Source organism: Moschus berezovskii, chromosome 10 (genome assembly GCF_049115385.1).
Source record: "Moschus berezovskii isolate FMDL1 chromosome 10, NW_MosBer_1.0, whole genome shotgun sequence".
In the NCBI taxonomy this organism is placed as follows: domain Eukaryota; kingdom Metazoa; phylum Chordata; class Mammalia; order Artiodactyla; family Moschidae; genus Moschus; species Moschus berezovskii.
This window is the reverse complement of record NC_142469.1, coordinates 79,055,797-79,199,975: the sequence shown is the minus strand read 5'-3', so window position 1 is coordinate 79,199,975 and position 144,179 is coordinate 79,055,797. Positions and strand designations below refer to the sequence as shown.

General features: G+C 39.7%; 1 protein-coding gene and 1 long non-coding RNA gene across 2 annotated transcripts; one reads left to right on the top strand and one right to left on the bottom strand.

Moving 5' to 3' along the window:
* Window positions 1–10,496: 10,496 nt before the first annotated feature.
* Window positions 10,497–13,519, bottom strand: TCF21 (transcription factor 21). The gene is made up of 2 exons (XM_055433687.2): window positions 12,788–13,519; window positions 10,497–11,040 (listed from the first exon to the last, which is right to left on the bottom strand). Exons 1-2 carry the CDS (start codon window positions 13,235–13,237, stop codon window positions 10,951–10,953), a joined length of 540 nt encoding a protein of 179 aa, XP_055289662.1. The 5' UTR covers window positions 13,238–13,519; the 3' UTR covers window positions 10,497–10,950.
* Window positions 13,520–46,849: 33,330 nt separating this feature from the next.
* On the top strand, window positions 46,850–131,211 carry LOC129561209 (uncharacterized). The gene is made up of 3 exons (XR_016038497.1): window positions 46,850–46,930; window positions 65,419–65,498; window positions 130,098–131,211. It is a non-coding gene; the product is annotated as an uncharacterized LOC129561209 (long non-coding RNA).
* The last annotated feature ends 12,968 nt before the right edge of the window (window positions 131,212–144,179 follow it).

The following is a 144,179-nucleotide window of genomic DNA, read 5'->3' as shown; positions in this document are numbered from 1 at the left end:
ATTCAGCTTTCTGCCACTTACCCACCATAAAACTTCTGGTGATTTACTTCCCCTCTCTGAGTATCAGTTGCCTTATATGAAAAGTGAGGATGATAATAACTCCTGGTTAGGTTGCTTAAGAAGAGGTGGCAAGAATACACAGAAGAACTGTACAAAAAAGATCTTCGTGACCAAGATAATCACGATGGTGTGATCACTCACCTGGAGCCAGACACCTTGGAATGTGAAGTCAAGTGGGCCTTAGAGAGCATCACTATGAACAAAGCTAGTGGAGGTGATGGAATTCCAATTGAGCTATTTCAAATCCTGAAAGACGATGCTGTGAAAGTGCTGCACTCAATATGCCAGCAAATTTGGAAAACTCAGCAGTGGCCACAGGACTGGAAAAGGTCAGTCTTCATTCCAATCCCAAAGAAAGGCAATGCCAAAGAATGCTCAAGCTACCGCACAATTGCACTCATCTCACACGCTAGTAAAGTCATACTCAAAATTCTCCAAGCCAGGCTTCAGCAATATGTGAACCGTGAACTTCCAGATGTTCAAGCAGGTTTTAGAAAAGGCAGAGGCACCAGAGATCAAATTGCCAACATCCGCTGGATCATGGAGAAAGCAAGAGAGTTCCAGAAGAGCATCTATTTCTGCTTCATTGACTATGCCAAAGCCTTTGACTGTGTGGATCACAGTAAACTGTGGAACATTCTGAAAGAGATGGGAATCCCAGACCACCTGACCTGCCTCTTGAGAAGCCTGTATGCAGGTCAGGAAGCAACAGTTAGAACTGGACATGGAACAACAGACTGGTTCCAAATAGGAAAAGGAGTACGTCAAGGCTGTATATTGTCACCCTGCTTATTTATCTTATGTGCAGAGTACATCATGAGGAGGAATGCTGGGCTGGAAGAAGCACAAGCTGGAATCAAGATTGCTGGGAGAAATATCAATAACCTCAGATATGCAGATGACACCACCCTTATGGCAGAAAGTGAAGAGGAACTCAAAGGCCTCTTGATGAGGGTGAAAGAGGAGAGTGAAAAGGTTGGCTTGAAGCTCAACATTCAGAAGACGAAGATCATGGCATCTGGTCCCATCACTTCATGGGAAATAGATGCTGAAACAGTGGAAACAGTGTCAGACTTTATTTTTTTGGGCTCCAAAATCACTGCAGATGCTGATTTCAGCCAGGAAATTAAAAGACACTTACTCCTTGGAAGGAAAGTTATGACCAACCTAAATAGCATATTAAAAAGCAGAGACATTACTTTGCCAACCAAGGTCCATCTAGTCAAAGCTATGGTTTTTCCCGTGGTCATGTATGGATGTGAGAGTTGGACTGTGAAGAAAGCTGACTGCCGAAGAATTGATGCTTTTGAACTGTGGTGCTGGAGAAGACTCTTGAGAGTCCCTTGGACTGCAAGGAGATCCAACCAGTCCATTCTAAAGGAGATCAGTCCTGGGTGTTCATTGGAAGGACTGATGCTAAAGCTGAAACTGCAATACTTTGGCCACCTCATGCGACGAGTTGACTCACTGGAAAAGACTCTGATGCTAGGAGGGATTGGGGGCGGGAGGAGAAGGGGACGACCGAGAATGAGATGGCTGGATGGCATCACTGACTCTGTGGACATGAGTTTGAGTGAGCTCCGGGAGTTGGTGATGGACAGGGAGGCCTGGCGTGCTGTGATTCATAGGGTCGCAAAGAGTCGGACACGACTGAGCGACTGAACTGAACTGAACTGAGGGTTACTTTGAATGTGAAATATGATAGTTCATATGCATGGTCTCTGTGAAATGCAAGTGGATGAAGAAAATTAATAAGCTGAATCTATGTGGTTAGCATTTTCCTCAATATGAAATTGGCATACCAGTGGTGCTGATTTTCTCAATACAATTCTTCTATTCCATAAAGTAGATCATTTGGTTATATGACTACATGTTTTCTTGATGTTGATATCTCTACCCTTCTACCCAGTACAGATACAGTATATCTTGTGGGCATGACTTTTTCCCAAACACACATTGCTGACCACTGGTGTTTTAGAATAAAACAAGGTGGTCCATATGCAGACAACTCAACCCTGATTTCATTAGATTACATTTGGAGCAAACAGATTTGGGATTCTTGTCTCACTCAGAGCCTACATCTCAAAGAGTCTGCCCCAGCCATGAGCCAGCCTGTTCATCCATCCTCAGTCCACCACATCTGATGGGGACGAGAGGCATACAATTGACTTGGGGAATTCAATCAGAACCTCTTAGAACATGTCTATAGTAGTTTAGAGACATATTACTTATCTTAACAATTCAAATTAAGAGGCACTGAGACTAAAGTTTTAGATCTTGGATCCAGCAACTGAATGTTCTTATAGAATTGGAGCCACAGTCAGCAATCTAACAAACCAATCCCATCTGAAATAAAAAATTCAAGAGAAGTAGAAAGTAAGTCAGCCAGAAAAATCAGAGGAGAAAATGCAGAAGACTGGCAGAGAAAGCAGAGATAAGAGCCCAGAGAGCTCCAGAGAGAGACAGAAAGGGAGTTTTACTCTTGACTTTCAGTTTCCCAATAGATATTTCCCTACTGTTTATTTTTTGCCTGGAGATGTCAGCCAGAGTCCTTGGACTATCTTTACAATGCCTCATTCCCCTTTTTATTTGGGCCAGTTTGAAGGGATTTTTGTTCCTTGTAACCAAATGACCCCTGTTGGCTTAAAAAATTCCCCTGGGTTTAGAGATGTCTTGGGTTGCTTTTTAGTCCTTGGTGGAGAGAGAAAGAATGCTTGTTAAGGAAAAAAAAAAAGATAATTGAAGGAGCTATTGAGTGGGTGACAGATGCCTGCAAGTAAGAGATTAGAGGGCAACAGAAGATGGTGGTATTCACATAAAGTGCAAAAGAAGAAGAAAAACACTCCACTAAGATTCATTACTGCATAATCTCAAAACCCAAGCAGAAAAGTTTAGAGGTGACTGATCCCCGGAGATAGTAGGAATACTGAAGGGAAACATGCATTATTTTGAAAGATACAGTATTTACTATCGACCCTTTCTTGGGAATTAGTACTAAAAGGAGAACCCATATGTTGTGAGGACCAATGTTTCAGGTTAATTCCCCTTCAACAGAATTGATGGTGATTTTTTTCTTCATTATAGATTTATTTTTATTTTGGAATAAATGTTCATTACCAAATTCTAAAATTAAAATTAGATGATATATTTAAACCAGCCCTTGGTTATAGCAAGACAATATGAACTTATCTACAAGACAGAGGTATTTCTGAGAAGCCTATTATTAAACTTTCTACATTCAATCCCCTTCAAGCACGTACCATGTACTTGTCACTGTGCAAAGGGCTGGGACACCAAAGTGAACCAGTCAGACACAGTCCCTGCCCTCATGGAGCTAGTGAAGACAAATAGAAACTAAGTAAGGAAAGAGAGAAATGAAAGAAAATAGTGATGACCTGTTATTGATAATGTTATGAGTGCTAAAATACAGAGTTAGGGGCAGGGGACTTCTCTGGTGGTTCAGTGGTTAAGACTGTGCTCCCAATGCGGGGGACACAGGTTTGTCCCCTGGCTGAAGAACTAAGATATCGCATGTGCCACGGGTCCCATTGTGCGGCCAAAAAGAAAAAGCACAGAATTAAGAGCAGGATCCACCATGGATAAGGTGGTGAGGTCTATTTTAATATTCAGAATGAACTGAAGCAACTGGATTATCATAAGAATTTAATAATTCCTCATAATTACTATTGGCTAGATAACTATTTAGGGAAGCTGCATGTCATTCTTTTGGGCACTTTTTATAACTTAATGACCAGAAAAAGAAAACCAATATTAATTAGTGCCTGTCATGTATCAGACATCGTCCCCATACCCTATCTTACCAAAACAGTCATTATCTTTTTTTTTTTAATAAAGTTTTTAAATTGAAGTAGAGCTGATGTAAAACATAATGTGTTTCAGGTGTACAATATAGTGATTCACAATTTTAAAGGTTATGCTGCTAAGCTGCTAAGTCACTTCAGTCGTGTCCGACTCTGTGCGACCCCATAGACAGCAGCTCACCAGGCTCCCCCGTCCCTGGGATTCTCCAGGCAAGAACACTGGAGTGGGTTGCCATTGCCTTCTTAAAGGTTATACCCCACTTAAATTGGCTTCCTCGATGGCTCATTGGTAAAGAATCCGTCTGCAAATGCAGGAAACAGGAGACACAGCTTTAGTCCCTGGGTCCGGAATATCCCCTGGAAGGGGAAATGGCAACCCACTCCAGTATTCTTGCCTGGAGAATCCCATGGACAGAGGAGCCTGGCAGGCTACAGTCCAAAGGGTTGCAAAGAGTCGGACATGACTGAGCAACTAAGCACACACATTACTACATTTATAGTTACTATAAAGTGTTGGCTCTATTCCCCGTGTTGTACAATATATCCTTGTAACTTACTTCCTACCTTAACAGTTCATGCCTCTTAACCCCCTACTCCTGTATTGCTTCTTCCCTCCTCCCTCTCTCCACTGGTAATCATGAGTTCTCTATATCTCTGAGTCTGTTTCCTTTTTGTTATGTTCACTAGTTTGTTGTATTTTTTAGTTTCCACATATAAATGATAAGTCATACAGTATTTATCTTTTCCATCTGATTTATTTCACTTAACATAATGCCTTCCAAGTCCATCCATCTTGCTGCAAATTTTATTCTTTTTATGGCTGAGTAGTATTCCATTGTATATATGCATACCACATGTTCTTTATCCAATCTTCTGTTGATGGACACTTAAGTTGCTTTATAAATCTTTCCCTTTTGGGTAGCATTTGCAAAGCAGTCATTATTATACCAGTTTTTCAGATGAAAGGGTCATGGTCCTAAAATGTCATATTTCTTGCCCAAGGATTCAGTCCAAAGCTTTTCCCACTATACCTCCATTAGATGTTGGTCTAACCTACATAAAAGGCAACAAGTTACTTAATATCACCCAGATTAATTTTAAAGTATGGATTTTTTAGTCATATAGCTTACATTTTCATCTTATAAAGTCTCTTGAATTATTGCCACTCGTCAAGCCACCTTTTAAACTAATGATTCTGACCTATAAATTCAAAACTAGTAATGCCGTGTTCTACAGGGAGAGGAAAGAGCAGATTTCATCTGAGTGTCAGGGGTGAGGGCAGTTCAAATATCCCAGCCCCAGTTGATGCTGTCTGGTCTAAACATGTCTGCTTGCTTTATTCCTTTCTCAAATGTACACCCAGACTTCAACTCAGAGGTTGACTTTCAATTTAACCATGGCAACAACCCCACTGCCAATTTCTTTGTTCCGACTGCTCCCCATCGTATCTTCCTTCACCATAGCCTCAGAGACTTAATGATTCACTAACAGTTCAACATTTACTGAGCTGTCATGCCCTTTGCTGGGTGTTGGGCACAAAGTATGAGATGGCATTGCCTTGAGAAGTCTGGTCTCCTAACTCGAGGGAGGACATTCTAAACTGTTCTCCCGGCCCTTTCTAGCCCTGTCTCCTCCCTCTGCCCTGGGAAGGGATCTTTAGCCTAGTCTTCAGGGTGGTGAATCTTGCCAAGAACGGGCTGGAGGTGGACCAGCTGCGTCTGCCAGATCGAAAGATCAAAGGCGCCTGGAACCTAGATGCTTGAGGGAAGCCAGCCGGGCTCTCATGATCCCGCTGGCACCTCGAGAGTTTCCTAAGGCGACGCCAGAACTGGGAGAACAGGATGCAAAGCTAAGAAAGGAGGTTTGACTGACAGCTGACTGGAGCCCACGCCTTTCCTCGTTGGCTGAGCAGGGGTCATTACCCTAGAACTTTCCCCGGCGGTGTCTCTGCGCCAGGCAGGTCCGCACTGACACGCGCACCAGGCTGTCTCCGAGACGGCGCGCGGAGAGGCGTGCAGACCCAGGAGGCTGTGTAGGCTGGGGCTTCTAACTCGGAGCCTCCATTCTTCTCTTCCCGGTAGAAAAGCGTCGGAGGATCCATTCTGTACTCCACCTCTTGGCTCCGGTTCCTTTCCTGTCCGCGAGCTCCCCCAGGCACTTGCCCTGCGCTGCCCACCACCCTGAGTCCCCTGCACCCCAGCCCCATGCCGACTTCCCACCTGCCGGAGGCACCGGACATCGGCGCGGAGCAAACCTATCTACTCCCGCTGGAGTGAAGGGGGAATCTTTGCTGACCTGGCTTTGACCAAGGGACCCTCTGCGCTACCGAGAAGTTGTAGGGGGCCTGAGTCCTGGCCGCCCAGGTTTCTCTCCCCTTTAGGGGTCGCAATGGAGCCAACAGCAGCTGCTGCTAAGTTGCTTCAGTCGTGTCCGACCCTGTGCGACCCCATAGATGGCAGCCCACCAGGCTCCCCCGTCCCTGGGATTCTCCAGGCAACAACACTGGAGTGGGCTGCCATTTACTTCTCCAATGCCAACAGCAGTCGGGCCCTAATCCATCCAGACCTTTAATCCATGCCTGATGCCTGAAATTTCTTTGAGAGCCACGTCCGTACACCAGGGTCACACAAATCTGGTATTTTCTGAGGACGAGCGGTTTGATGTCCCAACCTGCGTTTAAGCTTTAAGAATACACTGCATGCCACCGTGGAGCTAATAGAAAAGCAAGTGAAACTGGAGCCCAGAACATGCAGACTCTTAATAAAAAATAATTCCGAGATATTTTCCTTCCCTCTGCATTAACGTCCTTTGTCTCTCTAATGAGATAGATCCCCGAACAGTGCTTCTCAGAGTGTGGTTTCCGGACCAGCAGCGTCAGCCCCTTTTGGGAACTTGTTAGGAGTAGGAATTCTGGGGCCCATTTAGGACCTCTTGAATCTGGAACTAGGGTGGATGGAATCCAGCTATCTGCTTACAGGAGCTGTTCAGAGGATTCCCATACATGTCCAGGAACCGCTGGCTTAAAAGCCTCTCTGGGCAGTGTTTCCCACTGATCGCTATACATAATCGTCAGGTACTGAGCTTGTTTTGTTTACCACTTATCTGTTTAGAGAGAAGTCTCTGATGTGACAGTGGGCAAAGCTGCTGGAAGCACAAGGAGTCACCTGTAAGAATCCATAGAAGCCAGAGAGAGAGGAGAGAGAGAAGCAGAAGGGACTTCCCCCACCTTCAGTTCACTTTCAGTATCTGTCTCTTGCTGAGAACTAGCAGACACGCTTATTTGAAGCATTTCATTTTCCTTACAGGCTTCTACAACCTGCTGTGGTTGTTCTCCTGGTTCTTTCTTAAGGCACCTTCTAAGACAGTTATTATAACTAAGAGGTCACAGACAGGACACTTCCCACCCTCCCACCCCTAACTATCTGACTTGTGGTAAAGAGGGTCCCCCATTCCTTCAGATGCTGTTTGCCTCCTTCATTTTTTTGAAGTTAATTTTTATTGGAGTATAGTTGCTTTACAATGTTGTATTTGTTTCTGATATACAGCAAAGTGAACCAGCTGTATATATACATATATCCCCTCTTATTTGAGTAGAGTTCTCTGTGCTAATAAATCACAAAGACCAGAGCAGAAATAAATGAAATAGAAATGAAGAAAACAATAGTAAAGATAAATGAAAAGATAAAATTGATAAATCTTTAGGTAGACTCATCAAGAAAAAAAGGGAAAGGACTCAAATCAAAAGAATTAAAAATGGAACAAAAGTTACAGCTCATACTGCAGAAATACAAAGGACGGTAAGAGACTACTACGAGTAACTATATGCCAATAAAATTGACAACCTGGAAGAAATGGACACATTCATAGAAAAGTACTTTCAAAACTGAACCAGGAAGAAATAGAAAATATGAACAGACCAATCACAAGTCCTGAAATTGAAACTGTGATTAAAAATCTTCCAACAAACAAAAGTCCAGAACCAGATGGCTTCACAGGCAAATTCTATCAAACAGAAAAGAGTTAACACCTAGCCTTCTCAAACTCTTCAGCTTGCCTCCTTTAAAACCGAGGCCAGCAGCGACAGGCTTCAAAAGAGCACCAGACCCTGGGAAGTAGGGCGTGATGGGTGGGACTGCTGATGACCCAGGCAGAAGAGAAGGGCTCCTGGGAAGGAGCGATGTTTAGACTGTGGATGCGTGTGTGGAAGGGGGTGGGGCGGTCACGCTGCCCCATGCCAGGGCTAGTGGTAGCCACAACCTGGTCATCCCAGTGTATTTCTTGCTCATTTCAAGAAACAACCCTTGGGTCCCCAAGTGTGCCCAGGCTCAAAGAGTTTCCTAGTAGCCAGGCACTAGTGTAGTCCTTCTGTTTGTTTGTCCCAGTCCCTATCTTTGCTCTCTGAATTTTTCTGGATGAAATTGGAGAACATTGAAGAGTATGGGTAAAGATGTGTGTGTGTGCGCGCGTGTGAGAGAGAAAATGTAACCTTCAACACTGCACTGAAGAGGTGTTTTGGTTCCTGCAACAAAAAGACCTTACTTGTGCGTTATAAACACACCCTCTTGGGCTTCCTGCTCCAGTACTTTCAGGTCGGCTCTAGTATAGGTAGCTCACCCCCAGCCACTTAGTACAACTGACCAGTATTTGCCCGGAGCTTTTCCTTTACAAAGCAATCGCAAAAAATAAAAAATAAAAAATAAAATTTCATTTGAGCGCCACTGAGGCTCTGTGAGGCAAAAGGGGAAAAGTATGAGTAGCGTTATCACTGTCATTATAATCACGTTTATTCCCACTTTCCTAGAGGAGAAAACCTGAAGACCCACACCCTTTCAGAGAAAAACTGGACGCAAAAGGAGGGCTTGGCGCGTGTGTCACCGTGCACAGCTTCAGGCCTCCGGTTGAAAGCACAGGCTGGTGGGAGGCGGGAGGACTCTGTCACAAATTCATTTGTGGTTTGGGGTTGTTATAGAATGAGCAAGCCGACATTTCTCCAGGGGCTGCCTGCGTCGAGAATTTTTTTTTTTTTTTTTAGTGTTCTATATTTTTTTAATAAATTTTTTTGAACTTTGTGTTGCTGTGTAGCTTAATAACAGTGTTGTGATAGTTTCAGGTGAACAGCTAAGGGGTACATACAGCCATACATGTACATGTATCCATTCTCCCCCAAAGCCCCTTCCCCTCAAGGCCGCCACGTAACATTGGAGTGCTCAGAATTTTGAATATTCGCTTTGTAAAATCGTCAGTGGGAGCTCGGAAAATTTGCTGAAGTGGAACACAAACAAGGGAGTCACTTTGGGACTCATCTCTGAGTTGAACTCTGGACCCGCAGGTCAAGAGTCGACTGTGCCTCTGGTGGAAGCAAATGTGGGAAAGGTGGAGATGGCCCGAGCCTAAAATGATCTCTTAGGTCACGTAGAGGGAGAAGGGAAGCGAGGAGGAGGGAAGCCTGATACCCTGAGCGTGCAAGTGACAGGCTCGCGGATGAGGAACCACCCGCGTTCCCAGACCTCGGAGAACGGAGATGCTAACATGGTAACTCTCTTTGGGAGAGAACGTCCCTCCCGTACAGCGGTTCCCCAGGTCAAGAGCATCTCCGACTCCTTCCCCTCTGGCCGGGCTGAGGGCTCCACCCCTAAGCGGCCTTGGGGGTTGGTTGGAGGTGAGTGCAGGAGCAAGGAAGCTCTTACTCCAGGTACCAAATCGAGCTGAGAAAAGGGCGAAAAAAATCGAAAAGAAAGAGCAAATGAAGCGGAAGTTTCAAGGCCCTCTGCGAGGAATAACAGTATAAATAACCGAGGACGTCGTGTAAACACTGCGGTCATAACCCCGAGCATTAAACAGCCCCGGTGGCATCTGGCTCCTCGGCCGCCGCGGGCTGCGCTGGGGCAGCGAGGGAACCGGGTCCCAGGCTCCTCGGACTCGCCTCTCTGTTTATCTCAACTTAATCTTCCCCAACGAGCTGTTCCGTAGCCTGGAAGATGTTTAAATTAAAACCCAGTCCGCCGGAAGTCGTGGAGAGGCGCTGAATGCACTGGCTAACGTAACAGAAAGGCAGGCATGCGCGTTGTTAGAAGCAATTCATTAATTATTAAGAAAACTCTATGATACACGTTGCAGCCCCTGGAAAATCGTAGAACACATTCCAGAGGTATGGCATTTACATTTTTCATCGCTCCCTTTATTGCTCCACTCGTTTGCAGTTCTGGGTTGCGTGGGTTCATGTCTGCACCTGGAAGGTTATAAAATGTGGGTCTTACCTTCCTGTTTGTGTCAGCAATTACACTGTGGGATACCTGAAAATCAGATTTTTCTTTTCTCTTGAATTGTGTGACTGTTCTTAACTTTAACCCTACCCTTTCTTTTTTACTTACAATATTTCTATTTGTCTTAAAAGTAATCTGCAAACTTGAGACTCGTTTCTTTTTGAGGTTTCAGTGCAAAATATGATTTGCACCTTCCATGGTGGAAATCGTACTTAATCATTTTCTATCTCTCAAATAAGTTTGGATTGAGGTTCAAAAGGACCACTTTTATTATCGAGGTGCCCCCATGGTTCCCCACCTTTCTATTCCAAACAATTTTTCCAAAAATCACACCAAACGGCAGGGCTTTTAGCAATATAAAGAAAGATTTATTTTTGAAAGTAGCAAAACTTGTTTGAAAAAAATATATCTTTAAGTGAATTACTTTATAAATGTGACTGTCAAAGTCAGCTATTCTATGATCTACATTTTACAACATATTGTACAAAAGATACACATTGATAGGCTCTTATTATCTATTTATATATTTATAATTACATATTGCACTTGGACCAGCAAGGCTCGCAGAGTCATTCACGGTAGAAGTTAATAAAGTTAAATAGATGGGAATTGTTGTAAGTACAGTTGATGTTTCTCTGGTTTGGAAACGAATCTCCTCGTCGCTGTAAAGTGTTCTCGCGGGGTGGGATAGGGAGAGGAGAGCTGCGAGGGGGAAGCAGGGACAGAGAGCGGAGAGGGCAAGGGTCGCCTTCCCTGGGGCCCGCTCCCCCCGGGAGCGCGCCTTTCCCAGACTCGCACCTCCAAGGTCAGGACGCCGTGGTTCCACATAAGCGGCTGGCGGTCACCACTTCTTTCAGGTCACTCTCGGGTTTCCCGGCCACCATAAAGGGCCACGTCTGCAGGAGAGAAGAGGGTGGAGGAGGTAAGTGGCCGTGGAGGAGGGGTGGGACGAGGCCGGAGCCGGAGACCAGAGAAAAGGGCGCGGGTGGCGGCAAGCGGTAAGTTGGAGAGACCGGTTATCTCTGCAATTCACTCTGACCTAACGCGCCCTGAGACTGGATAAAGCAGAAAGCGGCCTTGGCGCCAAGTCACAGCTCGAGGTGGCAGAGCAAAGAGGGGCTCACACTAGGTCCGAAGTGAAAACCCAAGAGAAAAAGCACAGCCCGGAGGCAGATGCCGCGGTGAGACTGAGCAGGGAAACAGAGAAGGATCTCGAACCGCTGGGCACTGGGTTCAAGGTGAAGCGCCCTTCTGGCCCTGGTGAGGCTCTTCTGAGGCCCTGGTCAGGCTCCCAGCCCTCTCGTTTTCACCCCCAGGGATTTCACTACTTCTAACTTTCATTTCCATCACAAAGGCGGGCTTTTCATCACCGTTTCTAAATTAATCGCCAGCTCTTAAAAACAAATAATGTGGATAAAAGAATATACCGGCGAATTTTCAGACTGTCCTCCTACAGGGCTGAGCAAACACAGCTTTCTCTTCCCTTCTTCCTGATGTTTATAATAAAGCTCACTTAAGGTTTCTTAATCAAGGATGAAGGCAGCAACAGCTGTAAATGAAGGTACTGCTTTCATTTTAGGTCCAGATTTTAAAAAGCTGTTTACTCATTTAAGAAAACTTGACGCTTAATGAAAGGAAAAACACTTTCTATAGCAAAATATGGTTTTGCAACCCCCTCCCATTCACCTCCCCCCACCATTCCTAAAACCAGTTCAGAGAGAAGACCACTCAAATCTTCAAACCTGTCTTCCTAGTGCTGACTGATAAGAAGACTTTTAAGAGGAAAACGTCTCTTTCTTATCATATATAAACAAAGGTGCTAGTTAGTTTTTGTTTTTCTTTAGAGCCCGGAACCCTTAAAATTAAATCAAATGCAAAGAGGGAATTAAAATATATTTTTTAAACAGTAAAATACCTTTGAGAAAAATATTAGGTTCTTAATTACTTATTAAGATAAAAAGTAACATGCTCTTAAATCTTGAAGGAGAGTGACCTATTTTAATATTATTTATTACACTAACAGTCGTGAGAATGTACTGATTATGCTGATATTTGCTAGAACTTCTGGGATTCAAACGTGTTAATCCATCGACAGGAGAAGTGCAGAATATTTAAACAGTTGAGGACTTAGGTGATAGTTATGGGGGGCACGATGTGTTCATATGTAAAGTTCTACATATGGAAAACTTTGGGAAAGAAACAGAGTAGGATGTTTTTATTTACAAGAAGTGGAGGAGGAGTGAGATCAAATTCTACTCTTTGGCTAAAGGAAGAATAGAAGGACTACTAAAATGCCTCCTTAGCGCGTAGCATCTCCTCCGTGTCCTCTGTCCGGCACTAGCCCTGAAGGCGCTGGTGCCAGTGCGGGGGATCCCTCCTCTTTGCCAGCTCAACGTGCTTGCAAACTCTTAATTGGGCTGCCACGTCAAACACTCGCATAAATCACCGCGTTCCGCAGCTTGGAAGGCAGAGAGCGAGGACCGTGTGGGGATCGCCCGCACGGTCCCCTAGAGGCACTGCCTGGCGGTGACCAAGATGCGCGTTTCCCAGCCCGGCGCGCACCCTCACACCGGGGACCCACTGCGGGCGCGCTGTGTCCGGGGTGCCGGGGGCGAGACGCCGCCACCACACCCGAAAACTTACCAGGTTGACCGGGTGAATATAACCGTTCTCGTACTTGTCGTTGGCCAGGATCTGCCTCAAGTGGGCGATGTAGCTGGACGCCAGCCTGAGCGTGTCCAGCTTGGAGAGTTTGGTGTCCGGGGGCACCCAGGGCAGGGTGGTCTTGAGCCTAGAGAAGGCCTTGCTCAGCACCCGCATCCGGGCTCGCTCGCGCGCGTTGGCCGCGTTGCGTTGAACCTGTTTCCCCTCCTGGCTGACGCCGCTCAAGGGGCTCTTCTTGGTGGGTGCCTTCCTTCTCTTGCCCAGGCCGCCGCGGCCCTTCTGGGGAGACCCGGCCTCGCAGTTGGAGCTCTCCTCGGTGCTCTCGTTGGAAGTCACAAACTCCTTGTTCGAGTCCATTTTCAGCCCGTCGCAGTCCAGCATCTCCACCTCTTGAAGATCCTCCACATCGCTCAGGGAGCCGGTGGACATGTTTGGGGGAGAGGATGAAAGAGAGAGGGAAGGGAGAGAGGAGAGAGGGAAGAGGAGAGAGAGAGACCTCGAAACCAGTGAGCCCCCGAATGTGGAGTATGAGGCGGCCACCTCGGGGTGGGGAGCCGGGAGGTGGGGGTCTGGTTGGGTCTCACACCCCTCTCCCCTTCGCAGAGTGGGGAGAAGAAGCCGCGAGGGCTTCTGCGGGCAGGAAACCGACGCGCAGTTTCCCCACCCCCGGAGTCGTGGCCGGAGAGGATTGTAAGAGAGCGCGGAGGAATTCGGTGGACACTAGGAATTTATCTGGGGAATAGAGAGGCGGATCCTTGCCGCCCAGGGGAGGGGCCTGCCAGGCCCCAGCAGAGCTCAGACCCCTTTCACAACCCGAGGGAAACTCTCACGCACGGCCCCTGATTTCTAACTTGTAATGGAAACCAGCTCCACCGCAGGACGCGAATACCAGTCACCTTCTCCCACTTTGGGATGAACCAGGGAGCAGCGGGGCCCACCCAAGCTCCTTTCCCGGGGCCCATCTCTTATGGTCGGCTTTCCTTCTTAAGAGGTCATAGCTGACCCTGTCTGAGAACTTTAGGAAAACGACCACATCTCTGCTTTTTCTGGGCCTTAAACCCACAGATCTCATCCCCCGGCTCCCCACTTCCTCACAGAAAACACCAATTAAAATCCAGACACGGATCCACCACCTCCTGCCAACACTGTAAAACTGTGGCTTTTCCAAGATATCTTCTCATATTAACTGTGGTGAATTAAGACAGTAGGTGCTTTATAGGATCTTTAGGGTGATGACCGAGAAAGTACCAAAACATCCACTTGCGCCTGGTCCCTTTAAAGATATCAAGGAATTGCCCGTGTGTACACAAACAGACATAACCATTGCACACCCACACACAACACACACATCTAAGGGGGCATAGGGGGAAATGAGATAGAGTAACATGGATTTATGGAAAGTATTTTGTTAGTTGATAATCTTTTCTTAATGAAATTAAAATTTTCCCCTAAATTTCTTTCTGGAGATCCATTTAATATTGTCTTAAAATGTTAGTTGTCTCAGACATCACCTGGTCCCGGACTTCTGCTTTCTTCCCTCCCAATGCTGCCTTTTTTTGGCTACCGGGGCTCTGCTTGTAAGGCTGACATTACAAAACATTGAGCAATATTATCCAGTTCAGAAAGGTTCTTTTTTTCCACGCCTAACTCCAGCCCCGACCATCTTTCTCAGAGAAGAAGTTTGAAGAGTAGAAAAGCAAGGGGACCAGAAATCGAGGGATTGAACGACATTGATGAAATGAAACCAGAGACACAGAAGGCATGGATCTCTCTTACTAGTTCTTCTCCAGGTTTTCTTTCCTTGGAATTAGGCACTGAAGTAGAGGGGGCTGGAGCAGAATATAAGAGTGGATTCTGAGCTTTTGGCTGGGAATCTATACCCCTCTCCTAAACTGAGATACCGTATCTCTAATCCTGGGCTCAGCTGGGAATTCACTAACCTCTAAGGTTTTGTTTTGTTAGCAAGGTCTTGTTTGCTTTCCCCCTATGCTGTAAACTAAACAGATTGTCAGCAAATCAGTCTTTATTAATGAATTAGGGAGACCCCCCCCATAATATCTTTGCCCAGGATCCAAAATTTGTTAATCACCAGTGTAGAGATTTATGAGCTCTCTTATTTTCTGTTGTTTGTGCAGGTGGAGATTTAAATGACCATATCCACTACCAAGATTTATTACGAGAGTGATTGATGTTATAAACCAGGAAAAGGACTCTTCCCACAGCAGGGATGATAGAAATATCAAGTTGAAGTTGCCTTTGTCTTCATGCACAAATGACCCAGCCCTACAACACAGAAAATATAATAATTTAATCTGAGATCCAAAACAGCATTAAGAGAACACCCAACAGGCCTGTTAAATGTTTCCCCTCTGATTCCCAACCTAGATTTCTTTGATTTACCCTCCCTTTTCTCAGTCTTAGTAAGACATAAAAGTTAAAGTTATTTTTAGACTACAAGAGCTATGTGAAAATGGGCATTGACCAATACTTTGTGAAATGTGTGTGTGTAGATACTGAGATATATGCAAAATAACCACAGATTATTTGGGCTCTGGGATGGGATGATAATTAAGAATCAGAACTATGGACTTACCACATACAAAGCTAGTAAGCTCAGAAGATTTTACTTGGAGTACTTTTCTTACTGGAGGGAGAGGGTCTGGTTTTCTGCTTCACTTCAGCTGGTAATCTACTGAGGCTGTTTGCGGGATAATAACAATCATAGTGATGTATACAACTGAACAGATTTCTGCTGTCTGATTTTCTTAGTCTGAAAGTGTGCAATAAATAGCAATTTCTTAAAAACAGCAATTTCTAGAAAGGATCAAAATAGCTTCATGCCACAAACTGAGTTTATGTGTGTGTGTGTGTGTGTGTGCGCGCGCCTAGTAATTAGTATATATATTTTTTTAGATAAGTAAGAATTAAGTCCAATTATCCCGTGTTGACACATTTAGACTGGGAAGGATGAGTGAATTGATAATGAACTTGGGGTATTTGTAAAAACTCTCTAAGTGATAGCTGCCAGTTTGGGAGCAAGCTATGAAGAAGGCTGTTATTTAGGTACCTTGATGTGCAGTCTTGAAGACAATAGATTAATATGAATAATACCTTTATGTGCAGTCTTGAAGACAATAGATTAATACGAATAATACATTTTCCTCTTGACATTTTGTGTCTACCCTGCTAATAAACACTTAGGGACAGGTGGGTGGGGGGAATGACTTATTGTTGGATTCTACCAAGAAAACCAGTTAAGCTGTAGCTTAAACTGTGTCAGATTCTCCCAAAATATAAACTATAATTCTGTGAGAAGAGAAGCATTTTTGAGAAACTGTATTAACTCTTTCGATAACAAGAGAAATCCTTTCAACATTAAAGTTTTGAAGAGCTAAATAGAAAACCAGTGGTTTGAGAGCATGAGGTAGTTAACTAAAAGTTCTTACCTTACTTTTAAGAAAGAATTTATGCCCCCAAAGACATCTGGCCAATTTGTTGCACACTTCTAACAATTTGTTCTGCGAGAAAGGCTATCTTTGAAAGGTTTCAATGCTAAGGAAAATTTATCTCTAAAAGTAGTAAAATGAAGATTAGACGTGGAATGTATCCTTGAACGTAAATCCTGGTTTATCAACTGATAAATTTTCAGGAAGTTCAAATTTGATTCAGTTGCACTTGGATGGGATAATTTGCTTCCTTTTTTTATGAGAGGAAAAACATCAAGGCTTCTTTTGAACTGACTTCCTCTACCATCACATTCTCTTTCCCAGGGGAGTAGAAAAATATGTCTTTAAATTCGAATTTTAATCCTTTTCTCATACTCCCTACTATTTGTCCAAGAGGCATACAGGCTGGCAAATTGGCAAAAGTGCCAATTCTCTCTTTGTTTCTTCACTGATAATTAACACCTCCAGATGTGTTATTTTCTTTGTTTGATGGTAACCACCCCTAGTTCAACTCTATGCTGACCTTGTATGCAAATTGGCACCCCTTTCTCCACTGACCATCATTGCCACTGTATCATGTGCCATCTTCGGCTTATAAGACTATTGGAAGTTGATTCCATTTTATTAAATTTTAACTTGTTTTGTTAAGTGAGCATTATCTCCCCTTACTCATTCTGGATTTATAATTTATAATTTGATGCTGGCCTGTTATCTTTTGGCAGCCAAAGTGGATGCAGCACTTGTGAGTGAGACTGGCGGCTATAGGAGGACATCAGTGATGGTGAGGCTATTATCTTTATCTGGCATCACTTAAAAAAAAATCTAGTTTATTGAAGGATAGTTAATTTATAATGTTATGGTAATTTCTACTGTACAGCAAAGTGGTTCAGTTATACATATACTGTATATATTCTTTTTTCATATTTTTTCCTGCCTAGCAATGTTTATGATCAGTATTCGTAAATTCTCTTGGTGTTCACCTTACCCTGCCCCTCCTTTTCACATTTAATTCGATGAATTGTATATCCAGTGCTATAGCACTAAAGTTTAAAGCTGGAAAACAACAACAGTAAAGTCCAAAGAAAGACTCATCATGGCTTTTAGACCCAAGAGTTAATCTTATATTCCACGTGCTCCACAATGTAACTCTGAGAGCAACCAAGCCTGAGCACGTGAAGGACAGAGTCTACCGTAAGGAGCAAGTGAGCTGAAGGAAACTTAGATAGTGAGAGGTCAAATCCTCACAAATCAAGTTTCTTGTCCTCCTAAGTCTTCTAAGGCTAACTTATTTTATTAGACCTGCTCAGTATTAGGAAAGAAGAGAGGAAAAACTGAGCAACTCTCCTATCAGGTGCCATACGAGGTTCTTAACCTCCATTCTCCCATTTTATCAACAGAATCTCTCCTTTCTGTTGTCATCACGAAAGGAAGAACTGCTATGTGAAATGAAAATCTTTTTTTAAGTTCCATTTGAAGTATAGCTGACTTGCAATATTTCAGGTATACAACAAAGTGATTCAGTTATGTATTCTTTTCCAGATTATTTCATTAAAGGTTATTGTGTGTGTGTGTGTGTGTGTTAGTCACTAAGTCATGTCTGACTCTTTGTGACCTCATGGACTGTAGCCCACCAGGCTCTTCTGTCCATGGGATTCTCCAGGCAAGAATATTAGAGTGGGTAGCCATTCCCTTCTCCAGGGGATCTTTCCTACCCAGGGATCAAACCCAGATCTCCTGCATTGCAAGCTAATTCTTTACTGTCTGAGCCACCAGGGAAGTCCATTAAAAGTTATTATCAGATATTAAATATAGTTCCCTGTGCTATACAATGGGTTCTTGTTTATCTAGTTTATATATGGTAGTGTGTATCTGTTAATCCCCAATTCTCAATGTATCTCTCCCCCACTTTCCCCTTTGGTAACCATAAGTTTGTCTTGTATATCTGTGAATCTATGAAATGGAAATACTAATAGAAATGTGTGCCAGAGACTTTCCACAAATAACAGTGAAGTTTTAGAAAAACCTGCTTGAGTGATGACTTTTCCATGTCTTCATATAAAGCCTGAGCAAAACCTCCCAAGTTTTCCTAAAAAGAATAAATCTTAAGTATTATCTGAATGATATCTATAAAGCATTACATGTTTTTTTTGGAGGGGGAGAGTGTAGTTGCTTCACCACATCGTGCTAGTTTCTGCTGTACAACAAAGTGAATATACATATGTGTATACACATATGCCCTCTCTTTTGGATTAATAGGTTTATCGATGGTGATAAAACAGAGGCCAACTCACTGTCAGCCCCCTGCCTGTCTGATTAGGAGAAGATGGACATTACAATCAAACCTTCCTTCTGGTGGTTATCTGCATGTAATTACATCCTTGTGGCAGGTACTTTTAACCTTGAGGAGCCAAGAGTCATAAGTCATGTAGTTTAGCTCCTTGGACCATCAAAAAAGTACTCAGAGTGTGACTCTTGACCTCATGAGCATAAAATATTTCCAGGTACTGTAGAATTTTAAAACAGAGCCCCTAAGGAATAGCCTTTTAGAACTGGAAGGGACTAAGAACCCAGGAGGCCCTACATGGTCACGAATTCTGCGCAGGCTCACGTAAGTGGCCAGTCACAGCATTGCCACTTGAACTTGCAACCTGATTTACCTTGTAATACTCCTCTACTCAGAAATATTGCTTTGAATTACTTTTCTTATTTGAATAATAAGAAATGAGTGAAAAACTTGTATTTTGTTATCCAGTATTTAGTAATAGGAATCTATAGCAATTGAAGCCTGCACTATACAAAATGAGATAGATTTGAGCCATCCTTGGGTATAATGGTTTGAATTCTGTCTAATGGGTTAAAGTAATATAAGTTGCAAAGTGACCTTGTTAAAATAAATCTCAGTTTACCATGGGAACCTGATGGGCAGCCCAAGGGCCACTCATTCAAGGAATTCATTCTTAAATCTGCCCTCTTCTCCCTATCTCCCCTGCCAAACACTTGTTCAAATCACCAAGTCTTCTAGGGGATGTTTTTGCCTCCATTCTCACCTTTCTAAAATCCTCTTCCAACAGATTGATTCAAGTCATTCCTCTTCTCAAATCCCCCAAAACTTCCCATTGTGTTTAATATAAAATCCAAATTCCTCATCATGGCTTACGTGACTCTACTTTGCTCACCACCCTCCAACCACATTGGCCATTCCTCTGTCTCTCAGAAACAGTGGGTTGTTGCCACCCCAGGTGCCTCATTTTCACACCTGTCTGTCTGGAGGCTCCTCCCTGGCTCTCTGGATGGTGGAGTGTTTACTTTTCAGGTCGAAGCTCAAAGTCATCTTCCTGAGTATCCACTCTGAATATTTCTGTCCCATCATCAATATTCTATTTATTGATGATAAGTAATAGTAGCCAACATTGACTAAATGTTTATTACAAACCCGGCATTGTTTTAAGTACTTTCCGGATACACTCAGTTCTAATAGCAACCTTATGATATAGGAACCTTAGAGGTGAGAAAACAGGCACAGGGAGATTAAGAAATGTGTTTAATTCATGAAGTTGGTGATCAAGTTGGCTTCTGCTATGTAATAACCCTTATTGGTGACTTAAGTTTGTGTCATTTCTCTTGGTTCCATGAGTTGACTTGGCTCAGCTGGTTGGTCCTCACTTGGGTTCTCTTAGTCAGAAGGTTTCTGGAGTCTTCTGAAGTCTTGATTAGGCTGAACATTCAAGATGACTTCACTCACACACTGGGATGGCTACATCAGCCAGGGTCTGGCCAGGCATCTCTCTCCAGGCTGCCTCTCCATGTGGCTTCCTCAGCCTGGCAGTCTCAGGCAGTTGAACTTTTTACATGGTAGTTAACTCCTTTCTGGGTGAAAGTGAGTCTCCTTTCTGTAAGACTCAGGTGGAAGCTGAAGGTCTTCTTATGACCTCAACTTAAAAGTTACACAGCATCATTTCAGCCTCTTTCTGTGGGTCAAAAGTAAGTCATGGAGCCTGCCCAGATTCAAGGGAAGGGCCTATAAATTAGGAGATGTGGTTCAGTGTGTGTGTGTGTAGGAGAGTGGGGATCATTCTTGGAGGCTGGCCGTTACAGGGGATAAATGGCAAAGTCTGGATATAAATGGGGCAAATCTGAGTCTAGAACCCTCACTTTAAATTATTGTTACTGTCTTGCAATTATTGCATTTGTTATTTTCTCTCATCAGTGTAATGAAAGTGTCCTCCTCCATTACTGTAACGAAAGTTTCATGAGTTCAGGGACTTTGTGTGCATGGCTTAGTTGTGTGCTCAGAGCCTAGTGCAGGGCTAACACAATATCTGTACTTAAAAATTAGTTGTTGAATACATGGGTGGATGTTCTAGGCCATAGCGTGTGGAAAGCACACCGTGAACTGTAAGATATGCACATTATTTAAAGGACTGAACACGAGCTCAATATAGAGTGTCTCAGACACATCACAATCGACTTCTCTCGTTCTTATAGTGCAGAAGTTGGCGGTGGTCCAGGCTGGGTGGTTGACTCTGCTTCATGAAGATACCCAGGCACCCAGGTTTCTTCTTTCTTGTTACTGTGTCATCCTTTTGGAGGATGACTTCAGATACAGAGGTGAAGTCAGCTTGCCCTCAACAGCCCTCGGGAAGGAGGGAAAAGAGGGTCGGGGGTGAGCAGGTTCCTTATAATAATCGGATCTGGAAGTTATGCATATCACTTCTGCTCCCATTCGATTAGCCTCTTTAGCTGCAAGGAAAGTTTGGAAATATAGTGTCTGAATGTGTTCTGCTAAACTCAGAGTTGAAGGGACCCGTTGGTAGAAAGAAGGGGAGCCAGTTCAGTTTCTGTCAGTATATTTGTAGCATAAAGGGTCAAATTAACTGTAGCTAGGGTAAAATTTTTTGTTTGATTCTGATAGAAAAGGCAGATCATAAGTTCTTTATGAATTTTGTAATTTGGTCTAAGTATCAGTGGACTTCGCTTATTTGGAGCTCAGAATTAGTTGAAAAATATTTAACAACCTACTTCTGATTATGCATCTGAGAACACTCATTCAGCCTTTCCAGTGTGAGCCATTCCAGCTAATGCTGTGATTAATTTACTCTTGGTAAAATGGCTTGTTAAAGTTACCATATTTGAGAAATGATCAATAAAAATGTGCAGGTTGTTAAGGCTGTTATGACTCCTGGCCCTAACTGAAACCTTCTCTGTTGCCTGTTTAATTTCTATCAATCTGATCATGCAGCAGGTAAATTTATATGGGTTTAGAGCAAGTAGAAAACTTTAAAAAATTTATTCATTTTTCTGATATATTTTAAGGCTTCAGTTCAGTTCGGTTCAGTTCAGTCGCTCAGTCGTGTCCGACTCTCCGCGACCCCATGAATCACAGCACGCCAGGCCTCCCTGTCCATCACCAACTCCCGGAGTACACTCAAACTCATGTCCATAGAGTCAGTGATGCCATCCAGCCATCTCATCCTCGGTTGTCCCCTTCTCCTCCCGCCCCCAACCCTTCCCAGCATCAGAGTCTTTTCCAGTGAGTCAACTCGTCGCATGAGGTGGCCAAAGTATTGCAGTTTCAGCTTTAGCATCAGTCCCTCCAATGAACACCCAGGATTGATCTCCTTTAGAATGGACTGGTTGGATCTCCTTGCAGTATAAGGAACTCTCAAGAGTCTTCTCCAACACCACAGTTCAAAAGCATCGATTCTTCGGCGATCAGCTTTCTTCACAGTCCAACTCTCACATCCATACATGACCACGGGAAAAACCATTGCCTTGACTAGACGGACCTTGGTTGGCAAAGTAATGTCTCTGCTCTTTAATATATTATCAAGGAATAGTTTATTATTTTAGTCAGGAAAACACCGTAGACTGGGTGACTTCAACAGTATTCATTTATTTCTTACTGTTCTGGCTGCTAGAAATCAGAGATCAGGGCACCAGCATGGTTGGTTTTTAGTGAGAACTTTCTTCATGGCTTGCAGATGGTCATCTTCTTGCTGTGTCCTCACATGGTTTCCCTTCTGAGTACTTTTGAGGAAAGAGAAAAATAGAGAAGTCTCTTCCTCATCTTCATAAGGCCAGTGATGCTATCAGACACTACCTTTACAACCTCACTTAACCTTAACTGCCTCCTAAAAGCCCTGTCTCCAAATACAGTTACACTGGGGGTTAGGGTTTTGACATGAATTTGGAGGCAGAAAGGACACAAATCAGTCCCTGGCATTTGTCTTTGGAAATTATGACTGGAAAAAAAGGTTTTCCTTATTTATTATTATTTCCAACTTTCAGTGTAGTCAGGATATGCCCAGAACTGTCATCTGAGGGTTTACTGTATTCCGGTGTTGTTATTTCAACCACAGTGTCAACACTAAGAACAACAGACCTCGGACTTTGTGTTGGTTTCCTTTTCTGAGGAATCGTTAGGATGAAGAGCTTTAAATCCAGATTCATGGTCTATGACGAGGAGGGTCATCTGATACTCATTCTTAAAATCTGAAGAGGGCAATCCTCCTAGAGAAAGGAGGACCATTCTTGAGTTAGAAGCACTAAATCAATTCTGAAGAGCCCATCAGTAGAAGAATTTAGGAATTCTCCATCCAGTGCATTGAGTTTCCCACACAGTTCCCACACAGAAATAGACACAGGTTAGATCAATTCAGTAATAAAATTTGATAAATGCCTTTTTGGGGATTATTCTACAGACAAAACAAACTGTTGATTGACTGTACTGGGGTCTTTTTTACTGGTCACTCTGACATATTTTAGATAAAACCAGTATTATTTTCAGCTAAAATTTTAGGCAAATAATAAACTGCCCCTCACATAAACTAGTAAGTTCTTTCCCTTTTACCTCAATTGCAGAACTGACCACAGTGAGATAATCTACCCAGGAAGGTAGAGTATACACTTCTCAAATGAATTTAGGCAGAAGAGTGAACTAAATGTTGGATGGATAATGTAATGCTCACATCCTACTAAATTATAAAATGTGGATGTTCTTAATAGAATTATGATTTTTGTTCTTATGTTTTTCTCTTAAATTATTGTGGCAAGTAGGACACTAAGGGACTGGGTCTAAGTTCTGCTTATACAACCAGTTTGTTGTGTGAACTTGGGCAAGTCCTTTCATTTAACTTCACTGGGTCTCAGAGTTCTCCTATTTAATCTGATAACAGCAGACATAGGTCCTAGAGCGTTTAGGGTGTGTTCATTGAGATGATACATGTAAAATGACTTAGTTTAGTGCTTAACATGTCTTCCTTGGTAACTCAGCTGGTAAAGAATTTGCCTGCAATTCAGGAGACCCCGCTTCAATTCTTGGGTTGGGAAGATCCTCTAGAGAAGGGATAGGTTACCCACTCCAGTATTCTTGGGCTTCCCTGGTGGCTCAGCTGGTAAAGAATCCGCCTGCAATGTGGGAGACCTGGGTTTAACCCCTGGGTTGGGAAGATCCCCTGGAGTAGGAAATGGCAACCCACTCCGGTATCCTTGCTTGGAGAATTCCCATGGATGAGGAGCCTGGTGGGCTACAGTCCATGGGGTTGCAAACAGCTGGACACAACTGAGTGACTAAGCACAGCACAGCACAGCACAGTGCTTAGGATGTGGCAGACACTTACAGATAATGGTTGTTGTGATGATGAAGATTGCTATGACAGTTACTTTTATGGCCCTTTTCAATAGTTACATTTCACTTCTTCCCACCCATTTTCACTTTAGGCTAGGGGTAAGATTATAAAGGATATGGCTTTCAACAACAATGTCAACAAAGAAATCACTTTCAAGACTTCCCTGGTGGTCCAGTGGCTAAGATTCTGAGCTCCCAATGCAGGAGATCCAGGTTCAATCCCTGGTCAGGGAGCTAGATCCCATGTGCTGCATTAAGATAAAAATAATTTAAAAATATGAAAAAAATTGACCTTGGTAGAAATTGCTTTCTAACAACTAAACCCTAAAAATGTGGAGGAGAACAGGAGTAATTTCAATATCTAGAATTCTGTCCTAAAAAACAGCTTATGATGGCAGTCACAAAATTAAAAATCTATTCAGTATTAAGCTATAACTACTGCAAGTTTTCCCCTTCACTTTCTGGTCACTTAAATGGTTATTTTTATTAGAAATCATTCTTCTTTTCCCCCCAAATTATATTTTTGAAGTCTAGACCGTGGTAGCAGAGAAGGCAATGGCAAGCCACTCCAGTGCTCTTGCCTAGAAAATCCCATGGACGGAGGAGCCTGGTAGGCTGCAGTCCATGGGGTCGCTACGAGTCTGACATGACTGAGCGATTTCACTTTCACTTTTCACTTTCACACATTGGAGAAGGAAATGGCAACCCACTCCAGTGTTCTTGCCTGGAGAATCCCAGGGATGGGGGAGCCTGGTGGGCTGCCATCTATGGGGTCACACAGAGTCGGACACACCTGAAGTGACTTAGCAGCAGCAGACTGTGGTAGAATAAAGATATAGCATATTTTATAAAGGCCTCATAGTAGGTTACTGGTATCATTAAGTTTGACTCTAGAGGTAAGAATCATAAATTTCTTTATCATTCAAGTAGCTGTATTTTTAATTAAAAAAGCTATTACCAAAGATTAACAGACACATTAATAGCTGAAACTCCAATAATCTGGCCACCTGATGTGAAAAACTGACTCATTGGAAAAGACCCTGATGTTGGGAAAGATTGAAGGCAGGAGGGGGAGGGGATGATAAAGGATGAGATAGTTGGATGACATCACCGACTTGATGGACATGAATTTGAGCAAGCTCCAGGAATTAGTGATGGACAGGGAATCCTGATGTGCTGCAGTCCATGGGGTCGCAAAGAGTCAGACATGACTGAGTGACTGGACTGAATTGAACAGACACATTTATATTTATACATAATAGTCGTATTTATTTGGGATATTTATTTTAAATTTGATGCTTGGTTATCATCTCTTTTGACTTTTTGTAATTTTAAAAAGTGATGGAATTCCATTAATAAATGACTTTTTTTGGCCTCTATATGGACCCAATTTTAAATAATTGTTTGTGTTTCTTGAAAAGAAAATAGACTATTCATAATGAAGACAATCTGCTGCCTATATGTTGGCCATGCTGTTACCAACTTTGAAAACTAGATTTCAGTAAAAAAAAAAAAGAAAAAAAATTGTTCTAACTGAAAGCCAGAAGGTCACATCTTATAATCCTGGCATCCAACTTCATTCTTTTTTTTAAAGACTTTTTTTGATGTGAACCACTTTTTAAGTCTTTATTGAATTTGGTCCAATATTCATGTTCAGTTGCTTAGTTGTGTCTGACTTTACAACTCCATGGACTGTACCCTGCTGGGCTCCTCTGTCAATGAGATTTTCCAGGCAAGAATAGTGGAGTGGGTTTCCATTTCCTCCTCCAGGGGATGTTCCTGACCCAGGGATCAAACCTGCGTCTCCTGAGGCTTCTGCATTGCAGGTGAATTTTTTACCACTAGAGCCACCTGGGAAGCCCCTCTGTTCTATGTTTTGATTTTTCAGTTGCAAAGCATGTGAGATCCTAGCTCCCTAGCCATGGATCGAACCTATACCCCCTTCTCTGGAAAGCGAAGGCTCAATCACTGGTCCACCAAGGAAGTCCCTCTAATTTCATTCTTATTAAGAATTAAGGCCAATAACCCTTGTCTATTGACTTAATGACTAAAGAATGAACTTAGGGATTTTAAAGGACAAGATTTGTATTAATTTCCTATGGCTGCTGTAAGAAATTACCACACAATTGGGTGGCTTAAGGCAACAGAAATATATGCTCTCACTGTTATCAAGACCAGAAGTTCAAAATCAAGGTGTACACAGGGTCGTGCTTTCTCTAAAGCTTCTAGAGAAGAGTCCTTCATTGCCTCTTTCTGCTTCTGGTGGCCATATTATTATGGGTTTATCAGTGAAATATTAGAACTGATTAGATCTTAAGCAGCAATTTATTCAGTTCAGTTCAGTTCAGTTCAGTCGCCCAGTTGTGTCCGACTCTCTGCGACCCCATGAATCACAGCACGCCAGGCCTCCCTGTCCATCACCAACTCCCGGAGTTCACTCAAACCCACGTTCACAGAGTCGGTGATGCCATCCAGCTATCTAATTCTCGGTCGTCCCCTTCTCCTCCCGCCCCCAACCCTTCCCAGCATCAGAGTCTTTTCCAGTGAGTCAACTCGTCGCATGAGGTGGCCAAAGTATTGCAGTTTCAGCTGTAGCATCAGTCCTTCCAATGAACACCCAGGATCGATCTCCCTTAGAATGGACTGGTTGGATCTCCTTGCGGTATAAGGGACTCTCAAGAGTCTTCTCCAACACCACAGTTCAAAAGCATCAATTCTTCGGCGATCAGCTTTCTTCACAGTCCAACTCTCACGTCCATACATGACCACGGGAAAAACCATAGCCTTGATTAGACGGACCTTTGTTGGCAAAGTAATGTCTCTGCTTTTTAATATATTATCAAGGTTGATCATAACTTTCCTTCCAAGGAGTAAGCGTCTTTTAATTTCATGGCTGCAATCAGCAATTTATACTAACATGGAAATCCACCGGATCAGTGAGAGCAATGCTAAAGAGTGACTTTCCTGAGGGATCTTCTAGGTGAGCTATTGTTTTAGTAGCTAAATTTAGTGCACTAAATTATTTACTGATAGTTCAGAGGTATATGTGTGTTAAAATAAAACATATTGGCATATAAAAATAATAAAACACATTGGCATATAAAGACAATAAACCACATTGGCATATAAAAAAACTCACATTGTATTAGACTTCCATTTTTTATACTAGCAGTGGTATTGACACGTACCAAGTGAAACTAGCTAAAAGAATACTGTTGTTTTAAAGCCCCTGTGGATATTCTTATATCTTTCACCTATAGAAAAGAATGACACAGAAATAAAATATTCTTTCTCACATCCTAAAACACTCATGAATTTTTAAATCAAGTGCGGGGATGACCCAGAGGGAAGATAAAGGGAGGAGGGAGGTGGGAGGGGGGGTTCAGGAGGGGGAACTCATGTACACCTGGGGCGAATTCATGTCAACGTATGGCAAAACCAACCAATATAATATTGTAAAATAATTTGCCTCCAATAAAAAATAAATAAATTAATAAAAAATAAATAAAAAAAGCAAAGTAAAAAAAAATAAGTAAAGTGACTGATATCTATTTAAAAAGTATTCAGTGCCAGAGAAATTCAATCCTGTTGAGATACCAAATATCTGGAATAATGATCTTTTTAAATAACATAAAAGAAGAATGTAGTACAAACTAAGCTGATGGCTATCTGTCGGGTGGCCACATGCTCTGTCTTCTAATAATTTTCTCTTCAGGGAAAATGTTAAGAGTGATGGTGCATTTTTTAACTGCTTGTTTCTAGGCTGTTAAACTCTACACTAACATACTTCACTTACATTGTTTGTACATATGCAAAACCATTAGAAGAATTTTCAGCTTTAGCACAATCTATGCCAAATTTTTTTTCTCCTGAAATATCAAGATAACTGAGACAAAACTGGTATCTTGGGAAAGAGCCTAAATTATCTAAGTAATTCCTTTCCTTATCTGCTCCACAAACATAATTGTAATTTAAAACATTATTGAATATTTTAGCTTTCTTTTCATATTTTTTAGCTTTAAGTCTGTCCATTTTGTGACAAAATGCTCTGTTTCATTTAAATTATATCCAGAAGAGTGGGATTGATTCGGCCAAATCAGTCTTATTCCTGTCTTTCTTATAGTTGGTTTCCTTTGAAGACATGTTTGGTGTGATGTCCTATTTCAGTTAACAACTACCAGGTCACAAACCGAACTCAACTGAGAGTTGCAAACTTGTGGAAACACAAAACTTTCACGCCTCTGACAAAAGGAAAGAGGGTTTTAAAAGGAGTTCAGTTCAGTTCAGTCGCTCAGTCGTGTCCGACTCTCTGCAACCCCATGAATCACAGCACGCCAGGCCTTCCTGTCCATCACCAGCTCCCGGAGTTCACTCAAACTCATGTCCATCGAGTCGGTGATGCCATCCAGCCATCTCATTCTCTGTCGTCCCCTTCTCCTCCCGCCCCCAACCTTTCCCAGCATCAGAGTCTTTTCCAGTGAGTCAACTCGTCGCATGAGGTGGCCAAAGTATTGCAGTTTCAGCTTTAGCGTCAGTCCTTCCAATGAACACCCAGGGTTGATCTCCTTTAGAATGGACTGGTTGGATCTCCTTGAAGTCCAAGGGACTCTCAAGAGTCTTCTCCAGCACCACAGTTCAAAAGCATCAATTCTTCGGCGATCAGCTTTCTTCACAGTCCAACTCTCACATCCATACATGACCATGGGAAAAACCATAGCCTTGACGAGATGGACCTTGGTTGGCAAAATAATGTCTCTGCTTTTTAATATACTATCTAGGTTGGTCATAACTTTCCTTCCAAGGAGGAAGCGTCTTTTAATTTCATGGCTGCAATCAGCATCTGCAGTGATTTTGGAGCCCAGAAAAATAAAGTCTGACACTGTTTCCACTGTTTTTCCATCTATTTCCCATGAAGTGATGGGACCAGTTGCCATGATCTTTGCTTTCTGAATGTTGAGCTTCAAGCCAAACTTTTCACTCTCCTCTTTCACTTTCATCAAGAGGCTTTTGAGTTCCTCTTCACTTTCTGCCATAAGGGTAGTGTCATCTGCATATCTGAGGTTATTGATATTTCTCCCGGCAATCTTGATTCCAGCTTGTGCTTCTTCCAGCCCAGCGTTCCTCATGATGTACTCTGCATAGAAGTTAAATAAGCAAGGTGACAATATACAGCCTTGACGTACTCCTTTTCCTATTTGGAACCAGTCTGTTGTTCCATGTCCAGTTCTAACTGTTGCTTCCTGACCTGCATACAGGTTTCTCAAGAGGCAGGTCAGGTGGTCTGGTATTCCCATCTCTTTCAGAATGTTCCACAGTTGATTGTGATCCACACAAAGTCAAAGGCTTTGGCATAGTCAATGAAGCAGAAATAGATGTTTTTCTGGAACTCTCTTGCTTTCTCCATGATCCAGCGGATGTTGGCAATTTGATCTCTGGTGCCTCTGCCTTTTCTAAAACCTGCTTGAACATCTGGGAGTTTAAAAGGAGTAGGCAAGGCATAAGTTATCATGAAGGCTGTGGGTAACTCTATAGGGTAAGTAGCCATTGACCTGTCCACCGAGTTACTGAAACCTCTCCCAGAGCTCCAGGAAGGAAAATAAAGTGTTAGTAGAAGTTTCCTGTAATCCTTCCTCATCATGACATAGGATCCCTTGGGAAATCTGCTGCTGTTTTGAGATTTCTCTACTAGTATGTGGAGTGGTAGTTATCTTCCCAGTGTCATACTGTAGGCCCCTTAGCAAATAATCCAGCTCATTCTTACTCAGCTGCCATCTTCAATAGCAAGTCTTTTCAAGCTGCCAGACCTCTCCTATTTTCGCTTTACTTTAAAATGCTCCAGTTAAGCAGTCGATGTAAATGCTAAAATTTAACATACTGAAGCTGGTTGTTCAAAAGCCCAGATAATTTATTGATTGTCTTAAGTGAAATTAAACAATGATCAGATTTAGTATTTCAGAGCTATTATGACAACATTTTAATTTTCAGCAGATTTTTGAAGTATAATATATATACCACAAACTTCACCCTTAAATTAAAAAAGGTGTTAGTCAATTTGTAGAGGTGTGCAGCCATCACTATTATCACAATCCAACTTTAGACCATTTCTCTCACTCTGAGAAGTTCCCTTACTCCTGCCGTCAGCCCTAGGCAAACATTAATCTGTTTTCTATGACTATAAATTTGCCTTTACTAAACATATTCAGCTTCCCAGGTGGTTCAGTGGTAAAGAATCTGCCTGCCAATGCAGGAGTCTTGGGTTTAATCCCTGGGTTGGGAAGATTCCCCTGGAGAAGGAAATGGCAAACCATTCCAGTATTCTTGCTTGGGAAATCTCAAGGACAGAGGAGTGTGGTGGGTTACAGTCCCTGAGGCGGCAAAGGAGTTGGATACGACTTAGTGACTAAATAACAACAAAAGTACACACAGAGATTTTGACATTAGATCTGACGACCTTTACTTCCTTTGGAATAGATTATCCCATTCTCTTTCTCATTCACCTTTTGGGACTTTTCACTACTCATTAAGCAGCTCCATTAGAGAGGAGGGAAAGGAGAGCAGAGGACGTGAAATTCAAACCACTCAATGTTATTTCAGTGTTGGTAGCAAACTGTGCAGGTAAGAGCTATAGGAAAGACATTGAAGTTAATGGCCATACTAATTTTTGTTGTTATTGTTATTTGTGAAACTCACTTTAGAATGCTCTTTCTTGCATTGTTTAGACTCCCAAATAAAAATGAGCCTTTGTACTGGTTCTGTGTCAAGTGACAGAAGACCCATCATGGTTTAAGCAAAGAGAATTTATTGGTTCTTACATGTGCAAAGTCCAAGGATACAGTGGGCTTTGCTAATCTGTATCCAGATGGACGGGGCTTCCTAGGTGGCTCAGTGGTAAAGAATCTGCCTGCCAATGAAGGAGACATAGGGGATACAGGTTTGATCCCTGGGTCAGGAAGATATCCTGGGGGAGGGCATGGCAACCCACTCCAGTATTGCCTGCAGTATTCCATGGACAGAGGAGCCTAGTGGGCTACAGTCCATGGGGGTCAAAAAAGAGCTGGACACAACTCAGCATGCATACACATATCTAGATGGATTGGTGGTTCCCAGTTCTGCTTCTCTCTGCCTGTATGATTAACCTCTTTTAGCTTCATAGGGTTGTTATGAGGGTGATGTGAGAACACACACACTCACACAGATTAGTACATCCTAAGTTTTCTATGATCATGACTTTTTGCTATTATTTATTTTATCTTATGTTTATTGTATGCTCCAAGTTATGGTTCTTTTTCTTCCCCTTTCTCTAAGTAAAATATTTTACTTCTCTGACAATTTAGATGTATATCTTAACCTACGGTTTCTAGAGTAACTAATCATTATAGTCTGCAATGTGAACTTTTATCAATTTTAAGCTAGAAATCCAAGTACTATGTGTTTGAGCAGATCCACTTAGTATGAAAATTTCTGTAAACAAAATGACTGTAAAGTCATGGCTTTAATTTATGCTTTTTAATAAGCATTGACAACACACCAATTTCGGGACAATTAAAATACTTAAGTTCTTAAATTTTTAACATAATTAGAAATGTATTATTGTTATAATTTTGATGAAACTATTAGCCATGATATATAATTATAAATCACTTTTCTTCCATATGACATTTAAATAAGTGCAAAGCAAAGAATTACATTAGAAAAATCGATATCTTATGCCTTTTAAAAGACTAAATTTCACTGGGACCATATCATGTTTTATATTCCTTCAATTCATTTGGTAGTTTTTTGGAAATGTAGGTTTATTTCCTCTTTGTAACAATTCCTTCTGCATTCATTATTAAGAATTTATAAGATTACAAACTTATTTCATCAACATTAGCCTCAAAAAGTAATATTTGTATTTAAAAGGCAGTAAATTGCACTAAGGTGTGAAGGACAAGTTGCTTTACTCTCAGGAATTACCCATTTATTAAAGCAAATGTAGTAATAATTTGGAAGACTTTGATTTGAAGGGAAAGAATTACTTCATATCAGGATGTCTGAGTGCTTGGCATGTGTCATCATGTTTAATTCTCATAATAATGTTTCTCGGTAGGTGTTATCATCTCCCTTTACAGACATAAAATTAATACTTAGCGCCATTATCTGCCCAACTTCACTCATTCAGAAGCAGGGAGAATTTGATGGAATCTAGGTTTCTCTGACTGATATTTCTCTACTGCTTAATTAGCTCTTTCTGATAGAAATCTTTTTCAGTGGAGTTACTCCACTTCCAGATGACTTGTCAGATGAAATGGTGTTCTCTGAGAAGGGGATTCTTGGGGAATCCTTCTTTTTATAATTGTTTGAACTATTTCAGGGACATGGTTTGGTAGTTTTAATATCTGAAGATGCCTATATTAACTGCATAGATAGGCACATTGACTTATTAATTATGCTCGTATTTTTAACGAGTCTTGAAATTGAGATACTCCTGTTCCCATGGGTACCTCTGTTCCCAAGCAATGGACACAGAGCATGTGAACCTCATTCCTCTGGAACAGCATTAACTACACAAGCATTCATTGAAAAAATAAATATTATGATATAACTAAATAGAAACTTCTGTAACGTGACAAAAACATATGATGAAGAATTAGACATATTCTCATTGAAGTCAAGGACAAAAAATTATCTCTACTATTATTCTTTATCATTCTAGAAGTCTTAGCCAAAGCAATTATACAAGAGAAAGAAATGGATTAGTAAAATTGCATAAGAGGACAATTTACAGTTGTTTTCAGGAGGAAAACTGAAAGCAATTTCAGTTTACAATTGCTTTCAGATGATAAAATTACATACTTGGGTAATTGAAGAGAACCTATTGAAAAGCTACAGAAATAATAAGAGAATTAATAAATATGGCAATTTGTAAATTGATTCATAAAATCAACAGTTTTCTTCAAACAAGTAACAGTCTGCTAGAAAATTAAAAAGGGGAAAAAGTTCCATTTGTAATAATAATAACAACAAAGAAAGGAAATATGTTTTGAGCACTTACAATTGCCACACACAGTTCTAAGTGCTTTGAAGTGGTTTTCACTGAATTCTCACTACAACTCTCTGAAGCAGGTGCTATTATTATTTCTGTCTTATTAATACTCAAGAAAAAAGGAGGAACAAAGTGTTCATGTAACTTGCTCAAGGTCTTATAAACTTGAGAACATGTAGTTTTAATTAATAGAATATAGTTCCTCCCAGTGGAGAAGGAAATGGCAACCCACTCCAGTGATCTTGCCTGGAGAATCCCAGGGACGGGGGAGCCTGGTGGGCTTCCATCTATGGGGTCACACAGAGTCGGACAAGACTGAGGTGACTTAGCAGCAGCAGCAGCAGCAGCAGTTCCTCCCAGACAGTGTAATACTCACTGAAGAACACTTTATTTTAAATTCTAAAAGAAAGCTCATCATGAAAATTTATACTGCTCTTGGTCTGAAGACTTAATATTTTGAAGACATCAAGTGTCCCTATTTAGTTAATAAACTTAATGTAATATCAACACAGATACAAAGAAAATTTTTAGGTTAGATAAGTTGGATTTTATGTTGCCAGATATATTCTTAAAAAGAATATAAACAGGCATAAAGTAATAAGGGAGGAATGGTATCCTATATTAAAATATATTATGAACTTATATTAATTTAAATAATTGTGTGTTGGCACCTGAGTAAACAGACACGTTGTTGGGACAATATAAGGAGTCTAGACATCCAAATATAAATGAAAATTTAATTTTTGAAAATAGTGATATTTCAGATCAATGGAAAATTGCATTCCTCAACGTGTTAGTGTAAAGAAACTGTATCCCTACTTCACTGCTTGAACTCAGATAAATTCTAAATGGACTAAAGATTTAAAAGTAAAAAGTAAAACTATGAAACTAGTAGGAGAAAAGTGATACACTTTTAAACACTGTAATTTTAGTGTGTGTGTAGGGCAGGTGACTTTTCAAGCAAACGTGAAACCTGAAAGCCAGGAAAGAAAAGACTGATAAATGTGTTTACGTACATATTTTAAATAAAGAAAATCAAAACACAGATTTCAAATATGAAAAATGTTTGGAAATACATGATGGAAAGAAGACTTATTTCCTTAATCAATTAGAACTTTGTGAACCAATATGGAAGAAACCAACAACTCCAATAACAACATGGATAAAATCATGAAAGGAAAGACTTGCTTGCAATCACATAGCTTTTCTGTATTTTAAAATTTCATATATATAAAACTTTTGAACAAAAACACAGAATATCCTTACTCTGTGATATATATGTCTTCCCAAATACTTTCTATGAATATAATTTGGGCTTCCCTGGTGGCTCAGATGGTAAAGAATCTTCCTGCAATGAGGGAGACCTGGGTTCGATCCCTGGGTTGGGAAAATCCCTGGAGAAGGAAACAGCTACCCACTCCAGTATTCTTGCCTGGAGAATTCCATGGACAGAGAAGCCTGGCAGGCTACAGTCCCTGGGGTTGCAAAGAGTCGGACGTGACTGAGAGACTTTCATACACACCCATTTTTTATGAAACAAATTCATTTAATTCATTTTATCTTACATGTTATGTGTTTGGATGTCACCAAATGTTCTATGACACACTTAAATGGCAAAATCATTTTTCCTCTTCTTCATATTAGTTTCCAGTGTCTTGTTATTGTGAATATTCCTTAAATTACAATTTTTATTCACATACCATGATTAATATCCCTTGATATTAATTCTTTATGTCAAATAAACTTCCTGAAATAGAATTGCTAGGTTAAATGGAATATGTATTTTAATCTTTTAAATAATACTTTTGAACATTTTTAGATTATTCTAATTTATGCATTCTCAGTCAGTATTTAGGAGTAGTTGTTTTACTGATTTCTTGTCAAAATTGTGGATTACCATTATAAGAAACCCTTACATATATATATAATAAAAATATAAGTTCTATAAATGATTACTAATGAGATTAAATTTTAGTCTATATGACTCGTTTGTGTGAGTGTATGTGTGTGATTTTAGGTATCTGCTTAGAGGAAATAAATGCTGTGTCTATTTGGCTAAAATAGCTACCTGGACTAAAAACAAATGATCTGATCATTTTAATTTCTATAATCACTAGAGTAGGTATTCTTGCAATCTGTTCTTAAGGATAATGTCACAAATAGTATTTTAACTCTTAAGTAGTTGCTTAGTCAAGGAACCTACATTTGCAGATTCACCAAGCAGTCATACAAGAAAAACCTGATGAGTCATCGCAAAATTTGGGTGGTTCCTCAAAGTTTTGGCTGATGGTAGAGTTTTTCAACTGTTTCCTGTATGTTTTTCTTATTATTTCTTTCCATAATAAACCTGATAACTTAAAACTCTCCCTTCACGGAGTTGGTTTTATTTCCAACAGTCAAGCTAAGACACAAACAGCTCGGAGTTACATAGTCAATTAAACCAAGGTGGGAGAGGGGGAGGGTGGGCACAGTGATAAATGAGCAGTCATTTCAATGTTTTCTTTCCAGAAGAAATCAGAGCCAGATTACACATTATCTCGCCCTGACTTTTAGCAAGATAGATAGCCACGCAAAATTTTCGAGTTCAAATAGTCTCCATCAAGAGGGTGAAAACCCTCATCTTCTGGCCGCGCTGAACTTTCATCCTTTTAACTGAAGGGATCCGATTTCTTTTATTGAATAAGAAAGAATTTATTCAAATGACTCTCACAGGCTTAGGTCTTTAACTAACATAAAGGCAAACGGTGAAAGAAATTAACATCATGACGTGATGCAGAGATTTTTAGAGATTGTCCAAAAAATGCTGTTTCAGATTCTGAGAGCAAAGCGATCTTGTTCACTTGTCCTCAGTAGTTCGAGTTCCTGGTCAAAATTCCATTATTTTAGGTCTAGTCTTACATCTTCGCGTTACTATAATACATCGTTTGCCTTAAGACTGAGGTAACAAGAAATTACATGAAAAGCATATACTGCTGGAAAAATAAACACTTTTGATTGTATTTCAAGTTGGAAAATTACCCATTTATCCTTGTCGGTCGATAGTACAAACTTCTTTGTTTTGAAAAGATTTTAATGTAGCACTTCATATATTACCGATAGAAATAAATTCGAAGAAATAATTTGACCAGAAAAGATCAGAAATATAGAATGAACGGATTTGTTCTTTTCTCATTTGGTGTATGAACTGTAAAAGCACAAGTTGTAGGCTTCTGGAGTGGACCGACTGCAGAATCGGTGATACCAGAGGCTAAGTTATCTTCACTTAAGAACCAGTGAGAATATTATTGTCGCCAAATTTCGGGTTCACACCGTGATAGTCAGTTCTCTAAAACCCCCAAACGACCGCTCTGATAAATGACCCGGATGCTGCCAGACCAAATGATTTTTACCAAGGTGGATCCCCCTACTGTGGGCTCAGGACTGGATCACCTGCAGGGCAGATTGCAGATTCGGTGACCTTCCCGGAACCCAGGGAGAAGGTTCCGCCGGAGATAGAGTGGAAGTCTCCCCTGAAAAGGCCCGGCTGCCGAGCCGGAGCCCCTCCAAACCCGAGAGGGCCCCCGGCGGGCTGCCGCGCGTCCGCAGGTGGAGATGCGCGTCTCCGAGGCTGTGCGCGCCGCTGTGGGTCGGAGCAGGTGGGAGGGTCCTGCTTTCCGCCCCAGCACCGCCCGGGGTCAGAGGGATTGTCCTCGGCAGCCCTGCCCAGTCAATTTGTCAAGGACCTGCATCGGATAAATAGCTGTCTCCCCAGACCTGTATAGTGACTAATCCAAATAAATCGCAGTCACTTTTCCTGAGCGCTTCAGCGGGCAGCCAGGCTTTAATGGCTCTGCTTTCCAGACCTCCAGAGAAGACTGGCCGCGGCCTCTGCGCGCACTTCAGCGCCCCTGGCCCTCCGGGGAACCTCAGTTTCCCCTCTCGCGACATGGGACCCATGAGAGCGGTGGCAGCCGAGCCCCAGCGTGCTGGCACGGTCGGCCGATTGGAGCTGCCCTCTGGGGATCCCGGGGTAAAAAGCGACGGTAGCGCCTCTCCTCGTCCTTGTGGACTTGTCTGGAATTTTACTCCCTTGGCCTGGTTTGAAGATCCTCTGGGATCTTCTTTACTCTCCACCTTTCTACCCCTTCCTCTGCTGCTTTAAGCCAGAGAAATTCGAAATACCTTCTCACTTGAAGCTTTTGGGCCAATCAATCTAGATCTTACCGCTTTCCTCTGAGATCTTTAAAACTTTGATTCCCCAAACTTCCAGCTCCATCTCCCCCACTCCCTTCCGTCCCCTCTGGGATCCCTCTGGATGCCTGCTCAAAATACCTGCTGGCGCCAGAGGAAATTCACTTGTAACAGATACTCAGCGGGTGTAAAACCAACACTCTGCTTCCGGGGTCATTTTCCTCCCCACCTTCTGCCCCATCAACTTGTCGCTTAGCCAGGGCCAACCCCAGGAATTATTGTGAATCCTGAGTGCAGGGCTGGACAGTTTGGAACCACTTTAATAGACCCGATGATTGCTATTTAACACGTTTCTTTCAGGACTTTGTTCCGTGCAGCCCTACAATCTTGGCGTCTGTGAAATGAACATGAGGCCTAGGATTGGTCCACAGGTAGATTTTATAAAGGGATCTAGCACTTCTTCAAGCTTCAAAATATCTGAAGTAAAAGTGAACTATTCTGTTTGTTTACAAATCCGTTACTGGGGAAAAAAATGCTGAGAAAAGTAGAAAATTTCACTCCTTTTATTTTGGTGATAAACTACTAGAAAGATTTAGGTAACATAATTTTGCAATGGGTTTACTCCCAGATATTATTTACATTTCATGTGTAAGGTTAATCATTGATGATAATTTCCCTGTTTTGTGAATATTTACCACCAGTAGATTGAAAGAAATTATACATGTAAGGGAACATGTGTAAGAGCATCAAGTGCGTTTTATTTGAACAAATAAAGTCATTATTATATATCCCTTTTCAAAAAAGCAAAACATAACTGTCCAATAATAAAATGGTTTTGACTGTTATAAAATTTTATTTTTCAATTCTAATATCACCTTTCCCCAAAATTTTACCCTTTATGAATTATTTGGCATGCTTATGATTATTATGTAGAGCTCTTGAGCTTTATAAAACACTGAAGAAGAAAACTATGTTCTTTGTTTATACTACTAAACATTTCAGTCTGTTTGAGAGATAGCGGATACTTTTAGGTAATATTTTTGAAAATTCATTTGAAAATTGTTGCCTTTCAAAGGTCTTGGTCTAGAGTTGTTTTCTGCTTAGCTCTGCCTTTGTGCCACTGAACAGAGCTCCAAGTCTTGAATAAATGTTCACAGAACTCGTTTTGGTTGGGAGCTAAAAAGAAAGCCAATGCAAAGGCCCTCACTTTAATTTTCCTGTCACCTAAAACAGCTTGAGATTAGCTCAGCTGTTGTGGGGTGCAATTTTCAGTCAAGATCTGTGACTCTTCATCGTTTACTTTCTACTGTGGCATCACTTCCATGGTCATGAACTTCTGGAACACTGTTGAGCAGAGATTTTTCCTGTTCCATAAATCATTTTTGGAGATCTTGCCTGATTTGTTGTCAGAGATGGAGTTTAAACAGTGGTCAAAGATAAGGTACAGATCTACACTGGGAGTTCATTAAGATCTTCCTGTGGGAAAAAATCTGCCATTTTTCAGAGATTTGTGGTTATTCATGGAGCCAGATGTGACATATGATTTTTGTTACTTGAAGTATTTCTCATTTATAAGGTTTTCTAGTTTCTCTGCCAAAAAGAAATGGAAGACTACCTCAGCATATGAAAATTATAATTTAAGTCAGCATCTTCTAGGTTCTAGGAAGGTTAGGATAATTTCATGAATATCAAGGCAGATGTATGAAACACTCCCATATTAGAGCTAGATGTCAATGTTATAATTGCTGTTTCTTGAACCATCTAGAGAGCATGAGGGAGGCACAAAGAGGAGGAGGGGAGTTTCTCAGGATTACCAAATTAGATTTCTGAGCGGTCCATTATGGAATTTATTTGACAGTGAAACTGTGCAAGGTCAGTTAACCAACTGCACTTTCTTTTCTCACTCCAGTGTATTTTGGTGACTGACAGAGCATAACAGTGTTATTTCAGATATTATTAACTTATCCCGAAAATAAGTCATTTTTTGACACCACTCAGGGTAAATGATTAGCGTCAGGTTAACGCTGACACCTATAAAAACAAAGCCCCATTTGGGTAAAGCAACCAGTCCATTCTAAAGGAGATCAGTCCTGGGTGTTCATTGGAAGGACTGATGCTAAAGCTGAAACTCCAATACTTTGGCCACCTCATGCGAAGAGTTGACTCACTGGAAAAGAGTCTGATGCTAGGAGGGATTGGGGGTGGGAGGAGAAGGGGACGACAGAGAATGAGATGGCTGGATGGCATCACTGACTCGACGGACATGAGTTTGAGTGAACTCTGGGAGCTGGTGATGGACAGGGAGGCCTGGCGTGCTGTGATTCATGGGGTCGCAAAGAGTCGGACACGACTGAGAGACTGAACTGACTGACTGACTGAAGCAAATTATTGTCCTATTAGAACAACAACAAAAAAGACAACAGCAAAGGAATAAATAAAGGAATAGGACAAAATAATGATAGTGATTGTATCACTTTTGATACAATTTCCTTAAAAGTTTGTCATACTTTATAACTTTCTTAGATTTTTTTAAAAAGGAGATAAAAAAAAAACTCCTTAAAAATGGTTTTGAAGTACAAGAATTACATTATCAAGAAATTAGAGCTGACACTTATTTTCTAGTGAATTTGATAGAATTTGTTTAGAAAAGCAAGTAGACAATTGTGCCTCCAAATAACAAATTTAAGCCTAGATAATTACTCAAATCTTCCCTCTACTTTTTAAAAAAAATCAACTTTATTTAGATATAGTTGACATACAATACAAAGCATACAATTCAAGGTTTTTTAGTATAATCACAGGATTGTGCAAACATTACTACAATCTAAAGTTTTACCTCTCACACTACAGAAAAACCCCCATCAATTAGTACTCACTTCCATACCCTCCTTTTCACCCCAGCTCTAGGCAGTCACTAATTTACTTTATAGATTTGCCTCTTCTGGATATTTCATACAAATGGAATCATATATATGGTCTTGGGACTTCCTTGGTGGTTCAGTGTTTAAGACTCTGAGCTTCCAGTGAAGGGTGCTTAGGTTTGATCTCTGGTCAGAGAACTAATATCCCACATGTATCATGGTAAAAAAAAAAAAAATACATATATATATATAAAAGGCAAAAGCATAGCTTAAAAATGTTCTTTTTTCTGGTGACTAGATTCTTTCACTTAGCATAATGTTTTTGAAATTTATGTTGTAGCATTTATTAGTACTTCATCCCCTTTATGGTTGAATAATATGCCATTGAATGGATATGAAAGTGGATATGCTGTGAAAGTGCTGCACTCAATATGCCAGCAAATTTGGAAAATTCAGCAGTGGCCACAGGACTGGAAAAGGTCAGTCTTCATTCCAATCCCAAAGAAAGGCAAAGCCAAAGAATGCTCAAACTACCGCACAATTGCATTCATCTCACACGCTAGTAAAGTCATGCTCAAAATTCTCCAAGCCAGGCTTCAGCAATATGTGAACCGTGAACTTCCAGATGTTCAAGCAGGTTTTAGAAAAGGCAGAGGCACGAGAGATCAAATTGCCAACATCCGCTGGATCATGGAAAAAGCAAGAGAGTTCCAGAAAAACATCTATTTCTGCTTCATTGACTATGCCAAAGCCTTTGACTGTGTGGATCACAATGAACTGTGGAAAATTCTGAAAGTGATGGGAATACCAGACCACCTGACCTTCATCTTGAGGAACCTGTATGCAGGTCAGGAAGCAACAGTTAAAACTGGACATGGAACAACAGACTGGTTCCAAATAGGAAAAGGAGTATGTCAAGGTTGTATCTTGTCACCCTGCTTATTTAACTTCTATGCAGAGTACATCATGAGGAACGCTGGGCTGGAAGAAGCACAAGCTGGAATCAAGATTGCCGGGAGAAATATCAATAACCTCAGATATGCAGCTGACACCACCCTTATGGCAGAAAGTGAAGAGGAACTCAAAAGCCTCTTGATGAAAGTGAAAGAGGAGAGTGAAAAAGTTGGCTTGAAGTTCAACATTCAGAAAACGAAGATCATGGCATCTGGTCCCATCACTTCATGGGAAATAGATGGGGAAACAGTGTCAGACTTTATTTTTCTGGGCTCCAAAATCACTGCAGATGCTGATTGCAGCCATGAAATTAAAAGATGCTTACTCCTTGGAAGGAAAGTTATGACCAACCTTGATAGTATATTGAAAAGCAGAGACATTACTTTGCCAACCACGGTCCATCTAGTCAAGGCTATGGTTTTTCCAGTGGTCATGTATGGATGTGAGAATTGGACTGTGAAGAAAGCTGATCGCTGAAGAATTGATGCTTTTGAATTGTGGTGTGAAGACTCTTGAGAGTCCCCTGGACTGCAAGGAGATCCAACCAGTCCATTCTAAAGGAGATCAATCCTGGGTGTTCATTGGAAGGACTGATGCTAAAGCTGAAATTCCAATACTTTGGCCACCTCATGCGACGAGTTGACTCACTGGAAAAGAGTCTGATGCTGGGAGGGATTGAGGGCCGGAGGAGAAGGGGACGACAGAGAATGAGATGGCAGGATGGCATCACCGACTCGATGGACATGAGTTTGAGTGAACTTCGGGAGTTGGTGATGGACAGGGAAGCCTGGCATGCTGTGATTCATGGGGTCGCAAAGAGTCGGATACGACTGAGTGACTGAACTGAACTGAACTGAATGGATATACCACATTTTACTTATCCATTCATCAGCTAATGAGCATTAGAATTGTTTTCATTTCTTGAATATTGTGAATAATACTGCTATGGGCACATGTGTAAGTTTTTGTGCCCCACTCTTCTTTGATTATATATAGTGTCAAACAATGCATGATCTATATGTCCATGTGCTAACATGGAAATGCGCTCTCCACCTTGAAAGAAATAGAAATCTAATCCCAGTCTTTCTGCCCATTTACCAGATTGTGAATTGTTTTCCATGACATACTCATGCAATCTATCTCTAAGAAGCACTGTAGAAGTAAAGAGTTATTTAATTTGTCTATTCATTTGAACCAGGTAGAAGAAAGGGAACTGGAAAACAGAAAAAAATGTTCTTGTTTGCAAGTAGTTGAATTCATGAAGTTATAAAAATGAAGCCATATGGAAGATTAGGAACTAGCTATATCTGCTATGGGCTTTCCACTTGGTGCAGATAGTTTGATTGCTGTTGATTGTGCTAACCTAAATTCCTATATGCTTGCTTATTTACTATGGTAATTTCCATATTCCCACCGATTATTCATTCTAAATTTTAGATAGTTTTCTCTTCCACTGAGTAAAGAGAGCCTCTTTAGCCTTTTTTGGTTTGGTTTTATCAGTGAGAATTTGAGTTCTATGACTGCAGGCTTGTTTGCATATTAAGGGGCTAAGTAGAATCCTTATGATGTTCTACCTTGCAACTGTGATGAATCTGGCTCCAACATGTGTTTTAAAACATTGTTTGCAAGATAGAAGTCCAAGGATTCTATCAGATGTTATGATATTAGGTTGAATGGAGAGCAGTTAGCACTTACACATGTTCTTTGTAAAGAAGGATCATCCAACAGATATTTATTGATTGCCTGTCAACACAGTGCTGATATTGTTGATGTGGATAAATTTCTTCTATTTGCTATATTTTGGCCACCTGATGCGAAGAGTTGACTCATTTAAAAAGACCCTGATGTTGGGAAAGTTTGAAGGCAGGAGGAGAAGGGGAAGACAGAGGATGAGATGGTTGGATGGCATCACCGACTCAATGGACATGAATTTGGGTAAACTCCAGGAGTTGGTGATGGACTGGGAGGCCTGGCGTGCTGTGGTTCATGGGGTCATAAAGAGTCAGACACGACTGAGTGACTGAACTGAACTGAACTAAAGGATTTACATTCTCCCCATTAAAATAAAGTACTGCTCAAAACTAGGCCACTTTTTGTTTGTGGCCTCAGTTGGAAGAGACTATGTTTAATTATAACTTCCAAACATGATATTAAAATCTTTTTGTTTTAGGATATTATTTGTTACATGAATTTATTATATATATTCATCCAGCACCTGTTGGAATACCTGAGACCTTTTTGGAACTCAGACATTTAATGGGACCTAATTTTGTAGCACACAACAGTTTATTAGCTTTTGAAATGCAGTTGATTCTGTTAAGAAGCCAGGTAGCTAACCTAATTCCAACTGAATTAAGGTTTACATCGTGTAGAGTCAGTTATAGAGCTCGTGGTTGTAACTACATAGTTAATATTAGTTAATCATTGTAGAGAATTCAGAAAAGAAAATCTCTTTCAGTAGCATGTACAACACTTTTGTCACTTTTGTAAAAATCTCAATGTACATGCGGTTTCAAGGGAGATAAAGTAGATCTCATTCAATTTGTAAGAGGGATTTTAAAGCGATAGGTTCTAGTTATTGAGGCTCAGTAGTGGCAGTAGGGTTAAAACCATAATTCTCCCAAAAAATGTCATTGACTCTTTTATAACCTCCACAGTCCTGATCTGGGATTATATTTTATTGGAAAGAAAACATGGACTTCCTTGTGCTACATAAGGTTTAGTGTTAATTCAGTGAGATTCAACAGGACTTCAGGGCTTTCCAACCTCCTTTCTCTCCTGTGTCATTTTGATTAAACACATTTATGTTTAAATCACGGACACAAGTTGTATCCTTTAGCTTAAAGTATCTTTTTAAAAATATGTATAGGCAAGAAGTGGCTTTGGAACTGGATGAGATGAGTGGCCTGAGAATGGGGTTTGAGACATGGCAGCAGGAACTCCTGGGGTATGGTACTCAGCCACTCCATTCAGTTGACTGCTAACTGGTCAAAATTTTTCACTCCCTTTTCCTGCTCTAGCACTTCAAAGAGATCCACAGCCAACATCCCCCTGAGCTTTTGGAAAGTTTGTTTCCAAGTGTACTCCTGCCCAGGACAAAACATCTTTGAGTGCTGAATAGTGTAGAAAGGTGCTTAGGTGCAGTGAAAAATGTTACCATTTGATGTGCCTGGGCATCCCAGGCATAGGGTTGATTCTTCGTTGCAGAATGTTTCTCTGATAATTTTCTTTGCAAGAAAAGAAATGAGACCCGACTTCCTTTCATGGATATGCACAAGCTGTCTTTCTTGTAGTTTTACATGTTTATCTATTAAATATACAAAGATTTATAACTCAATGTTATTTACTTATTGCAGGACAGGTGGTCTCCTGAGAAGTCATCTTCAGAATAGGATACAGTAATTAATCTTATTATAGAATATTGACATTCAGTTCAGTTCAGTTCAGTCGCTCAGTCGTGTCCGACTCTTTGTGACCCCATGAATCACAGCATGCCAGGCCTCCCTGTCCATCACCAACTCCTGGAGTTCACTCAAACTCATGTCCATCGAGTTGGTGATGCCATCCAGCCATCTCATCCTCTGTCCTCCCCTTCTCTTCCTGCCCCCAATCCCTCCCAGCATCAGGGTCTTTTCCAATGAGTCAACTCTTCACATGAGGTGGCAAAAGTATTGGAGTTTCAGCTTTAGCATCAGTCCCTCCAATGAACACCCAGGATTGACATTAGTACCATACAAATCACTGTCTAAAACCACGGAATAGACTGTCTGGTGTTGGTGGTGGTTTAGTTGCTTAGTCATGTCTGACTCTTTCAACCCCATAGACTGTAGCCCACCATTCTCCTCTGTCCATTGATTTCCTGGGCAAGAATACTGGAGTAGGTTGCCATTCCCTTCTCTGGGGATCTTTCCAACCCAGGGATCAAATCCAGGGCTCGGACATTGCAGGCAGATTCTTTACTGACTGAGTCAACATGGAAGCCCCATAGATTGTCCACTGGCTTCCAATTAAACTTAAAAGACCCAAAAGTGAATAAATAAGAGAATGAATGGCGTAATGAACACAAGATAAAATATAGGTATATGTTGTCTATATAAGAGGGAAGGAGAAATTTGGATATCCTTGGCAATATAATTAAGTAATTTGCACTTTATTCTAAGGATACTTATTACCTATCTCTCTCTTTATACTATGTTAATTGCTATTATTATATGGACAGTTGAAAAGCTTGGCTACTTTACTGTATAGGTCAACAAGAATAAGAAATTGGAAAATAAGCATATACTCATGGGGAATTTCATTGGGGATACTCATTGGGGATTTCAAACTGTTTATGTAAGTCTTTTAAAGATTTTCTATTGATAGATGGGGGGTGGATCTTGAAGAAAATAATAGAAAAAATGACAAGGTAACTGGATTCAACACTGATTTTTTTTCCACTGTAGGAATCTGGGTTCTCAGTGTTTATTAACTATAAAAAGCATCATTTTTGTGACTTCATGGGTTGAAGTTTCTAAGGTAGATTGTCATTGCCTAACTGACATCATGACCATCCAATATTGCTTAAATAATTACCGTGTGTCAAATATTGCTTAAATAATTACTGTATGCCCAGACACAAACTCTGTGCTTGGGGTGTGTGTTTGTGTGTGTGTTCACATTTGTGATGGTCAGGGGAAAAGAAGAAGGAGAAGGAGGAGGAGGTGGGAGGAAGATGAGGAGGAGGAGTAAAAGGAGGAGGAAAAGAGGATATAAAAGATTCCAAACTTGCTATTCTCTAGTAACTAACAATACTAGACACACAAGTTTTCAAAAGAAAGTTTCTTCTTTAGAGTTATAAAATTAAACAAAGAAATGCATTAAGGTATTAATTTTGTAATGGGAGAGAGAATAAACTGTTTTCACTATAAATATAATGTTCTTTTAGCAGCAATCATTACACCTGAATACCACTTTTTTTTTTTTTTCTCGAGGGGAGGGAGATCTCATACTTTTGTTTTTATTAATGTCTCCATATGTTCAAGAGCTAGTCCAGGAAACTGATGGTGTTTAATCTGCCACAAGTCCTTGGGAAATAAGGATTCAGATTTTCTTTTTTTTAACAGGCTCATTTCACTCACTTTGGAAAAATTTGAATATGCAGAAAACACAAAGCAAATAGTAATTACAGCCATGATTTGATCATGAATTAATCTTAAAATACGATTATCTTTTCAATAGATGACCTTTCAGCGTCTGGTTGAGGACTTATCACTTCCTGTGTATTCCCCACATATGACAGAAAGAGTACACATCACACTGGGCAAATAGACATGTAAATAATTCCTCCTAAAGCGTCTGTTATTTTGCGTGGATAGAACTGGCATTACAACAAATAGAACAAATAGACAAACATTTGAGTCTTTTATTCTCTAATTTTGAAACTAAGGGGATGTATCCAGCCAGCAGTAAGAGATACATGTTGTTTTATTTTAGAGGAAATGGACCTTTAAAGAACTGTGTTCCTCATAGTTGTAAAAATTTCAAAATATGTACTAAAACAAGACATAATAAATTATTGTTGCTTATGGTTCTTTCTTACCAGTGCAAAAGAACAGTGGAAAGCTGAGGAATTATTTAATTGGCCCAACTGAATCTTTGCTTTGAAATAGAAAACTGCTTTCTCAAATTGAGATTTTTTTTTTTTTTTAATTCAAATAACCCAAACCTGCCAGGGTAAGCATGATCTACAATGGTTACCTAAAGCTTAGAGGGGAAAACATATCCTATGATTTTTAGTTTAAAATAAATACCATTGTGTATGTTTTTATAACTTATTTAAGTCAGAATTTCAAAAATTGAACCATGTATCTATTAACTGAGCAATTCAGATTAGCGTGACTCCTTGGTTAATATTTGCACAAACTTCTAATAATTATCAAGATGGCCTTTATTTGTTTTTTCTTGCCACTGACCCATAGGATATACGAAAAGAAAACAGACCAGCCTCTTTCCTGATAAGAAGAGTAACCAAGAAGGCCATTCTGTAAGAACTAAGTGGTGAGTAATTTCTCTTTTTTTTTAAACATGAATCAAAATATGTTACTATACATTACGTTGGGTAGATGAGACGTATGATTTCTTTGAATAAGTTCGAAGACATTTATGTAAAAGCAACGAGCAGAAGCACTTGTTTCTTTATCTTTTGAAAAGAAATGAACTAGTGAAAATAGAAATTCCAGGAATGTCTGTTTCTTAGAATGAGATCAGTTTAAATTTTTCCAGTGTGTAACAAAACATTTAAAAATATTTTAAGCATTAAACTTAACATATGATGTTTTAGAAAATACATAAGAGCAACCTGGATTTAAGGGGTTTAAACCAAGTCTTTGAAGTATCTTAAATCTCCTTGAGACCTAAAAGACTGTTTATAACTAACAGTTGCTTTGCAAAAACAATGTTGACGAGATGTTTTAAAATTTTCCTGTTAAATTTTTATGAGAATATGTGGGTTGGGAAAAGGGAGCATCTGTATTGCAAGATGATTTCATAAAATTGATTTATTTAATCTCAGAAATGGAGAACAGGATGCTTAGCAGGGAAGAGATTTATCACTGGATTGTATGTGTGAAGCAAATGAATAAATGGAACGCTACATCAGCTCAGGATGGGCCTAATAATTTCTGAATATTAGTTTAAGATGGGTAATATGGCATTTTAAACAGATTTTGGAGGTCTCTTTTTTGGACCAGTGGAACCCAATATTGGGGTGCACGTGCCTTTTGAGAGGCAACTGTGAGACGATTGGATATATCAATTCCACTAATATATGTTTTTATGCAAAGTTTTGCTCTCAAGAGTGATCAGATTTTATTTAAAACAGATCTAAGAAAGAAACTTGTTTGGAAATCAAGACTGTATCAGTATTTGGAGCTGCTAACAGGGAGAAAATTCTATTCTAAAAAAAAGCATTTCACTGTCTCGTTGTATTATATAAGAGTGTTTTTCTTATTTGCTTTTAACTCATTCGTTCTTGGTTATTCTTGACTATTGTAACATAGTGGGTTTTTATCAAGAGAAGGCCAAATAATGGAGAGATATTCAGCACAGAAATAACCTTCCAAAATGTTAAGTTTTTTAATTTCCCAGTTATCAATGAATTTGCTGGTCATTTATTTCACTAATTAGCCTTCTCAGGGAAAAGGTGCACAGAAATGTGTACTATTGCTGAATTCCAAATTAATTTAAAAAAAGGTATATTAGCTTTAACTAGCAGGAGATTTTAGTAGAGGTCAAAATATATATTTTGACTTATTATATTTACTTACTATACATTTTTCATTTTGGCATTTTACTTATATTTTTAGGATACACTTGATTATATTAATATATAAATATATTTATTGTATATTACTGTATATGAATAATATTTATTTTTTCTTGTCCTAGTTACATATACACTATAGAATTTTCATAGTTCATTGTAGTGACCTTATCTTTTCTTCCCAATCTCTCTAGATTCATTATTTAATCTATTAACAACTTATATTATCTGATACTTTGTTCTTATATCTAACGAATATCCCTTATGATATAATGAGTGTATTTTGATCTATTTTCACTTTAGATTTACTTATCTATTTATTTTAAATTTTTATTTAATAAATGGTACAAAGCACAATGCCAAAAACATTAACAGTTAAAATTTCACCAAATGAAAAAATACTATAGAATACACAGTTGTAAAAAGCTCCATTAAGTTATTTTACAACTGCCTCAAGCTGCAAAAAGAAAAAAAACCCAATGCCATACCTAAGTTATCCCTCTCTTAAAATAATGCCATTTATGTTATAAACCATGAGCACCCCATCAAAAGACGGGAACTGCTTTTGTTAATTCATATATATATATATATATATATGACTGTATCACTTTGCTATACACCTGAAACAAACACAACACTGTAAATAAAATATAGTACAATATAAAATAAAAATAAGTAACAGAACTTTGGGGCTTTACACCGAGTTAGAGTTCCTATCAGAGGGATAACAGCACCACAGCCGTACTGAATCCTCATGAAGGAGGCACATGAATGACTGGATTACAAGAGCTACAGAAACGAGAGCTGCTCACTTCCCAGAAACTATATTTTGATCTATTTTCACTTTAGATTTATTAGGCTTTATAATTACAGAATAATAATCCTAGATTTCTTAACATTTTGAAAAATTTTGTTGTTAAATTAGTGGGTGATTTAAGGGAAACTGTTTTCTGGGGTCAGGGGAGAGTTGCTTTGCATTTTGTTTCCTGTTTTGGGCTTTTTAAAAAATTCTCAACACCATATTCTTAATAAATGGACATATTTGTGCTTATGTTAAATGAAATGAACAAAATTTAATCTTATAAGAATTACATTTATACCCCTTTAAAAAATCAGTATTTCTTGACTATATATATATGCACTACAAAATACATTTGATTTGATGTCATTTTTCTAAAAGAGATAAATACTTTGAAAGAGACTAAAAAGATCTAGTGGGTACTTAGTGGGAATATGAATGTTTTAAAGAGATTTCCCTTTGTTTATCAGTATTTGTTATTTTTCTGGGTGAATTTTACTTGATTTTGTAATTAGAACTGCAAATTTCTTTTACATTAAATTTTTAAAAATCGGAAGAGTGGAATTGATTCCAAAAGCTAGTCTCACTGAGTCTTGACAGATTGTGGTACACATGATGCTTTGCTCAGTAGTTAGGTCAGAAGCCACACCCTTGTCTGAGAGCTAGTACTAGACATGGGGAGGATGAGTATAACTCAGAATCAATGAAGTCTCACCTTGAGATGGACCTCAGTGGCTGCTTCTAGGGCAGACTTCTCATCCATCCTACAGATGTGATCATTTTCCAAGTGCACACAGACACATGGCCAATACTAGTTTCAAGAAGACTTCTTCCGGAGGTCACAGACACATGAAACATTGGTTGCCATGCCATGTCTTCAGGCCTTCACTCTTTTTTAACAGTAGTTAAGAAATTTGGAACTAGTAACTGTATTTAGCAATCTGGAGTATTCAAGTAAAAATTCAGATATCTGGGCTGTCTTGGAAAGTCCAGCTTTAGAGTTCTCTTCCTTGGTGACAGGTGAGTTGGACTGGCAACTGCCCATTTTCCGAGGGCCACACACTTTTGTTCACTGTTGACTTCCAATGGACCACCTGGCCCTACACAGGCCTTTGAGTTCGCAACTTTGATATGTAAGTTAAAACTAATATAAAACAGAGAAAGCGATTCCTTATTGATAATTAGGTTTTCCGAACACCAGTTCTCGGGATGCCTTAGTCATCCTCCTTGTACTTCTATGTAATTCTGGAATCACCAAATGAGAAATGAAAAAAGCAAATGGACCTAACGCACATCTTGAAGTACTTAAGAGTCAGACCAAGTTAGGACACATAACTTGAGAATGTGGGTTTGTTAATTCTATGACACGTGGATGGTTGGAGATGAGACCACAACAGAGGCCATGACACTGTCCATTGGACTTTCCTGAGACCAATTTTACACAGAGGAGAAGGTGACACTGCTTTCCAAGTGTCTTTTGCCCTAGACTTATAAATTTTCCACTCATGTTCATTTATACAGTTTTTAATTTTAAGTGTACCTCTCATGGAACCCTGAAGCAAAGTAGAAAATAGGAAAAACACATTGCTAAATCTCACCTTTTACATTCAAAAAGGATGTTTTACTTGTGACGTAATTTTCAGACTATCTCCGTTTGCAAGTGAATTATTAAGATTTGTTAGTGGGAATTCCCTGGCAGTCCAGTGGCTAGGACTCAGGGCTCTCACTGTGGAGGGCCTGGGTTCAATCCCTGGTCAAGGAATTAAAATCCCACAAGCTGTGTGGCATGGCCAAAAAAAAAAAAAAAATTGTTAGAGTGCTTACTTTTGTACATCTTACTAAACCTTTCCAAGATGGAAGTGGGTTCTGATATTGATGTGTTAGCAGCATAATAAAGTGTGAGTAGCAAGAAATGTTTCACTCAGATGCAGAGGAGAGCCATATATATTTAAATGGGGTGTCACATAAGGCATGTGTTTCTTTCGAGGTCTATAATACTAACACATATCTTGAGGATGTCGAAAATTTGGATTTGTTTTGAGGTTTCATTATCTGTTATCACACAGGTTAAATCTTTTATATGTGCTGTGTTTAGAGATTCCAAAGTGGTTTTGCTCATTTTCGAATTTTTTTTTAGAGTAACTCTCATCTCTTGGCTTTGAATGACCGAATAAATACCTTGCTTACTGTAGATTTGTCTTTGTGTGTATGTGTACTCTGTTGCTCAGTCCTATCCAACTCTTTGCAACCACATGGACTGGAGCCTGCCAGGCTCCTCTGTCTATGGGATTTCCCAGGCCAGAATATGGAGTGGGTTGTCATATCTTCTTCCAGGGGATCTTTCCGACCCAGGGATTCAACCTGCATCTCCTCAGTCTCCTGAGCTGGCAGGTGGATTCTTTACCACTGCACCACCTGGGAAGCTCTAGATTCATCTTTTATAGCTACATTATTTGACCTGAAATAGATAATAAACAGTTTTATTTTCAGGAAAACGTTAAGCAGAAGCATTCAGAACATGTGTATAGAATCATTTCTCCTAGCACATATCTATTTCATTAATTTTACTTCCCAACATCTCACCAAGCCACGTCTAGCACAATTCTTTCTCCTAACCTAAATAGGAGAGTCCTCTTCTGTTCCACATGACTGCTTATGTAGGCTACTGATCAATTTTGTTTGGATTTGTAAGAGTAGTCATGGATATTAAACTGAAAGACAATACTTAAAGCACATCCCTTTATATATATATATATATATTTCTGGTTTTATTCCTAATTTAATAATGGAGAACTGATTCCTAAATAGTTTTTGGCTTAAAAACAATAGTATTCTTTTTAACACAATGCTTAGCTGTGGCTTTTGGCCAACGTTTATGCCTCACATGTCACTTGTGAATGCTTTTAAATAAAAAATGTGCAGAATTGCATTTATTTTTTGGCCTCATAGACCACATAAGAGCTGTTTCCATGCTTAATCTAAGCCAGTTCTGTAAAGAGATGTAATGCTACTTAAATTTTAAACAAGTCAAGAATCTCAAACAAGGCTGTGTTATGTTATCACATCTGGTCATTCTTTGCATTAAAAGGATTATTCTCAATGTTTTGCATTGTTCACTACTCGGACATCCAAAACGTCAACAACAGACCAAGACCCTGTATGTCACTAGAGGGAAGAGAATATGGAGAGTAAAGAATAGCTTTGAAATACACTTTAATCTAAATACTGCTTAAAAAAAAAATTGGGTTCATAGATTTTGCTAAAAATCTAATGAAAGCTCTAGACCCCTCTCTAGGGAAATACACATATATTTGCAAAATATGAATTTTCAGTGAGACACATCATGAACTTGAACTTGTAGACCACAGGTTACAGACCTATGCAACAAATTGATGTGTGATGTTTTACATACAGTATAGACTATGTATGTGACTGGTAATGGAAGTAAAGTCCAATGTTGAAAAGAACAATATTTCACAGGAAACTGTTAGGTCCATGAATCAAGATAAATTGCAAGTGGTCAAAGAGGAGATGGCAAGAGTGAACATCGACATTTTAGGAATCAGTGAACTAAAATGGACTGGAATGGGTGAATTTAATTCAGATGACAATTATATCTGCTACTCTGGGCAAGAATCCCTTAGAAGAGATAGAGTAGCCCTCATAGTTAACAAAGGAGTCTGAAATGCAGTACTTGGATGCAATCTCAAAAATGACAGAATGAATTCTGTTCGTTTACAAAGCAAACCATTCAATATCACTCTTGAAAGTCCCTTGGACTGCAAGGAGATCCAACCAGTCCATTCTAAAGGAGATCAATCCTGGGTGTTCATTGGAAGGACTGATGCTAAAGCTGAAACTGCAATACTTTGGCCACCTCATGCGGTGAGCTGACTCACTGGAAAAGAGTCTGATGCTGGGAAGGATTGGGGGCAGGAGGAGATGGGGACGACAGAGAATGAGATGGCTGGATGGCATCACCGACTTGATGGACATGAGTATGAGTGAACTCTGGGATTTGGTGATGGACAGGGAGGCCTGGCGTGCTGTGATTCATGGGGTCGCAAAGAGTCGGACATGACTGAGCGACTGAACTGAACTGAACTGAACTAATGCCAAAGAAGCTGAAGTTGAATGGTTCTGTGATGACATACAAGATCTTCTAGAACTAAGACTCCTAAAAGATGTCCTTTTCATCATAGGGGACTGGAATGCAAAAGGAGGAAGTCAAGAAATACCTGGAGTAACAGGTAAGTTTGGTCTTGGAGTACAAAATGAAGCAGGGCAAAGACTAACAGAGTTTTGCCAAGAGAACGCACTGGTCATAGCAAACACCCTCTTCCAACAGCCCGAGAGATGACTCTACCCATGGGCATCACTAGATGGTCAATACTGAAATCAGACTGATTATATTCTTTGCAGCTGAAGATGGAGAAGCTCTATACAGTCAGTAAAAACAAGACTGGGAGCTGACTTTCACTCAGATCATGAACTCCTTACTGCAAAATTCAGATTTAAATTGAAGAAAGTAGGGAAAACCACTAGACTATTCATGTATGACCTAAATCAAATCCCTTACAATTATACAGTGAAAGTGACAAATAGATTCAGGGATTAGATCTGATAGACAGAGTGCCTGAAGAACTATGGATGGAGGTTTGTAACATTGTACAGGAGGCGGTGATCAAAACCATCCCAAAGAAAAAGAAATACAAAAAAGGCAAAATGGTTGTCTAAGGACCCCTTCCAAATAGCTGAGAAAAAAAGAAAAGTGAAAGGCAAAGGAGAAAATGAAAGATATATCCATCTGAATGCAGAGTTCCAAAGGATAGTAAGGAGACATAAGAAAGCCTTCCTAAGTGATCAATGCAAAGAAATAAAGGAAAACAATAGAATGGGAAAGACTAGAGATCTCTTCAAGAAAATTAAGGATACCAAGGGAACATTTCATGCAAAAATGGGCATAATAAAAAAAGAAATGGTATGGGCCTAACAGAAGCAGAAAATATTAAGAAAAGGTGGTAAGAATACAGAGGAACTATACAGAAAAGATCTTCATGAACCAGATAACCATGATGGTGTGATCACTCCCCTAAAGCCAGACATCATAGTATGTGAAGTCAAGTAGGTCTTAGGAAGCATCACTACGAACAAAGCTAGTGGAGGTGATGGAATTTCAGCTGAGCTATTTCAAATCCTAAAAGATGATGCTGTGAAAGTGCTGCACTCAGTATGAAAGCAAATTTGGAAAACTCAGCAGTGGCCACAGGACTGGAAAAGATTAGTTTTCATTCCAGTCCCAAGGCAGTGCCAAAGAATGCTCAAACTACTGCACAATTGCACTCATCTCATATGCTAGCAAAGTAAAGCTCAAAATTCTCCAAGCTAGGCCTCAACAGTACTTGAATTAAAAACTTCCAGATGTTGAAACTGAATTTAGAAAAAGCAGAGGAAGCAGAGATCAAATTGCCAACACCTGTTGGATCATACAAAAAGCAAGAGAATTCCAGAAAAACATCTACTTCTGCTTCATTGACTACATTAAAGCCTTTGACTGTGTGGATCACAACAAACTGTGGAAAATTCTGAAAGAGATGGGAATAACACATACCAGACCACTTGACCTGCCTCCTGAGAATCCTGTATGCAGGTCAAGAAGCAACAGTTAGAACTGGACATGAAACAATGGGAAAGGCGTACATCAAGGCTGTATATTGTCACCCTACTTATTTAACTTATATGCAGAGTCCATCATGTGAAATGCCAGGCTGGATGAAGCACAAGCTGGAATCAAGATTGCCAGGAGAAATATCAATAACCTCAGATATGCAGATGACACCACCCTTATGGCAGAAAGTGAAGAACTAAAGAGCCTTTTGATGAAAATCAAAGAGGAGAGTGAAAAAGCTGGCTTAAAACTCAGCATTCAAAAAACTAAGATCATGTATCCTGTCCCATCATTTCATGGCAAGTAGATGGGTAAACAGTGGAAACGGTGACAGAAGTCATTGCAGATGGTGACTGCAGCCATGAAATTAAAAGATGCTTGTTCCTTAGAAGAAAAGCTATGACAAACCTAGACAGCATGTTAAAAAGCAGAGACATTACTTTGCTGAGAAAGGTTCATCTAGTCAAAGCTATGGTTTTTCCAGTAGTCATGTATGGATGTGAGAATTGGACCATTAAGAAAGCTGAGTGCCAAAGAACTGATGCTTTTGAACTGTGGTGTTGGAGCAGACTCTTGGGAGTCCCTTGGACTGCAAGGAGATCCAACCAGTCCATCCTAAAGGAAATCAGTCCTGAATATTCATTGGAAGGACTGATGCTGAAGCTGAAGCTCCAATACTTTGGCCACCTGATGCAAAGAACTGACTCATAGAAAAGACCCTGATGCTGGGAAAGATTGAAGGCAGGAGGAACAGGCGATAACAGAGGATGAGATGGTTGGCTGGCATCACCAACTCAATGGACATGAGTTTGGGTAAGCTCTGGGAGTTGGTGATGTACAGGGAAGCCTGGCGTGCTGCAGTCCACGGGGTCACAAAGAGTTGGATATGACTGAGCGACTGCACTGAACTAATATTCCTCTCTTTATCTTTTCTCAGTTGAATTTCAATTCTGAACTGAAGTGAACTGATTTACTATGTATGTATATGCATGTATGCTAGGATATACATATGTCTAATTTTTTTAAAAAAAACTTCCTTTAAGTAGTTATGAAGTTAACTCATCAGGTTGCCAAAAATTTGGAAATCTTAGTCATTTCTGTCTAACGGGATATTTAGTTCCATAGGATTCAGGTAGAGATGCTAACTTATAACACTCAATATTTTAATGAAATAAAAGAGAATGCGAAAAAGTATGCTAAAACAAGAGGCATAAAGGTCATTTACTTAAGTGCAACTGGTTAAGACCTTCTTACCCTCATCCCTTTAAGTTTTTGATTGCAAGATGGTCTTTTTCTACATAAGTCTGTAAAAATAAGGTGTTAGTTTCCTTGTGTCTTCAGTAACATTCAGTTCAAAATATTTCTTACATTCTTTGTAATTCTTTCTTTGGACACAGAAAAAATTTTGAAGTGTGTTGTGTAATTCCAAAATTACTTGGAAATGTGTTATTTAGAGTATGTTCATTAGTTTTAGGCATTTGAGGATTTTATATGTATTTTGTTATTGATTTCTATTTTAATTCCATTTTCATCAGAAAACATTGTGTATAATTAAAATCCTTTAGAATTGATTGTAACTTTGTTTTTATATGACTCGTTTTGGTGAATGTTTTAGGTGCACTTGAAAAGACTGGGTGTTCTGCTGTTGTTGGCTATGGTGTTCTATATTGTCAATTAGGTCAAGTTGGTTGATACATATGTTTTTGTTTACTTATTCTCTCAGTTACTGAGACTGGAATGTTAAAATCCCCAAACATAATTGGTGTACTGGGTTGAATTGTGGTTGTTGATGTTCAGTTCCTAAGTCAGCTCTGACTCTTTGGGACCCTTTGGATTGCAGCATGCCAGGCTTCCCTTTCATTTGCTATCTCCCATGATTTGCTCAAATTCATGTCTATTCTGGGACTTCCCTGCTGGCTCAGACGGTAAAGAATCTGCCTGTAATGCAGGAGACCCAGACTTGATTCCCTAGGTCAGGAACAGCCCCTGGAGAAGGGAATAACTACCTACTCCAGTATTCCTGCCTGGGGAATTCCATGGACAGAGAAGCCTGGCAGGCTACAGTCTGTGGGGTTCTCTAGTAAACACTATTTATATATCCTGTGTTTTGGGCTTCCCTGGTGGCTCAGTTGTAAAGAATCCGTTTGCAATGCAGGAGACCCATGTTCAATTTCTGGGTCAGGAAGAGTCCCCGGAGGAGGGTATGGCAACCCACTCCAGTATTCTTGCTTGGAGAATCCCATGGATGAGGGAGGCCTGGTGGGCTACAGTCCATGGGGTTGCAAGGAACCCACAACTGAAGTGACTGAGCATACATGCTGTCCATTGAGTCAGTGATGCTATCCAATCATCTCATCTTCTGTCATTGCCTTCTCCTCCTGCCCTCAGTCTTTACCAGCATCAGGGTCTTTTCCAATGAGTTGGCTTCACATCAAGTGGCCAAAATGTTGGAGCTTCAGCTTCAGCACCAGTCCTTTCAATGAATATTCAGGGTTGCTTTTCTTTAGGACTGACTGGTTTAATAGCTTTGCTTTCCAAGGGGCTCTCAAGAGTCTTTTCCGGCACCACAGTTAGAAAACATCAATTCTTCGGCACTCAGCTTTCTTTATGGTCCAACTCTCACATCCATACTTGGCTATTCAAATTCATGTCTATTCAGAATTTGTGAATGTGACCTCATTTAAAGGTCTTTGCAGGTGTAATCAAGTTAAGATTGGGCATACTGGACTGAAATAGGCTCTTATCTATCGACTGATGTTCCTATAAGGCTAAGGAAATTTGAACACAGACACAAAGGGAAGTTGAGGAAGTGAAAATAGAAGCAGAGGTTGGAGTTATGAGACCAGAAGGGGAGGAATGTCCAGGGCTGCTGACAATCACCAGAAGCTTTTAATGGCAAGAAAGAATCCTTCCCTATGGTCTCCCTTCGAGACCATAGCCCTAACAACATGTTGATTTCAGACTTCTAGCTTTCAGAACTGTAAGAATGAATTTCTGCTGTATTAAGTGCCCCACCCCCAACACAAGGATTTTAGGATGCTGTAATAATCACTTTGATAGATTTCTCTGGAATGTTTTAAAGTTTTTAAAAAGCAAAAATGCTGCACCATGTTACTGATAACAACAAGAACTAGAAGCTTTAGCTAGCATAGTCTTAATTAATATTTTGGGGGTATATTAATAGGGCTATCAGTTCAGTTCAGTCACTCAGTCATTTCCGACTCTTTGTGACCCCATGGACAGCAGCACGCCAAGCATCCCTGTCCATCACCAACTCCTGGAGTCCACCCAAACCCATGTCCATTAAGTTGGTGATGCCATCCAACCATCTCATCCTCTGTCATCCCCTTCTCCTCCTGCCCTCAATCTTTCCCAGCATCAGGGTCTTTTCAAATGAGTCAGCTCTCTGCATCAAGTGGCCAAAGTACTGGAGTTTTAGCTTCAACATCAGTCCCTCCAGTGAACACCCAGGACTGATCTCCTTTAGGATGGACTGGTTGGATCTCCTTGCAGTCCAAGGGACTCACAAGAGTCTTCTCCAACACCACAGTTCAAAAGCATCAATTCTTTGGCACTCAGCTTTCTTCACAGTCCAACTCTCACATCCATACATGACTACCGGAAAAACCATAGCCTTGACTAGATGGACCTTTGTTGACAAAGTAATGTCTCTGCTTTTCAATATGCTATCTAGGTTGGTGATAACTTTCCTTCCAAGGAGTAAGCATCTTTTTATTTCATGGCTGCAATCACCATCTGGGGTGATTTTGAAGCCCAGAAAAATAAAGTCTGACACTGTTTCCCCATCTATTTCCCATGAAGTGATGGGACCGGATGCCATGATCTTAGTTTCCTGAATGTTGAGCTTCAAGCCAACTTTTTCACTCTCCTCTTTCACTTTCATCAAGAGGCTCTTTAGTTCCTCTTCACTTTCTGCCATAAGGGTGGTGTCAGCTGCATATCTGAAGTTACTGATATCTCTCCCGGCAATCTTGATTCCAGCTTGTGCTTCTTCCAGCCCAGCGTTCCTCGTGATGTACTCTGCATAGAAGTTAAATAAGCAGGGTGACAATATACAGCCTTGACGTACTCCTTTTCCTATTTGGAACCAGTCTGTTGTTTCATGTCCAGTTCTAACTGTTGCTTCCTGACCTGCATACAGGTTTCTCAAGAGGCAGGTCAGGTGGTCTGGTATTCCCATCTCTGTCAGAATTTTCCACAGTTTATTGTGATCCACACAGTCAAAGGCTTTGGCATAGCCAAATAGAGCTATTCAACAAAATAGTAAATGTGTGTCTTCTGCACTTTGAATTTTAGAGTTGAATTCAAACAAAAGTCAGAGCACAAAGATGAAAACCTTCACCTGAAATCTCAGCCTGGATCATTATCAGTCATTCCACCCTGTGCCAGATGCTGGGTCGTGTGCTTTACCTTTTGGGGATTCAAAGATAGAATAGAAGGAGCTCTGTTCTCAAGATGCTCAGGAAGATCTATAAGCAGTGCCTTCATGATAGAGGCCATCACTACTGTATAATGCTAACAGGAGTGATGTTTTGGACCTATTTCCCAATCAGTGTTTCCTTATTAGCCAGCCAGTTTTCCCCTCCCAGCTCCTTGCCCTTCTTATTAGATCCAGAAAAGAGGTTGACTGAAGCTATCGGGAGGGAAGGAAAGTTGGTCCCTTCTGCCCTCGGAGGGTAATAGGAGGAGGAGAGGGTAAAGGATGCAAGGGAATGGGTCACCTATGTCCCAGTCTCTCCTGGGGTTCCAGGTCCAGGGCTCTCAGACTCCTTGGGAGAGAGCAGAGGGCGGTGCTGGTCGCGGGTTAAGCCCTGCAGAGGCACTCTTGAGGAGCACCCCACATCTCAACACACCGGGAGCAAAAGAAGCACGTGCTGCCATCATCCAGCCCTGACCCTGCAGAGGATGTGCGCCTGGTGCCCAGGGAACAGGGAACAGGGCACCAGAGACTGCGCAAAGGCGCTGACAGATACAAGACAGCTCCTTCCCCACCCATAACAAACCCCAAACCCCAAACCCAGGAATTTACCGTGAGGTCCCCGTCGAAATGGCGCCCTCTGGAGGAGAAGAAGGGAAGGGTAGAACTAGAAGAGACCCAGTTTACCTGGAAGAGACAAAGCAAAAAACACAGTTGAATATTTATGCAAAAGAGATGACTTAAACTTGAAGACAGGGAGAAGCTGTGAATTGTTAAGGTAAAGTCGATACCGGCTCTCTCCTCCCCACACCTGACTTCCAGAGTAGGAGTGTATTAGGGAAATTGGAGTGGATGGATGTCAGCAGGGATCTAAGGAGGCCACATTTTCTTCTGAAGTGAGGATCAAGGCAACTGAGGCTCTTGTCTTACATGTTTTCATCCCCCTCCCCCACAAATTGCTTATCTCTGCAGACCAGGTCAAGCCTTTGCATAAACAAAATAGAATATATATATATAGGAGTGAGCTACTTCTGAAATTAACATTATTTATGTTGACAGAAATTGTGCCCTTTCTAAGTTTACATTTAAAAAACAGCACCCAATTTCTCCATGTTTTTCAATTTATTATTCTAATCACGCATCTCTGTCTTTTGTAAATCTAAATGTCACTTCTCCCTGCTTTTAGTTACTTTGGTGATTTGATGGTTCCCATTAAAATAAAGCGATGGAGTATAACTAGTTTTTAGTTTTCAGTTGATCACCACTAGGAGTAGAGTCAGCAAGGGAACATTCTAGAACTCTACCTTTGGTTCTCCAGAATCAGGGCTGGGTTCCTCAACAGATAAAGACTCTCTTTGTAAGGATGGTACTAGAAAAATTTTAAATTTACAAAGTTATTTCAAATCAGCCAATAGATTAGTAACTGATGATGCTAGGATGACGGATAAGTAATCAAATCCCTTATGATTATACAGTGGAAGTGAGAAATAGATTTAAGGGACTAGATCTGATAGAGTGCCTGATGAACTCTGGACGGAGGTTCGTGACATTGTACAGGAGACAGGGACCAAGACCATCCCCATGGAAAAGAAATGCAAAAAAGCAAAATGGCTGTCTGAGGAGGCCTTACAAATAGCTGTGAAAAGAAGAGAAGCGAAAAGCAAAGGAGAAAAGGAAAGATATAAGCATCTGAATGCAGGGTTCCAAAGAATAGCTAGGAGAGATAAGAAAGCCTTCCTCAGTGATCAATGCAAAGAAATAGAGGAAAACAACAGAATAGGAAAGACAAGAGATCTTTTCAAGAAAATTAGAGATATCAAGGGAACATTTCATGCAAAGATGGGCTCGATAAAGGACAGAAATGGCATGGACCTAACAGAAGCAGAAGATATTAAGAAGAGGTGGCAAGAATACACAGAAGAACTGTACAAAAAAGATCTTCATGACCAAGATAATCACAATGGCGTGATCACTCACCTGGAACAAGACATCTTGGAATGTGAAGTCAAGTGGGCCTTAGAGAGCATCACTATGAACAAAGCTAGTGGAGGTGATGGAATTCCAGTTGAGCTATTTCAAATCCTGAAAGATGATGCTGTGAAAGTACTGCACTCAATATGCCAGCAAATTTGGAAAACTCAGCAGTGGCCACAGGACTGGAAAAGGTCAGTCTTCATTCCAATCCCAAAGAAAGGCAATGCCAAAGAATGCTCAAACTACCACACAATTGTACTCATCTCACATGCTAGTAAAGGAATGCTCAAAATTCTCCAAGCCAGGCTTCAGCAATATGTGAACCGTGAACTCCCAGACGTTCAAGCAGATTTTAGAAAAGGCAGAGGCACCAGAGATCAAATTGCCAACATCCTCTGGATCATGGAGAAAGCAAAAGAGTTCCAGAAAAACATCTATTTCTGCTTCATTGACTATGCCAAAGCCTTTGACTGTGTGGATCACAAAAAACTGTGGAACATTCAGAAAGAGATGGGAATACCAGACCACCTGACCTGCCTCTTGAGAAACCTGTATGCAGGTCAGGAAGCAACAGTTAGAACTGGACATGGAACAACAGACTGGTTCCAAATAGGAAAAGGAGTACGTCAAGGTTGTATATTGTCACCCTGTTTATTTAACTTATATGCAGAGTACATCATGAGGAACGCTGGGCTGGAAGAAGAACAAGCTGGAATCAAGATTGCCGGGAGAAATATCAATAACCTCAGATATGCAGCTGACACCACCCTTATGGCAGAAAGTGAAGAGGAACTCAAAGGCCTCTTGATGAGGGTGAAAGAGGAGAGTGAAAAGTTTGGATTGAAGCTCAACATTCAGAAAATGAAGATCATGGCATCTGGTCCCATCACTTCATGGGAAATAGATGGAGAAACAGTGGAAACAATGTCAGACTTTATTTTTTTGGGCTCCAAAATCACTGCAGATGCTGATTGCAGCCATGAAATTAAAAGACGCTTACTCCTTGGAAGGAAAGTTATGACCAACCTAGATAGCATATTAAAAAGCAGAGACATTACTTTGCCAACCAAGGTCTGTCTAGTCAAGGCTATGGTTTTTCCCGTGGTCATGTATGGATGTGAGAGTTGGACTGTGAAGAAAGCTGAGTGCAGAAGAATTGATGCTTTTGAACTGTGGTGCTGGAGAAGACTCTTGAGAGTTCCTTGGACTGCGAGGAGAGCCAACCAGTCCATTCTAAAAGAGATCAATCCTGGGTGTTCATTGGAAGGACTGATGCTAAAGCTGAAACTGCAATACTTTGGCCACCTCATGCGACGAGTTGACTCACTGGAAAAGAGTCTGATGCTAGGAGGGATTGGGGGTGGGAGGAGATGGCGACGACAGAGAATGAGATGGCTGGATGGCATCACCGACTGGATGGACATGAGTTTGAGTGAACTCTGGGAGTTGGTGATGGACAGGGAGGTCTGGCGTGCTGTGATTCATGGGATCGAAAAGAGTCGGACATGATTGAGCGACTGAACTGAACTGATGCTGGATAGCATATGGAGTACTCCATGCACACCACGTCACCTGATCCTCACCAGCCTGAGAACATAGCAAGTACTGGCCGTTTCTGTGTGCTGGACTCTGTGCTCAGCGCTTTGATGACCCATGCTGCTGCTGCTAAATCGCTTCAGTCGTGTCTGACTCTGTGCGACCCCATAGACGGCAGCCCACCAGGCTCCCCCGTCCCTGGGATTCTCCAGGCAAGAACACTGGAGTGGGTTGCCATTTTCTTCTCCAATGCGTGAAAGTGAAAAGTGAAAGTGAAGTCGCTCAGTCGTGTCCCACCCTCAGTAACCCCATCGACTGCAGCCTTCCAGGCTCCTCTGTCCACAGGATTTTCCAGGCAAGAGTACTGGAGTGGGATGCCATTGCCTTCTCCGTTGATGACCCATACTATCACATTTATTTTTCATAACAACCTTAGAAAATGTGAACTACAATCAATTCTACCTTAAACTGAGAAAGTTGAAGCTTCAGTTCAGTTCAGTCGCTCAGTCGTGTCTGACTCTTTGCGACCCCATGAATCACAGCACGCCAGGCCTCCCTGTCCATCACCAACTCCCAGAGTTCACTCAAACTCTTGTCCATCAAGTCAGTGATGCCATCCAGCCATCTCATTCTCTGTCGTCCCCTTCCCCTCCTGCCCCCAATCCTTCCCAGCATCAGAGTCTTTTCCCTTTAGATGTAGTCAAATGCCATGTCTGGTAATTCTTGACTATGCCATTGCAAGTTACCACCTTTTCTCCTTCCCCCACTTGGCACTCTCTATTCTTCCCTTATTCTTTATTGAATGTCTATTTATATTATAAACATCTTATTAATGGTCACCTCCCCCTCTAAAATATAAGCTTTAGATATTTTTAGTTTTGCTATTTTTTAAAAAAAGTGCAACACCAACTTTGCACCAGTGTAGTAATGAACCCAGTGTAGTAATCAGTGCCCAATAAGTATTTGAGTGACTGAAAAGAGCTTAAGGCACTCACACAAGGTCACACGTTTAGTATTAGGCAAAATGAGGCTTCATTACAAATCCAGTATTGGAGTTTATCCACATATCAAATGCATAAAGTGTCTTCCTGAGCTCTTCTAAGTCTCATGGTCTTTAATTATAGTAGGTCGGGTGAACATGAACAAACAAACCAAACAGGAAAAAGGCAGCATTTGTTACTGTCTCTTAAAGTGGGATACTTTAAAGTGAGATCAAATCAGAGGCCAGGTCAGGGAAAGGGGACACTGGTCTTTAACAGAAAGGGAGTTGACAAGTGATGAAGTAAGGAATGTGCTGATGTTTCTGGGCTGCACGAAGGGGCAGAGTGTGGGACGGTCCTGGATGAAGCTGGTGTTGGGTTAATTAATTAGGGTGGGATGCCTGCACATTAAGGGGAGGAAGGAACCAAGGGGATTGCTTTGAGTGGACTGAGGTCTCAAGTAGCAGTTACAAAGGATCCTGGAGGCACAGGAAGGATGGGAGAAGTGCTGGGTACAGCTCAATTTGGCGAGTGGCCAAAGAAACATGTCAGATATTAGTGAAAACAGGCCACAGCTGCTGCAATTTACAAGCTACATGTCAGGCCTTTCCTTAGCCACCCCCCTACCCCACCCCATCTCCTGTCCTGGAATAGTCTTTTTCTTCCTAAGACGACCAGTCATAACTCAGTTCTCACTTGAGGGCATAAGAGAAGGCAGAGGATGTTCAAGCTTCATTGCTAATGGAAAGGTCTCACAGCATTCATGAAAATGCAATTTCCCCCGAGACTGAGAATTAAAAAGTTAGTGTATTGAAGTCCCACTTCTTTTGTTCCTAGGACAATTTTCAGCACTGTGGTTATTTTTTCTTTAATTTCATGATATCTAAACTTATAATATCTAAGACGTCTAGAATGTTTAAAAGTATTTTTTTACTCCCTTCCTCTTCAAAATGTATTTATACGATTTGTATATTTCTCCATCCTGGAAAAAAATTCTAGATAATTCAGAGTATAACATATATTTGTTTGTTTAGTTGCTACGTCATGTCATACTCTTTGGTGACCCCAGGGACTGTAGCCCCCCAGGCTCCTCTGTCCATGGGATTTTCCAAGCAAGAATACTGGAGTGGGCTGCCATTTCCTTTTCCAAAATATATATAAAACATATTAAGCATATACAAAACATATACACACACACACAAATATACACCAGATAGATTAAAAGTGAAAGTACAAAAACATTTAAAGGTATTCATGTGGTTACTGAATAATGTAATCTGGCAGAATTACTTGGTAGCATTTCCCCCCTCTCCCTGTTCTCCTCCCTCCAAAGCATAGGCGGTCATTAAGTGCGTGGACTCTGGAACCACACAGGCTGTGTTTGATTCCAGGGTCTGACACTTCTTCCTTTCCGTTCCATTGCTAAGTCGTCTCTGACTCTTTGCAACCCTGTGGATTGTAGCCTAACCAGGGTTCTCCGTCCATGGGATTCTCCAGGCAAGAATACTGGAGTGGGTTACTGTTTCCTTCTCCAGGGGATCTTCCCGACCCAGGGATCGAACCCGGGTCTCCCGCATTGGAGGCGGACACATTAACCTCTCAGCTACCAGGGAAGCCATTTAGTCAGGTTCTAAAGAACTTTCTGAGAGCTGCTGTTGTTGTGTAGTTGCTAAGTCGTATCTGATTCTTTTGCAATGCTATGAACTGCAGCCCGCCAGGCTCCTCTGTCTATAGGATTTCCAAGCAAGAATACTGGAGTGGGTTGCCATTTCCTTCTTTAGGGAATCTTCCTGGATCAGGGATCAAACTTGTGTCTCCTGCATTGGCAGGCAGATTCTTTACCTCTGAGACACCAGAGAAGCCCTGTGGCCAGCAGAGGACTACGCGCGATGCAGTGGAGAGCCCGTGGGTGAGTTGCAGAATCCGTGGGGGTCACAACCTGGGTGCAGAACCCGCTGCTAATTCATCCTGACACTTCCTAGTACCTTCAAAGTATTGACCCTTAAGTTTCCTTTGCCTCATCTGTAAAGTGAAGCTAAGCATAATTCTTAGCCCTTAAAAAAGGGCTTTAGTAATGTTTGAGTAAATATATATAACATTTATAATAGTATTAAATGTTAAATATTGATATTATTTATAGGCACTGTAAATAGACTTTTTGTGTGTTTTCTTAACCTGTCATGTACAGTATTTAGAAAATAACCCATAGAGAGGTACTCAAATATTTTTTTATCATGTTGAGGAAATGAAAATATCATTATAGTTCTAGCCAACAGGTATTTCTTGTTCTGATGAACTATGTAAATGGAATACGGAAAGCTTTTATTTTATTTTTATGGAAATAAAAGTCAACGTAAAATAAGAACAGGTTCAGCATTCAAGAATTCTATTAATGTTTTCTATGATCAGCTTTTCTTTGTGACGTTGCTGAAGTGCTGAGTAAAGTTGTTTCTTGGACTAGCTCTCATTTGTCTGCTGCAAGAATATAAGGCACAAGGTTAACACGATGCCCAAGAACTGCGTGGAGGAACTGATGTTTTATCAAGCACATCTACTGGGAGTGAAGATTTCATTCTAAGTCACTTTCTTTTATTTAAATTTTTGGCTGCTTTGGGTCTTCATGGCTACACGTGGGCTTTTCTCTAGTTGCAGCAAGCAGAGGAGTGGGTCCACTCTGCATTACGGTGTGCAGGTTGCTGGCTAGTGTCTTCTCTTGTTCTGGAATGTGGGCTCTAGGTGCTCAGGCTTCAGTAGTTGTGTCTCTTGGGCTCCAGAGCGCTGGCTCTGTAGTTGTGGCACACAGGCTTAGTTGCTTCATGGCATATGGGATCTTCCCGGATCAGGGATCAAACCTGTGTCCCCTGCATTGACAGGTGGATTCTTAACCACTGGACCACCAGGGAAGCCCTAAATCACTTTCTTCTTTGAATTTTTTTCTAACATGAATTGGTCCCTAGCTAATACAGACATTGTAAAACCTGGATAAAGATTGTGAAAAACACTGAAACCAAACTAAATGTTACATAAGTTATCAATGAATTTTTTTTTTTTTAAAGTCACTCAGTCATGTCCGACTCTTTGCAACCCCATAGACTATACAGTCCATGGAATTCTCCAGGTCAGAATACTGAAGTGGGTAGCCTTTCCCTTCTCCAGGGGATCTTCCCAACCCGGGGATTGAACCCAGGTCTCCCATATTGCAGGCAATGAATACATTTACCTTAAGTTGCTAGTTTTTAATACTTTGTTGTTTAACCAGTTGTTCTATGGTCATGTAGTTATTTAAACTAAAATAAATGATGGGCCACTAATCAGATGCTGAACACTGTTATAGCAACTTGATACAGAAAGTTGAATAAATAAATGCTCAAGAAGAAAGCATTGTCTAGTAAGAGAGATACAAATTAGATTCATCTAAGTATAATGCAGGTGGCAATACTATAGTGGCAAGACTAGTATACTACTTAGGGAAGATGCTAATTCTTCTGGAAGCATGGGATGCAGGTGGCCTTGAAGAACGAATAGAAGTAACGAAGTTTCAACTCAAGGAGCAGCCAAACAGTATGTAGTGTCTTTAGGCCGTGGAAAATCTGCTGAAGCAAGAGTGTGAGTTGAAGGGTGGAGACTGCCATGGTACATGTGGCTGGAAAAGGGATAAAACCTTAAGCAAGGCAGCAACAATGAAAATGGAGAGCAGAGGACTCATTGGACATTTTGAGGCATAATTAACAAGGCTTGATGACTGATGCTCGTATGTTTCCATTCCATTCCGTCGCTCAGTCGTGTCCGACTCTATGCGACCCCGTGGACTGTAGCCTACCAGGCTTCTCCGTCCATGGGATTCTCCAGGCAAGAATACTGGAGTGGGTTACCGTTTCCTTCTCCAGGGGATCTTCCCGACCCAGGGATCGAACCCGGGTCTCCCGCATTGGAGGCAGATGCTTTAACCTCTGAGCCACCAGGGAAGCCCGTATGTTTAGGGGGGTTAAAATTGGAGATGATGTGATTTGGGTTTGTGACATGACTGAGATGGCAATATAGCATGTTTTTGTTTTGTTCTGCTTGTTTTGCTTTTGTTTGGCAAGAATATATATATGGATTGCTAATTCAGATAGAGATATTTTTAGTTTGAATATTTTGGTCACTGTGTAATCAAAACCACATTTACTCTTTTATCTCTGTGTTCAGCTCACCACAGTGTCTTCACTTAACATTTATACTTGCATCGTGCAGCTCATGGTTTCTCTGGCTCTTTTCTCCCTGCGGTACAGCATGCCTTCAGACCTTTTGCTTTTTAACTTTAGTGAGAAGCATTAAAATTGACCAGAGCTAACCCAAACAAAACAAAAGAAGCTCTTTCTATGATTCGAACAGGACACACATCTAGAAAATGTAACCCTCTCCCCTGGGGACAGTATTCCAGGTGACTGTTTTCGGCCTTGCAACTGTCCAGATCCCTAACTAAGCGTGAGAATTAGCAAAGGAAAGTAAACAGGCCATTTTAGCACACCAGGAAACTTCTCTCAAGTCACAAACATTCCTATTTCTGAGAATTCTATGCAAGTCAATAAAGATTAACTAAACAGTTGGAAATATAGCTAAATAAAAGCTGAGACTTTAAAACTCACTCACGACTATGCATATTGCAAGCAGTTTAGCAAGAAGCTCTTGAATGTTTCTTCTTGCTGTATTTCTTAACACGGTTTCTTTACTCATCAGCTTTGGCAGAGGAACGGAGATCCTCTATTAACGGGTACTTGAAGCACTTGGGCTGTATTCACAGCCCAAGTTTGCTTCTTAAACTCAAAGCCTCAATTCAGATTTCTGATGAGCTTCTTCTTTTTTTTTTTTTTATTAAACATCATTTTTTAAAACCATAGTATAAAATGTAAAGATGTAAAACTGACATATTAAGTAAGAGCATATTTCAAGAGTTTTTGAAACAAATGAAGGTGCATCTTCTTTTGGTTTGTCAATATTTATGTATATGTCAGCCTGAGCATATCTTAAAGTATGTATAACTGTGACTGGGACATAATTTTCGTGAATTGTTATCCAATTTGTGGACCCGAGAGATCAACGAATATTTTAAAATTTCCCTTAACTTCTGCCTTTGGATCCTGTTGTAATTTATTTGAGTACTTTTTGTTTCAGGATAAAGATAGAAAATGAAACTCAAATGAATCAATTTAGCTCCTTGAATGTAGCTTCCCTAGAAAAGTAGATGAAGTTGAAATTTAAATTACTCTGCAAACTGGAGTAGAATTTCTAATAAAATGTGTATTTAGATTGATTTATACCAATTTCTGTAATTACTATTTATAATTTAAAAATAAATTGGTCTTATTGGTCTCCTTTTTACTAGTAGCTGAGACACTCTATTTGGTATTTATCACTCCTGGCTGGTGTGACGGGTATAGAGTGCCACACAAAGGCACCAAGCAGATGTTTTTGAGGATCTTGGCTCTGCTGACATGTGGATGTCAGTTATTGCTGTGTGTATTTGTAATTACAAGATTTTATTCCTAAAAAAAAATAAATTTAAATCATAGAAAGCACGTGTTCTTCAATGCTGGAACACTTTTTTGGAGAGAAATATAAAACATAATAATTTGATAATTGTTTATAAGTAGTTAAAATTCTATGTATTGAAAATCACCAAATGCTGTAAAATATCTGCCTAGGAACTCTTGTTTTTGGTTTCCAAAAGAAGTGAGCCAGCATTGTTTGTCATTCTGCTTCCTTGGTAAGAGTTTCTCTCTGGCATAATCATTTATCTTACTATTTAAAAATAAATTAAATCTGAACAACAACAACAACAAAAATCAATTGCTAGAAAAAAGAAAACAAACAAAATTTCATCATAAAAGGCATAAGAAGGAATTTTTTGAGACCTGAGGAGTGCACTTAAAAATAGATTTAAAAAGTATTTCTCAATACTTGACTGATGCTTTATGTCTGAGTTCCAGTTACTTTTTAATAGTTTCATTTTCAGCTATTTAGACTTGAACTATTAGCACAGACCATAAAATTAGTAAAATTGGTTATTTAATGTTGTTTAAAATTGTCATATTATTTTAAATTGATTATTTCAGTTTTACTCTTTCCTCAGTTGATGCTACTATACAGAACCATTCTAAATAGTCAACAAATAGAATTTTCCCTCAGAGATTCATCCTCCCTTTCTCATTATTATAAAAAACCTGTGTAGGTCCTTAAATAAATAGAATTCCCTACTTCAGAGGCACTTTTCTTTTTTTCTCCCTGATAAAGCTTTTTGTCTTTCTCTTGATTCTGAACTCTGTTCCCAGACTATCATTAAAGCATTATAACCCAAACGGCTTAATGATAACTTCTACTTTCCAGGTCAGTGAAAGTGAAGTTGCTCAGTCATTTCTGACTCTTTGCGACCCCATGGATGTAGCCCACCAGGCTCCTCCATCCATGGGATTCTCCAGGCAAGATTACTGGACTGGGTTGCCATTTCCTTCTCCAGGGGATCTTCCCGACCTAGGGATCAAACCCAGGTCTCCCACATTGCAGGCAGACCAAGTGGAAGCCCACTTTCCAGGTAACATCTTTCTAAAATGCCAAGGCAATGTTATGGAAAAAAAAATCAGTGATGCTTTTTTTTTTCAAGGCAGACATTTTCAGTAATCCCTTAAGTCATACATGTGTGATCAGCTTTCTTGTTTTGGTCATGTTTTTTCCATAATAATCCCACAATGCATTTAATGGGTTACAGCTTGAAACTATACAGGAATGTTAACTTTATAGGTATTGTCACTGCTCAATGGCAGTGATTCCCCACTGGGAATGATATGCACTCCCCTCTTCTCCCAGAGATATTTGGCAATGTCTTGAGACATTTTTTGTTATCACAACTGGGGAGGTGCTACTGGCATCTGGTGGCTTGAAGCCAACTACTCAACACCCTATAATGCAAAGTTCAGCCTCCTACACCAAAGAATTACTCATCCCCAAATGTGAATAGTGCCAAGGTTGAGAAACTCTACTACAGGGCAATGTTAGACTGGAAAGCAGGTAATTAATCTGGCTGAAAGACTTTCCTTTTAATTTGGAGTCAGAGGTAAAGTGAATTTTGATTTCTACCAAGAGTGGTACAGCTATTTATGAAATGGTATACCTTTTTACTTTGGTAGAGATAAAGGATTAAAATATATACACTTTCAAATTTGAATTTAATTAATCAAAAATTATTTGTAATTAATCCAAATTATTGTGGTAAATCAGGTAGGCAACTTTACTGTTTCACCTTGATTGGTAATAAAATAGTTTTAGAAATAACACTTTTAGTGTTTCTTTATTTTATCTTCCCATTCATGTTATTTTTATCTTCTCTAACTCAAGACAGATAACTCAGCAAACCACTTGAGTGTGTGTAACTGAACAATATTTATTAATGTCTACCATATTTTTATTTACATCTTTAAATTAGTCCCCCAGTTGGAATTCTTCAAAGCTTTTCTTGGTTTGTGTCACTCCTTAGTTTATTCATTAAATAAATAAGTGCTTATTGAGTATTAACTGATCTGGACATTGTTCTATATGCTACCATCTTACAGTAATGAATAAATAGACAAGCATTCATACAGTCAAGGAGTGAATATTCTGATGGAGTGAAAGAGAAAATAAACAAAAATGTACAAAAAATTACACTGATATGAGTGGTAGGGACACAAATAAAGCGAAAAAGGAAAGGAGGGAGTGCCATGGTAAGGGACAGAGAGGGAGCAACCAGCAATGCCAGGAGGTGTGGTATCCTGGAAGCAAAGTGAAAAAAGTCCTTCAAGGATTATCATCTGTGTCCTACAGTGCTTGTAAATCAAGCAAGGTGAGGACTGAGAATTGACCTTGGGAAGCAACATCGTAGAGGTCACTGATGATCCTGACAGGCACAGCTCGGCTGGGGAGGAAAGCTCAAATGAGATGGGTTCAAGGGAGAATGCTGGGAGAAAATTAAGAGAGCAATTGTAGCAAATTCCTTTAAGGAACTTTCCTATAAGGAGAAATACTAGTTGAAAAAGGAAATGGGGTCAAAAACAGTTTTTTTTTTTTTTTGTGTGTGTGTGTTTTCTTTTTTTGTAAAATGAGTGAAATAACAGATTATTGGTATGCTGATGGGAATAATCCAAAGAGAAGGAAAACAATTGATAAAGCAGAAGAGGAAGGCGAGAATTGCTGGAGAGACAACATTTAATAGGTGAGAAGGGGCTGGATATGGTACACAAAAGGAGATGTTGATCTTTGATAGGACCATATACAGTTCCTTTATAGAAACAGAATGAAAAAAATGTATATGAATATAGATGGAAATACATAGCTGGAGTGAGAGCTTGAGGAACTGAACTTCAAATCACTTTGTTTTTCTCTTTCAAATAGTAGCTAAGGTCATCCACCGAGAGTGAGGATAGGTAAACAGCTGTTGAAAATCTGATATAATTGTGTATTTTTCTCCATCTGTGTTCAGCTGGCGGTGGGATATACTTAACTGTAGTTGGAAATTGTCGTAGTAAATCTCACAAAACAAAGGAGGATGAAAAGTTTAAGAATATATTCAGGAGAATAATCGAAATGACTAGCCATGGAAATTTTAGCTGCCTTTTCATTTCATTTTAGGTTGTATTTTCATTTTGTTGATAGTTTCTTTTCCTGTGCAAAAGTTTTTAGTTTAAGTCCCATTTGTTTATTTTTGCCTTTGTTTTCCTCGCCTCAGGAGATGTATCTGTGAAACTATTGCTGAGGCTGGTGTCAAAGAGCTTATCTGCTGTTATCTTCTAGGCGTTTTATGGTTTCAGGTCTTGGATTTAAGTCTTCAACCCATTTTAAGTTAATTTTTGTATACAGGTAAGAAAAGGATCCAGTTGCATTCTTTCGCATGTAGCTGTACAGTCTTCTCAATACCATTTATTGAAGAAATGGTTTTTATTCCATTGTATATTCTTGCTCTTTAGCTTACTTCAGATTTTTACAAAATAAAAATTTACAAAGCCAAATTGAAGGAAGGGGCTTACTGGATATTATTTAATAATTGAGATGGGTTCCTATCAAAGATGACCTAGTCATTTGTTGAAACTTCCGTATGTATTAGATAGTTAAAGGTTGGTTATTTATTCAGTATTTGGCTTAATGCCTCCTTCTATAATTTATTATCTTAGAGTATCATTCCTCTCAGTGTCATCCACTGAATTAATGATATTTTTTAAGACGCTGGCTAATATCATTGCATTTACTAATTTTTATGTTGTGGGTATCAGAAATAGAGACAAGTGGTACTTGATTACCAGAAAAGGTGAATCTGCTGTTCATCTTAAACTCTGGAGAGAGTCCTGCTTTGTAAAAATTGTAGAAATAAAAGTTAACTTTAAAACACCGGGGCAACAAGTAGATTTTGAAGGCTTTGAACAAGTTGGTAGGAATCAATGAACTTATGTGAAAAAATAACCACAAAAAATTTAGTCACTTCTGAAATTTAAAAATGGGTTTTATTCTTAATGAAAGTGAAAGTTGGTCAGTCGTGTCCAGCTCTTTGCGATCCCATGGACTATAGTCCATGGAATTCTCCAGGCCAGAAAACTGGAGTGGGTAGCCTTTCCTGTCTCCAGGGGATCTTCCCAACCCAGGGATGGATACCAGGTCTCCCGCATTGCAGGCGGATTCTTTACCAACTGAGCCACAAGGGAAGCCCATTAGATATAGTTACTGTCCTACTGTCTTAACAACTTTCAAATACACAACAGAGCGTTGTTAACTACAGTTACCAGGTCGTACATTACGTCCCTAGGTCTTACATATCTCATAAGTGAAAGTTTGTACTTTTTGACCACCTTCACCCATTTCCCTCACCTTTCACCATTCATCTCTAGTAACCACCAATCTGTTCTCTGTTTCTTTGAGTTCAGAGTTTTAAGATTCCATATATAAGTGAGATTATTCAGTGTTTCTCTTTCTTTGTCTGGTTTATTTCACTTAACCTAATGCTCTCAAGTTCCATCCATGTTTTCCTAAATAGCGGGATTTACTTCTTTTTTGTTTAGTGGCTGAATTACATATATATGTAGGAAAATGGGAAATAGTGGGAAAAATATCTAAACATTTATATACATATTGGAGAAGAAAATGGCAACCCATTCCAGTATTCTTGCCTAGGAAATCCCATGGACAGAGGAACCTGGCAGGCTACAGTCCGTGGGGTCACAGAGTCAGACATGACTGAAGCGACTAAACATGCATGCAGGAAGATATATGTAGAGAAATGGGAAGTAGTGGGAAAATGTCTACACATTATATACATGTATTTACACACATATATATCCACTTTCTTTATCCACTCATGCATCAGTGAACACTTAGTTAGTTTTCATGCCTTGACTATTATAAATAATGCTGCAGTGAATGTAGGATGAAGATATCTCCTTGAGATAGTGATTTGGTTTCTTTTGGATATACGGAGGTCCCTGACTTACAATGGTTTGACTTAAGACTTTTCAACTTTACAATGGTAATGAAAGTGATCCCCATTTAAGGATCACTTTCTAAAAAGATATGCAGCTTGGCATATGTAGTAGGAGGAACTCTATTTTAGTGATGCTGGGCCGTGGTGGGGTCCACAGATCCCAGTCAGTCACGAGATCATGAGGGTAATCATACAACCATTCTTTACAGTTCAGTTCAGTTCAGTTGTTCAGTCTTTCTGATCCCATGGACTGCAGCATGCCAGGCTTCCCTGTCCACCACCAACTCATAGAGCGTACTCAAACTTGTGTCCCTAGAGTCGGTGATACCATCCAACCAACTCATCCTCTGTCGTCCCCTTCTCCTGCCTTCAGTCTTTCCCAGCATCAGGGTCTTTTCCAATGAGTCGGTTCTTCACATCAGTTGGCCAAAGTGTTGGAATTTCAGCTTCAGCATCAGTCCTTCCAATGAACACCCAGGACTGATCTCCTTTAGGATTGACTGCTTGGATCTCCTTGCAGTCCAAGGGACTCTCAAAGTCTTCTCCAATACCACAGTTCAGAAGCATCAATTCTTCAGCACTCAGTTTTCTTTATAGTCCAACTCTCACATCCATACATGACCACTGGAAAAACCATAGTTTTGACTAGACAGACCTTGGTTGGTAAAGTAATGTCTCTGCTTTTTAATATGCTCTATGGGCTGGTCATAGCTTTTCTTCCAAGGAGCAAGCATCTTTTAATTTCATGGCTGCAGTCACCATCTGCCGTGATTTTGGAGCCCAAGAAAACAGTCTCTTACCGTTTCCATTGTTTACCCATCCATTTGCCATGAAGTGATAGGATCAGACGCCATGATCTTAGTTTTCTGAATGTTGGCTTTTAAGCCAACTTTTTCACTCTCCTCTTTCACTTTCATCAAGAAGCTCTTTATTTCTTCTTCACTTTCTGCCATAAGGGTGGTGTCATCTGCATATCTGAGGTTATTGATATTTCTCCTGGCAATCTTGATTCCAGCTTATGCTTCCTCCAGCCTAACGTTTCTCATGATGTACTATGCATATAAGTTAAATAAGCAGGGTGACAATATATAGCCTTGATGTACTCCTTTCCCAATTTGGAACCAGTCTGTTGTTCCATGTCCAGTTCTAAGTGTCGCTTCTTGACCTGCATACAGATTTCTCAGGAGGCAGGTCAGTTTGTCTGGCATTCCCATCTCTTTGAGAATTTTCCACAGTTTTTTGTGATCCACACAGTCAAAGCTTTCAGTACAGTATTCACTAAATCACATGAGATATTTAACACTTCATTAAAAAATGTCTCTGGTGAAAGCAGAGACATTACTTTACCAACAAAGTTCTGTCTAGTCAAAACTGTGGTTTCTCCAGTAGTCATGTATGGATGTGACTACTATGGCTGTGTTTTAGTTAATTTTTGTCCAAATGTAGGCCAACCTAAGTGTTCTGAGCGTGTTTAAAGTATGATGTTTGGTAGGTAGAAAAAAGATACATTTCTACTTATGATATTTTCAATTTATGATTTTTTTTTCAGATCATAACTATCTTGTGAGTCAAGGGAGACCTGTATACCCAGGAGTTCAGTTGCTGGATTATATGGTAGTTCTATTTTTAATATTTTGAGGAACCTCTGTTTTTAATATTTTTCATAGTGGCTGCACTCGTTTGCATTCCAAGGGCCACTGTTTTTATTCCCAATGTTTCTAGCCATTTCTTTCAATCTTAAGCTATTAAGTAACAACTCAAACGGTAGTTCTGAGTAAGGATGAGGGTGGGGGAGTTGTAGAGTCAGTTTGGGGAAGCTTTCCAAGCCACACATTCCTAGCTCCATTATCTTGCTGAGATGCTGATAGTCTCCCACCAACTCCCATTTGAGAATCATTTATCTATAGCACATCCGCAAGTTTTTATTTGCTTCCAGTTGGCAAAATTTAAACCAATACTTAAACACTAAGCAGGGATTTTACTAAGTGAAAAACTAGACTGTTAGATTGGAGTAGAAAAGAGATCTTATGTTTTAATATTTTAAAACTTAAGAGTTTCACAATTTAAAATTGTTTTGAACCTTAGTTCAAAAATCTCAGCTATTTATCCATAAGCAACTATATATATATATATATATATATATTTTTTTTTTTCCCCTGTACAGTGTTCTTCCTAGAATTACTTCTGCAGGAATATGGGGAGGGAGTGTGGAGGAAGATACTGTGCCATACATCTGTAAAACCGCTATTTTTCTTTTTACTATCATGCTTTCAGAAATATTTGTTAAATATTATGGCCTATGGGTTACTGTGCTAGGCACTATTTGCACTTGCCAATGACAGAACACAATAATCTCCTGTTTCCATCGAAAGCTCTTCCAGTTCTCTGCAGGAGAAATCAGTGTCTTTTTCACTCTCGTGGTGGGTGGCCTGTTGATTTGGGCTGACGCTGTTCAGTATGTACTCATTTGGCTAAGCTGTAATTAGACCAAGACTATGGCACTTCTTGCTTCATCTACAGTGAGACCTGGTGATAGAGGAGACAAAGGATGAATCACAAATACCTTAAATATTGATGGGAAACTCTTTAAGAATAAAATCCATCCAACAAAAAGTAAAAACCAATAAAAGAGAGAGTTTATATATAATAAGGAAGTGACTTTAGCTTAGATGTGTAATAGCAGCACTGCAGACTTTAAAACTGAGAAAGAAATCATATACTTCTATTATTAGTTCTTCAACTAGAGAGGAAACTCCTTATGTTCAGGATACAAATATTATATTTGTTTATATTCAGAGCATGGCTGAAGATGGGGCCCTGAGCAAAGTCTATGTTCAGGACATGGGTTTTAACTTACTGACTGATACATTTGAAAAAATTAGTAGTTTTCTGCTTGGGTAATATTGAAAGTTAATTCAGTTTGATTTTGCGTATGCCTTTGATTTTTTAAAAATCTTATTTGTGCAGCTTATTTAATTGTGCACAACATTGTGTTCTTTGTTAGTTAATATAGGCTCCGAGAAGTTAGAGAGTACTCTTGCCTGGAGAATCCCATGGACGGAGGAGCCTAGTGGGCTGCAGTCCATGGGGTCGCTAAGAGTCGGACACGACCTAGCGACTTCACTTTCACTTTTCACTTTCCTGCTTTGGAGAAGGAAATGGCAATCCACTCCAGTATTCTTGCCTGGAGAATCCCAGGGATGGGGGAGCCTAGTGGGCTGCCGTATCAGAGTCGGATACGACTGAAGCCACTTAGCAGCAGCAGCAGCAGGCTCTCAATGAATCATGGACAAATGGAAGAAACCTGAGGAATAAAATGTAACCGTACATTTTATTCCTTTCCCCACATTCAGTTCAGTTCAGTTCAGTTCAGTCGCTCAGTCGTGTCTGACTCTTTGCGACCCCATGAATCACAGCATGCCAGGCCTCCCTGTCCATCACCAACTCCCGGAGTTCACTCAAACTTGTGTCCATAGAGTTGGTGATGCCATCCAGCCATCTCATTCTCTGTCGTCCCCGTCTCCTCCCGCCCCCAATCCCTCCCAGCATCAGACTCTTTTCCAGTGAGTCAACTCGTCGCATGAGATGGCCAAAGAATTGGAGTTTCAGCTTTAGCATCAGTCTTTCCAATGAACACCCAGGATTGATCTCCTTTAGAATGGACTGGTTGGATCTCCCCACAGTCCAAGGGACTCTCAAGAGTCTTCTCCAGCACCACAGTTCAAAAGCATCAATTCTTTGGCAATCAGCTTTCTTCACAGTCCGACTCTCACATCCATACATGACCACGGGAAAAACCATAGCCTTGACTAGACAGACCTTGGTTGGCAAAGTAATGTCTCTGCTTTTTAATATGCTATCTAGGTTGGTCATAACTTTCCTTCCAAGGAGTAAGTGTCTTTTAATTTGCTGGCTGCAATCAGCATCTGCAGTGATTTTGGAGCCCCCAAAAATAAAGTCTGACACTGTTTCCACTGTTTCCCCATCTATTTCGCATGAAGTGATGGGACCAGATGCCATGATCTTCGTTTTCTGAATGTTGAACTTCAAGCCAAACTTTTCACTCTCCTCTTTCACCCTCATCAAGAGGCCTTTGAGTTCCTCCTCACTTTCTGCCGTAAGAGTGGTGTCAGCTACATATCTGAGGTTATTGATATTTCTCCCGGCAATCTTGATTCCAGCTTGTGCTTCTTCCAGCCCAGCGTTCCTCATGATGTACTCTGCATAGAAGTTAAATAAGCAGGGTGACAATATACAACCTTGACGTACTCCTTTTCCTATTTGGAACCAGTCTGTTGTTCCATGTCCAGTTCTAACTGTTGCTTCCTGACCTGCAAACAGGTTTCTCAAGAGGCAGGTCAGGTGGTCTGGGATTCCCATCTCTTTCTGAATGTTCCACAGTTGACTGTGATCCACACAGTCAAAGGCTTTGGCATAGTCAATGAAGCAGAAATAGATGTTTATCTGGAACTCTCTTGCTTTCTCCATGATCCAGCGGATGTTGGCAATTTGATCTCTGGTGCCTCTGCCTTTTCTAAAACCTGCTTGAACATCTGGGAGTTCACGGTTCACATATTGCTGAAGCCTGGCTTGGAGAATTTTGAGCATGACTTTACTAGCATGTGAGATGAGTGCAATTGTGCGGTAGTTTGAGCATTCTTTAGCATTGCCTTTCTTTGGGATTGGAATGAAGACTGACCTTTTCCAGTCCTGTGGCCACTGCTGAGTTTTCCAAATTTGCTGGCATATTGAGTGCAGTACTTTCACAGCATCATCTTTCAGGATTTGAAATAGCTCAGTTGGAATTCCATCACCTCCACTAGCTTTGTTCATAGTGATGCTCTCTAAGGCCCACTTGACTTCACATTCCAAGATGTCTGGTTCCAGGTGAGTGATCACGCCTTCGTGATTATCTTCGTCATGAAGATCTTTTTTGTACAGTTCTTCTGTGTATTCTTGCCACCTCTTCTTAATATCTTCTGCTCTGTTAGGTCCATATCATTTCTGTCCTTTATCGAGCCCATCTTTGCATGAAATGTTCCCTTGATATCTCTAATTTTCTTGAAAAGATCTCTTGTCTTTCCTATTCTGTTGTTTTCCTCTATTTCTTTGCATTGATCGCTGAGGAAGGCTTTCTTATCTCTCCTTGGTATTCTTGGAACTCTGCATTCAGATGCTTATATCTTTCCTTTTCTCCTTTGCTTTTCGCTTCTTTTCTTTTCACAGCTATTTGTAAGGCCTCCTCAGACAGCCATTTTGCTTTTTTGCATTTCTTTTCCATGGGGATGGTCTTGGTCCCTGTCTCCTGTACAATGTCAGGAACCTCCATCCAGAGTTCATCAGGCACTCTATCTATCAGATCTAGTCCCTTAAATCTATTTCTTACTTCCACTGTATAATAAGACTAAAGCCTTAAGTGATGGATTTGAGAGGATGACTATGGCAAGGTTGTCAGCTGTCTACCAATGATCAATCCCTTCTCTGCTTTAGTGGAAGGACAATAGCCAGGCAAGCACCCAGAATTCAGTTTTCTTTCTCCTTTGCTTTGGAGTGGAAATGACTTGTGCACAGCTGGGCTGGGACTTTTCAGAAATGTGTGTTTAGATCCTTTTTGCTCTCCTTCCATGTCTGCCAGCTAGCTAGAGGTGCTGTTGCATCCATGGAGGATAGAAGAGGCACACAATAGGTTGAAGAGAGAGGCCTACTAGCATGGATACCGGTCCTGAACTGTTGCATAAGTGGGAAATACACTTCAACTGCCTTTGGTTCACTAAAAATTTGCTATTTGTAATAGCAGTTTAGTTTCATCCTAACCAGTACAGTCTTTAATTTACTTATAGATTTAGTAGTAAAAAAATAATGATTCAGGGGCTTCCCTGATGGCTCAGTGGTGACGAATCCACTTGGCAATGGAGGAGACCAGGGTTTGATCCCTGCTTTAGGAGGACTCCACATGCCAAGGAGCAAATAAGCCCATGGTCCACAACTATTTTTTTTTAACAATTAATTTATTTATTTTAATTGGAGACTAATTACTTTACAATATTGTGGTGATTTTTGCCATACATTGACGTGAATCAGCCATGGGTGTACAACCCCCTCCCACCTCCCCATCCCATCCCTCTGGGTTGTCCCAGTGAACTGGCTTTGAGTGCACTGTTTCACGCATTGGACTTGGACTGGTCATCTATTTCACATATGGTAATATACATGTTTCAATGCTGTTCTTTCAAATCATCCTACCCTCACCTTCTTCCACAGAGTGCAAAAGTCTATTTATATCTGTGTCTTTTTTTGCTGTCTTGCATATAGGGCCATTGTTACCATCTTTCTAAATTCCATATATATGCATTAATATACTGTATTGGTATTTTTCTTTCTGACTTACTTCAATCTGTATAATAGGCTCCAGTTGCATCCACCTCATTAGCACTGATTCAAGCACATTCTCTTTAATAACTAAGTAATATTTAATTGGGTATATGAACCACTACTTTCTTATCCATTTGTCTGCCAATGGACATCTAGGTTGCTTCCATCCATGGTCCACAACTATTGAGCCTGTGCTCTAGAACCCAGGAGCTGCAACAACTGAGCCCACATGCTGCAACTACTGAAGCCCACGAGCCCTAGAGCTTGTGCTCTATAACAAGAGAAACCACTGCAACGAGAAGCCCTCTATTGCAACTAGAGAGTAGCCTCTGCTCGCTGCAACTAGAGAAAAGCCTGAACATGGAATAAGACCCAGCACAGCCAAAGCATATAAATAAAATAGAAAATTAATGATTCAACCAATAAAATGCTAATAAATGCTTAAAAGTAGAAACAGATATATACAAAGTACTACACAAATATGAAAAATTAGAGGCTATTATGGCCACTTTCAAAGAAGAAAACATAATAGAACATTGGGATTTGAGTGGCAAACATATAGAACAAAGATTGTATCTTAAATGAAGATCTGGTTTTCTTATACCTTAAAAATGGCCTGAGTCCTGATTTTGCCACTCATGTTGCTGTGTGTAGCTGTCTCAGGAGCCTATGGTTTGGTTTTTTCATCATTGAAGATGTTAGACTATTTCTACTCCAAAAGAAGCTAAATTTAGCTTCTGAAGCAGGAGTTGCTATAGTTTCCTGGCTAATTTGAGAATGTAATTGGTTTTTAATTAGCTTTGTCCTATCATAGCTGACCGCTCTTGCTGTATTCAGTATCCCTTCTTTGTGAATTTTAAGTAGAACCTCATTAGATTTCCTAAAAAGAAAAAAAGTTACTTACTGGGCTTTCCTTCAGCCTCTAACTTTAGCATATTATTTTTCAATTTACAAAATTAGTAGTGCATGGCATAAATATATTTATTTCTATATTTAATAGCATAATGAATAAATGTATTTTCCCTATGTCTGGTTCTAGGTTCTAATATATCTTACCTGTAACATGAATGAGGTGGATTATATGCTATCTAAAGTTCTTTTTAAAAAATTGAGATATGTTCTTATAGGAGAAAGTTTGCCCAAGTACACTAGTGGAGACACCTTGAGCAAAGGATGGACTTTTCAGCTCCAAGACTGGCCGTGAGTCTTTGTTTTCACGAGAGAATTCCTTTTTGCCCAGTTGAAACATGTTTAGAAACACTTTTTTGGTTTTTGTCTTCACTGTCAGTTCTCTCTGAAGCTGCCCTGTTCCACTGCACCATACTGGCCCCATCTTTCTAGGAAATACCCTGATTCTAGTGCCTGGTTCCTGGCAAGTGTGGGGCTTCCGTGATAAATCAGTTGGTGTAAAGAATCCGCCTGCACTGCAGGAGACCTTGATTTGATTCCTGAGTCGGGAAGATCCTCTGGAGAAGGGATAGGCTACCCACTCCGTTATTTGGCTTCTCTTGTGGCTCAGCTCATAAAGAATCTGCCTGCAATGCAGGAGACCTGAGTTCGATTCCTGGGTTGGGAAGATCCCTTGGAGAAGGGAACGGCTACCCACTCTGGTATTCTGGGCTGAAGAATTCCATGGACTGTATAGTCCATGGGGTCGCAAGGAGACACGACTGAGCTACTTTCCCTTCACTTCATCTTCGCTTACCGGACAAGTGTACTTCACATAGGTGAGCATTGGAGTGTGCAGTGCTCACCTCGCCAGTAGGGGCGCTGGCCCCACTTTGTTGAGTTTAACCTGAAATTCCCTTTGGATCTCTGGTTGGGCTTGTAAAGTGTTATTTCTGCATGCCATCATTCCCAAAAACACTTTAATTTTATTTTAAATATTTATTTTACTTATATAATACACTTATTTTATGTATAACACCCTTACAATAGTTAGCAGTTTTTATATAAACAACATAGTCCTTGGGGCTCTGAAGTTCTTAATGATAGAGCAAACATTTGATTTAAGACATAGACCCTTCAGAATAAGGTACCTAGTTCTTAAGAGCTGTATTCATTCCTGTGTAAGAATTTGCTGTTGCCTTGAGTAACTGTTTGGCCTGACTCTGCCAACACTCATCTATCTTTGCCCATTTTTAGAAAGGGCATTTATATTTAACGTGTTATGAATGAAACATTTTCCTTCCTCCTTCAGTTGGCAGCCGAGAGGGAAGCTCTGATATTGCAATGTTGTTACCATTATACACATAGCATCTGGCCGCCCTCTCTTCCTCTCCCAGTGCCAACTCACTTTGTATGTATACAGTGGGATGGCCAGGTAGACAAGGGTCATTAAGTACACAGTATGAAGTTGGGAAGGAGAAAAATAAGTCAAAATCAATGTCAGTCCCTCACAGAGAAGCGAAAAGGCAAAAGGTCAAAGTTTCCCTGTGTGTTTAAAATTTTTCGTAAGTGAAAGAAGACACTGTTTTTATGTTCTGTGTGTCCGAGTGTTAACAGGATGAGAAACACTTTTTGTTCACATTTTCTTGTAACCTTGAACTGAGAATGTTGAAGTTTTTGCCTTGTTTTTTCATTGCATCCCACAGAAAGGTTATTCCAGATTCACTTGGCAATATTCAGACAAGCTATTTCCTAATCCTCAAAATAGCTTTTGTTTAGAGTATGTCCCCAAAGTCTTAAAATATGTTCATGAACTGTATATATACTTCATTTACTAAACCTTTGGATTGAAAATTCTTAAAGGAAAAATAAAACTTGATGAACAAAGACTTTTAAATAATGTAAATCTAGATGAGCAGAAGAGCGCATTAAAGGATCACCTTTTTGCTAATAAATATTATATAAATAGTACAATTTTATACTCAGAACAGAATGTCACCAATACTACGAGGTTTAATTTTTCTTGTTCCTGCTGTGATTCATACTAATTTTTTGACTTATCAACCACAGAATATTTTTATTTAAAATAAAATAAATGCCAAACAAGAAACAGTATTACAAAATGATTCAAATCTGAAAGTCCTTTTCCAAGGGTTCTACGTGGTGTAGATAGTCCTCCCAGAGAACACATTCTGTTTTTTACCATGCAAAATCATTCATTTCCTCATTCAACAAATACCTGTTAAGTGCCAAGTGGCACTGTGCTAGTATAGGTGATACAGTAGTAGAAGAAATAGACATTAACCCAATAATTGCGCACACATGCACACACACGTATACTCATAGATTGTGATTTGTGTTATAAAAGAAAAACACAGGACACCCTGAGAGACCTGATTTAGCTAAGTATTAAGGGCAATACTTGTGAGGAGGTAATTATTGAACTGTGATGGGAAGAACGAATAGGAGACAGTTAGGTAGGAGCAAGCAGGGTCAGCATATGTGATGGTCCTAGGATGGGAAGAAAGCCCAGCATCTGTGAAAACCCTGAAAAAGGCCAGTGTGCCCAGGAGGCAGAAGCTGAGAAAGCAAGTGTCCCATGAGGTTGGTGGGTCTGGCTCTTGTAAGGTTGAAAAACTCTTTTGATCTTTATACTAAGGTCAGAGCAAGTTCTTACAGTATTTTAAGCAAAGAGATGACAAGACCATATGAACATAAAAAAGAAAACCCCTCTTGCTGTACTGTGGAGGGTAAATTGGCTATGTGAAAGTCATTCAGTCATGTTCGACTCTTTGCGACCCCATGGACTGTACAGTCCATCAAATTCTCCACTCCAGGAATACTGGAGTGGGTAGCTGTTCTCTCCTTCAGGGGATTTTCCCAACCCAGGGATCAAACCCAGGTCTCCCACATTTCAGGTGGATTCCATACCATCTGAGCCACAAGGGAAGCCTGGGTAAGTTGTAGGGAGAGATAAGAATGGATGAGGGAAGACCAGAAAGAAACCTGTTAAATAATTCAGGGGAGAACTGATAGCTGTAGTGGTAAAGAGGAGGAAAGTGGAGAGGTTCAAGGAACTTCTTGGAGATAAAATCAATAGGAAAGTTCCTAGAGTTCTCAGTGAAACTGAGAAGCCTGGGCTAAACCTTAGTTGATGAGGCACTTGTTTTCCTCATTGTTGAGGGGCAGGTGGCATTTATGTGACATCAGCAGAGGTGGCTGCTGAAGAAGGCAGACAATTATTAGGTCACCACGTGGTAAATGTCTGAGAAATAGGAAAGCCAAAGTTACTGCAACATAGCGGCCAAGCTAAGGTCGGCACAACAGCTGGGAGTTCTCTGGGGAAGGCTTGCCGAATGAAGCAACAGAGCACGCCATCCAATACTGGTTATATATGGAGTGGCTCATGATTTCCCAGGCAGCTCTGCAAGCGTCCCAGCGTAACCCAAGAACGCGAGATCTGCCAAGTCACCTGACTTACCTTTGCGACAGCTCCATGTGTTTCCAAGGCCTCTCTCTCCATCTAGGGTACAACACAATAGTCAAGGTTGCTTAGCCTTTTGCCCACTAAATTGAACTTGGTGTTCTAGAAAGGTTTTGAGATGAACAATCAGAAGACCCAGGGTCTAGATGCTGGCTCAGAACTTTTCTGGTGGTGGATATCTTCGAGGTACAGGTTCCCTCATATTTAAAATGTAGTGAATAAAATCTACAACTTTGTAAGACTGTGAAGATTAGGTATATATCAGGTCCTCCACAAATGGTACCAACAATAATACAAAATAATTTTTGCTATGAAAGTATCCTCTTGGGCATCCCTAGTGGTCCAGTGGTTAAGAATCTGTGTACCAATGCAGGGGACACAGGTTTGATCCCTGCTCTGGGAAGATCCCATATGCCATATGGCAGCTAATCCCACACGCCATAATTACTGAGCCAGCGCTTTAGAGCCTGCAAGTCGCAACTACTGAGCCCCTGTGCCACAACTACTGAAGCCCATGTGCCTTAGAGCCTGTGCTCTGCAACAAGAGAATCCCCCACAATGAGAAGCCCACACACTGCAACAGAGTAGGCCTTGCTTGCCGCACCCAGAGAAAGCCCGTTTGCGCTACAGCCAGAAATAAATAAATCTTTAAAAAAATATCCTCTTACCTCTCTTCTTTGTTTTACATTTTCTCTTTTTGAAATTTTTTTCCACACCCATAGCTTCAGCTGTAACTTTGTCAAGTGTTGCACACTTATTAGGTTTCCAGACAATGTACAAGATGATGGAGAGAGTGGAGAAGAGCAACATAGTCTCTGCCTTCACAGAACTTCTGCTTAAAGAGAGACGAGCTAGGTCTCCCCTGGGGCAGAGACTGTGGGCTGTCACAATATCACAGTCCTCTTTTCCTGAACACACGGTAGATTACACTTCTCAGCCTCCCTTACAGTTAGATGTGGTCTTGCAAGTCTAAACAGAATGTGAGTGGAAGTAATGTGTGTGTCACTTGCAGGCCAAGATTCTTACGAGGAGGTGCGTATGCCTTCTCTGCTCTCTCCTTTACCCTTTACTGGACGGATGCAGATAATACTAAAGGTTCCCAGGACAAAAACAAAGCTAAAGATGGAAGGCACCTAGGTCCCCAATTTACCATGTGAAAGAAAGCCATTTCCAGCCCAGGGATGTTGGCCTTGGACTGCTTTATGTTCAACAATAACCAAAATAACTTCTGTTGTGTTTGAGTCACTAAAATTTGTTTGCTCATTTGTTACAGCAGTTGGTCACTCTATCGTGGTCCTCTTCAGTCCCAGTCTTCTTGCTCTGTTGTAATCAGTGGCCTTAAGACATTTCTTTGTTGTTGTCCAGAAGGCACCGTCATCTCAAAATGTCTGAAGCTAAATTGATAATCTCACTTTCCAAACATTTTCTGACCTACTTCTTGGTAATAATGGCATCACCATTGTAAAGTTCTCCAGGCTTCATGAAGCAGAATCAGCTCTCTTTCTCTTTAACCCTTGACTGCAATCAGTTACCCATTTCTATGCTACATCTTTTGTGACCTTCTGGAATTTGACCCTGCCCGTCCATCCCCTCTTGTACCATCAGCCCCACTGAAAAAGGTGACTCTCTCAAGGGGTAAAGGGGCTAAAATTCAGGTCATACACCCCGGCACAGGTCTGTGTCCACCTAGAGGAAAGTGAAAGTGAAGTGAAAGTGAAAGTCACTCACTCGTGTCCGACACTTTGCAACCCCATGGACTATACAGTCCGTAGAATTCTTCAGGCCAGAATACTAGAGTGGGTACCTTTCCCTTCTCTAGGGGATCTTCCCAACCCAGGGATCAAACTCAGGTGGATTCTTTACCAGCTGAACCACAAGGGAAGCCCAACCTAGAGGAAGGGGAGCTTTTTTGTAATTTGCATAAAGGTGTCAAAAGAAGGGCTTTCTTTCTAATCTGCTATAATCTTCTTGGGGATTTGAGATGCCCCAAGCCTCTAGTGCTTCATGAAGAATTCATGGGCATTTGGCAGTTTATAACATTCTCGCCAGTCTCTTCCACTTCCAGTTTATCCTGTGAGTCCTTCCTGTGTTAATCTTCCAAAAGCACTGATGTCGTTACTTCCTGCTTAAGGAGTTCATTGGTTCATACTTGTCTATCATACTGAACTCTGTAGCCTTGTAGGCAAAGCTTACTGTGATCCAGAACCATCTCACTTCAACCTTTTCTTCTGTTACTCTTTCCCATATTTCTCATTGCAAACAACATTGGCCTTTTGGAAAGGGACATTTTTTTTGTTGCATCATAGTGTTCCAAGAATTACAGAATATTTAGCCTCATTGAGCCCATCCACTAAATGCCAGGAGAATCTTTCATACATTGTGACAGCAACATACATGTCCACAAATTTCAGAGATGGGGACAGAACTTCTAAGTCTGAACCACCACCAAAACCCAATAAATGTTCTGTAGAGAGAAAGACAACTGGTCCAACATATACACTGTGTACTTCATCCAAACTGGGCTAGTCAGGATGATCTAATATGCTTTGTTCTACCCTGATTTTCTTCACTGTTTTTTTTCTTGCGGACTGGAATACCCCTCTTTTCTTTCTAGAAAACCCATTTCTTTGAGCATAAGTATAAATACTGTCCCTTTCAGGAATTCTTCTCTGGCCACACTAACCAGGGATCATTTCTGAATTTCTGTGATGCATTATGCTTTTGGTTGGTTTACTTCATGGTCTGCTTTGAACCATCCTGTGTGTATGCTCCTTCTCTCCCATGGTGGATCATATGCTCCCTATTGACAGAAACTTATTTGTTTACTGTGGCTCTTAATTTCTAGCAGCTTCTTGCATGTTTTTAAATGTGCTAAACATCCATGAAAAGGAAGAGGCCAAATGATATGGTGTAGTGAAAATAACATGAACTTTGGAATTGTTTTCACAGTGAGACTGTATCACCTACCATTGTTGGTCTGGCACATGTAATATAAATCTCCACAAGCTTCAGTTTATTCATCTGTAAAATAGTGCTAATAATATTGAACCTAGTGAGTAGAAATGAGGAGTAAATAAGAATCTATAAAATATTAAACATCAGTTCAGTTCAGTTCAGTTCAGTCGCTCAGTCGTGTCCGACTCTTTGCGACCCCATGAATCACAGCACTCCAGGCCTCCCTGTCCATCACCAATTCCTGGAGTTCACTCAAACTCATTTCCATCGAGTCGGTGATGCTCTGTTGTCCCCTTCTCCTCCCGCCCCCAATCCTTCCCAGCATCAGAGTCTTTACCAGTGAGTCAACTCATCGCATGAGGTGGCCAAAGTATTGGAGTTTCAGCTTTAGCATCAGTCCTTCCAATGAACACCCAGGATTGATCTCCTTTAGAATGGACTGGTTGGATCTCCTTGCAGTCCAAGGAACTCTCAAGAGTCTTCTCCAGCACCACAGTTCAAAAGCATCAATTCTTCGGCGCTCAGCTTTCTTCACAGTCCAACTCTCACATCCATACATGACCACTGGAAAAACCATAGCCTTGACTAGGGCAATTAATAGAAAGTAGAAGTAATAATGGAAACAGTCAAATGTCAGGTTTAAAAACTCAACACAGAAGTTTTTTATTGCTGACCTAGACATTTGCTTGGAAGTTCAGGACTGCATTATCTCTTTGTGACCATGCTGGGGCTGGTATTCATTGAATGGTTTTGGTTTGAACCTTTGCTCTTCTCATGCTTTTCAGGTTGGTTCTGAGCCTGGGAAAGCTTAGAGATATAGGGAAGCATTTCCTTAATACTCCATACCAAGCTTCTGTATAAATTTTGCTAAATAGACACAAGGAGGGTTGAGGGGAAATAGGAATGTGCTCACTAAGATGCTCACTGACAGGAATTTCACTCGGCCATTGCACATCTCACTGTAACTGAAAAATTGTAATATTTACCCAACCAACCTTCCATGCTTATATCCATATACATATAAACTTCTCCATTTCCCTTTCTATCCTTTTTTCTACCTATTCATCCATACACCCATGCATCTGCCATTTGACATTTTTAGGTGCTGCCTATGTCTCTGTATTATGGTAGGATCTGGAAATATAATGAGGAAGAAGACAGTTTCTCATCTCAACAACATCACTGTCAAAAAGGCCAAAGAGAAATGTAATAAATAAAGTGAACAGTTACCATATCAACTGAAAAACAAATATAAGATTCAAACTCTTTGTGGATCTTGATTCCTCTGATTGAGTTGAAAACAACTTTTAATTTTTTTAAAATAACTGATTGAAAAGAGCTTCCTTCTCTATTAAAAATACAAGCAAAACAGGACCATCACTGTGAAAACTAAGTCATCTGTAAACTTAGAGGAAATAGTACACACAAGGCTGCCATCAGTTATGACAGTATTATGATATGTCAGACCATGCATTACAGTGGGAAAGAGAGAATTTGGATACAGGGGACTCACATCTTAGCCTCTTACTGATGTTGAAGTTAATTATCTTCTTGGAGTCTGTTAATTTATTTATCAAATAGGGAAATTCTCAGCTCATGAGGTTGTAATGAATAACAAATGAGATCATGTATGTGAAAATGCTTCCTAAAATGCTGAACTTCACATTAATTATTATCCTTTGGAAATAATCCAAAGATTTTTTCCAATTTATGTATCTGAATTTTATAATTGAGAAAATATATACATTTAATGCATCTATTTTAAAATATATACATTTAATGAATCTATTTTGAAAATACATACATTTAATGAATCTATTTTGAGCTCAGGATTGTATATAAATTTAAATGTACAGATTAACACCAAAAAAAGTATTATCTTAGAGAATTATAAGGTTTATCCAATAAGATCTTCATCAAAGGAGATGACTGATTGTTTTAAAAATGAAGCAGATTAATTAGGAATAATTCAACATATTTCAACAATTTCTTTAGAAGTTCAGCACTATTTCATTCAATTCAAAAGGCCTGAGTGATCATAATGTAGGAAGAATTGTGCTTTTCCTTCAGAGGAAAGAGGGAAATCTGTTTAATACCATTATTCAGAGGTTGGGTTTCTTCTTTATCACTCTTTTCTGATGTATTACAAAATTTAGAATTTATTTGCTAAACAGCTACTGATTCTTTAATGAAAGAATTAATTTTCCCTGTGTTTCTAAAGTAACAAATGCAACTGACATATCTTATCTCACCTTGAAGCATATAGCATTTAAATTAAATGACTGTGAGCACCAAGGCTACCCCTCTTTCTTGGGTTCCTCTTCCAGTGATAACTCTAGGATACTCCCTGGAGTTTTCTACAGTTCTGTGGGCCTATCTGAATGATACCCTGGAGGAAGAAATGGCAACCCACTCCAGTATTCTTGCCTGAGAAATACCATGGACAGAGGAGCCTGGTAGGTTACAGTCCACAGGGTTACAAAAGAGTTGAATATGACTTAGCAGCTAAACAATGGACTTGTCTACATATTGTTGTCCTAGTGAGAGAACAGGAAAGCTTAGAAGTCCCGTTTCTATGACTGTCACTGAAGTACAGTGGTTTTGGTCTTTCTAGTGATATCCTCATTGCTTACTGAAGAAAAATTCTATAATGACTGATAGTCACCACTACCATAGCCAGACCACTCATGGTCTCTCCCTATGTAAGCGGAGTAAAGAAAGTCTGGCTTCCCTGTAGTCCTCTTGTCTGTGCTAGCTCCTGTTCACAAGGTCGTTATCTCTCAGGAGACCAGAGAACTGGATCTGAAGGGCTTTCCAGCCAGTCCCTTCTCAAACCTTCACATCCCAGCACTGGAATGTGTGACAGCCAGTGCAGAGGAAAAACTGTTTTTTCACAGAGATGGAGAAGACACACTTCATGTCTTAAAGTCAACTTGGAAGACACATTTAGTATTATGCAGTATGATTTAAAGCTGAAATAACTACCCCATCTCGTTTACAACAAAACCTTGTGTTATACAAACTATTGGGTTTTTTTTTTTGAAAAAATATTTATTTTCCTCAAGTTTTTTATTTAAAGATGTTTAAGAAACATGGACCATTTTAAAGCCACAGTATTTCTTCTGTTTTATGTTTTGGTTTTTTGGCTATGAGGCATGGGGGATCTTAGCTCTCTGACCAGGAATCAAACCCGTACCCTCTGCACTGGAAGGCAAAGTCTTGACCACTGGACTGCCAGGGAAGTGCCTTACTTAAGTTTTTTAAAGATAAATAAAATGTATATACCATATTGTTCTTTGATATTTTACTCCCAAAGAAAAACCAAAGGAAATAAATAGCAAATTCAGAGAGAATTAATATAGAAAAAGCCTTTCCTCCCTTGCTGCCTTCTCCATCCCCACACAAAAGGGTGAAGCAAACGGAGCCACTCTGATTCTCAAAAACAGTTCAGTCATAGCAAACACCTCCCAGCTCAGCTGAACATTCTAGTTCCTCTGGCCGCCATTTTTTCCAAACTATTTTTCCTTGTTATTACTCATATCCTTAATTTCTCTTTGTAACTGTGGCCACACAATCCTTGGGACAGCTTGGTTACATAAAGAAGATAACAGATTCAATGAAGAAACTCAGAAACGGAAAACTGACAAATTGAATAAACAAGTTTATCACATTTCCAAAGGGAGAACATGGAGAGTTTGCCAAGGGGACTGTAGAATTTACTAACTTCAGGCTATGTGACTGTGTAAAATAGCTTCTAGGAATTTTGGCCATTTCCTCATACAATATTGCTAAGTTACAGAGGGATCAGACAAATAAACAAAACATTTACAAATAACTCAGAACACATTTATGAGCCTTTTGTTTTACCTACTATCTTCATAATTGTTCCTTACCTCAATTTGTTTTTTATTTCCTAACAAAACAATATCATGTCTATAATTTAAACCAAGCAGAGTTCTAAAGACTACTTTTTCATATATCTTCACTGATACAGTGGATACTGGTTTATTTCAACCCTTCAAAACTAAATAGAAGGAAAAGAATGTAAAAGGTATTAATCACATTGCCCACATTATTTTTTTGGGGAAAGGCTGCGCTGGTCTTCATTGCCATGAACAGGTTTTTTCTAGTTGCGGTGAGAGGGGCCTCCTCTCTAGTTGTGGTGTGTGGGCATCTCGTTGCAGTGGCTTCTTTTGTTGCTGGAGCACAGGCTTTAGGGCTTGTGAGCTTCAGCAGTTGTGATTTATGGGCTTTAAAGCATGGGCTCAGTAGTCATGTTGCATGGGCTTAGTGGCATATGGAATCTTCCTGGACTGGGGATCTAACCTGCGTCCCCTGCTTTGGCAGGTGGATTCTTAACCATTGGACCACCGGGGAAATCCTGCCCACCGTATTCTGTTCAATGGTTCTATGTGTTAAAATATATTTTTTATTTGAACTAAATGTGATAATGTTACTGCTGCATTACAACTCTTTGAGAGCCCCCAAAGGTGGACAAAACATAGTGCATGAGTTTAATCTGGGTGTTCTGGAGATTTTTACATTCTTTCAGGTTACATTTTCTTTTTAACAATAATGTCACCATCTGGGAATCAAGTTGTGGCATGCCTCGTTAGAGAAACTTCTCTAAGTGTGAAGCTAGAAATATGAAACCTAAAAATTTAGTGCCTTGGTGTTAATATCACAGAGATTGCTTTATTTTGTCCACTTCGTATTGCTAGTCAATTCTACTCAAAAGAGCAAGATATTCTTCTTGCAGATGAGTATTTGGCTTGTCCCATCTCTTTAACACACAGGATACAATTTTCCTTTCAAAGGAGTTTACATTTGTTATTCTTATTAGCAGTCTACCCTTTCATAAGGTAGGAAGAAACAAGTTCTCAATACACATGGTCCAACTGAATAAACTGAGGTCACAAAAGCACATCTCAGTTTTAAAAAATAATTCAGTATCTTTTCTTTAATAGTCATGTTTTTAAAAGAAGTGAGATATCTGTGTTCAGGATTGGCCATGAGCAATGAAAGGAAGTAGTGAAAATGATTTTAATGAGGCCTCCTGGATTTCCCCGAGGTATTTGCTTTCCTCCTCTCCAAGAAGGCAAATTTATATCATCTCTTCTGTCATCAAACTGTCAACTCCACCTTCCCATTCTACACTATCAGCTGGTGACTTCAGTTACTATTTCACTGAGAAAATCGAAGCACTCAGAGGAGAATTACCTCATCTTCCCACCATCAAACTGACCAACCTTTACGCATGCTTGGACGTCAACTGCCCTCCTGTTACTTTGATGAGCTCTGTGCTCCTGTAAGGCCTCTGGTCCCATCCCTTCTCCAGCAACTGTTATCTCCTCTCTCCTACATCATTATTTTATCTTTTTTTTAGCTAGATTATTCCACAGGCTTCAAGTTTGACCTAAACAAACTAAACCCTCCCTTGATCCCACACCCAATTCTAGTCCATTTCTTTGCTCTTTAATACAAGCCCTCAAATGACTCATGTGTACTCAACGTATCCTTAATATTTTGAACTCACTTCAATGCTGGGATTTCCACCCCATTCTCTGGACTAGTTATTCCAGAGAAACTGCTCTTGTTAATGGAAACTGCTGGCTTCCAACTTGCCAGCCCAATGGTCAGTTCTCTGGTCTCCCGCCCCCTTACTCCTTGTGCTCTCACTGCATTTGGCACTGTTAATTACTCTGGTCTTCGGGCACTTTTTGCTTTTAGTGCCCGAGACACCACTTTCTTGGCATTTGTAACCTCACTGCTCCTTCCTCTCTACTAGCTGCTTTCCCTCCATCTGACCTCTAGATGTTGACCTGCTTTCTGTTCCAAGTCTCAGCCCTCTTTTTTTTCTCTTCTATTTACACTATCTTCCTAGCTAACCTTCTGGGTCATAGTTTATAATACCTTCAGTAGGCTTGAGTTTATATTCTTCAGCTACAACTTGTATATGTAACTGGTTATTTTAAGGTTCCACTTGGATATCTAATAGGCATCTTAAATGCCTATTAGATGTAACATGTCCAAATATTTTAGAAGTTTTTTGGTATTTCCACCCTAAACAGGGCTTTCCTGGTGGCTCAGAGGGTGAAGTGTCTGCCTCCAATGCAGGAGACCTGGGTTTGATCCCTGGATTGGGAAGATCCCCTGGAGAGGGAAAAGGCAACCCACTCTGGTACTCTTGCCTGAAAAATCCCATGGACTGTGAAGCCTGGTAGGCTATACAGTCCATGGGGTTGCAAAGAGTCAGACACGACTGAGCGACTTTACTTTCACTTTCACCCTGAACAAGAATCTTCTCCAACTGAATCAGTAGCATAACATTTTACTCAGGTCTCCTAAGAGTCATGGTAGATTTCTCTCTTTCCCCCACCCTTTACACCCAATCCATTAGCAAATGTTGTTGGGTCTGCCTTCCTTATATATCTTGAATTTGACCTGCTTTAACCCTTTGTGGAATGAATGACAGTCATGCCATGTCTGGACTCCCATCCTAGTCTCTTAATTAGGTTTCCTGCTTCCCCTGTACCATCCCAATGGTCAATTGCTCTTGGTGTCTCATTTGGAATAAAATTCATTATTGTTTTCTATGTGGCCCCTTAAAAACTCTCCCACCTTTTTCTCCTGGATTCTTTCCACTTGAACCGTGTTTGCCTTCTTGCCATTCCTGTTACCAGGTGAGCCTTTACTCAGCTATTACCTCAGTGTGGAATACTCTTCTCTCACTCCTTCACATAATGGAGGTCTCTGTTTAGACACCACCCCTTCAAAGAGAGCCTCCCTGATGGCATGATAAAAAATATCACCATCCTTATCTCCCATCATTCTTTTTCCCCACACTGGTTTCATTCTCTTCGTAGCCCTTATAATCATTTGACCTTATGTTATTTACTGAATTTTAGTTGTTATTTTGGTCTCTTTCAATAAAATGTCCATGCATTGTTATGTTTGCAGTACTTTCCTTCTTAAAATGCATCTTCTTTTGACATCTGGGATACCATGCTGTTGGTATTTCTTACATCTTTCACAACCTGATTTCAGACCTTCCATTCCACGACTCCAACAGATTGACACTGGACAAAGAGATGAGGAGACTGGAAAAGTCTGAAGAATACTTCTGCAGCTCAGAAGAAGACAGGAAGGCTATCAGGAAAGTTGAAGGTATAAACAATCAACTGGTGCCAGTCAAAGGTCAGAGCTGCAGGTAGGAGTTCTCCTAGGAGAAACAACAAAACTGTATGTTCAGTGCTGGTTTTAAAATGGAATGGCCTGGGCTCTCTGAGCTGCAGCCACAGCAATCCTTTTTGATCCAAAAGTCATGCTTGGGGTGGTGGCTAAGGTTCTCAGATGAAGCAACTACTTTCATTTTCCAATCTCTTTTGTCATCTTCTCCCCTTCTATGGCCTGTTCTTTCACTTTGTAAGATTCGATTTTGGCAAGTAGTAACAGTAACACCTCCTAGGGTAGAATAAATGTGACAGATGTTTTATAAGCAAGAACTTGAGAATAAAGTGATGAGCAAAAATAGACTTTTCTGGAGCTCATGGTCTAGTGGGAGAGAATTTAATCACATAAGTGCACACACACACAAACACACGCACACATACCATTTATAAACTGAGATAAGAGTTATGGAAAGAAAAGATGACTATGCAGTGAAATCATCCAACAGCCAGAGGAAGTCAGGAGTGGTTTCCCTAGTGCTTGTCACACTAGAAGACTGAGTAAGAGTTAATAACTAATTTGGTAATTTAGGCTATATTGTTCCCCTTTTATGAGCTAATGCTCCTCCTGTGTGTACAGAGCTGGAAGTCAGGGTGTTTCTCCCTTCAAGTTATTCCTTAGTGTTTGCCAATAGAGTTGGCCACTGTTGATCCAAAGTCAAGTCTGACAAAGTGACAAAGGAAGAGATGGGAGGGCTGAAATCTCTAGAGTTTAGAGGTTATCAAATCAATAAAAATGGTTAAGAGTGGAAGTCTGCATTTCCTTGGGGACAAAATAACCATTTGGAAATTATATTTTGTGTGAGACAGGTATTGGCTAGCTATTCCCCCTCCCATATCATCTAGGATAGGAGTCTCAGATGCTCAATACCTTCCTTGAGACCATGGCTCAATACCTTCCGTGGAACATCATCAATTATTAAAAGTCCTGTTTCCTCCTGACCCAGCCTGGCTCAGAATCCTTTTCAAGAATGTCTCCCAGACAGCCTCCTCCAAATGACTGCAGTTAGCATGACAGTTAGTAAAATTTATTTACTAATGCAAATGGAAATGGCATATATACTGGTAGTAATATTTAGTAATTAATTCAGTGTCTGGGTGCATCACATCCTGGTGAAGTTATCTTGTCCCAGCCACCAGATCCTGAGAATCAGTGATAAAAAAGGAGATGTGATATCCTCAAGTAGTAACTTTCAAACTTCAAAAGAAAGCCTCATACCTTATTTTTCTCATAAAAAATTTTAAAGTAGGATTGAATCATAACTGCAACATATAAAGCACATAACACAGGAATTAGCGGATTTGCAGCTAGATATGGAGCTCCATCTCTGATCACCTCCTACCAAAAATTCTGAGGCATCCCATGGAATCCTAGCTACTGTGATACACATTCTGAAAACCACTGTCTCGGATGATTGTCTCCTTGTGGTTTTTGATAACAAGTTATAGTCTTGGGGCTCATGAATTAGAAGATCTAACTTCAATTGGCAGCCTTTGGCCAGGATCTTAGACTGCGAGGATGGCCTTGGTCTAAAATGTCCTCGTGTCTCACATCTTGGTCAATAAAGCCACAGATCAACTAAGATGAAGATTTAACATCTTGAATCATGAGCACCCTTTAAAAATCTAGTGAAATCCATCTAAACTCCTTTTAAAAATGCACATACAAACAGAGACATATACAAGTCCAAGGAATTTATAAAACTTCAGAAGCCTCAGTTCAAAAATCCCTGATTTAAAGATTGAGTCTGGAAGATGGAGCTCACTGGGCATCTACAAGTAAAGAAAGTAAAGAGCTTAGTGTGGATGAGATCAGAAGTATTGGGCAGGGCCACAAAAGTTCTCCATATAGCAATGCTAAGAACTGACATTCTTCTTTTAAAGGACTAGTGCTTATCAGTGAAGGGCCTGGTGAATGTTCTTCATATCCAAACTATAAATAGGAATTTTCCCTGTAGTTGCTTCTTCTCTTCCCTGTAGCCACTTTCACTTGCAACAATTAAAGGTTGTCCTGAGAAGAACACGGAAAATGTATATTGAGGTGGCTATGGTAAATTGGGATTCTGGTTCGGAATTTTGCTTGTGCTAGATCCAAAGGCAAGGATGGATCAGCAAGGACATGGCCTACCCACTTGGTTCACAAAAACTGTCTTGGGCTGGTCCCTCAGGTGGGCTTTATCCCAGTGCGATGAGATGTCATTCTCCCTGACTGAGCCATGACCCAGTGAGAGTCACCAAATGTATTTCAAAGCATCCTTCCAGTTCAGGATTTTGAACACCTCTCTATGCTTTTGTTTGTCTAAAGGAGCACTATTTCTAAAATCTAATAAAAGGTCATACATTTTGAAATCAAACAGTTGAAAGATTGTGCTTCTAAGCTCTGATTCTCTTTGATGAGGGGAAGCCACACCCATCTTTTGGGGCCCAAGGGGTAGTCAGTAATGCTAGTGTTGGGCAAGTAGCCTGCATTGGACAGTAATTGACTGATGAGTGCTACTGATGAAGGACACACAGGCATATATACGGAGGGCAGGAGATTGAATTAGGCACTCTAGCTGGGGTTTGGTGAACAAGAGAATTCCTAATAGGACAGGGGTGGAGGAAAGAGAAAGGGAGTTCTTTCCTAATACAGAGACAGTAATAGGAATAAAGTTGCTCCTTCCTCAGATAAATAGGTTCTTGGATATGAAAGGCATGACAGATTGACAGTGAACAGACTCCCAACATGTGGAACCTTGGTAGAATATTGGTCAAGTCACACAAGCCTTGAAGTAAGGTCTGGGGCACAGGCAAGAAAAATTACTGGTGTTTCCAGTTGGTAGGCATGGTGCCTCAACACTGAAACAGATTTCTTTGTTTAACTCAGTGGCTCAACACTTCCAGACCGCTTCTTGGCTATCACTGCACCTGGTTTTAAACAGACCATTTCTTGGAGGACTCAAATTTCTCCAATGACATTTCAGCACTTGAGATTTCTATGAAGTGACTTGGAGGGAAAATTGGAGCCCCCTCGAGGAAGAAAAGTCCTTGGGCACATACTTAAGGAGTCAAACAACATAGATGTCAGAGCAATCTGGGAGCCACTGGAACTCTGTCTAACACAAATTTTGGTAATAAAGTCTTTAGGTTTTGAAGGAAGGTTTTCCGTTTCAGTTCAGTCACTCAGTTGTGTTTGACTCTTTTTGACCCCATGGCCTCCAGCATGCCAGGCTTCCTTGTCCATCACTAACTCCCAGAGCTTACCCAAACTCATGTCCATAGAGTCAGTGATCCCATCCAACCATCTCATCCTCTGTCGTCCCCTTCTCCTCCCGCCTTCAATCTTTCTCAGCATCAAAGTCTTTTCCAGTGAATCAGCTCTTCGCATCAGGTGGCCAAAGTACTGGAGTTTCAGCTTTAGCATCAGTCCTTCTAACGAATATTCAGGACTGATTTCCTTTAGGGTTGACTGGTTGGATCTCCTTGCTGTCCAAGGGGCTTTCAAGAGTCTTCTCCTACACCACAGTTCTGAAACCATCAATTCTTCAGTGCTCAGCTTTCTTTGTGGTACAACTCTCACATCCATGCATGACTACTAGAAAAACTAAAGCTTTGACTAGACGGACCTTTGTCAGCAAAGTAATGTCTCTGCTTTTTAATAGGATGTCTAGGTTGGTCATAACTTTTCTTGCAAGGAGCAAGCGTCTTTAATTTCATGGCTGCAGTCACCATCTGCAGTGATTTTGGAGCCCAAAAAAGTAAGTCTGTCACTGTTTCCATTGTTTCCCTATCTATTTGCCATGAAGTTCTGGGACCAGATGCCATGATCTTAGATTTCTAAATGTTGGCTTTTAAGCCAACTTTTTCATTCTCCTCTTTCACTTTTACCAAGAGGCTCTTTAGTTCTTCTTCACTTTCTGCCATAAGGGTGGTATCTGAGGTTGTTGATATTTCTCCCGGCAATCTTGATTCCAGCTTATGATTCATCCAGTCTGCCATTTCTCATGATGTACTCTGCATATAAGTTAAATAAGCAGGGTGACAATACATAGCTTTGACATACTCCTTTCCCAACTTGAAACCAGTCTGTCGTTCCGTGTCCAGTTCTACCTGTTGCTTCTTGATCTGCATACAGATTTCTCAGGAGGCAGGTCAGGTGGTCTGGTATTCCCATCTCTTGAAGAATTTTCCACAGTTTGTGGTGATCCACATAGTCAAAGGCTTTGGCATAGTCAATAAAACAGAAGTAGATGCTTTTCTGGAACTCTCTTGCTTTTTTTGATGATCCAATGGATGTTGGCAATTTGATCTCTGGTTCCTCTGCCTTTTCTAAATCCAGCTTGAATATATGGAATTTCACGGTTCATGTACTGTTGAAGAGGGGAAAAATGTGAATTTGAAGTAAAAAGACTAAAGAATAAAAGTGGAAAATATTAAGTGTTCTTGGTTGAGGGGTTTTTGCATAATTCTTCAAATATACAAAATGTATTTTTCAAGAAAAAGTAGTTAAGTTTTTTAAGCTTAGTTTTTTTAGTTATGTCACGTTTCCCTCAAGAAAACATAATTTAGGGAAAAAGCGGTCATTGTGTCAATTATGGAAAATTCTCTTTGTTCAGGGCAAAAGATAGCAAAGCACCTACTGGTGGAAGCATCTACTGGTGGGAATGTGCCTTTGTTTCATAGCAACTTGCCTTTAAGGAGGTAAACCTGGGGGATAGTGTCTCTCAGCTTTCAAGTACACATGCTCCCTTTAGTTGCACGAATATCCCATTCTCTCAGGGTTGGCTATATAATTTGTGGGGCCCTGTGCAAATGAAAACACCAGGTTCTTTGTTCAAAAAGCAAGTAAAACATATTCTCCTTTTTTCCACAGTCTTTCTCAACCTTCATGGTTTCTTTGGTATTTAACTTCAAATTTCCTGGGCAAAAGTGAATCTATATAGGCACCCAGAACCTACCCCTTCCTAATTCATGCCCAACTCCAAGTGGGGCAAGGGTGGTCACAGTTGCTGGGCAGGGGCAGAGTTGGGGTGGGAGGCATGGGCAGCTGACAACCCCTACTCAGGTGGCAGTGGAGAAAGGGAGGAGGAAGCAGGGCTGCCTGGCTCCAAGCTTCTGGCTCACCCTCCATTGTCCCACTGGACTTTACTTATGAAGCACACATTCAAAGAGAAAATGATTAAGACCTTTAAGACAGCAGCTGCAGAGCCTTGGGTCTCAAGGGTGGGCAGGGAGAGAGGGAGGCCCTTCTGCATTGGCCCTGTGTGACTGCATGAGTCGAATGCCCATTGGGTTGGCCCTGCTCCCACTCCATCAACCATTCATCTCCTTTGTCATAAACCAGGGGAGTGTGTTTGTCAAGGAATATCCATCGAAACTGTTTCTGGAACTCTACAAATAAAGATTCCTATAACACTGCAGAAATGTCTTCTGGTTTATTTCTTCATACTTTCATTCCTTCACAGATTTATTGAACACGTACTAGTTTTTAGGCCTTGGAGTAACTATTATGAGCAGGATGGGGAAGATAGCTGTCAAAATTTCTGTCTCCATGGGCCTTATTGTCCATTAGAGGAAACTGAATTTAAAGACATCTCTGGTGGCCTAGTGGTTAAGACTCTGTGCTTCCAATGCACTGGGCACCAGTTCCCATCCCTGGTTGGGTAACTAGGATCCCTCATGCTGCATGGTGCAGCCATAAAGTAAAAAAAAAAAAAAAGAACAAATAAATAAAATCTAAGGACAGATTGTGAAAAGGGTAGGGAAGGAAACAAAGTGAGGTGAATGAACAACTTGGGAGGTTTCTACTAGAGTGGAGGGAAAGAAGATATTTAAAGCATAAACTAAGAGTCATCCCAGAATTTTAGTCTAAGAAACTTCTCAGGTAGTTCTGATTACTAATCAGGTTTGGATTTAACTAAAAATATAACGGCTGACTACTTTGCCATGCTAGAAGAACTTGGCAAATTCACCTTGCACAGTTTATATTATGAAAGCAATATGAAATCACAGAATAATATTATAACAATGAATCTGCTTCTCCATATTATAAATCCCCCCTTAGAGAGCTTTCCATCTTATCTCTTAGTTGTGAATCTACAAATCTATTAATTTTCCAAATACAGTGATGGCACATTGCACTGGTGCCAAGAAAGTACATTATGGGCTTGAGCCAGGTTGTAGCGTGTGACAGAAACATGACCAAAAAAACCCACATCTCTTAACTCCCAGTCTGTGACAGACCACAGATGTCATCACATGTCCCTAACACTTAATATTGAACAAGAAGTATCCTTTTTTCCTTCATAGAATCACTTAAATCTGTCACGGAATAATTAATAGTGGCTGTGGCAAATCAGTCAGTTTGAGTGTAGTCATTTTTTTCTTTTAATACAAAAAAGCTGTGGAAGACAGTATAGTTCATCAAAATGCCTAACAAAACCTCAATGTATGTTTCAGCTGATCCCTTCTTCTGTTCTATGACTTTCCTAATTATAGCTCCATGACTGTATCAGGATACCAGTAATCAGGCCCAAAACCCTCACTCCGGAAAGCTAGGGATGATGGGCTTCCTAGTAAGAAACTAGAAAATCTCAGGACCTACAACAATGCTTTCCTTCTTCAGAGTGGATTTACATTTGCTTCTGCAGGTTGACTAGCCCAGGTACTTGTAATTTAAAATTAGCTCAGTCTGAGTTATGGATTTAGATACTTTGAAGCTGTAAGAGCAATTCAACTTGTGGTTCACCTTTCCTCCTAGAGTGTAGCCTTGAATATACTCCAGTATATTCCAATATAGTTCAATGCCAAACCTCCAGTATAGTTCCAATGCCAAACCTCAAGGGTTTATCAGTGCTCTCTCCTCTCCCTCTTTGGTAGCCCTGAACTTCAATTTTTATCCCACATTCTGCAAACGTATTAAGACCTCTCTTCTGCTTCTCAGACTTCTGGTGATCTCACTTCAGAACTACCTGATGTGCCTAGAGGAACAGTCACTTAAATGCTGGACTCCTTCTCTGAGTGTTTTTCTTCTTTTGGATATTGGAGAGAAATAGAAGGACCTGAAGAAATTATCCAGAATGCAATCAAGAGAAAAGTACTTATAGGAAATACTAAAGTTTGTAAAGATTCTTGGAGTGTAGGAGAGGAAGTTCTAAAAGATATCTCATTAGAGTTTCAGAAATAGAATAATGGAAAGGCAATATTCAAGCAGAACATGCCAAGTTAACTTTCCAAGAATGAAATGGATCATCTTTAATGAAAGATGTGCATCATCAGGACATTCTCAATGGGATATACTAAAAAAATTCAACATTTAAATACATCATACTGATGCACTGCAGTAAAGAGATAAAAATTTATCAGACCAAAAAAATCCAGAAGAAAAAAGAGAGCTATTGCACAATCAGAAGACATAGCACAAAATGAAGAAACAAACCTAGATTTTTCATCATATTAACTACTATAAATTCAATAGATTTAACAGTTAAAATCCATGTGTTGTCAAAAGGGATGAAAAGCAACATCTAAAATAAGAGTAAAAAGTAATCAAAAGTAAAGAAAAAATAGGAAAAGATATATTTACCAAGAAAATGATAGCTAGATAGATAAATAAATACATGCTATGTTAGTCAAATAGTCTTTGAGGGAAAAAAGTTATCAGGCATAAAGAGGATTGCTGTGAAGTGAAAGTCATTAACAAGCTTGACATGAATAACCCCAGATGAGAGATTACATCTTAGTCTCAATCACAAATGAAGAGTTGTCAAACTGATCTCATCCTAAGATATAATTTCATAGAATTTTTGTTATCTACACTGTTTTCCAATAAGTTAGAAATCAATAATAAACAGCAATGTACAAAAATTCATACCTTTGACAATTAACTTAAAAAGGCTTTCTAAATAACTCATAGTTAAAGTTGAATAACAACAAATATAAGCTCAAATTGTGAGATATAACTGCAGCATTCTTTATAGTGGATTTATAGCTCCAAATGCTTATGGAGAAAAGAATAAAGCTGAAAATAAATGAGCTAAGTGACTTAAGAAGTTAGAAGAACAACAAAATAAACACAAAGAAAGTAGAAGGAAGGAAACTATAAAGATAAGAGTGGAAATTAATCAAATGGAAAACAAATATACGGTAGAGAGAATCAACTAAGGCAAAAGTTCACTTTTTGAAAAAACTAATAAAATAGACATTTTTAGGCTCCAAGAAAAGATGAAAAAATACAAATAATATTAGAAATAAAAAGAAGACAACTATAGATACTACTAAGACTAGAAAGATAAAACTATGAAATAAATGTTTCTAAAACACATGAGAACTTGGATAAAATGCAATTTTTTAAGAAAAACTATACTTTATGGTAACAAAGCTTCAAGAAGAAGTAGTAGGACTGAAGTTTCCTCCATCCATTAAATACATTTAATCCATATTAGAAATTTATTCACAAAAAACCCTGTTCTAGATTGTTTCAGATATAATTTAATTCAAAGAGTCAGGAAACATAACTTCAGTTTTACTCCAATTTTTCTGGAAAATCAGAGCAACCCCCCTAAGAAATTACATATTTTAAAAATGTAACTATTATAACCTTGTTACTTAGATCAGATAAGAAAGTATTAGAAATGAAAACTATGGGCCAGTCTCACTTATGATCATTGATGTAAAATAGCAAACAGAATATTACCAAACTAAATAAAAAATTAGATCAACTTTAACTGGATTTTTACAGGAACCAAAAGATTATTAGACATTAAAGCATCTCTTGGTTTACTTCTTCTTATTAAGAGGTGAAAGGAGAGCACCTTTTTAAAATATGCAGAAGTATTAAAATATTAAACACCTCATCATGAAAGCAATGTAAAAAAAGCTTTGAATACATTGGTGTCATAGTTTGGGTTTTCCAACAGCAGATATTGAGGTAGAAATTCCAGTGAAGTGTATTTGGGAGGTGATTTAAGGAAACATGGATGAATCCCACAGAGAAGGTTGAGCAGAAAAGCATCTATCTATCTGCTTGGTTATACATGCATATATATTCACATTTACATAACGACAGGGTCTTTCCAGTTGGCTCAGTGGTAAAGAATACACCTGCAAATGCAGGAAATGCAAGAGACCCGGGTTTGATCCCTGGGTCAGGAAGATCCCCTGGAAAAGGAAATGGCAACCCACTTCAGTATTCTTGGTTACAGTCCATGAGGTCTCAAAGATTTGGACACAACAGAGTAATTGAGCACATATACTATAAATATAAGCATTTACTTAGATATTTATACAAACTTTATAGGTAGGCAAGATAGCGCTATACATTGCTTAGGGATACTTGTGTATATAGTAATGGTACAAAGCAATGCAAGGGAATGAAGCACATGAAATTCACAATAGTATTGAGCTCTGACATTGGACACAGAGCAGATGTCCTTGAGGAATAAGAGTAAATAGGGTTCTGAACTCTGTCAGTGAAGTTCACTTTCTTAAGCTGAGTAGTGTTTAAAAAAATGTGGGTATATTATTATTTTTGTGTATGTGTGTGTGTGTGCTCAGTCCTTCAATCTTGTCCAACTCTTTGCGACCCCGTGGGCTATAGCCTGCTAGGCTGCTCTGTCCCTGGAATTTTCCAGGCAAGAATACTGGAGTGAGTTGGCATTTCCTTCTCCAGGGGATCTTCCCAACCCAGGGATCGCACCCATATCTCTTGCATTCCCTGCATTGGTAGGCAGACTTTTTACCACTGAGCCATCTGGGAAGCCCTATTATTCTTTTTGCTTTCTTAAATAATTCCTTCAAAAAGTAAACAAAGAAGAAAAATACACTAAAGACACATGTCAATGTTAAGAAAATAGAGAACAGGCTATCAATAAACAACAGAATAATAGATCTAATATTACCAAAAGATCACTAAAAGAAATCAAACCTTGACAAAAGTGTTTGCGGGGGAAAAGAGAGAGAGAATATGCCATTAAACAGAGGACAAATAACCATGGATAAAATAAACATGAAAATATGATAAGAACTTATAAAGATCATATGCTAATAAATTTGAAAAATTGTAGACATATAAAATGTCAAAATCGAAACTGGAAGAAAATTTTAAAAATTTGAGTAAATTAATAGCCTTAAAAAAATCAAAGTAGTAGAAAAATACCCAGTTTGCCCCCAGTTATAATCCCCAGGCCCAGAAAATTTCTAGGTGAGTTTTATTAAATTTCTCATGTTGTTCCAGAAAATAGAAACACAGTTGTTTGGCTTTTGAAGTGAGTTAGTTATATTACTCTTTGTACTTTTGGTCTTTTAAATGTTCCGTTCAGTTCAGTTTAGTCACTCAGTCGTGTCCGACTCTTTGCGACCCCATGAATCACAGCACGCCAGGCCTCCCTGTCCATCACCAACTCCCGAAGTTCACTCAAACGCATGTCCATCGAGTTGGTGATGCCATCCAGCCATCTCATTCTCTGTCGTCCCCTTCTCCTCCCGCCCCCAATCTTTCCCAGCATCAGAGTCTTTTCCAGTGAGTCAACTTGTCTCATGAGGTGGCCAAAGTATTGCAGTTTCAGCTTTAGCATCAGTCCTTCCAATGAACACCCAGGATTGATCTCCTTTAGAATGGACTGGTTATATCTCCTTGCAGTCCAAGGGACTCTCAAGAGTCTTCTCCAACACCACAGTTCAAAAGCATCAATTCTTCGGTGATCAGCTTTCTTTACAGTCCAACTCTCACATCCGTACATAACCACTGGAAAAACCATAGCCTTGACTAGATGGACCTTTGTTGACAAAGTAATGTCTCTGCTTTTCAATATGCTGTCTAGGTTGGTCATAGCTTTCCTTCCAAGGAGTAAGCGTCTTTTAATTTCATGGCTGCAATTAGCATCCACAGTGATTTTGGAGCCCAAAAAGTAAAGTCTGACACTGTTTCCACTGTTTCCCCATCTATTTCCCATGAAGTGATGGGACCAGATGCCATGATCTTAGTTTTCTGAATGTTGCGCTTCAAGCCAACTTTTTCACTCTCCTCTTTCACTTCCATCAAATTTTCAAAATAAAAAAGGAATAAAATGAAGCCTAGATTTCACCATTAGATGATATTTTTGGTGAAAAACGTTATTCTAATTTCTAGATGAGTCTGCTGTTAGGTATCACAGCTAATTAGGAAAGCATTTTACTGTGATTGTAATTTTTTAATTATACCATAAGACCACTGAATTACTCATGAAATTCAGTTATTATAAAAGAAAGCTAGACAAGAAAATATCTAGTTTGACATGGAACATTTCACTTTTTTCCGAATACCAAAAATGAGTTCATAGTCTCAGAGATGGAAAGAATAAATCCAGAATCCTTAAAAGGAATCTTTAACTTGCCTTGAAATAAATGTGCATACATCAGTTCTCTCATAAAAATTAAATCCCCAGAACTGACAACTTTTCCCACGGTCATGGATAACCTTGGTTATATTCAAGGCCTGGGAGATTTCCTCGTGGCCTGTATCAGAGTGGGAAACAATTCCACTTGGATAATTAATATCTTGAGGTAACAGTGACAACATAATTTTCTTTCAAAGAAAAGCAGCCACTCTCATATATAGTTTTGCCTATTGAAAAAATATTCATGATGTGATGTGACTTGACGGTGACTAGTATTAAGACTGGTTTTATTTTTCCTAACAGACATAAAATGCCCATCTGACTCTGATTTCCAAAATGGCTTGGCACTATTCGTGCCAGTGATTGTTGAAAAAAAAATTGCTTTTATTTGGAGAGTTGCTTCCTTGTGCTAGCACTCTCCTAGGAGGAGAAGTAGTAGAAATTCTGAACACCTGAAGGCCAGGTGAATCAGATGAGATAAAATATGTAAGATCTGATTGTGCAGCAGCTTGTTTAACACCAAGAGGTTGAGTTAGGACCTAGAAGACAATCTATGTTGAGATTCTGGCGGAGCCATTCATCTCTTTTCAGCTTCTTTTACCCCCATTTGTAGAGCATGGGTAATGATAAGCTCTGTTATGCTTGTGGCTCATGTGAAGATTAATGATGTAATGAATGTAAAGTGCTAATTGTTATCATGGGGTGTTACTTGGCTCAACAGCACAAAGGTATTCTGTTCATCTTGTTCCGTTTCTTTCATTTGAAACGTATAGGATTTTCCCCTGTATGATTTCTTATCTATATTATACCTATTTGTTCTGGTATTAACTTTCTCTTTCTTAAATCCTTTGGGAAAATGAGATATACATAAAATTTTAATTTTTACTTATTAATAGCCAAATCTTCCTGTCTCGAATCCCCTGTGAAGAAGTGAGTATGGGCAAACTAAGTAGTTCAATTTATCATGAATGTATGTGCTCCTTTCCCAAACAGATTGTAGAGTTTTTTTTCAGGAAAGAATCGTATCTTTCGTGTCTTACAATTTCCCACAGTGTGCATAAGAGTGGTTTGATACATTATAAGTTTTCACATTCATCATGCCACAAATTCCATCTGATTGCTTTAGTGAAAAAACACATTTTTCTTAAATTTATTACTTGCCTGTATAATATCTCATTTAAAAGCTTGATTTCTTTGTAAATATTTCTACTAGGCATTACTTTCCTATTTTTTTTCTTCTAGGGTTTTTTTCCCATCAGAAAAAAAATTGAGATACAAAAAAATTTTGTATCTACTTTATTCAGATATAATTTGCATATCATAAAGTTCACCCATATAAAGTGTGAAATTCAATAGTGTTTAGTACTATTGTTTAGTTGCTAAGTCATGTCCGACTTTTTTGTGACCCTATGGACTATAGCCCGCCATCTCCTATGTTCACGGTATTTCCCAGGCAAGAATACTGGCATGGGTTGCTATTTCCTTCTCCAGGTGATCTTCCCGACCCAGGGATTGAACTCATATCTCCTGCATTGGCAGGCCCCAGTTTTTGGTATAGTCACAGAATTATGCACTCAGCACTACAGTCACATTTAGAATATTTTCTTTACAACAATAAATTCCATTTCTATTAAGTCACTTTCCATCACCTTCCTTCTCCTCTCCACTTATCTACTTTTTTCTTTCTTTTTTCCTTTTTTTAAAAAATGGAAACATAGTTAATTTACAATGTTGTGCTAATTTCAAGTATACAGCAAAATGATTCAATTATACATACATATATACACATATATTCTTTTTCAGATTCTTTGCCATTATAAGCTATTGCAAGTTATTGAATGTAGCTCTCTGTCCTACGCAGTAGGTCCTTGGGCTACCATCTATGGGGTCGCACAGAGTCGGACACGACTGAAGTGACTTAGCAGCAGCAGCAGCAGTGTATATTTGTTCTAGGTTTAAACTTGTATCTTTAGCTCCCAACAGAGGTTTTTATTATTCTGGCCATGGGCTTTAGGACCCTGTACTACAGGTAAAAAGTACAATAAAAATAAATGTTATAAATGTTAACGTTTTACGCTATTCCCTGTATTTGAGATTGAGAAACAGTGTCAAAAATCCAAGCAATGTTTTTTTATGACTCAGTATAAGTGGTATTGCTTAAACACTTAAATACATACCTGGCTGATATAACTGCAAACACCAGTCAGAGTTAATATAGATATTATTTTCAGACACTCCTCACTTGAACAATATTCTTTATCTGGCTACATTTCACCCCATATTAGTAGAGAGTGAATTATGAAGAAACTTTGGGTCAAATATACAAATCTATTTTAGTTTTCAAAAGGTGAAAATGTAACTTGTAAATGATCCAATTTAATAGCTGAAAAAAGTAGTTTTATATCAGATATGAGTCTAGAAATCTTCAATGTACTTATATTTTTAAATCAAATGTAAACCATTAGGATTTGCTAAGATCAAAAATTTAAGACTTGTAAGGCCCTGGACATTTTGGATATTTTTCTCATCCCGTCTTGAGTCATGCTAGTTCACATGTCCAAATTTGAAACAACTTTGAATTACTGATTGTTTCCCACTCTCTTTCAGACTTTAGTTTTGTCCAAATTGGCTTGGGGTCTAACTTGGTACAGTTGAAGAAGAGGCTTAAAAATAAACTCTCCAGTGATGAAAAAATATTTTTCACCTTCAATAATTTTCTAAGCATTTGGAATTTCAAGTGTGAGGTTTGACTTTTTTTTAATTTGAATTTTGAGTTCGGGCACCCAAATTTTGACATGGACTTATGTATAGGTTTTTTTTTTTTCATTGAAAAGCCATAATTAAAAAGAAAACCCATAATAAATGTTAAAAAGAAATTTTCAATAGAAAAAAAATTGCCCTAAATATTCCATTGAAAATGTTTCCTGAGTGACTTTGAGAGTGAAGGAAATATTACACTTAAATAGTAAGAAAAAAGACATGATAGGTGATTTCAACACACGACTAAAGTGTATATGAAGAGCTGTCATTTTGATGAACAGTCTGCCTTTATGGCAAGACTTCTTATTTCAAAGTTGAAAATCAAACTGTGGCAATGGATGTGTCATTGAAAACTGTCTGGATAGCAAAGGCTATTAATCTCTTATCAATACAATTTCACCGAAAAGAACTTCTAAATTTTCATTTTTTTAAGAGAAAGCAGGGTATTGCAGTTAAACCATTGGTAATGTTTCTCCTGCTATGGTTAACTTTTTAAAGTTATTTTAAAAGTTTTATATTATACTAAAATAGAAGAAATTTACTTTAAAAACCAAATAATTCAGAATGGAATAAAGAACAAGAATTTGAGCTCCTTCCTTTCTCATTTATTTTTTAGAAGAGGCTTTATTAATTCATTGGCATGAGATTTCAATTTCATGATTGTTAAAGGCAGTTAATATATAATATAAAATTATGTGAAAATATATTTTTCTCTGGTGGAATAGGAGAGGACAATGTAGTTAAAATAATTAGATCTTCTCTGTCTAGGCTAGTTGTGCTTCTGTTTTTTCCCTTGGTTTCTTTTCCTCCCAAACTTCTTCCCCCACATTGCGTGCTAAGTCACTTCAGTCATGTCCAACTCTTTGCGACCCAATAGACTGTGGCCGGCCAGGCTTCTCTGTCCATGGGATTCTCCAGACAGGTATACTGGAGTGGGTTGCCATGCCTTCCTTCAGGGAATCTTTCCCAGGGATCAAAACTGCATCTCTTTCATCTCCTGCATTGGCAGGCAGGTTCTTTACCACTGGTGCCACCTGGGAAGATCCCGCATTAACCTTACCTATTAAACTCCTGCCAACCATGTGCAGAGTAGCCATAGTAGCTAGCTAGTTTTATCTGTCCTTAATAATTACATACATACATACATATAATATACAAACACATACATACAGGACACCAGGCCGAAGTTGCATGGGATTTTCTGATCCAGGCTTAGAAGTTGCACAGCATCACTTCTGTTGTACTATATTGGTTGAAACAGTCGTTAAGTCCACCTACATAGATATCACCTCCTGGTGGAAGGCGTGTCAATCTTTGGAGCCATGTTTTAAACAACCACTCTGTGTACTCTGGTCCCAAATTATTTTCAGTTCTTCTACATGCAAAATAATGTATTCCCTCTCAGGATCAGCCCTCCTTTCCCCTGGTCATGTTTCATCCCATTATAACATCTAGTCCAGGCTTGTTGATATCCAGAATCTTGTTACCTAAAGCAACTCTAGAGGGAAGAGTTTTCTTGAGATACAGTTTCTTGGTTCAGCCCTGAAAATACCATTCCTCTCAATCTGAAGATCTGTAACCTAAAAACAAGCTGTCTGCTCCCACACACTTAATAGAAAATTGTGGGATAGACTTTGGATAACTGCCAGACACTCCCATGCAAAAAGGGGGAAAACGGAAGGTATAGCACTCACTGGTTTATATATCTGAAATACAGCTGGGCAGTATGGCGAGTTTTCAAATTAGGGATCAATGCTGTCTCCAGGGACTATTCATTCTACTGGGACTACTGTTTCTCTGTGGATTTGCTGTTGTCCTGAGAATCTTGGTTCTAATCTGTGATTAATCCTTCCTTTCCATTAGAGATGGCCCAAGGTGCAGTTGAATAGTTTTCCCAAAGGCTTCCCTTCATTTGGCACTGTTAATGTGCAAGTTGATACACTTCATTTAAAATTCTAGAAGCTTCTTGTGTACAAATTTAAAATCTATTCCATTAGATAAAAGTGACACTCACAAATCTCTTCCAGGTAACACTTTCAGTACCTTGGCTCCTGACAAGTCTGCTATGCATTAACACTCATCATTCATTCTCTGAAACCTTAAGATACTTAGAAGATCTTTTGTTGTCAGAAAATATCTCTGAGGTACCATCTGAATTAATTCTGAAGTTATAGCTACACATTTGCCTGGAGAATCCCAGGGACGGGGGAGCCTCGTGGGCTGCCGTCTATGGGATCACACAGAGTCGGACACTACTGAAGCGACTTAGCAGCAGCAGCAGCTTTGTGTTTACCAGGAGACCACATTTCTGCTGATTTGGCATGTATCCTAAGACACTTTTCACTTTAAGACTCTTCTACAGGAAGAGATTGAAAACAGTTTTATTTTGAAGTCCGTCATGCCTTGACTCTTTTATGTATTCTCTACATAACCCTGGAAATGGACAATTTTTGTTTATCTTGCTTTATCCATGCCATATGGTATGTGGCTGAAACAAACCAGCGGGCAACTTTTTTTTTTGCATTCTACCTGAAGATCTTCTTAGCCAGATCCATTGTTTGATGAGGTACATTTCTATTTTCATGTTATTTCAAGCAATAATTTTGCCAGACTTTTCCACTATAGAATAAGGATCTCCTTTCCTCCAGTTTTCAACAACATTTTTCTCAATTATCCTTAAGCTCTCACTGACAAGGACCATTGGACTTAAAAAAAAAACCCACAACATTTATTTATTTTTGGGTGTTCTGAGTCTTCTGTGCAGTGTGAAGACTTCCTTTCCTGTTGCAGTGGCTTCTTTTGTTGTGAAGCACAGGCTCCAGGCACACAGGCTTCAGTAGTTGTGGCTCACTGACTTGGTTGCTCTCTAGCATGTGGGGTCTTCCCAGACCAGAGATTGAACCTGTTCCCTCTGCATTGGCAGGCAGATTCTTTCTTAACCACTAGACCGCCAGGGGAAGTCCTGACCATTGCACTTTTGATAGTGTTTTCCTCAAGGCCCTTTCAGCTTTTAAGCACCATCTGGTCCCCAGTCCCAAAGTTAATGCACATGTTTTAGGATCTTGCTGTTGTTTTCAGCAGTATCTCACTTCCAGGTAACAATTCTGTTTTAGTTGCTACTGCTATATAACAAACTGCCCCCTACATTCAGAAGCTTAAAAAAATATCCTTTTTGTCTTGCTCACAGTTTTGTGGTTCAGTAATTCAGAAAGGGCTTAGAGGGTCAGTTCTTGCTTGGGGCCTCTCATGTAGGTGCTGCCAGATATCAGTGGGGATACAGTTGTCTGGAAGCCTGGTTGGGCTGGATGTCCAAGATGCATTACTTGCATGGCTAGCAATTGATGTCCCTCATTCACTCGTAGTTCAGCTGGGGCTTTTGACATGCCTTTCCAGCATGATAGAAATTGACAATTTTCATGGCTGTTGGCTTCTTCCAGAGAGTATCTCAAGAGGGCTGGAGAGAAGCTCTATGCCTTTTTCTGACTTAGCCCTGAAGTTCACATCACTTACACCTTATTCTATTGGCTGAAGCAATCATAAGTCTTTCTGGTTTCAAGGGGATGAGACATAGACCCCACCTCTCGGTAAGAGAAATGTGAAGTAATTTGGGGACCACGTGTTACATCTACCATATTAGGGTAAACATATCAATGAAATACCTTGACAGTTTGTTTATTTACTAATTTGACAGCAGAGTAAACTGCTCATTTGAACAATGTCTTACATGCCAGAATGATTAAATTATTTCTGCATCTAATCCAAATGTGGTCAGTATAGCAGTCCATCTTCTCTTCTAACCACAAGACTGTTGAAAAAAGCTGGCTGTAAAATATTAGACTCGACATCTTGGCAAAAGAAAACAGGGCTCTCAACAAGGCATATCCAGTGACAGAAACAATTTTCAGAACTTTATCTTTTGATTGAGACATGTGGTTAACCCAATCCCTTTTCCTTAGGTTATTGAATAACTACAAGTGGCACACCTAGACTCGTGCCAGTTTTTCTTCTGTGATGATGATGGGGTTTCAGGCAGCTCCTTTAGGAGAATGTCTTGGCTTGGCTAGTAACAGTTCTATATGTGTTTTACAGAGATAAGCAGCTAAATCAGAAGAATGTAGGTTTGAGTTTTCCTTGCTGGGAAAACGACTAGGGTCCACCATAAACAGCTATCTATGAAGCATATCAGGACTGTCATTAAACACAGAGGTGACACTAGAGAAGCTTACAGGGGAACTAGTGGCTTTTAACTTGAATGGGAACGGTTCTTGCAGTTTTGCAACAGTGATCCTGTACTTTCTCATTATGGTGGTTGGCATCACTGTTGCTTAAATTGGCATTGTGCCTTCACATACAGGGAGGACTTGCAGAACATCCAGAGTATTAAGTTATTACGTTAATGTGATATCAGAAAGGAATTTGAAGTGCTGACAATTATTTCACTTAAGATAAAGATAAAAAGAAATCAGAGTCCCCTCATCATTAATCCTCTCATATTCTTATCTCCATTCAGGTTGGTCTTGTTCTTTCCTGGTGGTCTGGGGACTTCCCCCTCTTCTGCCTGCTGGCTCACCTCCCAATCCCTTCACTGAGATACTGAATCTTCTAATTCGTCCCCACATTGTTAAACTTTATAGAAAGTTGTAGAGAGCACTCCTTTCACCTTCTCAACTTCAGACTGAAACATGAATTTGCTCTGATTATACTCCCTTCCTAAAACCCATCAGAAGGGAGACTGTACATTATCCTTCTCCCCCAATCCTAAGGTTAGACGATCGAGCCAGATTTCTCCGAGCTCTCTTGACCTCTCTATGATATTGGCATGAATATTTAATTCCTCCTTCTTGAAACTCTCTGTTATCTTGGCTCCCAATGCATTATTCTTTTTTATTATACCCTTTCTTCCAGATATTTTGGATTGGCCCCTGCCCTTTGCCCTGCCCTCTTGTAGAACTGGTTTTCTCCAGGATTTTCCCTTGTCTAAAACCATGTCCATAATCTCTAACTTTCTACATCTCTTCACTTCTGGCCTCTCCAATACACTCACTCTTTTTTTTTTCTGCAGTCTTTCTTTTAGTTAATGGTGTATCTATCCACTTGGCTGTGAAAAGGAAAATCTCAGGGTCAACTTTTACCTCAAGGTTCAGTTAGTGACCACATATAGTGGATGTTACCTTTAAAATATTTCTTGATTCAATTCCATCTTTCAATAACTGCCACTGTTTTAGTTCAGATATTATCTTTTCTAATTTGATTTTAGGATTCTCTTGTTTGATTTTACTCTCTGCAGTTTCTGGCCCCACCAATCTATTCTCCATATTGAGACCATAATAGGTTTTCTGTTACACAAATAGAACTATTATTTTCTTTTCAAAAACTCCCTGCCAGTTCCTTGTTTTCTGTAGGATTAAATCCACTAAACCAGCCTAGCTTTTTCTTTCTAGCTTAATAAACAGCTTTTCAGTTTTTTTTTTAAATTTTGATGAAGTATTTTTTTAATGAAGTATAGTTGATGTACAATATTATATGAATTACAGGTTTACAAAGAGTGATTCACAATTTTTAAAGGTTATACTCCCTTTATAGTTATTATAAAATATTGGCTATATTCCCTGTGTTGTGTAATACATCCTTATAGAGTATTTTATATCTGATAGTTTATCCCCTCGTGCTATATTGCCCTTCTCCCCTTCCTTCTCCTCACTGGTAACCACCCCCCCCCCCGCATCTCTACGTCTGTGAGCCTGTTTCTTTTTTGTTATATTCACTAGTTTAGTTTGTTGTATTTTTAAAATTCCATATGTAACTGATATCATATAGCATTTGTCCTTCTCTGACATTTATCATAATACCCTCCAAGTCCATCCATGTTGCTTCAAATAGCAAAACTTTATGTTTCTTTATGGCTGAATGGTATTCCATTGTGTATGATGTATGTATATATATATATATGTGTGTGTGTGTGTGTGTGTACGTATGTATATATATATATATATATATGGGCTTCCCTGGTGGCTCAGATGATAACGAATCTGCCTGCAATGTGGGATATCTGAATTTGATCCCTGGGTTAGGAAGATCCCCTGGAGAAAGGAATAGCTACCCATTCCAGTATTCTTGATTGAAGAATTCCATGGACAGAGGAACCTGGCAGGCTATAGTCCATGGGATTGCAAAGAGTTGGACATGACTGAGTGACTTCCATTTTTTTTATATATGTATATATACCACATCTTCTTTATCCATTCATCTATTGATGGACACTTAAGTTCATTCCATATCTTGGCGATTGTAAATAATGCTGCTATGAACATTAGGGTGCATTTTTAATTAGTAATTTGGTTTTTGGATATATACCCTGGAATGGAATTGCTGTGTCATATGGTAGTTCTATTTTTAGTTTTTTGAGAAACTGCAGTATTGTTTTCCACAATGGTTGCACCAATTCACATTCCTACCAAGAGTTTAAGGGTGTTGCCTTTTCTCCACATCCTTGCCAACACTTGTTATTTGTATTCTTTTTTTATGAGAGCCATTCTGACAAGCATGAGGTGATATCTCTTTGTGGTTTTGATTTGCATTTCCCTGATAATTAACAATGTTGAGCATTCTTTTGTGTGTTTGTTGGCCTTTTGCGTGTCCTCTTTGGGAAAGTGTCTATTCCATCCTTCCACCCATTTTTTAATTGGGTTTTTTGCTGTTGAGTTACATGATGTGCTTATATATTTTGGATAATAACTACTTATCAGTCATTTCATTTGCAAATATTTTCTTTAAATAGTGTTTTTAAATAGAACATAACATGTTCTTTCAAACTTCTTATATACAGACTATGTGCTCCCAATGTCCAAAGTATTTTCCATCTTCCTTCCTCTGAGAAAAAATCCTCTTCAAGACAAGGGTCAAACATTATCTTCTTTATTGAGCTATTGAGTTTTTTTTTCTACTATAGTACATAGGGAATAGAATGGAATAAACCATATTTATTGAATGTTAGGTGTTCACCAAAGCATTTTGCTAAGTATTTAAAAATTGTTATTTCACTGAATCCTCTCAATGTGTAATTACTGTTACCCCTTTGTAGATGAAGAAACTAGGCCTTAGAGGGAAAGGATAACTTCTTGAATATGTGAGTTTACTGAGGGCAGAGCTTGTGTCCATTTAGTTCACTTGCCAATAATAGCACTGAGTAAATATTCACCGAAGGAAGAATGACGGGATGCTATTCCACAGAGTGTGAGCTACAAAGAGAGAAAATATCTGTAACAGAAGTTCTCAGAATAATGGGGTTTGTTGTGACATGGTATAGGAAACAGGAGGAGAGGCAGAGGAGAGGAATTTATTTTTCCAAAAGGAAACTTAATATCTGAGCTTAAGGCAGTAGCATTTTAATGTTGATATTCTTGGGAATATATGGGTACAAGGATTAGAAAGGATTGCTCTATGTCTGCAGTAATTTGTGGAATGTGCCATCTGATAATGTACCACATGAGAACTAGATAACAATAAAGACAGTAAGACACTCAACCAATTTTATTTTTCCAAACCAACCTTATTTCTTCGTATGTTAAAAACAAAACGTATAGGATTTTGGTTCCTGTTTCTTCAGTTTATCTTATTACATTATTCACAACTCAATCAAACTCTTCAAAGTTTAGTAAGTAGTAATATTTATTCTTTTGTATTTCTGGAAATAGTTTCAAAAATCCTCTAAAACTTTTTTTCTTTAATAAGGTGTTTATTAATGTTGGGTTAACTAATGTTTGAGATTTATGTAATTTTGCCTTGTATTAAGTTGTAGCATTTACAAAGTTCCAAGTGGATCAAACTTTTAAAAACTTAGAACATGCAAATATTAATTCACAGGTGAATATTGAAAAGAAAAAAAGAGAAGTGCAACTTCTCTAAACATGAAACTTGAAGGCAAGCCAGTAGTATTTGTCATGTAGGACACATACCATGTTTTTTATAGGACACCTCAAAATAGGTCAAGAAACCTGGAATTTTAGATTGGGATTTTGAGACTGTTTTAGTGAAACTCCTGGTTGTAAAGTGAACAAAAGAAGTACAGGAAGGTAAGTGACCTATCACAGTCAAGAACAAAGCAGAATTAGAGCTGGTGACTATCACTCAACACATTTCTAAGATCTTGATTTTTCTTAATTTTCACTATTGTCTATCAAAGGGATGAATTATCAGTGGAGGAGTGAAACCATCTAGCTGATGACATCAGAGTGTTGGCAGCTAGTGTAGTTTGTTATGGAAGAAGGGATTCACTTAAACTGTGTCTCCATCACTTTCTCTAAAATGGGCCCCTTGAGGTCTAACACAGCAGAGTTAGAGGCATAAAACGTGATAAATACCCTGAAAATATAATTTGAGCCTCTAACATGAGGACTTGTAAGAAACATAACTTAGAGGCAATTAAGAAGGATGTGCTTATCTTAGGTTTTCCCAGATTATATATAACCTTGCATTTTAGTATAAAACTGCCAAAGTCAGTAATAGTTTGGTTTATTTTGTGGGGGAGGGGAGAGCGGATATGCAGACACATCAATTAGGGAAGAAATTCTTTCTTAAGAATTATCTTTATGGCTTGTAATTGTATTCTATACTCTCTATTTGTTAAATAAAAATGATTATTCATGGACTATTCACTCCTTTTTTCTGCTCCAGTCTTTAGTTTTACTCCAAAGGGTAGAAAGATCTGCTTTAACTCAGAAGGGTTTTGAAGATTTCCAGAACCAGGGACCTTGCATTTCTCCCACTAGTACTTATCCAAAGCTGAGGTATCCGGCTCAGGGCTTTGTGAGAGAAAGCTCTTTGATTGTCCTGCATTTGGCCAGCTGCCACCTTTGCCACATGATGATGAAGTGTGCTTTTACCCGAAAAAGTTCAGAAAAGCTTAAATTATTCTTCAAAAACAGAAAGTCTTATCAGACTTTATACACAATTTAAAGCCCAGATAATGACCGGCTTTTCCTACCTCTAGACAGACACTGCTACAGAGACCAATCACCATATGCAAGGAAGAGATACAGATCTCAAACCCCAGAAGCACAACACAGAGACCTATGCCTTTACCAGGTACCACAGCACTCCGTTATCTAGTGTTCCTTCCTGTCCTCGCCCCTGACCTTTCCAAATAGCCAGGTATTTACCTGAATTTCTATTAAGCCAGATCTGGGACCTTATGCTTTCCTTATGAAGGACATGTAGCTATAGATCATTTGATTTTACTCTCCTCTTTGTTCAAACCCATACAAGGACGCTGATAAATACCAGGAAAGATGAGTACGGTGAAAGAATTAAAGTCCAGGTGTGAACTAGAGGATTAGGGAGCAGACTATTCTGTTTAGGGGATGATGAATCTGGGTTCCTACATCTTGAAATACAAAGGACATATTATTTTATGGAGTACATTTTAAGTGGCTATCTATTGCACTGCTTATAATAAAAAGTACTATATTTTAGTTATTTTTTACAGTGAAGAAGTGAAGTGAAGAGAAGTCGCTCAGTCGTCTCCGACTGTTTGCAACCCCATGGACTGTAGCCCACCAGGCTCCTCTGTCCATGGGATTCTCCAGGCAGGAATACTGGAGTGGGTTGCCATTCTCTTCTCCAGGTGATCTTCCCTACCCAGGGATCGAACCCGGTTCTCCTGCATTGTAGGCAGATGCTTTACCGTCCAAGCTACTGCTGCTGCTGCTAGGTCGCTTCAGTCATGTCTGACTCTGTGTGACCCCGTAGACGGCAGCCCACCAGGATCTGCCATCCCTGGGATTCTCCAGGCAAGAACACTGGAGTGGGTTGCCATTTCCTTCTCCAATGCATGAAAGTGAAAAGTGAAAGTGAAGTCGCTCAGTCGTGTCCGACTAGTAGTGACCCCATGGACTGCAGCCCACCAGGCTCCTCTGTCCATGGGATTTTCTAGGCAAGAGTACTGGAGTGGCTTGCCATTGCCTTCTCTGACCGTCCAAGCTACTGCTGCTGCTGCTGCTAAGTCACTTCAGTCGTGTCTGACTCTGTGTGACCCCATAGACAGAAGCCCACCAGGCTCCCCCATCCCTGGGAGTCTCCAGGCAAGAACACTGGAGTGGGTTGCCATTTCCTTCTCCAAGCTACTAGGGAGAACTAAAAACCAGTTTCTGATATTTCTCCAATCTGCCAAATCAGATCACTTCCCTGTAGCTTTCTTGACTTTCTTACCCCCAACTTGGTTCAACCTTCTTACTCACACATTTTGGACCCAAGCTGAGAAGAGAACATTCCCAGTTCTGAATGAAGACTTAGTTTCTTGGCTTCCACTAAATTATTCAGTAAAATGCAAGTAGGTAAAACACCATGGCAGCCCTAGGCCTGATTTTGCTTGAAACCTGCTTAATCGATAGTGGCTGAACCTGAGCTGCCCTTGTGATTTACTCTTCCAGTTGGTAGCTGAACCTCAACTGACTCATCCACTGCTATATACCAACCCTTGATCCTCCCTCAGTATTGTCCCAGAGCCAGTAAGATTCATTCAGTTATTTATTTACTGGTCTAATATGCACCACTATTAAGGGATATAAAATGAATGCGATGGATGTGGTCCTGCTCTTTGGAACTTAAGGTCTATTCAGAAATGAGTGTGTGTGCTAAGTCACTTCAGTCACGTCCGACTCTTTGCGACCCCATGGACTGTAGCCTGCCAGGCTCCTTCGTCCATGGAATTCTCCAGACAAGAATACTGGAGTGTGTTGCCATGCCCTCCTCCAGGGGATCTTCCTTATCCAGGGAACAAACCCACATCTTCTGTGGCTCCTGCATTGCAAGCATATATGTATATATATATATATTTACAACTGAGACACTGGAGAAGCCCTTGTTTTGGGATACAGATAACCAAATATGCTGGAAAAGAGGAAGAATAATGTGTTATGCAGTTACCAAGGGAGGATGCTTAATCTGATTGTGAAGATCTGGAAGGCTTTCCAGAAAAGGTGTAAGGTGAAAGCTATAGAATGAGTTGGAGTTACTCAAGAGAAACCTGAAGATAGTGCTTCAGACAGACAAAACATCCTGAGTCAAAGTCTGGAGAAAAGAGGGCATGACTATCTCAGGAAAAGAAAGTAATTCCACATGAGTGGATCATAGAATGTGTGTGTTTTGTAGGAGGTGGAGGAGCTGGGAGGCAGGGTGGGAAACAGTAAGTAGAGGCTGGAAGGGACTTTGTGAAGTCCAGTAATCTTCCCTCAAGAGTGTTGAGAAGAAGCCCCTGGAAGGGACATACTTGGATATGTGTTGTTAAAAAGATCATGCTGGCTAGAAAATAGCAAGTGCTCTGGTGGGGCAGTTATGAGGCTGCTGCGCTAGCCCAGGCAAGAGGACACAGAAATCGGCTGAGGTTCAGTAGCGTTGAGGATGCAGAGAAGTGAGTGGACAAGAGGGAGATTTAGAAGGCAGAACTGATGCCCTTGGAGACTGATGAGATGTAGGGAATGAGGGAGTGGAAGGAAGCATCCATGTTACCTTGGTTTCTGGGCTGAACAGCTGGGGTGAATTATGATATCTTTTTCTGAGCTAGAAAAGGAGAAGCGTTTAGTTCTCTTAGTTCCCAGTGATCAGCCATATTTTCCTATCCATTCTGCCTTTTCCCTCTTCTCACCCTCACTGGACTTGCCTTTTCCTCATTCCCTGCTTTCCTGCAGGTTGTGGCCACCTCACCTCCAATAGCTTCTGGCTCTGTTCCACTTCGGAGGTGCTTTGTTTCCTCATATGAAAAACCTGGCCTCACAAAGTTCATGCATTTGTACCTACTTTTTTTTTCCTGTCAGAAATGTGTAACCTGCCCATTTTTTCAGGCAAACTTTGCCAGTCTACTGAAGCCCTATTTAGCTATAACTTCCTCAGTGAAGTCATTCCCAGCTCCAAAATGCAGACTCTGTGGTCCACCCCTGTTCTACATCCCTTGGTTCACATCTCCATTGCAGGACATTCCACCTATTGCACTGTCTGTCTCTTTTGTCTTCACCTTCTCACCACTGCATCATTCACACAGGATTATCATCAGCTTCTTGCAGACAGCTAATTATACCTATCGTTCGTATTTCTACTATCACCGTCAAAAGGAGGGGCTTGCTCATACTATATACTCAAGTAGAGTTTAATTATGAAATACAAATGAAATGTCTATATGCTTTTCTTTACACATTGCTTCCAAGGTTCATTTTCTTCAAACATTTTTTCTCATTCTTACTCATGGATTAAACACTCATGTTGTACAGACTCATGTTATATATATGCAATGGAGAACACACTAATTTTCTAACATATCACCAAGTGCTTCAGAAGCATGGGACTAGTTGTGATATCTCAAAGTACTAGAACCTAAATCTTGGTTTCCTCGAATATTTAATGGCAATAATATCTATCTCATTCATTTGTTGCAAGAATTGTGCAAGTGCATTTAGAGCACTTAACAGAGCACCTGGAGCAATCAAATTGCTCAATAAATGCCATCTCTTAACCTCTGCTCTTCTTATAATTGTTTAAACTTTGTATATTTTCATAACTTCTGATTTTTAAAAATTTTAATTCTAACAGACTAGTGATTGTATATGTATATATCTAGACAGCATATTAAAAAGCAGAGACATTACTCTGCCAACAAAAGTCCATCTAGTCAAGGCTATGGTTTTTCCAGTAGTCATGTATGGATGTGAGAGTTGGACTTAAAGAAAGCTGAGCACAGAAGAATTGATTCTTTTGAACTGTGGTGTTGGAGAAGACTTTTGAGAATCCCTTGGACTTAAAAGAAATCCAACCAGTCCATCCAAAAGGAAATCAGTCCTGAGTGTTCATTGGAAGGACTGATGCTGAAGCTGAAACTCCAATATTTTGGCCACTTGATGCGAAGAACTGACTCATTGGAAAAGACCTTGATCCTGGGAAAGATTGAAAGCGGGAGGAGAAGGGGACGACAGAGGATGAGATGGTTGGATGGCATTACTGAATCAATGGACATGAGTTTGGGTAAACTCCGTGAGTTGGTTATGGACAGGGAGGCCTGGCATGCTGTAGTCCACGGGGTCGCAAAGAGTTGGACATGACTGAGCGACAGAACTGAACTGAACTGATCTATATATATGTGTGTGTGTGTGTATGTATACTGCATGCATTTGACAGACATTGATAAATCCACTTTTAAAAGCAGTGCACATTTAATACATTGGTCAAGAGAGCTCTCATGTTGTGTACATTTGCCTTTAGCAATAACCTTGTGAAATCTCTTGTTTTGCGGCTAATTTGTCTTCTACTTTTTGCTTATGTACATTTTTTTCTTGCTCCAGTGGGAACCATATCTTTTATTTTTTAGACTTGTAGAATGCCAAGTACTATGTTTTATGCTTATTAGGCATTTAGTAAATATCTGAACAACTCTAGCCTTGCCCCTGTGACCTGGAAATATGGGAGAAGCTGTTCAGTCTCTCTAGTTGTGTCTGCAAAGAGCCATGAGCCTCTGGAGGGAGAGACAAGAGGTCAAGAATGACTATTTCCCATCAATGCAGAAAGCTCTGAGAATCCTCTCGGCTGTTTTTCTGAAGCTGGAGGGAGTTCTTTTCCCTCTCCGGTACTCTGTGTCGCAAACCAAAGTGAATTCTTGAGGAATGATGAGGAAGATTGAAGCTGATCCAAAGTTCCTACCCTAACCTCTATGGCTGCAGGATTCAGATATCAAGTGTTTGGGTTCAGTAATCAGGATGCTTTTCCAAGCCTTCTGGTTAAAGGCACTGGTTTGTGCACCTTTGTCTTGCCATCCACAGCCTCCTATGAGTATTAACTGTAAAAAAATCAAATCATGTCTACTTCCTCCTTCCCTTCTTTTCCTCTTTAGAAAATTTTTATAGATATAAATGATACATGCTTATTATAAAAAAATTCAAGCAGGTATATTTTATTTCTTCTAGACTGTTTTTTTGATTTTCATTAGGGTCACACTTTTTAGCACAAAAATAAGAGGTCTTATTTTTGTGAATCACGCGTGCACTCTAAGTGGTAGCACGTCTAACAAGTAAGGAGATTCAGGATGGTTTCAGAGACTTCTCCACACCACATGGTTACCTGTATGGGATCTTCATAGTACCCTGATGAGCTCTTCACAGTAAGGTTTTGTTATCTCAAGATCTCTTCCTTTCATTACTGAAAGAAACTTACCTAGACGTGAAATGTTAATATCAATAAAATGATCAGAGGGCTAATTTAGTGACATTAAGCTATTAACCCCAGAGTTATCCATTTTATTAATATGGTCCCATTGTCATTAAGAAATCAAGGATATGAAACTCAGAAAGTCCGTCACAAAGCTTTACCTATAGTATATGCTCACTAAACATTTGATGAATGAATAAGTAAAGGGTTCAGTGATTTAACATCACCCTATGTGTATCTCCTAGGATGTCTTTCAATTTTCTCCAAGGTTCCCTACATATTTATTCCTCTAGTTTCTTTAGCTTTAAAAGGTAGATTAGAATGTGTGTACTTCTGGGAAAAGTTATGGTAACCATCACATTTTACCAATATAATTAGTGCATTTCAGAGCATCTAATGAGCCATGGCATTAATCCATGGTGCTCAAAGTTAGGCAAGCCGATTTCAAAAATTATTAACTATAAACACTAATGTTTTAAGAGTTTTTTTCTTTTGTTTTCTGCTAAAAATGGCATTTGTGAGATACTTTTAAATGATTCACCCATTTCACAGATGAAAAAAAAATGAGTTTTGGAATTTTCCCTGGGTTTTGCATAGAAAATTAGTAGTAGGTAAAAGCCAGAAGCTCAGGAATTTATTTCTTCATCCTGTGTGTAACCGTTTGGAGACAGGCCGTCTCCAGACCATATTTTCTTTTTAATGGCTATAAAGTGAATGAACTCAAAGAGCAGTCTAGCATCCTGCTGAGATTGATATGAAAAAGGACAGGGGGAGAAAAGATTCCTCATTAATGGATTTATATTCTAGTGATAGGACTCAGGGGTGGAAAGGTCATTTTGGAAAGTAAAGTGAAATATAGAGCATGCAGAAAAATTATCTTGTTATCTGACTTAGAAACATGGGGCTGCACGTTATCCTCTGTTCGTTTATTTTTTCTCCTAGTTTTCCTTTTATTTTTAGATAAATGTGAGTCAGACAGATGAGACAAGAGTAATTTTTAGAAACTCTCTTCCCTTGCAAGCTTTTGGGAGCAGAGTTTCACATGTTTTATATGGTCCGATTGGAAGTGCTATTTGACTGTTACAGAAGGACAAGGCATTCAGTCAGAATTTGGGGATAAGTGGGCAAAACATGGGAACATCTTACAAGAAGTTGAGTATATGAGGCTGTAATCAGACAAAATATTAAACAATCTCAAGACTGAAATTAAAATTCTTTCTAGATTATGGAGGAGGGAAAGACAATGTACCTCTGAAAGGACTTTTTTAGTTCAATAAGAAGAGTGAGATTAGAAGGTAACTTGACCTGCCTCTTGAGAAACCTGTATGCAGGTCAGGAAGCAACAGTTAGAACTGGACATGGAACAACAGACTGGTTCCAAATAGGAAAAGGTGTACGTCAAGGTTGTATATTGTCACCTTGCTTATTTAACTTATATGCAGAGTACATCATGAGGAATGCTGGGCAGGAAGAAGCACAAGCTGGAATCAAGATTGCTGGGAGAAATATCAATAACCTCAGATATGCAGATGACACTACCCTTATGGCAGAAAGTGATGAGGAACTCAAAAGCCTCTTGATGAAAGTGAAAGAGGAGAGTGAAAAGGTTGGCTTGAAGCTCAACATTCAGAAAACAAAGATCATGGCATCTGGTCCCATCACTTCATGCGAAATAGATGGAAAAACAGTGGAAACAGTGTCAGACTTTATTTTGGGGGGCTCCAAAATCACTGCAGATGCTGATTGCAGCCATGAAATTAAAAGACGCTTGTTCCTTGGAAGGAAAGTTATGACCAACCTAAATAGTATATTAAAAAGCAGAGACATTACTTTGCCAACCAAGGTCCGTCTAGTCAAGGCTATGGTTTTTCCCGTGGTCATGTATGGATGTGAGAGTTGGACTGTGAAGAAAGCTGATCACCGAAGAATCGATGCTTTTGAACTGTGGTGTTGGAGAAGACTCTTGAGAGTCCCTTGGACTGCAAGGAGATCCAACCAGTCCATTCTAAAGGAGATCAATCCTGGGTGTTCATTGGAGGGACTGATGCTAAAGCTGAAACTGCAATACTTTGGCCACCTCATGCGACGAGTTGACTCACTGGAAAAGACTCTGATGCTGGGAAAGGTTGGGGGCGGGAGGAGAAGGGGACGACGGAGAATGAGATGGCTGGATGGCATCACCGACTCTGTGGACATGAGTTTGAGTGAACTCCAGGAGTGGGTGATGGACAGGGAGGCCTGGCGTGCTGTGATTCATGGGGTCGCAGAGAGTCGGACACGACTGAGCGACTGAACTGAACTGATTCAGATGACTCTTTAAATGACCCTATGGCTTCCTTGCTGACTCAGATGGTAAAGCTTCTGTCTGCAATGCAGGAGATCTGGATTCGAATCCTATGTTTGGAAGATCCCCTGGAGGAGGAAATGTCAACCCATTCCAGTATTCTTGCCTGGAGAATCCCATGGACAGAGGAGCCTGGTGGGTTACAATCCATGAGGTTGCAGAGAGTTGGACATGACTGAGACACTAACACACACATGCTTGGTGAAAGGTCACTTCCATATAAACACCTTCATTTAATTTTCAGTAATTTCTTGGCTGGGGATGTTTCATTTTTTAAAAACTATAGATGAGAAAAATTTTAGATCCTGACAGTAAACATGTCATCCAGAGTCTCATTTACAGAGGCCAGATTCAAACCCAGTTTTCTCTGGCTCCTACTCTTTGCTCTTACCCTACCCAGAAGCTCTCTTTCTTCTGTCTTCCAGCACTAGGCATGCAGATGAGTAAAGCACATTGTGTCCCAGAGACCTCACCACCACACACACAGATGTATCTGTGTACATGTATATAGGTCTATGGTGAGATACAGCTTGTGACTCAGTCATACTTGAGGCACAGTCTTAGCAGAGAGGAAGGAACACTCAGCTCTGCTAGGGCTGGAGTGGAGGAGGTCAACCAGGATTTTATGGAAAAGGAGGAAAAGCCAGAAAAGTCAGTTGAGCTGGGTCTCCCATGTTGACAGGGCACAGCAAATCATCTGAGATGGAAGGGAATATCTGCACAAAATGGCTTGGAAACAATAACATAGAAGATGTGTTTGTAGCATGGCCAGATGAAATACAGGGCCATCCAGTTAAATCTGAGTTTCAGGTAAACAACCAAGACTGTGTTAGTATAAGTATATCCCATGCAATATTTGGAATATACTTATGCTAATACTGTAAATTCTTGGTTGTTTATCTGAAACTCAAGTTTGACTGGGCATTCTGTCAATTTATCTGCTAAGTCTGGCCATGCTCTGCATTTGGGTTTCATGGAAGAATAGTGTGTAAGGCTAGGGGTCCCCGGAAAAGTGCTGAGAAGGTGAGGCTAAAGGGCTTAAAGACAGAAGATCAGGATTTTGCTGTACATGGGATAAACAGGATTAAAAATAGGATTGCCCTGCAAATGAGTCTCTGCTTATCCTGTGAGTGGATTAATTTATGCCACTTAGTTAAAAACAACAGGCGATTGAACAAAGAATTGTCTCTAATGCAAAGGACTTTTCTTCTCAAAAGGTATATAATAAAATGACTTCCAACACGAAACTGTATTATCACATGCAAATCCTATCTAAACTAAATGAAAGATACTGACTCAGTAGCATGGAATTCTTCCCAGAGTCACAGAAGGCATATCCCCTGAAGACATTCAGGAATCACTCTGTGGATGATGGCAGGTGGCATTTTTACATTTATTTAAAAATTTAAGGACAATAGCTCGTTTTAAAAAGCTATTACATTACAGTATTTTTACTTAATGATGTCCTATGTATCTATGACACTGGAGATATAGCATGTCCCCTACACTGATGGTGTTGGCTGAAAGGAGGCATCTAAACATTTCAATATGACATTTAGAAAATAACATGGTTTGTGAGAGCAATGACTGCATGTCAATTTTGGCTTTTCTCTCCCTCCTCATTAAATATGTAACTGTGTCTTTTATTTACTTGTCTCCTCACTCCAGAAAGGATTTAAGGCAGCTCATAAATATGTGCAAGGCTCACCACTCCTACACATGTGGCTGCTCAAGCATTTTGATGATTGTACACTTTTAAGTTAAATGCAAAGACTTCTCTGTGATTAGTGTGTGTCTGCTTCTGGGGAAAGTTATTGTAATCATTACATTTTACTAATAACATTACTTTTGTTATTTCATAGTGTCTAATAAACAACAGCGTAAATCCCGTGAGAATCATAGTCAAGCAAGCATATTTTGAAAGCTGTTAGACAGAAAAATTCTACTTGACTTGGAGATTTTGCCTTGATTTCATTTCTGTTTCATAGGGGCTTTCACTGTCCTTTGCTTAATTGTCTTCATTTTACATGAAGTTAAAGAAAGCCAAAAATCCAACTGTGGTAAACACAATCTGAGTTTCATCATCAACATTTTTCAGTTCAGTTCAGTTGCTCAGTCGTGTCCGACTCTTTGCAACCCCATGAACCACAGCATGCCAGGCCTCCCTGTCCATCACCAACTCCCGGAGTTCACTCAAATTCATGTCCATCGAGTCGGTGATGCCATCCAGCCATCTCATTCTCTGTCGTCCCCGTCTCCTCCCACCCCCAATCCCTCCCAGCATCAGAGTCTTTTCCAGTGAGTCAACTCGTCACATGAGGTGGCCAAAGAATTGGAGTTTCAGCTTCAGCATCAGTCCTTCCAATGAACACCCAGGATTGATCTCCTTTAGAATGGACTGGTTGGATCTCCTTGCAGTCCAAGGGACTCTCAAGAGTCTTCTCCATTTTTACCTAAAGACAAAAACAAACAAACAAACAAAAAAACCCACCAAAAGAGATACTGGTCATAATACTAGTCATAATAAAAGACTTTGATCCATTGTGCTTCCCTAAGTGATTTTTACTTTTATAGGAATGCTATTCTTGCTTACAATAAAGTGTTATCAAGGATGTGAGTTGATAAAAATAAGTCCACTTTTTAATCATGGCCTATTTGAGATCTTACCTTACCTGGGAAAGGATTTAAACTTCAGCAAGAGTGGTTTAGGGGTTAGAATTTAACATATTAGGATGCCTTGCCTTCTGGATGTTTTTTTCAGTGGTTTGGCAGGTAAGATACCTGCATCTAATGATGACAACATCAGGCTCCAAATGAACTTGACAAGCTAGATAAATTGGCCCAGTCTCACAGAATGAATTTTGATAGGAATACACAATAAATATACATCCCTATACCTGGGTTCAGAAAACCAGCTGGTAAAAATAGTTTGTATTGAAAATGCTGCAGGAAAAGATGGCCTGGGCTTTTAGGTAACAGTGAGTTTAATGTAGGTCAGCAGAGTGGTGGGGCTGCCCTAAGTCTACTAGGGTTTAGGTCAACTTTGTAGCAAAACTTCCAGGCTAAGGAAGATATGATAACCCCACTCAACATTCCACAGTGCTCAAAACTTATGTCTAAATCCTGAGTTTGTGTCTAGGCACCCCGCTTTAGGAAAGGATGATTTCAAAAACAAAAGATGTTATTTGGTAAGAGGATATAAAATCATGTCAGAGGAAGAAAAACTACAGGAACCCAAGGTGTTTTAGCTAGAGGAAAGAAGAGTTTCATTGTTGAGGAGGAAAACTTTTATTCTCTCTTCTGTCATATATATACAAAGACCAATCTATAGAAGCTTCCAGATAAGGGTAGACTTGCTTACTGTTAATCCTGTTTAGATAGAACGGGCTGCTTTAGAAGGCCAGGACCTCTCACCTGTTGGAGAGACTGGAAAGGGGTGATTTTTCACATTGGATTTAGAGCTAGATCTTTATAGGCTTGTCTGAATCTGGTACTCTACAGTTCAAAGGATGTTTAGTATATATATATATATATATATAGGTATGAATAACTTCTAAAGCAATCAGCTTTTCAGGAAATCTAGTGACAGTGCTAGACAAAAAACAATAACACCAAATCAGCCTTTGTTATCACATAAACAAAACTACTGATTGATTGACTATAAAAATCAAGAGACATAGCTTCTTTTTCTGGTTATTGGGCCCATCTTGCCTACAGACATACCATTTCAACATAATGCTCAATATAAAAAGGCAAAATGAATTACAGCAAATATATATATAAAATCCTGATTGAGGCAGTTTGAAATTACATTAGCTATAAAATTCTGTTATAGTCAGACATTTTGTGTTGGGTAATTTTATGTATCATGGTCTCTTTTCAGTATTTTAATGTACAATGAAAAATCTCCAGATAGCAAAATCTCATCAAGCCCCAGCCAATGGTTTACTTGTTTCCAAGAATATTTGATAATTTTAAGATACCCATATGAAAATAAGTTAGTTCCTTGGAATTTGTTTTAGTAAGATTCAAAAAATCAATGTTATGATCCTTTTTTTTTTTTTTTTTTGTCTTCCTATCAACACCCCCGGTATTTTATTTTTGCTAGCCACCAGCTGGCTTTTTTTCCCACCACGAAATGACTCTAAACTGCAAGATAATTATACAAAAAGAGATTTGCTCCAAAAGTTACATGCAGCCAACTATGTCAGCAATGGAAAGAACTAGTACATTTTGTTTTGGACATAAATAAAATCCTAGATCTGGCAATTTGCCTCCTTAACCCCCAAATATTCTTCACTCCAGAATTCTAACTGAAGAAGCTCACCTTTTTCTTTTTTATTTCTAAAATTATGCGGGGAGTCGGACACGACTGAGCGACTGAACTGAACTGAACTGAACTGATGAGGTAAGAGATTTCCCTGGCAGTGAAGTGGTTAAGATTCTGTGCTTCCTCTGCAGGAGGCGCTGTTTTGATCCCTGAAAACGGAACGAGTCAACTCGTCGCATGAGGTGGCCAAAGTATTGCAGTTTCAGCTTTAGCATCAGTCCTTCCAATGAACACCCAGAACTGATCTCCTTTAGAATGGACTGGTTGGATCTCCTTGCAGTCCAAGGGACTCTCAAGAATCTTCTCCAGCACCACAGTTCAAAAGCATCAATTCTTCGGCGATCAGCTTTCTTCACAGTCCAACTCTCACATCCATACATGACCACGGGAAAATCCATAGCCTTGACTGGACGGACCTTTGTTGGCAAAGTAATGTCTCTGCTTTTGGGGGTGGGAGGAGACGGGGACGACAGAGAATGAGATGGCTGGATGGCATCACTGACTCGATGGACATGAGTTTGAGTGAACTCCGGGAGTTGGTGATGGACAGGGAGGCCTGGCGTGCTGTGGTTCATGGGGTCGCAAAGAGTCGGACACGACTGAGCGACTGAACTGAACTGAACTGAACTGAAGGGAACGAAGATCCTGTGGTCCCAAAAGTAAAAATAAAATTAAAAAATGAAACTATATGTAAAAATTTGCATTATCTTCATGACATCCCTTGTGATGTCAAATCACTTAAAATGTAGAATGTTGAATTATAGTACAGAAGGAAATGGCAACCCACTCCAGTGTTCTTGCCTGGAGAATCCCAGGGGCGGCGGAGCCTGGTCGGACACGACTGAAGCGACTTAGCAGCAGCAGCAGCAGTGTATATATTAGTCAACCAAATTAGAAAGCTAGATGGTGTTGAACTTCTCATAACTAAGAATCCAAATCATGATAAAAGTTTTGATATGTTTCGTAGTTAAAAACTCTTTGTGTTATATAATTATCCCAGAATTAAGGGGTCAGGTTTGGATGACAGTGGGAGGGGCACAATACTTGAAAGTGAACCAAGAAGTGAGTAATCCAGGTAGCTATGATGGCCGTCTTATAGCCAATAAGGAAGCGACCAGAATTAGAGGGGTTTAGGAGAGGAGCACTAAATGCTTGAGTGCAGAGAGTCACAAAGAAATGGAGCAAAAGCTCAGGTCATGCCTTTCATGAAATTTGTTCTCACTTGAAATATTGATGATGTGAGTCAATAATAAATTATCTTTAAGATTAAAAGTATATCTTGGGTGTTCAATTCCGTTAGTGTCTCATTTTCTTTCCTTTCTTGATATTTCAATGTTATTATAAAGTATTCTTAGTTCCAGGATTCAAAAATCATTTACAAAAACTCAAAGCAAATTTGTGCAGCCATGGTTATCTCAAATTTTCCTGAAATAAACAGTTAGGCAGAAAAGCAGGTGGCATGCTGCCTTCACAGGCTTATTTTTCAATAAATACAAGCTAGTTCAATCCACTGCTTTCCAGGTAAAATACCTCATAAGAGATGAAAGTCTGAGGGTACTCTGCACTAACATTTTGCCTCAGTGTATAAACTCTCAGAGGTATGCCAAATCCATGAGAGTTGAAATATCCATGAAGTTTAGAAAATCATATTGAAAGAACTTTCAATCTTTAGCCCTCCAGGAGACTAAAAGAGAGGCTACCTTGTTTCCCTATGTTCTGACAAACCCCTACCATATTAAGACCTCACTAGGAAGTATTCCAGTGTATACTGTGTTATGTTAGTGAAGGGCAAACTTGTACATTCAACGGGTGCATTTTTGAAAAGAAAAGCACTGCTCAAATATGAAGACTCTTAGTTACATATCATTTTAATAGAGCTATATACTAAACACCACAACTTGTAAATCATGAAAGAGCTTAGAGCCTGTAGTGGTGAACAGGATTAAATTCTATCCTAATGACTTTCTCGGAAAAGCCAGTGGAAAATTAGCTGCATCCCACTAGGCAATAAATACATCACACTAAACAAAATTTAAACTAGAGAACAATCAACCTCTTTTCTTTGTTCTTTCAAAAGAAAAGCAGATTAGACCTTTGAAAAAAAAAGATCAAGAGCATTTTATGGGAAATTCAGAAAAAAAAACTATTTGGACTGAAATCAAATGTTATGAATAGTACTTTCTAAGTAATGACACATATCAGCAGCATTTGTAACCATAAGAACAATGTGATAAATTTTAATCACTTGGGACTCCAGCTCTGTGGGAAGTGCTCACTACACAGACATCATTTATAGGTTTCCAGTTATGACCTACGTCTAAAAGACATTTTAATGATAACTGGAGAAAGTAGATAGATTGTCTTCCTAGAGTGTTGAAGTTCCTGCTTGTTGTCATCCTCAGCTCTATTAAAGAGCAGAGGCTTTCAAAGGTACTCTTCAGTCTAGCAATCAGAATGCAAGACCAAAGGGATGGAACTATCTAAGATAAAGTATGCCAGAAACGTACACTCCTCGGGATTTCCTGTGGGAGTCTGACCAAAATAGAGCAATATTAATAAATATAAATTCTGGAACACTATTATCAACAGAAACAGGGTCTTGAAACGTACCCTTAAAATTCTTCTAGTTTTCTTAGGCAGGTCAACTATTTCAATGTAATTGTGCAAAATGTTAGACCTCCCTATGGGGACAATTGCTTTAAATTATATTAAAGACTCAAAGATTCTAATAGACAAGCTAAAGGAAGGAGTTTAATTTGTTGGATGCTCTAAATCTTTGGGTTTACTCAGGATCTCTCACTCAGGGTCCTTTGTCCCCATGGCCTTGAAAACATTTGGGAATCAAAAAAAAGAATGTAGTTTCAAAGCATCTCAACAGTTGGTGAATTCACTGTTTATCCTTTCCCCTGTTTTTGCTGCATATTTAGATAGAAATTCAGGTGATTCAGATTGAATAAGAGAAAGAGAAAAGAAACAACCAAGGAGAAGGCTTGTATTCCTAAACCATAAAGAATAATCACCTTAGATTTCATCTTAATAGTTTGAAAAACATCCCTTTGAATGTAGCTCAAAGCCAAGTAAGATTTCCTGGTCCAAGTTTTCTCATGAGGCAAGACATTGTGGGGCTTGAGTCTTCAGCCTCTCTGGATTTTTCTACCATTCCGAGCAAGTGAATTAATTCTCACAGTCCGGAAGACACTGCTTTTAACTGTTCTACCTTCAGAGCGTTTGGCCATTAGCAATGTGGGGAAATGAAATGACTACTGGCACTTCTCCTTGCATTCTGGTTTCAAAGTGTTTTTTTTTTTTTTACCCCCCAGAATATAATCTTCCGTAGTAGAGTTAAAGAAGCCAATATATATATAACATCCCACTCAAATCTAGCAAGTTTATAACCAACTGGAGTAAAATATTGTTTTACAAGATTGTTTGCCCAGAAGAGCTTATCATAAATGTGCTTGACTTCTCCAACTTTCAGCAAAATCAATAGCTGCTAAAATCAGAGAGTGTTAAAATGGGGCAGTAATAAGCATCTTGCCTTAAAGAGTAAACAAAAACACATAAACTCAGACTTCTATTTCTAGCTGATCAGTTGTTTTAAAGAAATCATGTCTTTATAGGTAGGAATGAATAAAGTGATAATACAAAGTACAATGATAATTATCAAATGGCATCACCAAACATGTCACTGGAGCCATATTTTATTTTACCTTTTTATTTTTTATTTTAGTGTTTGGATTTTATTTTACTTTAAAATTTTTATTTATTTATTTGGTCACAACACGTGGATTGCAGAATCCTGGTTCCCAGACCAGGGATCGAACCCGTGTTCCCTGCAGTGGAAGCCTGGAGTCTTAACCTCTGGCCTACTTAGGGAAGTCCCACTGGAACCATATTTTAGATTTTCATGAACTGTCAATATTACAGGCTATTTTTTATTGTTTCCATATTAAAATGTAAGACCTTGTGTTAAGCTGACAAAATGAAGTTCTCGGAATCAAGGTTTGTGAGTGGACACACAGAAGCAGCAGTGTTTGTGCTGTTACTTGTTACTTCGAATGATGATGCTGGAGGGTAGCTGTTACGGCCAATCCAGTTCATGGTTTAGTTCACCAAACAACTTCTTTCAAGTAAACAGACCTTTCACAACTCAGCTGAGCCATAAGCACCAATGATGTGTGTGCATTTTCAGTCGTGCCCAACTCTTTGTGACACCGTAGACCGTAGCCTGCCAGGCTCCTCTGCCCATGGAATTTTTCCAGGCAAGAATATTGGGGTGGGTTGCCATTTCGTTCTCTAGGGGATCTACCCCACCTAGGGATCGAACCTGCTTCTCCTACATTGTTCAGTGAATTCTTTACCATTGAGCCACCTGGGAAGTCCCACCTGAATGAAAGCCCATATGAAAGGGCTCAAAGATGTTTAGGTCATAGAACTTTCCAGTTTTGAATGACCTTAACAATTTAGATATTTCCCTCCTCCTCCCATCCCACCAATGAATGACTTAATGAACCACTTAGTCTTCCAACCTAGGTCTCTAGATTTGGTTTAATCTGGTTATTTTTTGCTGCTTAAAACCCACAACCATGGGCTTGTTTGTTCTTATTGTTCTCCCTTTCTTTTTCTGTTTTGTTTTAAATTTTTTAAGGGAGATTCTTTATCTTTATGAGAGTCATGTCGGTGGAAATGTTTTTTCTAAATCTAAATGCTTTGTATTTTCTCTCAATCTACTCTTTCAGGAATGCTTTTCTTATGAGAAAACACCATGTCATGAACAGAGTGTCTGCAGAGCTGTTGAAAATGCTTCACGATTACAATACAGCAGAAGAATGATATCCAACACCAACTTCTTGGTTAGGTTAACGGCTTACACTTTCTGTGATTAATAAGCTACCCTGTAGATGAGCAATGAGAACTAGTTATTTAACCATAGTTATGGCTTACCATAGATGTGATAGGCTATTTACTTAAGGAGCCTTTTGAACTGTAGAATATTTTTAGTATTTTGGCTTCATTTGAAACACTACTAAAGTTCCAACCCTTTCTCTGTTCTCTACTTTATGGTTGTGGATAAAGTTTAGGCAAAGGAGCACTTCAAGTGTGTGTTTAATTCCAAGACTCTGTGAACCAGGCAAATTCCAGTGCATGACAAATTGTGCTATTTCACTTCACAAGACCTTCATTGAGGATCCTGGAGTTAAGTTTGACAAAGATATAATGATAATAATCAGCAATCACACAGGATAAGAGGAAATGAATAAAAAGAAGTCATAGTTGATGGATAAATGATATCTCATAAATGACAGAGGTTTGTGTCCGATTCTTCAGCCTAGCATTTTTAACCATTGTTTTTGGCTTTTTCATTCATAGGGATGTTTATTGTTGAACAGTCAATCCAAACCACACTGTACTTTTGAACTTCCCATTCTAATTGGAAGGTCTTGTCAGGAAGAAATCTAAATTTGCACAGATTTGAGAAGTGATATAAGATACGACATACTCTGTTTTACAGCCTTTGAAGCTCAGACACTCCCCGCATATAACACACACATCATTCCAACACTCACAAAGCTCAGCTGTGATGAACAGCTCCTCTGAGACTGGAATTATTCAACCCATGTCCCAGCCCCTGCCTCGTTGAAAACCTCCTCCACCAACAGGCCACTTTGAAGACCTCTGTGTTCAGGGAAGAGATATGGCCACATCAAAGGTCAGGAATCAATCCAGTCTGATTATCTGTATGTTATCTATACATTATGGTCTGGGAACTGGACTTGAAGTCCTTTTAAGCCCATCAGGGCACAACAATCAAGTTTTATAACATACATTCCTAATTGGGGTGCATCTTTGCATCATTTTCTTTATATTGCAGCCATATGAAAACATTATCTGACTTGGTTAGGATTTTGTGTATCAGAGATCCTCATGTGAAGTGAAATTTCTGTTATTAAAAAACAGAAGGCAGTCAATAAAATTTCTATTTCCAAATTCCTCTTCTTTCAATTGATTCAGTCTGCCCAAAATAAAGCATGGCTTAAGTGAGAGTCAACAGGCTTCTGCTTTGGAAATAATATCTTTGCTTTTCTAACATAAAGATATCTTACTTTTTGAGCTGCCGTTCTGTTTGCATGATGGTCACTAAATGAGCTCTGATGTCATTTTTTAAACAACATAATAGAATGTGAAAGATCTTACTCATTGTAAGAGTGAAAAAATTGCTATATTCAAAGCATACATCTTCATTTTCAAGTAAGTCAGTTTCAACCCCTCCATTACTAATGATTGGAATTTAAAAAAGCAACAACAAACCACTCAGATATTTTTTCAAGACTCACAATCTGAATCCTTTCCTTTTTGCCAAACCTCCCACTAGACAAGTAGGAAAGATAAACAAAGCAACAGACCCCTGGGTTGTACACACTGACAAGATTGCAGGCCCCGGGATTAGAATGTTTTATCCCCATATCCAGTGTCTCCCAGAAGGACATCTAGTAGGAGGAAAGAGGAAGCGTGAGGTTAGGAACTTAGAAAGATTGGGCAGATAGTCAAAGCATCGGAGAGATGAGGCAGCCTGTAACTCATTAGTTGAGCATCTCCCAGGGGCCCCTGCAAACATCCTACAGCCGGCAAAGGAAACAGAAATCTTCTGACAGCCGAGGCTGGTGTTATACCTGCACCCTCTCCAGGTCAGGGTGTTGCTTGCACAAGGTGTGTTGGGGAGAGTCCAGGACCTGCTGCAAGTTTAAAAGCCTCACGTCCATGTTTGCTAAACTGAAGACATGGTGAAAAATATCACGGCCATGACTGCTTGCATGCAAGAGGCAGAGTGACAATGGTAAGAGAGAAAAAAAAGCATTGTGACATTTCAAATGTCATTTGAAATGGATCAGACAAGTAAGTAACTGCTTAGCAGACACAGGGTACATGAGGTCTGTGGCTGAGAAAAGCCCTTTGTTTTTGGTGATGAATGTACTGAAAAATCCTAAGGATTTTGTGCTTATATTTACTCCCAGGGTAAAGATCCTAAGGATAAATATCATTCTGTTAGTGAAAGATGGGTTGGTTTGACATTGCTCCTTCCATCCACTGAGAAATCATTTACTAATCTATAGCTGTATTTGTTAGGAAATAGCACACTGTGCTTCTGAGAATTCACTGGACACATCTGATACCCAGACTCTCTTACATCAGCAGAATAATGGAGGGTTTGTTCTGGAAGGGCCCTCCAAGTCATCTCACCCACTGGTCTTCAATCCCAGCAGATACAATGCATCTTTGGCTTATAAATATTTTCTCCCAGTCTTCCCAGGTGAGGCCAGTGGTAAAGAACCCACCTGTCAATGCAGGAGATATAAGAAACACAGGTTTGATCTCTGGATCAGGAAGATCTCCTGGAGAAGGGAATGGCAACCCACTCCAGTGTTCTTGCCTGGAGAATCCCATGGACAGAGGAGTCTGACTGGTTACAGTCCATAGCGTCACATAAACCATCCTCTTTACTAGCTGAAATAAAATTCACAGATAGTTTGTCACCTGTATACATCACTTCAAACCTTTAATAAATGCCCTGACTATAATAACAAGGAAGAGAAGAAAAAGTAATTTGTAATAAGATAAGGAACCTTTCAAAATATGACAACTTACGTGTAATTACACCAGAAGGTACTGTGAAGTAATCTGAGTTTACCCCTACTGAGAATGAATGAGTTTGAGCTTAAATGAAGATAATATTCAAATACATATTGTCAACACCTTACTTTATATTGGCATTTTGAAACGTGGGCTCAATAATTACATTCTTATAAATACTTAGGCTCATCATGAAGATGATTTTATTGGTAATTCAAGCACTTCAAGAGTGTAACATCTAGGGAAAGCAACTATATTAATATTTAATTTACATACTTTAGATTTTCAAACAGAACAGAATTGGTTTCTAGGCTCAGATAATAACAAATAGGTTATTCCCCTGTGTCTGGGGGATATTTGAAAACTGTGTGGACATTTTCTGGTGGGACTGTTCCATATATCACAGAATATCAGACATTTTTGGTGGAGTCCATTAGATACCAGTATTACTCTCCTTTCCTAAATCTTTCATTGTTTCTTCATAATTTCCAAACATTTCTGCAGCAAGGTGTTGAGAACTATTTTTTCTATTCTAGTCTTCTCTTTCTACAGATTTAAAAATTGAGGTCCTTAGAGATTAAATCTTTCATTCAGTGTTACATGACTAGTTGGTGCCAGAAGAGTAACAACTCATCCTACTCATGGACTGATGGCTCCTTAATCTAATTAGTTTCAAAGTTTCTGTGAAATCTTTGTAATGGCTCTAATAGGCCCTGGCTCCATCCTGCTTTTATCTTATATCTTGTAGTCTTCCTCTTGATCCCAACTTGTATATTTGCTATTTTCAAAATACTTTGTCCATTTGCCATTTTGGTCTTTCACTATTTTCAAAATACTTGGTCCATATGCCATTTTCATATAGTCTTTCACATTCCCTGGGCTTCCGGGGTGGTTCAGATGGTAAAGAATTTGCCTTCAATGCAAGAGACCTGGGTTCGATCTGTGGGTCTGGAAGATCCCCTGGAGAAGGAAATGGTAACCCATTCCAGTATTCTTGCCTGGGAAATCCCATGGACAGAGGACCCTGGCAGGCTAAAGTCCATGGAGTTGCAAAAGAGTTGGACATGACTGAGCAACTAACACACATTTTCACATTTCCCATGCTCAGAGATTCCTCTCTGATCATCTCTTTATCAAATGTACACTGCTCCATAAAGACTTTGATCACATCCAAAGCTGAAATTATCTCTCCATCTCACTACATTTTATGAAGTCTTTGTCCAGTTCTTGTCCTCATCACTCGTTGGTTTGCAGTATTTTAAGAGTGTTTCTACCTAGTAAACAACTAGATGACATAGCCTAAGGCTCATGCCTCTTTGTGTTCTGCCTACTCTTGGTCACAGCTCCATAATGAAGAGTAGGTACTAAGAGTTGGTTCTCAGTTTTTTTCTTTTTGAAATTTTAATTGGAGGATAATTACCTAGTAGTGTGTTAATTTCTGCTGTACAACAACATGAATCAACCATATGTACACGTATATCCCCTCCCTCTTGAGCCTCCCACCCACACTCCCACCCCACTTCTCTAGGTCATTGAAGATGGCCGGCTGGGCTCCCTGTGTTATATAGCAGCTTCCCACTAGCTATTTTACACATGGTAGTATATATATATGTCATTGCTTCTCTCTCAATTCATTCTACACTGGTGAATGAACCTAAAGCCTGTTATACGGAGTGAAATAAGTCAGAAAGAGAAAGACAAATATCATATATTAATGCATATATACAGAATCTAGAAAAAAATGGTACTGATGAACCTATTTTCAAGGCAGGGATAGAGATGCAGACGTAGAGAATAAACTCATGGACACAGCATGGGAAGGAGAGGGTGGGTTTCAGTTCTTACTGTTAATCACTGCAGTGCACACAATCTTCAACCAAAGAGATACTTACCATCCAAGTTAACTTATCTTGTTCATCCCCGAATGAGGCAAAGCATAACTTCGAGTAACATGGTCGTGCTGGGGAACATCTGGGAATGAACAGCAGAGACATCAGTCTGGCTTGCAGTGGTCAGGAAATGAAGTGGTTCATTCCTAGCAACGGCCCATTTTGTATTTTGGAGGCAGAGATATAAACAATGGCAGGCTCTCTTAAAAGCAGCTGCAGTCGCAAATCTCCCAACAAGCTTCATATGTGAAAACTACAGGAAGGATTCCTGGTACCATATTGGGCTTCTCAGTCACACACGGGGCTCGCACAATCACTGTCAGTCGTGTCATCTTTGAATACGATGCCGAACAACGCATTCGTATCCCACTTGCCATGTGAGTGAAGGTGGAAGAGAAATGAGGTATGGTCACTGACACCAGCTGGTCATTTGCGAGACTGTTTATTAACCCTCTACAGAAGCTGAGCAGAGATTTCATCCTTGAACAGGAAAAAAAAATGTTTTAAGTGTAAATAGAAAATAGTTCTTGAATTAAAATCTGCACCAATTTTATAGATTATATCCAACTTCAGGTTTCATTTTTTTTCCAAGTGTCTGCTGATTCGTTGACAGGTTGTTTGGGCTATTGCTTTCTCATCTGAATGCTTTATTGTGAAAGTGCAAGATGTGAGATCTAACATGATGTATTAAGCATATAAGTAATCAGGGAAAAATGTAGTTAAGCCCATGTATTCTTTGGAGATATGCATAAATATTTACAAATTATAGAGTAAAATCCAACTTTTTTTTGGTAAATGAAATATATCCCCAATTTTTGTAAATGAGAAACATCAAACTCTGGAAAGCAGGAGGAGAGCAAAGCAAAAACACCAGGGAAATTGATTTACAACCAAGACAGGGCGTGTCATGGTCACAATTTCTCTTCCTCTATCACCTTTGTAGATTTGTGTGTCTGAAATGAATTTTTTAACACTTATATACAGTTTGGTAAAGATTTTGATGATTAACTGTGTATCTAGACAGAGACAATCTAAAGCCAATGCTTTCTTAAATGTTAAAGATGCTATTCATCATATTTCTGACTTGGTTTGTGACTCATGATTCATCAAATCAAGTTTCCAAAGAATGAATTTTTGACCTACTTTCCTTTTCTTTCTAAATTTTGACTCAATATACAGAAATGAAAGCAGAGATTGTCTGTAGTGACCTGGCAAAAAGAAGTGTCTGGACTAGCCCAGTGATTAGAATGCTTTCATTTTTCACTGCTTTGTGTGGTTTGGTTAAATAACAAAGAGATATTTTTAATTTAGATGATTCTATATTTAAAATGGCTTCCCTGGTGGCCCAGTGGTAAAGAATCTGCTTGGCAATGCAGGAGCTGTGGGTTTGATCCTTGAGTTGGGAAGATCCCCTGAAGAAGGAAATGGCAACCCACTCCAGTATTCTTGCTTGGAAAATCCCATGGAGAGAGGAGTGGGCTACAGTCCATGGGGTCGCAAAAGAGTTTGATACAACAGTGACTAAATAACAGCAACAATATTTTAAATATTTATCTGTGACTATTGCACAAGCTCTGGTTGCTATGCTGTCACTTCAGTTGTGTCTGACTCTTTGCGACCCTATGGACAATAGGCTCTTCTGTCCTTGGGATTCTCCAGGCAAGAGTACTGGAGTGGGTTGCCACTTCCTCCTCCAGGGACTCTTCCCCACCCAGGGATCGAACCTGAGTCTCTTAGATATCCTGAATTGGAAGGCAGGTTCTTTATCACTAGTGCCACTTGGAAAGCCTTGGTTAGTGTTGGGAAGCTTTGGGAGGCTTTGGTTGGTATTCTGCATTAACTGACTAATCCTCTAAAACACTTGAGAAAATGACAGAGAGGATGGGTAAGCTCTGATGGAAGAGGTAAGAAGAAGAAATGCTATTACAGGGGTATGGACCACAATCTATATCAATAATAAAATAAGATAATTTTGTGTTGTTTCTAATTAGAAGCTAAATATTAAGCATGATTGTTAATGGTGTTATTTTCCATTTTAATCAGTGAATGCACAATAATTATTTTGAGGGGGGGATGCATTTTCATCAGTCTCAGTTAGCAGGAAAGATATACATTTAATATTCAGTGGCAATCCCTTGAGGTAAAAAGAATCAACTGTGCCTGTCTAGTCACTTAGAGGTACCTGTAAAGGGCAAGGAGGCATGCAGTGGTTTCCTTAACAAATGATCCAGTTCAGTTCAGTTCAGTCACTCAGTCATGTCCAACTCTTTGAGACCCCATGGATGGCAGCACACCAGCTTTCCCTGTCCATCACCAACTCCCAGAGCTTGCTTAAACTCGTCCATCAAGTCAGTGATGCCATTCAACAATTTCATCCTCTGTCATCCCCTTCTCCTCCTGCCTTCAATCTTTCCCAGCATCAAGTTCTTTTCCAATGAGTCAGCTCTTTACATCAGGTGGCCAAAGTATTGGAGTTTCAGCTTCAGCATCAGTCCTTCCAATTCAGGGTTGATTTCCCTTAGGATTGACTGGTTTGATCTCCTTACTGTCCAAGGGACTTTCAAGAGTCTTCTCCAGCACCACAGTTCAAAAGCATCAGTTCTTCAGTGCTCAGCTTTCTTTATGGTCTCACTCTCACATTCATACATGACTACTGGAAAAACCATAGATTTGACTATACAGACCTTTGTTGGCAAAGAAATGTCTCTGCTTTTTAATGTGCTATCTAGGTTGGTCATAGCTTTTCTTCCACGGAGCAAGTGTCTTTTAATTTCATGGCTGCAGTCAACCATCTACAGTGATTTTGGAGCCAAGAAAATAAAGTCTGTCACTGTTTTCATTGTTTCTCCATCTATTTGCCATGAAGTGATAGGACCGGATGCCATGATCTTAGGTTTCTGAATGCTGAGTTTTAAGCCAGCTTTTTCACTCTTCTCTTTGCTTTGACTTTCATCAAGAGGCTCTTTAGTTTTTCTTTGTTTTCTGCCACGGGTGATATCATCTGCATATCTGAGGTTATTGATATTTTTCCTGGCAATCTTGATTCCAACTTGTACTTCTTCTAGCCCAGCATTTTGCATGACGTTCTCTGCATATAAGTTAAATAAGCAGGGTGACAATATACAGCCTTGAAGTACTCCTTTCCCAATCTGGAACCGGTCCATGTTCCATGTCTGGTTCTAACTGTTGTTTCTTGACCTGCATACAGATTTCTCAGGAGGTAGATCAGGTTGTCTGGTATTCTCATCTCTTTAAGAATTTTCCACAGTTTGTTGTGATCCACACATCACTCAAACTAAGGTAGCGGACGTGATGGAATTCCAGCTGAGCTATTTCAAATCCTAAAAGATGATACTGTTAAAATGCTACACTCAATATGTCAGCAAATTTGGAAAACTCAGCAATGGCCACAGGACTGGAAAAGGTCAGTTTTCGTTCCAATCCCAAAGAAAGGTAATGGCAAAGAATGTTCAGACTACCACACAATTGCACTCGACTCACATGCTAGCAAAGTATTGCTCAATATTCTCAAAGCAAGGTTTCAATTGTACATGAACCAAGAACTTCCAGATGTTCAAGCTTAGTTTGAAAAAGTCAGAGGAACCAGGGATCAAATTGCCAACATCCATTGGATCATAGAAAAAGCAAGAGAATTCCAGAAAAATATCTACTTCTGCTTCATTGACTATGTTAATAAATGAGTTAAAATCCTTTCAAAGTAGGTATAAACTTGTCTATAATTTGGTTGAATTAGCTGGGGCCAAGGAATGGGCAGACACTATCTGTAATTTTTTATTAAGAAAGCAGCATGAATTCTTTTTTGACTTGAAATAATTAGTCATTTTAGTCAAGTCTAGGAAATCACATGTATATTTAGACAGACTCACAGAGTTGGGAGGGTGGATTCTGAAAGAACCCACACAGAGATTAGTGGAGGTAGATGCTTGTGGATCTGGGGTTGCATGCTATGTCTTGTGGCAATTAGCCCAATGCTCCTGGGCTTACTTTCAAGAATGATATATTCATATCCCAGACAAAAACTATCCTGTAAGCATATTATGTGGGATGAAAGAGAAAAAAAGAGTATCAATTTTCACTTATTTGCCAATAATGTTAACCAGATCGAAAAGAATTTGTTATTTCATATTTCTTTGACCTAAACAATCAATATTGGTCTTCAAAAATTATTTCTATGGGCAGAAACTATATTGGGAAGGCTTTGTATTCATAAACAAACCACCTGCGTCAGTGTCTATGACCATCTAATGCCTGAGTTCCAGGCTCAGAGCCCTCAGAGTGCTCCAGATCTATGACTCATAAAGTGAAGTCGCTCAGTCGTATCCAACTCTTTGTGACCCCGTGGACTGTAGCCCACCAGGCTCCTCTGTCCATGGGATTCTCCAGGCAAGAATACTGGAGTGGATTGCCATTTCCTCCTCCAGGGGATCTTCCCAACCCAGGGATTGAACCCAGGTCTCCCGCATTGCAGGCAGACACTTTAACCTCTGAGCCACTAGTGAAGGTTAAAGACACATTTTTCAAACTCTGCTTCCCTTGAAATACCAGTGTATGAAACATGCTAATTGCTAGATTCATATTCCTCATGAGGATGGAGGAGCCTACTTATTGTTCTTTATCCCAACCTACCTTTCAGCTTCATGTTTACCACACAACTCTACACTTGCTGCTCCTCAA

Bases quoted from the DNA above. Each gene is read 5' to 3' on its own strand.
- TCF21 (XM_055433687.2), bottom strand. From the start codon at position 13,237: ATGTCCACCGGCTCCCTGAGCGATGTGGAGGATCTTCAAGAGGTGGAG. The intron at 11,041-12,787 runs GTAAGTTTTCGG...TCTCTCCTGCAG, and splicing joins ATATTCACCCGGTCAACCTG to ACGTGGCCCTTTATGGTGGC.